The sequence below is a fragment of the Fundulus heteroclitus genome, chromosome 20 (assembly GCF_011125445.2).
Source record: "Fundulus heteroclitus isolate FHET01 chromosome 20, MU-UCD_Fhet_4.1, whole genome shotgun sequence".
NCBI classification, from domain to species: Eukaryota; Metazoa; Chordata; class Actinopteri; order Cyprinodontiformes; family Fundulidae; genus Fundulus; species Fundulus heteroclitus.
This window is the reverse complement of record NC_046380.1, coordinates 5538719-5682897: the sequence shown is the minus strand read 5'-3', so window position 1 is coordinate 5682897 and position 144179 is coordinate 5538719. Positions and strand designations below refer to the sequence as shown.

The 144179-nt window shown below is 40.0% G+C and overlaps 2 protein-coding genes across 3 annotated transcripts in view; one reads left to right on the top strand and one right to left on the bottom strand.

The window, feature by feature from the left end:
* Positions 1-22233, top strand: part of rspo4 (R-spondin 4) — a 67900-nt gene extending 45667 nt beyond the window's left edge. For both annotated transcript variants that reach the window (XM_036124587.1, XM_036124586.1), the window contains one exon: positions 21367-22233. In XM_036124587.1, coding sequence (XP_035980480.1) covers positions 21367-21491 — 125 coding nt within the window. In that variant the 3' untranslated portion in view covers positions 21492-22233. The remainder of the gene's footprint in view (positions 1-21366) is intronic.
* Positions 22234-29361: 7128 nt separating this feature from the next.
* On the bottom strand, positions 29362-134223 carry chd6 (chromodomain helicase DNA binding protein 6). The gene is made up of 45 exons (XM_036152011.1): positions 133809-134223; positions 120181-120230; positions 99002-99641; positions 95924-96038; positions 93309-93462; positions 91006-91155; positions 89258-89323; positions 89012-89070; positions 87789-87906; positions 86392-86478; positions 86176-86313; positions 84100-84221; positions 83769-84012; positions 83499-83675; positions 82097-82240; positions 81911-82009; positions 80736-80892; positions 80364-80574; positions 79338-79533; positions 77513-77677; positions 75388-75567; positions 75171-75281; positions 73832-74034; positions 72774-72854; positions 71594-71712; positions 71336-71495; positions 69743-69832; positions 69547-69650; positions 69310-69439; positions 64337-64415; positions 63834-63927; positions 62629-63001; positions 61152-61360; positions 58690-58787; positions 57771-58589; positions 55642-55896; positions 55272-55524; positions 52560-53933; positions 51375-51526; positions 49561-49824; positions 41712-42350; positions 40704-40943; positions 34264-34404; positions 33061-33165; positions 29362-32970 (listed from the first exon to the last, which is right to left on the bottom strand). The coding sequence occupies exons 2-45, from the start codon at positions 120208-120210 to the stop codon at positions 31807-31809; spliced, it is 10509 nt and encodes a 3502-aa protein (XP_036007904.1). The 5' UTR covers positions 120211-120230; positions 133809-134223; the 3' UTR covers positions 29362-31806.
* Positions 134224-144179: the final 9956 nt, after the last annotated feature.

Genomic DNA, 144179 nt, shown 5'->3' with positions numbered 1-144179 from the left:
TACCCTACTTGTCTTTATAGTTCCGGCCTGCATGCCTGAGACTTTAACGTAGGGCTTGTCATTGGAAGTAATTATCATTATCACTGTCATATCGTATGTCCTGTGGGATTAGCAGGGGAAGAAATCTGATCCAGGAGCGTATGGTTCTGGGATTGGACCCGCGGGTCTAATAGTACACATCTGGGATAAAAGAGTCCCGTGGCATTCCCCTGACATTCTTCTGCTGAGATCCCAGATTACACAGCTTTAGTCTTTTAATTCTCCATCTCCTGCTGTCTTATTGTCTTCAGATGAAGAGGAACAATATCGGTTGACGCCTTTAGACTGTTTCTGATGCTAAAATGGGCTAAAAGGATTTAATTTAGTCTTTCAGTAACCTGAAATGTTGTACTGTTGGGTAACATTGACCTTTTTTGTATGAACTATTAAAGATTGGAAAAACTATAAATTTCAATCTTACGTAAAGGTTGAAATCGTTAAATGTAACAATTGGAGATAGATTTTTTTATTTATTATCAATTCCGGTATAATAGCAATAATAAAAGACAAATCAAAGAATGCAGATACACACAAAGTTAACAATATAAAAACAGAAAGTAAGAAACAGAGATTGTATAGTACAGGCAAATTTACAGCATAATAAAAAAAATACTCTGCCGTTATTAACAATAGCAAACTCAGATTGAAAGAAATGTGTTGTAGGATAATAAAAATTATTACAGGATATGTATGTATATTTGTGCAATAAAAAAACAGCTGACTATTTACAAGAAACTGAAAAACTATCTTATTAACAGCTGGAATGTAAAAAACTTACTTACCTTTCAGAGTGGCCTTTTATCATGGGCAGTCTAAGGCACACCTGTGCACTAATCACGGTGTGAGGTGGGATGGATTATCTCAGCAAAGGAGAAGTGCTCACTATCACAGTTTTAGACTGGTTTGTGAACAATATTTGAGTTAAATGGTAATATTGTGTATGTGGAAAAAGTTTTAGATCTTTGAGTTCATCTCATAACATATGGTAGCAAAACCAAAAGTGTTTCGTTTATATTTTTGTTGAGTGTAAATAAAATCCAACTCGTTCAAAACTAACTTTGAATCAACTAAATTCAATCATAATAATCCACTGATATAGTCAGAATTGGATCTTTGCAGCAATTCCTAATCTTGAGGAAGTCTTTGGGAACAGTGGAAAGGAAAGAAAACTACAAATGCTTGCAGTAGCAGTCTGTATCTTTACAATTTTACACCTGTGGACATGAAAGTGGCTGGAAAGCCTCATTTGGAGGGATAAAATAATGACTTCTGGAAAGACGGTGTATTTGGTCTGATAGAAGTCCAACTCTGGTCTTCTTAGTTACCAACAGAACTCCTTTACTGGGCGAGCAACATAAATTACATGCTTGTGTAGTTGGTAGATACGTCCAGAACTGTTCATGTGGCCCAGTTATGGATTTATTGGCTGTTCTGTAGGATTAATGATTTTTTTTGCTTGTTTTTCTGGAGAAAATCTGTTAACACTCCATCATCTCAGCGTTGAGAGCAACTTGGTCACAAAGGGTTTTCTGTTTGGAAATTTCGATTCTTGCCAAAAAAAAAAAAAGTGAAAACATTTGTTTTTATGAAAACCAACTGAAGAAATAATCTTGTTCTCAGAGGACAGCCTGAATGTTTACCAACACTTGAGTTAAAAAGGCATGTTGTCCATTAGTATAGTACAAGTATATAAACATGTCATTATAATTCTCACTATTCCCTCAATGTTTAGCGTCCAGAGGCAAAACATGAAGTCTTTTTCCACACATTGATAATTTTACTGAAACGTCACAAAGGATCAAATTGACTCAAACTAAATCAAATTAAACTGTCTTTAAGCTTCAGTTTGGACTTTTTCCTTTGGCTTATTTCCAGAGTTTTTTTTTTTTTTTGCACACTACATAAATTGTTTTGTCTTGGACCCCTTTTTTTGACCTGGCACTTGTTCTCTAAATCAGACTTGGTTTTAAGTTTAACAGTGTCTCATTTTTAAATAAAGTCCAGGTGCAGTTCCAACAGTAAAATCAGATCTGTTTCTTAGGAAATAGTTGCAACTGATGCATAAACTGAGAGCATCCAGAGCCAGAAAGATCGACAAAGAGATGTCCCTGTTTGGAGGATGCTAGTTAGAGTGCTTTCTTTAATGCGACTTCAAAATGCGAGGGAACGGGAATCAAGAAACGGGAGTGGAGGGTAAACATCAGAATTGTGTTCACATTAAATTATTGCAGAAATATTACAGTAAGAGGAACACAAACTCTCCCCACGTTGTCTTTGTTCCAAGTTTAAGGTCTGCCATCTCAGAGAGAGTAAGAATATTTGATTTAGTGATGTGTATTAAACCTAAAATTTCAAAGGCAAGCACTAAATGAGCCGAAAACTCCCTTTGGCTTTATTTTCCTACGCCGCTCCAATAGCCTCCATTATTTGGCCCGAGGAGAAAGTCGAGATCAAGTCTTATACTAAATAAGTTGCATCTATCGAAAATGTCAAACAGCATCTTTTTTTGTAAAATCTCTTTGTAGCTGCACATGTTTAGTGTTAGTGTGACAGCTTATTAAGTTGTATTTATGTGGACGATGACCTCCCATAGTGAAACAGATTATCTCAGACTGCATTTCACAAAGCAGAGCAACCGTGTGGCTCCCATTTAGGGCAATATTTCCCCCCGCTGCACAACTCAAAGAGACTCATGGAGGTTTGTTATAGGAAACACTTGTTGCTCTAATAACTGTGACTGAGCTCTCCAGCAAGTCAATTTTTCATTGTTATTGTATTTGTGCTGCAATGTTTTCTCTTCCATGTGAAGGAGAAGTGAAAAAACATGACTTGTAATACCAAACGGATGTCTCTGGTGGCTTGTTGCCTGGTCGTTACTTTTGTTCTCTGGCTGATCAAAAACAGAACAAGGATTAATTTGTACTAGTGATTCTCCTTGGATGGGGAATACGGGACAACAGCAGCTTTGCCTCAGTGTGTTCTTTATGTATTTAAATGTATTCACGGTGAAACTAATCATGGGCTTCCATAATCCAGGATTTTAGGCCACCAAATGGCAAACTATAGACTGAATTCACACCCAAATGAAGTCTAACACAGACCCTGATCAGTTGTTTTATTTTAATGGAATATTGCTTTTTTTAATCGTTATATCAGGGGTGTCAAAATTGTGGCCTGTGTGCCATTTGCAGCCACTGGATTAATTTTGTGAGGCTCCCACCTGCAATTCATGAATGATTTGACCCTCCAGCACAGGTGGTAGCTGCAGATGGAGACTTTTTATACTTAATTAGGGCAAAATTATTACAGACAAGTCAAGATCTGCTTAAAACTCAAAAGGTAAGGCACAACAACAAAGATTTCGTATTTTAATAACCACACATTTTACAGTTTATTTAACCTCATAGTAAATCAGACCACAACTATCCAGTTACTTTTACTCAAATGCAGATCTTTGGTGCACCAAAATCTGTTTTCAATAAATGTATTGAAATTGACTAATTTTAGTAAGCACTTTCAAAAGAAATACCCAAATCCTGTTTTCATTGCTGGAAAAATTGAAATAAAAAATGTATAAAATAAAAATGTAATCGAGCCCAAAAGAAATTGTAAACTGGATGACCATCTTTTAATGCAGCAAATGTTTAAAAACCCATTTAAAGTTTTGGATCTACAGTGGTTTACACACCTGTATGCCACAGCTCATATTTAGTAGGGCAGTTAAAGAAAAACAAAAACATAATTTATTTCTAGATAATTTTTGCTTATTTTTTTATACATTCTACCCTTTTGATATTTTTGATTTGAAAATATTGGCTCATGTGATGAAAACTGTATACATCTCTGCTTTACACTGTATATGAGCTCTGGTTCTAGAGGGTCAGTGCCCTGCATGTTTTTGTCTGCTTGCAAACACCCGCTTCATTTGACTTAAATATCCAGATTCAAACAGAACCTGAAGAGATTATTCAACCTGTTGCATTAAACGTGTTTAGGCAGGAAAACATCTAAAACATGCAGGGACCCCAGACCCTGGTTGAGGTGAGACATTTGCATGACAAGCCTGCAGGACTTTAGTGGTTTTAAACAGAAAGAAAAAGATTGAACTTTTACTTTCAAAAATAAAAAGTAATCCTGGAGTCTGTGGTATTCTCAGATGGTCAGGTCCACAGACGAGGCCCTGTCGCCTATGGTGTGCAGTTTTCTCCTGGAGGGAAAGAGCTGGTTTGAATTAGTCGAGCGAAGGGTTTGTGTTGATGTCTGAGCAGCGGGGAGTCCTTCGAGCTGGTATAGCGCACCACCATAGATGCGTCTGCGAGTTAGTAAAGAAATCTTGTATTGAATGCAGAGTAAGATGGGAAGCCGGTGGAGGGATCTAAGGATTGGGCTGATGTGGTCATGTTTCCTGGGCTTCATCTGGATCTGGGCTCCACTGTTCCGCACATATTAAAGGTTTTAGGGGTATTTAGATAGAGTTCCATAAGAAAATGCATTCCAGTGGTCAAAATGCATGCTTTCAGGATACGAAAGCCTGAGCAACATTTACAGCATTGAGAGAGGGAGAATGATGGAGAGACTCTGAATAACGGTCTGAGTTTCAAATATCCAATGAAGGTCAAATGTAACAGCTTCTGTTTCTCACGTATTTAGTTGGAGAAGTTTTGCATTCATCTAGGCTTTTACTTCCATGCAGGTTCATGGTGATGAACCTGCAGAGAGGTTAGAGTCTGTCTTGATGTACAGCTGCGTGTCTTCTGCATAGCAATGAATAGAATGGTCAATGATGTTACGTAACGGAGGAATGTAGAGGGTAAGCATAGTGGGCCCAAGGACTGAGCCCTGAGGGACACCACAAGTGACTCTGTGAGTCCGGTGGAGGAGGCTGCACTCTGGTCTTAGAGGATCATTACACTGCAAAAAGGAAACTAAAAGTAAATAATAATTTCTTGAAACGAGTGTATTTTTCCTTGCTTTGAGGAGCTAAATACAACTATTTGCCAATGGAATGAGTATTTTTAGCCCTAAATTAAGATAATTAGATATACTGCATTTGAAATAAGACAATATAGATGAATTGTTCCCATTTTAAGGGCACAAATCTTATTCCATTGGAAAATAGTCTTATTTACATGCTCTAATCAAGGAAAAATACATGGTTTTCAAGAAAATTTCACTTACTTTTAGTTCCATGTGTGCAGTGTAGGGAGAGGGAGCCAGCATTATCCGCCATTAGAAGGTCATCTGTGACTGTGAACTGAGCGAAAGCCAGAGTGGACTATCTCATAGACGTTGATGAGGCGGTCATAAAGATGGACTGTAACAATTTTCCAGGACTTTGGACAGAAATGAGAAGTTGGTAATAGGTCTGTAGTTGATAAGGTGGTCTGGATCAAGGGTGGCTTTCTACCAGAGAGGCTGGATGATGGCAATTGTTTATCTACGTGGAACAGAGCAAGTCCATCACAAATGTGATCAGAGGACTGATGAGAGAAATGTTTGTTTTCAGCAGAGCAGTGGGGAAAGGATCGAGTGAACAACCATGAATGAAGGCAATGGAGGACAATTTTCTAAGAGTTGCATTTCTCAGGCAATTCCTCCTACTGTTGAGAGTAAATTAGATCACTGACATGATATCTTTTAAAGATTTTATCAATAAGTCAGTAACGTAGCTGCAGTTCCTCAAAACTGACGTTTTGTTTTTCTGCAAGTCTGTGTCATGAAATTTACAATTTGTTTTCCTGTATAAATTTTAATGTGCAGACAGTCACGGTTCTCAAACACTGAATCCTACTGACTTGCATGTGCATCTGCAAAAAGGGTGAAGCCGTCACATGCACACCCAACTATGACTGATTCCCCCCAGATTAAGCTGCAATCTCTTTGAAGGGCTGTGTGCAAGAGGCTGCATCATTCTCAAATCTACAGGGGAAACAGATCAGATCAATACCATGTGGAGGCCAACATGCTCACTGTACTTGTGCCAGCACACCACACTCTTCTTTCAGTCCCATCTTTTTTTTTTCTTCTGTAACCACAAACACTAGTGTTCCTCAGTTTTTGTTGAAATTGTCAAGCCAAGGGGCCTCCGTTGGTTATTTGAACTGGATATCCTGAGTTTTCGTGTTAAAATACCGCATCTTTCCTCTGACCTGCAGCTCTGACTCACATCCTGGTGAATCCTGAGTGATGAATTAAATGAAAAACAAACAGGAGATCCCGCAAAAAAAACAAAAACTTTCTCCTTAAAAATGTAATTTAGCTAGATTTCATATTATTTGACATTCTTCAAGGAATAAATTGTGTAAAGATTGATTTTGAGAGTTGCATTTACACGGGGTTCAGAAATGTGTGATCCATTCATTTAGAATAAGTTGTTCACAAGCCAGAAGTTTCCAAGTGTGTTGCAAAGTCTAAAAAAACTGCATGACAACATTTTGAGGGGTAGTTTCCAACTATAGGGGAAGTCATAATTCTCAGCCCCCCCCCCTCAAAGGAAAATCTGTGGCAGGATACTAAAGAGGAAAGTCCGTGACGGTCAAACCCGAGATTCAGACGAAACAATGTGGTTTTCATTATGGCTGTGGAGCATCAGACCAGCTCTTTATCTTTATGACAACATTCAAGAGTGTTTTGGAGTTTGTCCAACAAAACATTTTGTGTTTTATTAAACTGGATTTGTCCTTTCTCTCTTATTATGGTCTGTGGATTGTACTGTTGGTTTTTGGACCCTCTACTAATGGTCATTTGGTCTGTTAATACAGCACTGTAAAGATTTTTACAGATTTAGTTTTTTCTTCTTTTACTCCCAATTTATTGTTTCTGATCGGACAGATTTTAATATCAGAGATAGATAACATTAGAAGACATAAAACTGAGTTTTGAATAGGATAAAATCTATTGAGGTAAACCAGACCGGATACAAGCGGCTGAAATGAGTTTTCTCCATAGTGTGTCTGGGCTCTCCCTTTGAGATAGGGTGAGGAGCTCAGTCATCTGGGGAGGACTCAGAGTAGAGCCACTGCTCCTCCACGTCGAGAGGAGCCAGTTGAGGTGGCTCGGGCATCTGGTTAGGATGCCTCCTGGACGCCTCCCTGGTGAGGTGTTCCGGGCACGTCCCACCGGGAGGAGACCCAGGGGAAGACCCAGGACACGCTGGAGGGACTATGTCTCTCTGCTGGCCTGGGAACGCCTCCTCCCCCGGAGGAGCTGGCCCATGTGGCCGGGGAGAGGGACATCTGGGCCTCCCTACTGAAGCTGCTACCCCCGTGACCCGACCCCGGATAATCAGAAGAAGATAGATGGATAAACTGAACCAACTTGACCCAATATGAAAGACTCATGGCGAGCACAGGGCTCTTCCCACACAGTGAAGCTGAAACAGTCTCCTCAGACCATCTCTTCACTGCACATCTCACAGCTTTTTTTCTGTGTACAAGGGGTTTATACACAGGCTAGAGATGAACCAGGTTGGGATCTGAGCCCCCGAGGTGAGGGAGAGGTGATGAGCTGTAAGCCTCCTTGGACCAATCAGTCCAGCATTTTATTGTCTCTGGTGGGGCAGGTAACAAACTGGGTGAAGGTGGGGAGAGTGGAGCAAAAGGAAGACAGGATTAAAATCCTCAGAGATCAGATAAAGGACCTGAGGATGCTGTGTTTGGTGTCTGGGGGTCACGGTGCGAAAGACATTGCATGCAGCTGCAGCATTGGCAGAGAGAGGAACGTACACAGTTATTATGATAACATGTAAACGCCCGCGGTAGATGTATGGCCTAATGCTAACAGCTAGTGTTTATTATGACTCAAATCAGACGCTATGACAGCTAAGACTTTTTTTTAAAAAGCTGTGAGTAGAACATCGAGGCAGCAGGAGGAGGAACCTAGCTGTTGAACGATCCAGCTTTTGTGATTTATTTGGCTGAACTGGGACATTTTGTCAAGATATGTTCTAGTTGGAGACAGCAGTTAAGAAGTCTTGCTTTTTTCAATATATGTTTATCTATCCATCCCCATTGCTTGTACGAGATTTGATCACTGTACTAGGAGCTTAAGAGATTACCACCACCTCCGAATGATATGGGAGGACTCTGAACCATTGCTAACAACTTGTGAGATAATAATGTCTGGGCATAGAAGAGCTCAGGGTACATCCAGACTAAGTTCTTAAAAGTAATGAAAAAACAAAAAAAAAACACAGAACACAACTCACTGGAAGCAAACATTCACTCCTGCTGCACAGGAACTAAGTTGCCCTTAGCAAAGGACCTTATACTTCCAAAATACCAAACAAGACATTAGGAATGAGGCAAATTTCCATGCACCACTGGAATACCCTCAGAGACAGTAAGGAGCTGGTCCAATTCTCCTATAAAAGGATGAAATCAGAGTTGTTCCCCCATCACTCAGTTATGCTACATACATTTTCCCTGGGTTGTGAACAAAATTTCCGAGTCTACCCAAACAGTTGTCAACAACTTCAAAGATGTAGTTGGTAATCCTGTTCAGAAACACTTTTTGTTATACTGGGTGAAATAGTTAATACAGTATGTATTTAGAATAAGGAGGTTAAAAAATATTAGATCTCTGTGGGAGCTGCAGGCCTGTAAAAACTCTGACCAATCCTTGTTGTTTGGTCCGAATAGCGGGGAATAGTTTTGTTCCTTCTCTCACCCCTGTCTGTCCCTCATGTTCTGGGGGCATTACCTTATCTACTGGTTGTCCCACATAACAATCAGTCTGACACGCTCACATAACGCCAGTGTCCGTGCTCTTTCCTTCTTAGTTTCCTCTTGCTGGCTACGCATGCACCCTTTTAGTGTTTTTGTATCCGGTTAGCTTAGCAGTTAGCATAGTGGTTAGCTTCGGTGTTAGCCGTTCATTGTAGCTCTGCTGCTCTCACCACGTAGACTTTGAACATGGCTGAGACTCGTAAGATGCAAATTGTCTTACAAGTTTATGAGATGAAGAGGAAGGCTTTAGTAGAAAGAAATAAGAGCAGAGTGGATTTGGGGGAGATTTTTTTCACGTGATCCCCCTGAGGAGCAGAAAAGCAGTTAAGACGGTCTTGTACATCCGCAGTTATTCAAAAAGGGACTTTGGGAAACTTCCTGGAAAGATCGCAGACTCTACCTTTAAGGGAACCTGTAAATTAATCAGCAGCTCAGTGGTCATTGATCAGTCCCAGTCACATTTCCAAACCCAGTAGTTTTTAACTGGGACCATATGAACAGTGTGTACTGTAGCGGCCAGTTGTGGGGGGAAAAATGACATATATATGGATTGATATACATGCTTCTTTCTTTGAATTATGATCGAGGTATGATATGATCTGAAAATCTAGGTTATACATTTTTGAGTTTTGCTAGGTATTACAGATCTCAAGTTTATAGTTCAGCTCGCCTTTTGTTTGTGACCTTTGTATTCCAGGCTAGATTACGGTGCCGAGAGCTAACTTACATTCAGACAAATCCTCCTTGATGGAACGGGGGTTATTTAAGATTAGAGGCTCTCAGATGCAGCTACTTTAGAGCCCAGAACTCAGTGGCCCTCTCATTCAGAAACACACGGATCAGGAATGACATTACAGAGTTACCCAACAAAAACAATAAGCGTTAGGTTCGTCTTGACAGCGCAGACAGAACCTCGGGCGCAGCAGAATACCGGACAACGGCTGCTCGTTACAAAACGACTTCACTCATTTTCTTATCATGAACATCTTTAATGTCATTCAGAGGCACGTCTGAGGGAAGAAAGCAAGTAACAGCGCTTTTTCTTCTTTCTTTCTTTTAGAGACGGCTTTAAACTTTGCAGGCAGAAATGAGAAAAGTGTGTTTCAGCAAATTCCAACCATTTTCATTTGGATTGAGGTTTTGAGCTTGCATGAGCGATTCTGTTCAGTTGGAATTTTTTTCCATTTGAATTTGCTTTTATACAGTTTTCATCAACTCATCAAGAACTTGGACATTTGTTCTGGACCACAGCTGCTCACTGATTTTGATCAGAATCAAGCTGAAGCTGTTTTTCACCATTAAAGAACCATAATCTTGCTCTGGCTTCAGCAGATGTATTTTGTAAAAACAAATATTACAAGATATTTAGATTTAACATAAATCAGCATATGGAGCTGAAACATGATTTTTGTGTGACTATATACGTTTTTTTAGTCAACATTTACGGAGAGAGCTCTCTCCCTCTCTGTGTTGCTTCTTTGTACGTTTTGGATAATTATCTTTGCAACAAACCGATGAAAACCTCCTTTTTTCTGTTCTTTTTGGCAGACGGCACCAGATTTTTATTTCAAATCTTGTATTTTGCGAAGTTCTTAAACAATGACTTCTAACGAGGTTCCAAGGGACTTCTGAATAGAAATGATCCCACAGCATCACAGAACCTCCACTGTGCTTAACAGTGAGCGTGAGGCGCTATTCCACATATGCATCCAATCATTTCTCTCCAGACCCACCTGAGCCCCGTTTTTTTTTCCTTTACAGAAGAGCTCAGTTTTACTCTAGTCTGTCAAAAACATGTGGTTCCAGTTGAAGTTAGCAAGCTCCACATGTTTACATCTATGATGTCAGGACCTGCTTCATAAACTACCAGTCAGTTTATAAATAGAGATTAATGCCTGGTGACCCCAGAATGGCTCTTTGCTGCAGCTTACTAAGCTTTGGAGATCATTTTACAGCCTTTATCATCTCAACTCTACGTGGTAGCAAGATAATTTTGGGCGCTCGTCTCACCGAGCAGCAAGTGGTTCTGAGAAACCGGCCTCTGCATCACATTATTTTTATGTCCTGTTCCAACAGGAATTCAAGTATTTCTCATTAAAAAAAACCCTGTACTGTACTGTACTGTAGTTCAAGTGTTCTTCATAAAAAGTGCTTCAGTTATTTTCCTTTTAAATTGATCATTAGGGATGCCAGTAATTGTGTAACTGTTGATTTTGTGAAGAAATACATTTATATTTCCTAAAGTATGATCTTTATTTTCCTCCACTGCATGAACGTAGTCAAATCAAAGGTTGGAGTTTTCTAAGTCTTCTTACAGTCAGATTATAATACACCAATGAAACTTTACATTTATTCAATGCCCGAGAACTGACATAGGAGGAAAAAAAGAGTGCGAACAAAATATTAATACCATGTAACACTAGTTTGTAGCCACAAAATATATATACATTTATTTTGAGGCTTTTTATAAATGATACAGAGATACCAGAAAATAAATATGCAAAAAATTATACTGGAACATGTTTCTTCTCTTCATCAGAAGCAAAAAAAAAAAAGGTTAATTCGACTGAGCTTTGTCACTGTTCTAAGGAGATATTTTATTCTCGCAACTTTATGCGATAAATACGGTAAGTTTAGCGCGCTGCTAATGAAAATGTGATCTTCAGCTCAATCTGCAGTTATTTTTTCTTGGTGCCATCAGACGGTGCATCCTGAGAGATCTCCCTGTCATCCTGTCTTTCTGTAGGAGATACTAAAAAGTTGGAATCAAAGCAGAGCTGCGACTGGTGGTACAAACGAGGCTAATCATGACCCGGCTCTGGTTACATGATAATGTTTGGCCCTCAGACTTAGCCCCTCATGTGAAGGCTTAGGTTTTCTGTAGGAGCTGGCAGCCAGAAATCAAGCCGGGTGATAGCAGCAGACAAAGATGAGTTCTCACACTGTAAAAAGGAAACTAAAATAAAGTAACATTTTCTTAAAATTAGTATATTTTTCCTTGATTTGAGCAGATAAATAAGACTATTTGCCAATGGAATGAGAATTTCTACCCCAAAAATAAGATAATTAGACATCCCGCACTTAAAATAAGATGATGGAGATGAATAGTTCTCATTTTAAGTGCAAAAATCTCATTCCATTGGCAAATTGTCTGATTTACCAGCTCAAACCAATGAAAAATACATTCATTTCAAGAGGATTTTACCTACTTTGAGTTCCCTTTTTGCAGTGCATCAACGTACTGTGGGCTAAAAACACCTGAAGTTTGGTTTAAACTTCAGGGAACCGACACAAACCAAAGACCAACCTGGATTTAAACGTGCAGCGGTAGATCACGGAGCTTCCTGTCTTGATTCTGCTGCACTTTATAGATGGAAAGATGTCTGAGCGCCTTCACTAAAGTTCTGTTTCAGTACCCGCATGGCTCCGTGCCGTTTAAAGCTCAACGCTGATTTATCACCCGTTATGCCCATGTACAGTGCTTTTCTTTTCTTCCACCGCAACATGTGGTTCTCAGTACAGCTCTGTTGTGCAGGGAGTCAAACGGATTGAGAGGATAACGCTCCCATTTTTAGAAAAAAATCCTCCTACTTTTCATCTTTGTTTTCTAAGTTCTGGTCCTTTTGGAGTCTTGCTTGGATATTATCCGGATTTCTACGGTCGGTTTGGGTTATCTCTCTAACCGCTGACGGTGTTTATGCTCACTGGCTGCAGGAAAGTGCAATAAAAGACTATTTTATCGGTTTGTATGAATTAACAGATGGCGCTGTTGCTCTTTTAAACTTTTTTTTTGACTGATTTTGGCTAAGATCATGTAAAGATTAAAGGTTTGATTAAATTACTTATCCCAGGTGACAACAGCAGGCAGGTTAACAGCTCCACAGCAGAAAGTTGCATTTTAAAGGTAAGGAGGAGAAACAATACGTGGAGGCCAGTGATTCATGAGAGAATTTAAGGACATTTTCTGTTCAAAACAACTGTTATAATGGGAAAACATGAACTCAAACTGGGGGAAAACGCTGCAGCAGCTGTTTCAGACCCATTTAGGATGTTTCTTCCTTTGAATTCGGACGCGTTGGAGTTTAAAATAACCTGCGGTAGCATCGTCACACTTTACATGTATGGGGTCAAAACTAGTGCTTAATGTTGAAATGTAACATTTCAGCACAGCAAATATTCTTAGTAGAACCCATAACTATGTTATAGTGCTTAATTCTTTGGTGCAGAATGCATAAATCAGCGTAACATCAGCCTAATGTGCTAATGAGAATGGGTCAAAGCATTCCTGTAGGACACTGTGTTTTTATTTACATGGTGTTAAAAATGATTGAAACCTGGAATACTTTGTAAACTCTAGGTTTAGAACAAAAAAAAATACAGATGATGGAAAGCATTTGTGTTTCCACCTCTGATCGATATTTTAGTGCATTAGGAATATGTTGGGATTGTGTTGTGAAATGAATAAAAAATTAGCATCAAACAGTCCTGAAAAGACTTTCTGGACTAAAAAAAATTCTGCTGGCTACTTTTCTTTTTGCACATTTATTAATGTTTGTATTTTTATTCTGCTTTTTTTTCCATTTAAGATATACAACTACAGTAAATCTTAAAAATCTCTCTGAAATCAACTTAGTAATAAGGAAAATTTAAATCTAAAATTCTTTGGGTCTGTTGTACAATGGGTGGCAGTCGAGGGCGGGGACCTCGAAAAGCTGACTTTTCACTGTAAAAAGGGAACTAAAAATAAGTAAATGAGAGTATTTGTCCTTGATTTGTGCAGGTAAATAAGATTATCTGCCAATGGAAAGAGTAATTTTAGCCCTAAAATAAGACAATTACATATAATGCACTTGAAATAAGATGAGTTCTTCCTATTTTAAATGCAAAAATCTTATTCCATTGGTAGATTATCTTATTTACCTACTCAAATAAAGTACAAATAAACTAATTTCAAGAACATTTTAACTCATTTTTCGTTTAGTTTAGTCTGTTTGTACTGGAGAGTGCCCCTCCTCACTGCAAAAAGGGAACTAAAGTAGGTAAAATCATCTTAAAATTAGTGTCTTTGTCATTGATTTGAGCCGCTATATCAGACTATTTACCAACCAAATGAGATTTTTGCACTTAAAATAAGAATAATTCATCTCCATCATCTCATTTAAAGTGCAGGATGTCTAATTATCTTATTCTAATGGTAGAAATTCTCATTCCATTGGCAGATAGTCCTATTTAGCTGCTCAAATCAAGTAAGAATATACAAATTTTAAGAAACTTTTGCTTACTTTTAGTTCCCTTTTTGCAGTGCTGGGGACTCCCTGGTTCTGCTGGGGGACTTCAACACTCATGTGTGCAGGAACACCATGTTCAAGCATAAGGGTGTCCACATGTCCACCAGGACACCCTAGGCCGCAGTTCAATGATCGACTTTGTTGTCATTTCATCTGTCCTGCGGCCGTATGTCTTGGACACTCAGGTGAAGAGAGGGGCGGAGCTCTCCACCGACCACTACCTGGTGGTGAGCTGGCTCCGATGGCGGGGGAGGAAGCCGGTCAGACCTGGCGGGCCCAAACGAGAGCCTGCCAGGGTTTGCTGGGAAATATAGCTGAGATCTAGAAGCACGACATCTGAGCTCCATATTCCTTAACATCCTAACTTTTCACAGACACTTTCTGGGTCGCATCACTGCAGGGAAACTTTTCTGATTGGTTGTGGACCTATAATCGAGCAACATGCCCAGAGAAAGAATAGAGTTTTTTAGAAAAAGATGTCTAAAATCCAATAACTGCTCCTTCTTTTTCCTTGCACTGCAAAAAGGGAACTAAAAGTAAGCAAAATTCCCTTAAAATGTGTATATTATTACTCAATTTGAATTATCAGATTATCTGCCAGTGGAATGAGTATTTTTACCCCTAAAATAAGATAATTAAACATCCTGCACTTGAAATAAGATGATGGAGATGAATTGTTCTTATTTAAAGTGCAAATAGTCTGATTTACCTGCTTAAGTCAATGAAAAATACACTAATTTCAAGAGGATTTTACCTACTTTCAGTTCCCTTTTTTGCAGTGTGTTCATTTATGGCCGGGCTTTCGTTCCTCTTTTATCCATCCCTCCGTTTTGTCACTGCAGCCAAAACCTCCGTAGATTAACTGTGTAGACATTTGCTCTGTGGTCCAGAGGAGGAGGTTTTATTTTAGGAGGTTTATAGGAAAACAGATTAGGTCCCGTAATTCAAAGTAATTCACGGCATCCATGCCAGCGAACGTGTGCCTAAAAAAAAAACAATTGTACTTAAGTCACAGCTCCCCATAAATCTAAGACCGTTTGTTGCATTTTATTTGTGCAGACAATGAAGAAATGTGATTGGGCCTTGGAGAAAGAAGCAAATATTGATATATTCGAGAGGTAAAAGCTTGGTTTTGTTGTGCTGGATCCCCGTTGTCAAGTCAGAGTTGTGGGAAGTTTTTAACTCGTTATGGTTTAGAAAAAGCGAACTATAAAGAGCAGCTGTTTCTTTACTACAACAGAGGACGCATTTCATTGTTACGATGACAAATAAAGATTCAAATAGAGCATTTGACAAATTTTCAGTCAAGGAAACCCAACCTTGATTTCAAAGTTGTGGTATATGTGGGGGAGGAAGACCATCTCCTCTTCGTCCCAGGACTGAGAGTCGTCTGACTCGATCCTGCCTCGGATTTTCCATCGCTGCCGGCCCAGCCGCACCACCACCTGGCCAGGTGACAACACAAACACATCAGCTTTGACCAAGTCCAGCCTCCACACCTGAAAAACTGCTTAAAAAGTGGACTCAGATTTTATATTTGAGCATTTTTCTTATTTTGAAATCCTTCTTTTTGTCTTTTAAAGATGTCCAACAGGTGACCCATGCTCTTACCTCACAGGACGGCTGCAGCTCTCCGTCTGACATGAACTACACTGCAAAAAGGGAACTAAAACTAAGTCTAATCTTCTGCAAATTAGTGTATTTGTCCTTGATTTGAGCAGGTAAATAAGATTATCTGCCAATAGAATGAGTATTTTGACCCCTAAAATAAGATAATTAGACATCCTGCATTTTAAATAAGATGATAAAGATGAGTTGTTCCTAATTTAAGTGCAAACATCTTATTCCATTGGCAGATTATCTTTTTTACTTGCACAAATGAAGGACAAATACATTAATTTCTAGAAAACATGACTCACTTTTAGTTCCCTTTTTGCAGTGTTAAAGGCATTAACAGACGGTTTCCTGGTCTCTACGTCGCTTCGCTGGGTCCCTGTTCGTTTTATTGTTGTTTTATAAGACCCAGAATGGACGGGCTCCTGGGTCGGACCTTCACTAAACTCTTCTTGAAATTGTTGTATTTATTGTCGATTTGAGCAGGTAAATTAGATGATTTGCCAATAGAATAAGATTTTTGCACTTAAAACAGGAACAACTCGTCTCCATCATCTTATTTCTAGTGCAGTAATTGTCTTATTTTAGGGCTGAAGAAATAAACCTGGACTCGAGGGAGACGTGCAGCAGATGATCTGAACCCAGAGTCCAGACTCTTAGTTTAGTCATTTGCACGCGATTCCTCTCATGTACAAATGTTTTGGTTGCTAAACGGTGGAATTAGCCGCCGCCGCGTTAGCAGAGCTGGAGATCTCCATCGGCACCGGACTCCCGGGCCTCATCGCAGATCCTTCCTCCCTGCAGCCGTAGGAGTCTAGAACCATCTCTGCAAACTCAACAAACTCGGTACACTGCAAAAATGGAACTAAAAATAACTTTTGGCGATGCGTAAAGCGAGCCGGTCCCAGAGAACCGAGGCACAGGAAGGTGGCTGCAGGTGTTTTAACATCTCTACACGCGAAAGATAAAGAACGACCAGCTTAGGTCTGCAAGAAGGACTCGCTTTCTGTAGGCGGCACAGAATATGTTTTCCATAATGTAAATTTAAAATAAAAAAAAATATAAAAAACAGGCTCTGCAAGACAGCCAGCCTTAATTCATCATCAGTGTACCGTGTGAAACACAAACCTTTGTCCCAGCCGCTCTAACGAGGGACAGATTAGGAGCACGAAGACGTCAGGGAGAGGCGAGACGTCGGACGTATGAGGACGGGGACAAAAAACGGGTTATTTTAGGAAGAAGAACAGGAGAGAAGGCCTGAAGGGACGAGAAAAAAGGCCAATTTGGGGGACTGAGTTCTTTGACTAATGAAGAGCAGATGGTAGACGCTGGTGTGGCCGTCTTGTGTCTGAGGGGTTAAAAAAGAGACGGCTGGATGTAAACAGTGATGCTATCTGCTCGGATAAACTCCTTATCTTCTCCATCAATCTGTGGCCGTTTGGCTCCAAATGAAACGAACCTGCAGAGCCGAAAAAGCAGCTGCAGATCAGAGATTTGACATTTCCAGCTTTATACCTGCATTCTTCTCCAGCCCTGCAAGGATTCACATCCTTTCAGGGTTAAAAGGAAGAAAAAAAAAAGACTCACATTGTTCTGATTGTAAAGCAGAAAAAAAAAAAACATTTGTGAAGTGAAGCAATGCTCAAATCCGTTTCTTTTTAAACTGCAGCCAGCAGAGGTGAAGCTCTTTTCCAGTGTCCAAACCACCTTCTCCATCTGAGCCCGGCCCGTTCCCCACCAGTCATGACGTACGGAAACTATAGATGAAATATATGCACCCCGGTCACACCCCCGCTGTGCGATATGGAGTCCTCTGGCCTTAAAAACATCCCAGAATTTGACTCACAGGTCCTGCGGTGCAGCAGAGGTCGATGCGGAGCGATAAAAGCCGCTTCTATAAAGGTGCAGCCAACATTCTCCCATCAAAGCAACAATACATCACCCTAAATATTTAGCTGACACTCGATCTGGAGGCTGACTTCCCAAAAATGCTCGCCGTAACGGCCCTGGCCCACAATCTGAGGCTGCAGCACACCTGAGATGCATCAGCAGAACCCGAAAACATGTTTTTCCTCCCAACATTTGAACAGTCGGCGGAGAAAAATGAACTCACCGCCTCACGTTTATTTACCTAAAGCACATTTAGACACGTGGTATTTTATAGGTAAGACGTTAATAAACACTCTTTTTTTAATATAAATTCATGTAAACTCCTGGTCCGGGTCAGATACGACCAGACGAACCGAACTGACAATCTGAACCGTTAACTGTGTCGTTTAAACAAAAGGGCCGCCATGAAAATGCAGTCAGAAAAGTTTTCCATGAAGGTGTACGTTTTACATTTTACGTTTCTGGAGAGTTTAAAGGGGACGCATTCAGGAAAACCCACTTTTTTTAACTCTAGGAGTGCAGAAAATTAAATGTAGCGTCTCCAGGTGACGCCTTTATTTTCTGTTTGGTTCGTTTTTTTTCCCTAAGCCCTTCAGTTGTCTCTATTGTATTTTTTTTTTAAACAATTATGTCACATTATTTTCAGCGGAGCTGTTAAAGAACGTCATGGACGTCCGGCTAACTAGTTTTGCAAATTTGTCATTTTTATTTCTCACTGCGACTTTGTAGTCCAAGCTGAGGTCCAAATGTTGGGTTGTTCATTACACCGTCCCCCAGCGGACTACAAAAATGGCCGAACGGGGTGAAGAGGAGCGCCCTATGGCAAGCCGTTTTAACATAAATTCGGTTTCGTCTGACTATCCGTAATTACATTCCAGATATCTTAAAATGCATTTTGACTAGACAAAACTACATTTTGACTATCCGGAATGGTAATTTAAGATATCTTTATTTGCATTCTGACTAGGAAGAATAATAATTCAAGATATCTTCAATTACATTTTGACTAGTCAAAATTCCTTTCAGGATATTTCAAATTTTGTCACGGATGTGTGACGCTTTTATTGAAAGCGTCACACATCCATAGTTGTAATTTAAGATATCTCGAACGTAATTATAACTAGTCAGAATTACAATTTAAGATATCTGAAATAAGACATTGCGTGTAAGCCCCTTATTGGCTGTAAGCTGTCCAAATAATTGCCTGAACATTCAATGGCGCTGGCAGTTTTCAACAAAATTGTAAGAAAATGCCACAATATACAAAGAGCTTTTTCAGTATGGGATATGCAGAGAGCGCGAAAATATATATACATACTTGAAGAATGCTATAGAAGAATTTAGAAAACTAAATTTAAGATGTCTTGAATTGTAATTTTGACTAGTAATAATTTAATTGTAGATATCTGAAATGGGTATTTCAGATAGTCAGTAATTCATTCGAGATATCTTGAATTGACGTCTCCATACAACTCAATGGAAAATCTGATGTCATTTCGGCTAAAACGTCTAGTCATAAAACAATTTGAGATATCTCGAATGTAAGGGCGGTAAAACCGAATTTATGTTAAAACGGCTTGCCATAAGCGCTCTCCCACTGGGAGGACGGCGCCAAACATAGACATAATATAAGAGTAGACCCCACATCGACCGCTTTCGTCTATGTGCGCTGACGGGATTTGGAGCCGCCATCTTGGGGAGGTCGACAGCTCAGCTCAGTTTAATGTGTTGACCAGGCGCAGAATCAATTTATCAACTATGCCTCATTGAATATTGAACTAATTTTCACGTTTTTGTTTTTTTTTTGCTTAAAAGTTTAAAACTACAGCTATTATAACAAATGGTCCAGTGTGTTTAAATAATCTTAGTGGGGTTAAAAGTAATAGAATATTTCGACAGGATGTATGTTGCAAAACACAGCCACTCATACATTTTTATACGTTTTTTTTATTATTATATAAACATACACATTTGTACGTGTGTATATATATACATATACATACATATATATATATATATATATATATATATATATATATATATATATATATATATATATATATATATATATGCCGTTTATTCACTAATGTCTAAAGCTCTGATGCCTTCACCGAGCAGATGCAATTTTGGAGAGACTAAGTCATAAAGACTTGGACGTGTAGACCTGTATCTCTCTACCTAATATTAGAAAATCACATTCTAATCCAAAATATAGACAAAATCTTTTCATCATACTTGTGAAAAGTTATCCCTCGAGCCCTGAGGTAGATAGTCCCTTATTTTCAAACAAAAATAAGCCGCACAGTGCTGAGGCATCATTAGTGTGTTCAGCTTGAATCAGCAGGATTGGGTAGCAGATCGACCGCCCCAAGATGGCGGCCGTAATTCCTGCGCAGCGACAGTCAATGCGGGGTCTACTCTTATATTATATCTATGGTGTCTAGAGCCTCCTTTAGATTTAAAGAGACAGCACTAAGACGAATTGCTCTCAGACACACCTCAGGACCGCAGCTGAAGGATTTCTTTGTGAAAAGGAAGGAATTAAAAGCATGACGTGTGTCGCCTTTAAGAGGAAACGCGACATTAAGGTGCAGCTAATTAGATAATATCGAGGTGGAGAGACATCGGTTCATCTGCTGAGGCCTTTCGTAGGGGACTGCTGTGGCAGCGGTTCCTTTTACGTGCCGACCGCGTCTATAGTTAGTCAATATTTAAGAAGGATTTATTTGACTCCTCCATACCTCCGTCAGTCTTTTATGTTGAGGTGCGCAATAACCAATATTTCCTCTAGGTGGCAGTGCTAAAATTGGAGGGCCTGCTGCAGACATCCCGTTTGCTCCATCGCCGCTTTTTTTATTTATTTATTTTGCTATGAGCGCGCACATAGCGCTCCCTAATTGCGGTCCACTTGGGTTTTATGACAACCCCTGTCATGCCCAGAGCCTCCCTGATTTCTTGAAAACTATTTAGAACTTTTTGTTTGTCCCTGTGCCTCGGACACGTCACATCATATGTGTGTGGGTAGTTGCGGACAAGCTCCGCAAGTCGTTCCTCGAATCCCGCCATTGTTTAAAGCCCAGAACTATAACCTTCTTTGTGATTTTGTTGACATTTTGTTCTACAAACTCAACAGCGCCCCCAACTTTTCTGGTAGTATTGCTCCGTATTGATCCGTTTCGTCCGTAATCGCAAGCTCCAAATTTTCGTGTCAAAATACGGACAAAATCGACGGTTAGAGCGTATGAAACACTCCACACGTATCCGTATCCGTCTTTTAGGTGAGGTATGAATGGGCCTTAACACGTACCAGTGGAGAAAGATGCCCCATTACATGATGATGATGATGATGATGATGAGTCTCATCAAGCCTCATCTCACCGTCTGATCTCCAAATTCATTTTATTTATGAAGAAGCACTGAAAGAGATCAAACAACACGCTAATATTAATAATAATGGTGAAAAACGATAAAAGCAGGACAAACATGAGGCTGAAACGGGTCAGAAAGGTAAGATACTGACGGCTCATAGCTGCTCCATAGAACAACACCTATAAAAACTACTTTGAAGCAGATCCCAACAAACTTTGACACAAAGGGTTTGGAAAAGCTGGTGGATGAGGGCAAAGCTTTCCTTCACTCAATAATAAAACAAAATTAAGTTTTTCATTTAAATAACTACAAAATGACAGTAAATGATGCTGATAACAGACCAAACACCCAGGTTTACCTGAGGTAAACTAAAAAGAGAAATAAATAAAAAAGGAAACTATTTGTGATGTTCACGGCTTTTCACTCTTCTCGCCTGCCAGAAAGAAGACAGAATAAAAAAGGAGGACTTGGAAGGAAGAGGGAAAGAAAACGAGTGAAGCTGCTCGCCAGCAGCCGGCCCGGCGTCTCACCCGAGGCAACGACAGACCCCAGCAGAGGTCCCTGAAACGCATCCAGCCGACCCGCCGGAGCACGTGTTGGTCGGCCCACAGCAGAACTCTCCGACCCGCATTCAGCCCCCAAGATCCCAAAATCAGTAGGAAGGAGGAAAACTGTGACGAGCGGGTTCCCCTTCAGTTTAGTCCCGTAATGTGAGAATAAATGATCCTGTGTATGCGTTACAAAAACAAAGAAAAATCCAATCAAAGCAGGATCTGTTGAGTCACGTTACACCCGAGTTGCACTGAAAATTATATTTAACTCATTTCAATTTGGTTTATCTACTGAATTTCCTGCTAGTTTTACCAGAATGTAGCAACGAGGCCTGATTCAAGTCCTTAGAAGTCAATATGGCCCAATTTATTCCTAAATAAATCTCAATCAATACCAATTCATCTGGGTTAGATTATATTATAAAGAAGAAAATGAAACATTCATAATAATCATCTTGTCATTTGTGCGTTTAGGGAGCAGTGGGCTGCCACAGGGCTCCACACTGGGAGCAAACTGTGGGATTTGAACCAGGGAACTAACCCCTAGTCCATCCCTGTATTGTCCCTCTGATCTGGGAGAAATTGGGTCTGGTTGCATCAAAACACAGCCGTAGCTCAAAGTGGGTCATCGACGGGACAAAGATCCTAAACACAGCGGCAGATCTGCCTGAAACGAGCCAGGGGTTGCAACGGCCTAGTCAAAGTCCAGGCCTCCACCTTGTTGAAAAATGCTGAAAACATCTGGAAAATGAAAAAGGTGGGGGAAACTTTTCTACCCAGAGTTGGTGGCTTTTTGTTGAATAGATTCAACCTGAGGAATGATGCGTTCAATTTAGTTGGAAAATTGAGACGCAGGTCTGTGAATGACTGCTGGAGCCAGGAGTTTACAGGACGGCGACGCCCCGTCAGCAGGACGTCTGCTGCCGATGTTTGATAGAAATAATGCATCCCTCAGCATTTTAAACATTGAATTACCAACCAGCTGAAGTTCTGCAGCAATCTCTGCGTTTTATTCCCACAGCAGCCATATTTAGTTTAGAGAGTCAGGATCCCTTTGATTTTCCAGATTGGAAATATGACTTTGTGAGGTTTTTCCAGTTGTTTTTGTCCGACGTTAAACTTTTAAATTCTGAATATTTTGGAGAAAGAATGGGCGAAAGTGCAAATAGTCTCTTTTTATTGTAAAAAAGATGGGCCGTTGTTGTTTTTTTAATTGAAAATTTTGTAAAACATGTTGAATCTGATTTTTTTTTTTTCTTGTAATGATTGACAAAGTTTCAAAACTCAGATTTACAACATTATATTTCCCGTCTCATTTCCAGCAAATTCTTCTAAAATATGGATAAAAAAAAACTTCTAGAAGTCCTTCAGTAGAGCAGCAGAATGTCTGCAAGACTCAATTTGGATCGTTTCTGAAGGCAAAAAGAAAAACATGGTTTCATCTTGTCATTAAATGTATATTTTTTTTTGTTTTATTTCTTCTAATTTTGGCCAAAGATAAAGGAGGCTTTCGGATGGATTAGAAAGTAAGAAACTGCACATTCAGTCTACAGTTTATTCATTTTTAAAAAGGAGTTCCTGCAGACTTTGCATCTAAATCTCATGTCTTAAGCCTTTTTAGTTGGTAACTGTTTTATAATATAACTGATGTATACATGAAATGATGTACTATTTTCATCCAGGATGATTTAGCTGAGGTTGCACAAGATGTAAGCTTTCCTTCTGCATTTTCCAGAGCGAATTCAATCTTTTTGCCTTTTTTCACCCCCATTTACTGCATATTTATCACTTTTTCAGTGACGACATGGGACATTATTCCACAAAATGGACGTATCACTCAGTAAATGTAGATGTTTTGATATTATCCCAGATGTCTTTGCTTGTTTTTCTGAGTTCAGATGTGCAAAAACTGGCATACTTTATGTAGAAACTGGCAAATGCAGCCGACTGAGTTGATTTGATTAAAAACTGCACATTTCTGATGTTTTAATGAACCTCTCCTCTCATGCATCTTTTGCTCGGACATGTTTTGTTTTCTGATCCCCCCCCCCCCACCCCCGAGGGTTAAGCTGTCAGATTAAAACAAGCTGCTAATGTTCTAAACCTTGGTGTGGCGTTATTTTATTTCTCTTTTACAGCAGTTATGACCAAGTCTCCACAAAAACCACAGCGTCTCTCTGATCCTCAGACCCAACAGCAGATAAAAACTGATGCACTGCAAAAAGGGAACTAAAAAGGAAGTAAAATTGTCTTGAGATTCATGCATTTTTTCTTGATTTGAGCAACTAAATTACTATTTGCCAATGGAATGAGTATTTTTACCCCAAAAATAAGATTATTAGCTATCCTGCATTTTAATTACGATGGAGATTAATTGTTAATTTAAGTGCAAAAATTGTATTCCATTGGCAAATAGTCTTATTTTAACTGCTCAAATTAAGGAAAAAAACAAAACACTAATTTCAAGAAAGTCTTACTTTTAGTTCCCTTTTTGCAGTGCAACAGCCAATAAAAACTGATGCACTGCAAAAGGGGAACTAAAAAGTAAGAAAAAATGTCTTGAAATTAGCATTTTTCCTTGATGTGAGGAGCTAATTAAGACTATTTGCCAATGGAATTAGTATTTTTACCCCTAAAATAATTAAATATACTGCACTTGAAATAAGATGGCGATGAATTGTTTCTATTCTAAGTGCAAAAATCTCATTCTATTGGCCAATTGTCTTATTTAGCTGCTCAAATCAAGGAAACTACACTGATTTGAAGAAAATTTCACTTACTTTTAGTTCACTTTTCTGCAGTGTTCGGTTCAGGATTGTAACTGGCTGAGGGTGAAAACTCTGTGCCTGCCTTATAAAATTAATATAAAGTTTGTTTTTTTTAGGTTTCTGACTAGGGTCAGTTCCCTGTTCCAGTCGCTAGACGATAGGAAAACTCCTACATGTCCTCAGCTCCCCTCACCATCCTCTGCAGGGCGCTAACATGCTACCACATTTCATAGTTTTATCTAAAAGTTGCACCATTTTCCTTCTTACTTCAGTAAACTGCAAGTGGGAACTAAAAGTAAGTAAAATCTTCTTGAAATGAGTGTATTTTTCCTTGGTTTGAGCAGCTAAATAAGACTGTTTGCCAATGGAATAAGATTTTTGCACTTAAAATAAGAACAATTCATCTCCATCATCTTATCTCAAGTGCAGGATATCTATTTTATTTTAGGGGTAAAAATACTCATGCCATTGGCAAATAGCCTCATCTAGCTGCTCAAATCAAGGAAAAATACTCTAATTTCAAGAAGATTTTATTTACTTTCAGTTCCCTTTTTGCAGTGTAATACACACTTTACACTGAGTAAGGATTGTTTATAGGTAAAAATGTAGGAATAAGTTGTTTTTAATACTGCAACTCATACTTCTGGTTCTTCATCGTCTAAAAACCAGACCCGTTTTCAGCAGATTGTTTTGTGCTCCTCCCCTTTCATGAGATCTGAGGCGCAGAAAGAACATTTCCAGGTTAAACGTTCGGAAAGTCTCCAAACATTGCAAAAAGGGAACTAAAAGTAAGTGAAATTTTCTTGAAATCATTGTAATTTTCCTTGATTAGAGCAGGTAAATAAGACTATCTGCCAATGGAGTAAGACTTTCGCACTTAAAATGGGAACAATTCATCTCCATCGTCCTATTTCAAGTGCAGGATAACTAATTATGTTATTTTAGAGATGAATTGTTCCTATTTTAAGTGCAAAAATCTTATTCTATTGGCAAATAGTCTTATTTACCTGCTCAAATCAAGGTAAAACACACTCATTTCAAGAATTTTTTTTACTTATTTTTAGTTTCCTTTTTGCAGTGAACCTGAAGTTTCCTCCACATAAAGGGCTCTCGGTGTGTTAACCGAATCATGTACGGCAGACAAGGGGAACTTGAAAGTCATCTTTTATTGCACAATAAAAGATCACACATACCATGTTTTGACTTGTCAGATTGGTCCACATGGGAATATAGAGCGCTATAGATACAAATAAGAAAAGAAGGAACCAAAAAGATAAAAAACCCATCCGTGTGATCCATTTTTTTCATTTTATTTTTTTTTAGTTAGGATGGGTTCGCAGCGTCGGGATCAGACACTTTCTCCACTTCTGTGACCTTCGAAGCTACATTGCACTTTGTCCAGCGGCGCCTCAGATTTTATTTCACAACTTGGCTGCGAGGCGGGTGGATTCAGACGCACGCTGGGTGAAGATGATGAAGTTCCCGCTTAATAATCCCTAAAAACCTGCAGCTCTGCCCACCCAAGTCATCGCCTCGCTGACGCGCTCAGTCTGTCCGGAGGTTTTACGGTCGAGCCGTTTGCTGTAACGTCGAGCTTCCAGGTAGACGTCGGTAGAAAACAAAAAAACGGGCACAATGAAATGATAAAACCGTTTCAGGCTTGGGTTAAAAAGAGTACATTTTAAAAACATAGATTTCAATATCGGAAGAATAAAACTAATCCAGATCCAAATCGGTAAAACTCTGGCAGGAAAACATTTCAGTCTGTGCCGTCATTTAGGCAGAAAACACTTGACCTTTTTGTCCGCCGACTTTATAAGGCAAACATTATAAAGAACATTTAAGTTTACAAAGAAAGAAAAAAAATAAAACATAGAATAACCAGATCAGAGGAATACTTGAAGGTAAAGTGGACTTGAGCGGAGATCTCATCCCTTTGTGAGTGGAAGTGAGAAACTGCAGGAAGTGAATTTAAACATTTTAAAAAGCAAACTCAAGAGTTGGTTAGGAAGTTTAAAATCATACGTTTGACTTTCACGTTGTTGAATCTGCCAAATCATCCAGCATTACCCTCTGGGTCTGGACGGTCTTTATCTTAAAAACTAAATAAGCTACGCGTGTTTGAGGAAACCACTCGCCGCCATCTTGGCGCCCAAATGTCGGCGGAGCACGACGGCACCAAACTGGATCGTAAATTTAGGGAAATATTCAGTGATTGCGCTTTGTTTTCTCGTGAAGTCACTAAGCGAAAAGGAAAAAAAATAAATAAATCAGACCAGGTTAATTTCCATGTGAACCAAAATGCTTGGGTATTTCAGGGTCGATTCCAGAGTAACAAAAACAGCCATCATTTAGTCGTGAGACAACAATGTAAAGACTAGAACTGTACAATAAATACATCGTTTCTGATCAGTTTTACACACTGAGGTGACCTCGATGGAAAAAAAAAACAAAAATAAAATAAACGCTGCCAAAAGGTCGCACTCGCTGCCCACGAGTCTGTTTAAAGTCTCCACGCGGAAACGGGGGACAGGAAGTGATGTACAGCCGCCAGAGTCTCTCCCTCGTTAAACGGGCCCGGAGTTACTTTTACAGAAATAAAATCCAACAGCGACATCTGAAACATTTCACTGGAAAGCTCAACTTTTAAATTCTCATTTCTTTTTGTTTCCAGCCTTTGTGGATGCTACATGGTGTCCCGGTTTTCCTGCTTACAGACGTTAGGTTGGAGTTTGGGAGCTGAATTTAACCTTAAAGCGAGATTTTTTTAATTTAATTTTAAGTGTTCTTGTCTGGAGTAGTTCTGAGCAGTTAGTATCTTACCCTTAATATGTGACATGATGTCGTCCACCAACAGTGTGCAAGAAGAACTAGTTTTAATCCAGGTCAGAGATTAAAACTGATTCACTTTTGAAACTCTTCTGAACTAAATTCACCAAACTGGAATTGTTGATTGGTCAACATTGTTCTGTAAAGTAAACTAAAAATATACAGATCACGATGTCCTTACAGGTAGATCTCAGTAAACAGAAATATGCGATCTGACGAGGCTCATTTGTCTAATTAAAAGTAGCCTCTGGAAATAACCTTTCAGCAGGTAATGAACATAATTCTCATTAAAGCCACATTTTTGTATTAAAAATATAATTTCTATTGAACTGGTGTGATATTCTAATCTGTTGTCTTTTTGCTAGCTGTGAGCAGAAAATCCTCATTAACAGAAATAAAATGCTTGAAAACATTCGTTTGTGATTAATCTATGCGTTTCACTTGGCTAATTAAAATAAATTTTTCAATAATATTTGAATTTAATGATTTTAATTATTTGCAACCCTGGACTTCTCCAGCATCATATTAAAGGACAAATTCTTTTAAAAGCTGCGGTCATTAACAAGTTTTGCTGCTTTAGGTGTTGGAGAGGAAAGCGGCTCTGAAACGTGAAATAAATTCCTAAAGACTACATTTTTAATACCGCAGACTCTTAAAGCTTTGCTAAGTGGGGCCTTATCCGGATCGCTTAAACACGGCAGCCGACAAAATCTCCAATCCTGTTAATCAAACATCTGTGTTGCTGCGCTGGCTTCAGCTTTCTTACAGATGGTTGGAAAGTGAACCGAACCATCGTTGTTCTCCTTGTCTCTATGGTACTTGAAACATTAATAATAATATTAATAATAATAATAATAATGCATTTTATTTATAAATAATCTGTTGAATCCATACACTCTTGACACAATGAAGAGATAATGGTATACATGTGATAACTCCTTAATGATAATCTCCAGTGGCTTTCTTCTCACAGAAACCAAGCTGAAAATGGACCGTCGCACACAGTTGGACCTTTGATTCTGTGCGTCATTTTCCTTGTAGTAAAAAAAACTTGGAGCTAGATATTTATCACTTCTACGGGTTTTGCTTATGTTTACTAAGTCACTAGCTTCTCAAATGAAGATCTACATCTTGCCACTGACAAGCCAATTCCGTCACAGCTACAGAATAAACAAAAGAAATCTTGTCTTATTTACCCGCAGGTAAGGATACAGGGTGTCCAATTTGATACAAGAGCTGTATGAGGCAGTTTCTAAAATTTAAGAACCAATGGTTAGAAAACCAGAGCAAACACGGCTCATAACTTTATGCTAGGTGGACTTAGCAAACATTTACGCTAGGTGGACTTAGCAAACATTTACGCTAGGTGGACTTAGCAAACATTTACGCTAGGTGGACTTAGCAAACATTTACGCTAGGTGGACTTAAACATTTACGCTAGGTGGACTTAAACATTTACGCTAGGTGGACTTTGCTAAGTCCACCTAGTGTAAATGTTTGCTAACAGTTGTGCTAGGTGGACTTAGCAAACAGTTATGCTAGGTGGATTTAGCAAACATTTAAGCTAGGTGAAATTAGCAAACAGTTATGCTAGGTGGATTTAGCAAACATTTATGCTAGGTGAAGTTAGCAAACAGTTATGCTAGGTGGATTTAGCAAACATTTAAGCTAGGTGAAATTAGCAAACAGTTATGCTAGGTGGATTTAGCAAACATTTATGCTAGGTGGATTTAGCAAACATTTATGCTAGGTGGATTTAGGAAACATTTATACTAACCTAGCATAAATGTTGCAAAGTCCACCTGTGGACTTTGCAACATTTATGCTAGGTTAGGTTAGCAATCCAGATGTTACTTGGTTGTGAAAATAACTGTCAAGTTTATGAAGCAAAATAAATGATATAACATGCTTAATTTGGCTCTTAATGAACATTTATTACTTTGAGTTGCCTTAGATGATGGACATTCCCATTGATATATTACTGGATATGACAGCATGACACACAGGAGCCACTGCTATGCATAGAGTCAGGGCGTCTGCAGATGCAGGATCAGAAAAACAGTTTTGGTTATTTTTTAAGCCCAGTAACATTTTATAATTGGATTAAAAAATAGTTTCTTAGTGTTGAATGCAATTGAAATCTCATAAAATGTAATTTCCGAGACGTTCTATGAAAAATAAGTGATGCACACAGGTATGGCATGAAAAGTAGTGTTTAAAATACTGCAACAAAACATTTTATCTTAATGTTTAAATATAGGCTAAATAAAATACTATGATACAAGGATTTCACTTATTAGTGGAGTTTATTAAGGGTACACAGAATATGAATTTCTGGACATCTTAGCATTAAATATGTTTTAAGCTAGTTGTGCTGGATAGACTATGCTAGTGTTTTGACTTAACATCATGTCTGACTTGCGTTATTACAAACAAATATAAATTTACAGCTGACCAGAGCTGTTTTATTTTTATCCTCTACTTCTCTCTGCTCCTCCTTTCCCCCATGGCCATATTTACAAAAAAAATCTGATAAGAATTAAGAGAGCTACGACTGTTTTTCTTTTGACAGATGTGTGCTCACTCTTCATTGGAACTGCATGCTGTTGTTGACAAGACTGGGATGTCCTAGGCAGTAATATTTATCAATGTCCGTTTCCTCTGAGTAGCCGTTACCTCGACTCCTTCATGAGAAGCTAGTTCTGTCTGCTGTCCACTGTGGTGAAGATATTGATTGCTCAGAACTACTCCACACAATCCCACTCAAAAACAAACGAGTCAAGTCAATCTGTGCGAAAACAATTTATCTGTTGGTGCAAAATCTCCTCGACTGACACCCACCCCCACCCCCTTTTTACCATTTAATAATCCCATATTAGGTTGTCGCATCACTATGGAAATGGGACGAAATGTGCAAGTATTTTTAACCCAACTTTAGAGGCACTGATACGCAAATGTTTGTGCTTTTAGGGACGACTGATTTGACTTTTAGGAATTAATGTAGTGAGTAATAAACTGAGGTACCTTCCATTACTGTTGGCTCTCCATCACCAAGGCCGTGCACACACAGACAGACGGGAGACGAACCGAAAACAAAAAACACAAAAACACCACCTTACAGGGAGATGTCACAGACCATCTGTACAAAAGATACCAGAGCTAGAAATAAGGCATTTTACTTTGAAAAACACAATGAAACTGAGAGGAAAAAAAGAATGTCATATTTGGTGAAAGTTTGGCAAAAATAAGAAAAATATAATAAATTATACGGAGCCACAAACTTTGTGACAAGGCAACGACTATGGATTTTTTTTTTCTTCTTCTTCTTCCTTTGTTTTATCAACAAGAAAATGTGACCTGTCAGGACCAAACACGGCAAAAAAAATAAAATAAAACGTGTGCGCATGCATGCACACATCCAAACGTTCTCCCCTCGCACTCACACGGCGTAACGGAAACTAAAAACACGGGTTCACACAAAGACGCTGTGCAAAAAAAAAAACATGTTTTCAGGGATGAAAACCCGAAGAAGACGAAGGTGACCCATACAAGCAACGACGGAAACCTTTCCAACCCCGTCGACACAACTGGGAGTAGAACCAGCGACTTGCATCCTTTCAATGTACAGTACGGTCCGTTTGATTCCACCCCCCATCGGTGGAATCAAGAGGAAAGAAATACATGGCGCACTTAAAAAAAGACAGCAATGTACAGCGATAGATTTACAGATGAAATATTACACGTGTGACCTGCTATCTGAGGAAACAGCGAGGCTTCAGTCATCTTTTTTTTTTTTCTTTTTTTCAGTTTCCTCTTCTTTTTTCCTTTTTCTAAAATCAGGACAAAACCTCAACTTGGAGCTTCAGATCACGATTTAAGTTACTTTGCACTTTTCCCAATGATTTCAGGAGAAAAACACTCAAACCCCTCTCTGCTGCTCACTGTCTGCAGGTTAAAACTGCTCCCCTGCTGCCCCCTGGTGGCCAGACCGGACTCCTAACTGGACTGGAGCACTTTTAAAAAAAGGGGAGTTTAAGAACGGCATGATCCAAAACAAATCCCATGATTGTTCTTTGCTTTTGGAGAAAGAAAACAATTTAAAAAGCAGGAGTTCCTTTTTTCTCAGAACCTGCACTGTGCTCAACGGCCATGTTAATATACGACCAAAACAACAAGATCGAATCTAAGGTGCAGACTTTTAGTGTTATTACCCGGTAGCTATAAAAACTGAGAGAAGTTAGTATTAAATGCAGTAAAACTGATTTTCATTTTAAAAATTTAAGATGCAGGAATTAACTCTCCCTTTTGCTTCAGCGGCGACCGAATCTGGGAGTGTTTCAGATTTCTGAGGAATTCAGTATTGCACAAGTTTTACAGGAACCAGAGGAGTGTGCAGCAACCATCTCGGACCACCGGGGGGCGCTCCCCCGTCTTCGGGTCGCTCCGTCGGCCGTTCTTGCTCCTGAATCAGTCTCGACGCGGAAAGATGGAGGAGGAATACAGAGATTATTTTACTCTACTGGTGTTTTCTTTTCGTTTACGGTGGAGTGGAGAGGGAGTGGGCGGGGTTCCTGGTATATAAACATGACCAATGTGAATATAATCATCATCATCATAACAAAAGTCTTTACATGGACGTTGACTTACAGACTCGGCACAAACTTTACACGGCTGCTCGGCGGAGGAGAGAGCAGCGTCGGAGGAGACGGGGAGGAGGTGCTTCCTTCTTCTTCTACGCCACCTCCCGCTCCTCGCTGTCCCGTTTGTCCACCTCGTCTCCCGTCTCCTCCGACCCTTCCTCCTTCTCCTCGACCGCGGCTTTCTCGCCGCGCCCATCGGAGTCCGGGCGTTGCGAAGGTCCGTCCTCGGCGGCTCCACGCCCGGCCTGGCTCTCCTCGGCCGGAGCTGCGCCCGCCTCAGACGGCGAGGCGGCGGCGGCGGGGTGGGAGGAGCCACCGCTGGCTGTAACTGTACTTTCCCTCTCCTCCGCATCCCCCGTCCCTACCTTCCCTTTCTCCCTCTCCTCGTCCTCCCGCGCCCGTTTCCTTCTCCGCTTGGGGCTGCCCGGCGAGCCGTCGGCGGCGGCGGCGCCCTGAGGCACGGCCGGCAGCGTCATGATGCCGCCGTGAGGGAGGAACATGTGCGGGTACAGCAGGCCGTGGGACATGCCCGGGATCAGGAAAGGGTTAAAGGTGTGATGGTTGCCGGCGGCGGGCCCCAGGTGGACCCTGCTGGTGGAGGTGATGACGGCTGCAGCCTCCGCCGGTCGTTTGGCTCCCTCCGGCGCCGCTTTCTCCTTGTCGCCGCCCGGCGCGGAGGAAGCGGCGCCGTCCGCGGCGGCGGCGGCGGAGGACGGACTGGCCGCCTCGGACGCCGCGGCCGTAGTGGTGACGTTGGTGGTGGACGCCGACGCAGACGCCGAGGAAGAGGGCGAGTTGGAGGAGGAGCCGGGGTGATGGGGCGGCGCGGCGTGCGCCATCATGGTGCCGACGCTGAACAGGGCGTGCTGCGGGATGCCGGCGCCGTGAGGGTGCGGGATGCCGTGCAGCATCATGGGCAGCATGCTCAAACCGTTCTTCGCGTCGTCCGCCGCCGACGCCGACGACGATCCGGCCGCGGGGAATCCGTGCGGGAATCCGGCCGCCATGATCCCAGAGATGGGGATCCCCGGAATGGCGCCGCGGAGGTTCTGCAGGGTCACTATGGACTCCATGCTGCCGATCAAGCCGCCGTTCATGTAGAGCGGGGCGCCGAGGCCCGTGGAGGAGGCGTCCGAGACGGAGAGGAGCGGCTTCGGCATCTCGCTGCGAGGCCGGCGGCCGCGGCGCCGCGAGCCCGGATCCCGGTTGACCGGCTCCGTCAGGATGCGAGAGAACTTTCCCTCGGGAAGGAAGCCCTGGAGCGGGAGAGCGACACAATGAGGGAGTTAAAGCTAAAAGCTGTGAAACACCTGGACGGCTACCAGCAGAGAACAGGTGAGACTCACAGAGTGTTTTACCACCTCCGCCCAGTCGGGGGCAACAAAGTACTCAGAGTTGGCGTCGAGCCACCTGGAAAGCTCCTTTATCGCCGGAGCCATGGCGCCGCCGAGCTGCAGGAGACGGAGACAAACATGAGCTAATGTCTGAAGGCCATGAAATTAAATTGAATAGAAAGATTTTTAAAAAAGGGAAAAATCCCACAATTTAGAGCGTTATAAAAATATAAAAACATATTTCCATTAAATTATGCTCTGGCCATTCTTGCTGTTCACATATCTGCAGGTGTAGAATCTAGAGACCAGAAATATGCTAACTTTTCTTCTTCCCCATCAGTTTCTACCCATCCAGCAGCTGTACCCTCCTCTTCCTCACCCTTCCTCCTGGTTCTGGGTCTAAAACGTGTTTTTCCGCTGTCCTGGTTATAGAAAAATAAAAGAAATGCTGGGATGTTTCAGGAAAAGATCTGGTGTCAAATGAACCGACAGACTTCCTGCACCAAAGCTGTCATCACAGAGGTGGAAATCAAGTTTGACCCATAATATATATATATATATATATATATATATATGTATATATATATATATATATATATATATATATATATATATATATATATATATATATATATATGGGCTGTGCAAAAAAAAATCGATACAAAGATTAATATCAATACTCTGGCTGTCGATATACCTCCCAACCCCTAGGGGGCGTTATTACAGCGCAGCGCAACCATTACTCTTCACAGCGAGGAAGAGCAAGTGAGACGAATTTGCAGAAATGCATTGAACCAAATGCACTTTATGTTCCTGTTAATATATCAGTGTTCAATAAATTAAACATAAATATAATATTTGGCTGGTTTTGTTGAGCATTAATTTGACAGTAATAAATATCGACATTGGCTGAGCTATGTACCGAGAATCGTATCGGTTCATCCTAGATGATCCCCAGCCCTAATATACTGTATATGAACACATATTTACAAAAAAAAAAAAAAAAGTATTTCCCTTCGCGTTTATTGAAATTTTAAATGTCGTCATTGAGAGCAAAGTGGAACTGAAGTCAAACTCCCCGTTTTGTGTGACAAACTTTGCCGATGAAGCCGATTCTGACAGCATAAAACATCTCAGGTTTAAACCGTTTAAATGTTTAGTGTCGTCTGCTTTGCGTTTTTTTCAGGCCGTCTGTCGTGTGTCTGTGTTTAGTACCCGGCGTCCGGTGCCCCGGTGAACAACAGGGACCCTCTCCTCCCCCGTCAGAGTGTTGATGTCCAGCTTGGTGGGATCTTTGCAGCGATGCCTCCTCTGCTTGGGACGCTCCACAAAGCCGTGGAGGAGACTCGCTCCAGACTGAACAGCACAAAACACAAGGGAGAAGAAAATAAGAATTTCTACAGGTTCCACTATGATCTGAGTCCGTTTACATTTCAAAAAAATGAGCTGGATGTGAGAGTCCCAACAAGACTGCATCATTATATCAGTGTTAACGTCCGCTCTGGTGGGATTTCTCTGCTGGTCCACTGGGCTTAGACTAACAACGTCTGCAACGACTAAAACAGGCAATACTGGACTATTTATCAACTGGAAAATTAAGGGTTCATGCATGAACATCAGATCTGTCTTGAAATTACACACACTGAAGAAAGCACTTTACTAAAAATAACTTTTACACGGCAGTTCTGACTTTCATAGTCTTCCTTGAAAAAGAAACGGAGCTTCAACACACACACTGCAAAAACAGACTAAACTAAACTAAAAATAAGTTAAAATTTTCTTGAAATTAGTGTATTTGTACTTTATTTTGGTAGGCAGATAAGATAATCTGCCAATTGAATAATATTTTTGCACTTAAAATAGGAAGAACTCATCTCCATCAACTTATTTCAAGTGCAGTATATCTAATTATCTTATTTTAGGGGTAAAATTACTCTTTCCATTGGCAGATAATCTTATTTGCCTGGTCAAATCAAGGGCAAATACACTCATTTCAAGAAAATTTTACTTATTTTTAGTACCGTTTTTGCAGTGCAACTCCCAGGGAGTAATGCACTGCAAAAAGGGAACTAAAAGTAGGTAAAATCCTCTTGAAATGAGTGTATTTTTCATTGATTTGAGCTGGTAAATCAGACTATTTGCCAATGGAACAAGATTTTTACACTTAAAATGAGAACAATTCATCTCCATCATCTTATTGTAGGTGCAGGATGTCTGATAATCTTATTTTAGAGGTAGGAATTCTTATTCCATTGGCAAATAGTCTTATTTAGCTGCTCAAATCAAAGACAAATAGACATATTTTAAGAAAATTTTACTTATTTTTAGTTCCCTTTTTGCAGTGTGTGTGACATTAAAACACAAGCTAACCATTAACTAGCAGACCCCACAGAGCTTTTCATGCCTTCAAGATAAAGCGAGACGGGATGGTTTGGACTGAGAACTTGCAGCTCGGCCTCACATGTAGATGCTGACCCAATTCTTCTGCTTCAGAACGCTAAAATAGCTGCTAGCCCGCAGAGAACCTGCACAGCATCCTGCGGTGACTCTTAAATTCAGCAAATGGATTAAAAAGATGCCAACTAACTTTTTAAATTAAACACTCACTATAGTAGGATGTTAGGGTTCAATCTTTTACAATGTAGTGTTTTTATTGTGCTTTAAAGCTAATATAACAAAGCATTGCAGTATCTGCAAATGCCCATTCCTAAATGACTCAGATTGATAACATGAACAAAAAAAAAACAACAACTGACCTATATGGAGTGAATTTTGTTCCAGAGAAATCTGAAGAAACAGCAAAGTTACTCTCAAAGTTTTAAAAGTTACATTTCTGGATTGTATTTTTTTTAAATTTGCATACAAAACGTGTTCTTTGCTTGCAACAATAAGGGAATAAAATTGATCCCATGAATGTGCGAAAAGTGAAGAGAATGTGATCTGAATGCAATGCAATTCGTAAACCTCAATCTGAAAAATGATCTTTGAAAAAAATGTATTTTTATTTTTAAAATAAATATAAGATCTGTGAAAATACCAAAATTACTCTCAAAACCTTTTTTGATTAGGAAGTTTCAAAAGTTTAATTTCTGGATTGCATTTTTTTTTTATTTTGCATACAAAACGTGTTTTTTGCTTGCAACAATAATGGAATAAAATGAATCCCATAAATGTGCGAGAAGTGAAGAGAATGTGATCTGTAAAATGCAATGCAAAGCGTAAAACCTCAATCTGAAAAACAGAAATTTAAAATTTGAAATACATTTTTTTTAATTTTTAAAATATATATAAGATCTTAGAAAACACCAAATTACTCAAACTTTTTTAATAAATACATTTTGCTAATTACCTGGATTCGATTTTTTTTTTTGCTATTTTGCTAATTACCTGGATTAGATTTTTTTTTTGCTATTTTCTTTACCTGGAAAAGAAATAATGGAATAATGGAACAAAATTAATCCCACAAATGTGCACGTCAAGAGCGAGAAGTGAAAAGAATGTGATCTATAAAAAAATTGAAAACATGAAATCTGGAAAAAAGTTGATAAAATAAAATAAAAAATAATTCAAATGTGTTTTTGTTTTATGTTAAATCTGAGAAAACCGCAAAGTTACTCTCAAAACCTATTTTTGGTTAAAAAGTTTTGCAAAGTTTAATTTCTGGATAGCATTTTTTTTATTTATTTTGCGTTTACAAAACGTGTTCTTTGCTTGAAACAATAATGGAACAAAATGAATCCCATAAATGTGCGAGAAGTGAAAAGAATGTGATCTGTAAATTCAATGCAATTCATAAAACCTCAATCTGAAAAATGGAAATTTAAAAAAAAATTTGGAGGAATTTTTAAAATGTATACAAGATCTGAGAAAACACCAAAATTACTCAAACTTTTTTGGTAAATAAGTTTTGCAAATTTTCTGGATTGCATTTTTTTTTCAATTTTGTTTTTTTTACAAAACATGTTCTTTAACTGCAACAATAATGGAACAAAATGAATCCCATGAACATGCACGTCAAGACCGAGAATTGAAGAGAATGTGATCTGTAAAAAAGTTGAAAAAAAATATGTATTTGAAAAATTTTGTTTTATGTAAAATCTGAGAAAACAGCAAAGTTACTCTAAAAACCTCGTTTTGGTTAAGAAGTTTTGCAAAGTTTAAATTCTGGATTACTTTTTTTTTTTTTTTTATTTCTATTTATAGAACATGTTTTCTTTGCTTGCAACAATAATGGAACAAAATTCCCTCCATAGCTCTACATTTTCTCTCCCCTGCAATTAATCATCCTTCTCAAAAACAAACATGACGACTTGCTTTCTATTCATAACCTGGTATATAAATACAACCATGGCCTCAATAACATCCTAGATACCCTGGCACCATTAACCCCCCCCCCCCCCCCGACTGTTTCCTTCCCTCACTCTGCCCCCCTAGTACACACAGCAAATACACAAAATTAAACTTCGCTTTGATCGCCTGTGGAGGAAAGCGGGACACACAATTCACAAGATGTACTGCAACAATCCACATAAAATTAAGCCATAAATCCATTCAGTCTCCTGAAGGAATCACTCATCTGGTTGAGATCCAGAACCCCTTAAAAAAACAGCAATAATTACAGCACTCCTCAAAAAACCTGCTTCTAATCCAGATGAGCTAAATAACTCTAGAGCCATTTCAAATTCTCCTCTTTTGTCAAAAATCCTGGAAAAAGTGGTAGCTTTACGCGTTAAGATAAGATTTTATTGTCCAGTGGTTTACCACACAGTGTCAAGATGCCAAAGGCAAATTTTCAGTCAGCCAGCACATAAGACAGACACTAAATACAATCAATTAAACAATCACAATACAAAGAATAGATAGAGTTCACTTAAAGATACTCTGGTTCAGAGCATTCACTGCAGATGGCGCTAACAATTTTCATACCCCGCTTTTCTAGCTAAAGGAACTCTGAACCTCCTTTTTTTCTTGAAACGAATGTATTATTCCTTGATTAGTCCTTGATTTCAGCAGGTAAATAAGATTATCTGCCAACTGAAAGAGTCATTTTAACCCTAAAATAAGATAATTAGATATACTGCACTTGAAATAAGTTGATGGAGATGAGTTCTTCCTAGTTTAAGTGCAAAAAGCTTATTCCATTGGCAGATTATCTTATTTACCTACTCAAAAATTTCTTGAAATTTGTGTATTAGTTCTTTAACTTATTTTAGTTCTGTTTTTGCAGTGTTGGTTTTACTCCAGGTTCAGGTCATATTGTCTATTTGGTCATATCCACTGTGTGTCCTGGGCTCTCTCCTTTTCATCAGCTAAATTCTCCCTATATTCTCAGAAAGCATAGCATCCAACTCCACCATTATGCAGATGACATCCAACTCTATCCAGCTCACCGCCATACTGCTGTCCTCCACTCAATGCAAAAATGGATCTAAAAATAAGTAAAATGTTCTCAAATTTAGTGTATTTATCCTTGATTTGAGTAGGTAAAATGGATAATCTGCCAATGGAATGAGTATTTTGACCCCTAAAATAAGATAATTAGACATCCTGCACTTGAAATAAGATGATGGAGATGAATTGTTCCTATTTTAAGTGCAAAAATCTTATTCTATTGGCAAATAGTCTTATTTACCTGCTCAAATCAAGGACAAATACACTCATTTTAAGAACATTTTACTTATTTCTAGTTATTTTTTTGCAGTGCTCTTTTCAGGATATTTCTACAAAAACAAAACAGTTTCTTCCTGTTGAAACCAAATTCCCAACCCGGCAGCTTTTCTTTAACCGTCAATAACTCCTTTATCCTTCCTTCCAGGAGTGTTGTACTCAAGACTCTCTTCTTCACTTTGGTGATTTATTTTTTCTTTGATTTCAGAGAATAGAAGAACCGTTGTCGGATTGGCAGGAAACATCTTTATTAACGCTGCCACTATTTGGCCTTTTTAGCAGTTCAGGTCTTCAAATAAAAAGTGAACGGTGCCCTTTCTGTACTTGGGTGACCATAAACCATGGCAGGAATCACCTGGAAATCCAGCAAGTCTTAGATGCTGTAATAATGTTTGCCAAAATATAATGATCTAAAAACGACTGCAGTTTTAGTCAAAGGAAATTTTGAGAGACTAATGAGGATCCACCCAACTAAAAACAAAATTTTTGTCACTCCTTAAAGCAGGGGTGTCAAACATACGGCCCGCCGGGCCGGTTCCGGCATGCCGAAAAATTTAGTCCTGCCCGGTAACTAAATGCATTATCATTATTGAAAATTTTTTTTAATTTTTTTTCCAGTGTTCTGTCTGGCAATGTGGCAATAAGAATTGTTGTCTTAATGCCAAAAAAAATCATCAGATTTGACTTTCACAAGTGGAGCATTACTGCTTTTGCCATAGTGCTCCGCTTGATTTATAAATGTGAATAGTTTTATTATGATTCATGCGGGGAATATCTCAAATGATATGGACACTACAATGGAAAAGTAGGAGAGGAAAGGAAGAACAAGAAGAAAAAAAGAAAAGGTGAAAGAAAGAGGAGATAAAAGGTAGAGAATGATAAAACAATTATTGAAAAAAAACATGTACTTAATTTAATTGAATATCTGCAGTTCCTGTATTGTCCACGAGGGGCGCTGTGTTTTAATCAGCAGGTGGTAGCACTGAGCTTCAGATGTGGAAAATTGATTTTAAATTATTTCTTAATTTTTATCAGTTTGATGTATTTTGTCATGCAGAACAGTGTTTTTAAGTTCCAAAAAATGTGAATAAATGTTTTTCAACATTGTATAATCACTGTGATCAGTTCTTATCCATAATACACAAGTAAATGTTTAACTGAGTAAAAGTATTGTTGAAATTGCACATACTTTTTTTTAAAACGCTGAGGTTATTCATAATATATTGTGTAAAAGTGAAATTAATTTAATATAAAAATCAACAAGTCCACTTTTATTAGTTCTATTTAATCTTGCAATGAGTTAACTCGTGTGGCCCTCTTGAGATCAGATTAAGCTGAATGCGGCCCCTCAACCAAAATGAGTTTGACACCCCTGCATTAAAGTAGGGCTGGACGATAAATCGATTTAATCGATTAATTCGAATTTACAATTCTTTAAGATTTCATTTTTGGAAAATCTGGATTTTATTTTGCCAATACACTCATTGGGTTTCCATGAAGAGAACAGCATGTGATGCTGAATATATGTTTAGGCAAATATATTGTCAAAATATTGTTAAGTGGAAACTTTTTTTTACCATAATACGAGGTACTTCATTTACTTATTTACTTTTTTTTTAACTTAGTTTGAAGTTCACAAGGGCAGTGAAGCCTGTTCTTAGCTCAATGTGTAATACCACTAGCAGCAAATGTTTTGTTATATTTTCATTGTTTATAATGGCACGGCTGCCATCTTGTTTTACAGCTTGTTTTTAGTTGCACTTTGAATTCAGGTCAACTCGCTGATGAAATGTTTGACATAAAAAGCAAGGTTTTAAAATAATTTCTTTAATTTCTTTTTATGAAACAAAAAAAGAGGGAAAAAAAAAATCGATTAATCGGATTTGGTATGATAAAATCGAAAATTTATTTTTTAATCCATATCGCCCAGCCCAGCCTTAAAGCCTACGATAAGTAAAACTTGAACAAAAAAAAAAACAGAGACGTACGTGAGCGAAGGCAGGCAGGTCCATGCTGTAGCCGGGATTCTGCCTCAGCCACTCGATCAGGCCTTTGCTGGCCGCCTCTCTGTCGATGGCCACGATCTCCGGCTGCGGGGGGGTCTGGGCGGGCGTCGGGGTGGAGGAGGAGGAGGGCGTGGGCGGACCCGCGGGCCGCTCCGACGGAGACGGGGACGGCGAGGAGGTGGAGGAGGACACAGAGGACTGGCTGATGGCCTCGACGCGAGCCTGCAGACGGACACACAGACCCGGGAGGGGTTTAAACGCCGCGGAGGGTAACGACTCCCCCGCTAAGATCCGATTCTTTTGCCCTGTTTCCTCTCAGGAAGCCCCGAGTGAAGCTTCGCTCTCATGCTAAAATTGTTCTACCTTTACTGACGCTGAGCCCCGCCTCACTGCAAAAAGAGAACTAAAAATAAGTTACATTTTCTTGAAAAGAACATATTTGCCCTTGATTTGAGCAGGTAAATAAGACTATCTGCCAATGGAATGAGTATTTCTACCCCTAAAATAAGATAATTAGATATATACTGCACTTGAAATAAGATAATAGAGATGAATTGTTCCATTTTTAAGTGCAAAAATCTTATTCCATTGGCAAATAGTCCTATTTACACTGCAAAAACTGATGTAAAAAGAAGTAAAAATGTCTTGAAATTAGTACATTTGTCCTTAAATTGAGCAGGTAAATAGGTTTATCTGCCAATGGAATGAGTATCTTTACACCTAAAATAAGATAATTAGATAAACTACACTTGAGATAAGATGATGGAGATGAGTCACTCCTATTTTAAGCACAAAAATCTTATTCTATTGGCAGATCATTTAAACTTGCTGCTCAAATCAAGGACTAATACACTCTTTTCAAGAAAACTTTACTTATTTCTAGTCATATTTTTGCAGTGTACCTGCTAAAAATCAAGGAAAAAAATGCTTAAATTTCAAGAAAAACGTTCTTATTTTCAGCTCTATTCTTGCAGCGCTCCCTCCACCCACCTGTGTCTCAGGCAGGTGCAGTCCTCGGCTCTTGGCGAACTCGGAGTACAGAGCCTCCACGTTTCTCCTCCTCCCTCTTCTCCTCCTCAGGGAGTCATCTCCCCTCAGACTCCCATTGACTATCTGCCCTGTGACGGGGTGGATGAGTCCCGCCTGCAGTATGCCGGACATGTCGATCCCCACGGAGCCGGGCAGCGGCGCCGTGATGGGAGGCAGCGGCGGCAGCTTGTGGCCGCCTCCAGCTCCGGCGTTGTGGGGGCCGCCTCCCGGCGCCTCGCTCGTCCCCGCGCCGCTCGTGGTGCTAATTTCGCCGGCGGGCTTAGTTAGATCTATCGCCGCCTCCTGCCAACCGTTCATGGCGGCGCCCGAGCGGTGGGAGGCGGGCGCCACCACCGGCACCTTCTCCTCGCTGGCGGCGGCGGCGGCGGCGGGGGCGCTGGTGTGGCTCGGCGACGCGGACTTCCCAGCTAAAATCTTAGCGGCTACCGCGGCGGCGGCGGCTTCGTAGTCGAAGGACCTGCGGCCTCCTGCTCGTTTGAGCTCGGGGAGGAAGGGAGGAGCCACGAGCCTCTCCTGCAAGAGAGGCAAGGAGGTGAGGCGCCAAGCTCCGCGCCCACATGCCCCGCCCCGCGGCACGTACTGTCAGGGTGGACAGGGTGGGTGAGACAAGAATGGGAGAGAGATGACGGCTTTGGTTAAACACACATATGGACCGAGACACAACACACAGGGGCTGCTGTGGATTCAGACCTGGGTGAGATTTTCAAGGTTTTATCCGTTTCTGGAAGGTTTGGAAGCTGCATCGGGCGCTCTGCTCGGACAATTACACTGCAAAAAGGGAACTAAAAGTAGGTAAAATTCTCTTTAAATTGGTGTATTTGTCCGTGATTTGAGCAGGTAAATAAGACTATTTGTCAGTGGGATTAGTAGTTCTACCCCTAAAATAAGATAATTAGATATTCTGCACCTGAAAAATGATGATGGAGATGTATTGTTCCTACAAAAAGTGCAAAAAAAAAAAAAAAGTGCAAAAATCTTATTCCATTGGCAAATAATCTTATTTACCTGCTCAAATCAAGAAAAAAAAATGCACTCATTTCAAGAAAAATTTACTTAATCTTAGTTCCCTTTTTGCAGTGTATCCCAATAAACCTCTCAGAGAACACACGTTCATTTCATCTACAATTAAGTACAAGTGCATTTCAGATAACTTTAAACTGTCCGAGATAATAATACATAAATTTTGCCCAATCCGTGCCAAATAAACCCATTGGGGGTAGTATATTATGTTTCAGTCATTTTAAATAAATCATAAATAAATAATATATATAAATAATAAATCATGAGCCCCGCAGCTCTGCTCGGACAATTACACTGCAAAAAGGGAACTAAAAGTAAGTAAGATTTTCTAGAAATGTGTCTATTTTTGATTGATTTGAGCAGGTAAATAAGACTATTTGCCAGTGGGATTAGTAATTCTACCCCTAAAATAAGATAATTAGATTTTCTGCACCTGAAAAATTATGATGGAGATGTATTGTTCCTACAAAAAGTGCAAAAATCTTATTCCATTGGCAAATAATCTTATTTACCTGCTCAAATCAAGAAAAAAATGCACTCATTTCAAGAAAAATTTACTTAATCTTAGTTCCCTTTTAGCAGTGTATCCCAATAAACCTCACAGAGAACACACGTTCATTTCATCTACAATTAAGTACAAGTGCATTTCAGATAACTTTAAATTGTCCGAGATCATAATACATAAATTTTGCCCAGTTGGTGCCAAATAAACCCATTAGGGATATTATATTATGTTTCAGTCATTGTAAATAAATCATAAATAAATAATATACATAAATAATAAATCATGAGCCCCGCAGCTCTGCTCGGACAATTACACTGCAAAAAGGGAACTAAAAGTAGGTAAAATTTTCTAGAAATTAGTCTATTTTTCATTGTTTTGAGCAGGTAAATAAGACTATTTGCCAGTGGGATTAGTAATTCTACCCCTAAAATAAGATAATTAGATATTCTGCACCTGAAAAATTATGATGGAGATGTATTGTTCCTACTTTAAGTGCAAAAATCTTATTCCATTGGCAAATAATCTTATTTACCTGCTCAAATCAAGAAAAAAATGCACTCATTTCAAGAAAAATGTACTTAATCTTAGTTCCCTTTTTGCAGTGTATCCCAATAAACCTCACTGAGAACACACTTTTATTTCATCTATAATTAAGTACAAGTGCATTTCAGATAACTTTAAATTGTCCGAGATCATAATACATAAATTTTGCCCAATCGGTGCCAAATAAACCCATTGGGGGTATTATATTATGTTTCAGTCATTTTAAATAAATCATAAATAAATAATATATATAAATAATAAATCATGAGCCCCGCAGCTCTGCTCGGACAATTACACTGCAAAAAGGGAACTAAAAGTAAGTAAGATTTTCTAGAAATGTGTCTATTTTTCATTGATTAGAGCAGGTAAATAAGACTATTTGCCAGTGGGATTAGTAATTCTACCCCTAAAATAAGATAATTAGATATTCTGCACCTGAAAAATTATGATGGAGATGTATTGTTCCTACTTTAAGTGCAAAAATCTCATTCCATTGGCAAATAATCTTATTTACCTGCTCAAATCAAGAAAAAAAATGCACTAATTTCAAGAAAAATTTACTTAATCTTAGTTCCCTTTTTGCAGTGTATCCCAATAAACCTCACAGAGAACACACGTTCATTTCATCTACAATTAAGTACAAGTGCATTTCAGATAACTTTAAACTGTCCGAGATCATAATACATACATTTTGCCCAATCGGTGCCAAATAAACCCATTAGGGATATTATATTTTGTTTCAGTCATTTTAAATAAATCATAAATAAATAATATATATAAATAATAAATCATGAGCCCCGCAGCTCTGCTCGGACAATTACACTGCAAAAAGGGAACTAAAAGTAGGTAAAATTTTCTAGAAATGTGTCTATTATTCATTGTTTTGAGCAGGTAAATAAGACTATTTGCCAGTGGGATTAGTAGTTCTACCCCTAAAATAAGATAATTAAATATTCTGCACCTGAAAAATTATGATGGAGATGTATTGTTCCTACTTTAGGTGCAAAAATCTTATTCCATTGGCAAATAATCTTATTTACCTGCTCAAATCAAGAAAAAAATGCACTCATTTCAAGAAAAACTTACTTAATCTTAGTTCCCTTTTTGCAGTGTATCCCAATAAACCTCACTGAGAACACACTTTTATTTCATCTACAATTAAGTACAAGTGCATTTCAGATAACTTTAAATTGTCCGAGATCATAATACATACATTTTGCCCAATCGGTGTCAAATAAACCCATTGGGGATATTATATTTTGTTTCAGTCATTTTAAATAAATCATAAATAAATAATATATATAAATAATAAATCATGAGCCCCGCAGCTCTGCTCGGACAATTACACTCCAAAAAGGGAACTAAAAGTAGGTAAAATTTTCTAGAAATGTGTCTATTTTTCATTGTTTTGAGCAGGTAAATAAGACTATTTGCCAGTGGGATTAGTAATTCTACCCCTAAAATAAGATAATTAGATATTCTGCACCTGAAAAATTATGACGGAGATGTATTGTTCCTACTTTAAGTGCAAAAATCTCATTCCATTGGCAAATAATCTTATTTACCTGCTCAAATCAAGAAAAAAAATGCACTAATTTCAAGAAAAATTTACTTAATCTTAGTTCCCTTTTTGCAGTGTATCCCAATAAACCTCACAGAGAACACACGTTTATTTCATCTACAATTAAGTACAAGTGCATTTCAGATAACTTTAAATTGTCCGAGATCATAATACATAAATTTTACCCAATCGGTGCCAAATAAACCCATTGGGAGTATTATATTATGTTTCAGTCATTTTAAATAAATCATAAATAAATAATATATATAAATAATAAATCATGAGCCCCGCAGCTCTGCTCGGACAATTACACTGCAAAAAGGGAACTAAAAGTAGGTAAAATTTTCTAGAAATGTGTCTATTTTTCATTGTTTTGAGCAGGTAAATAAGACTATTTGCCAGTGGGATTAGTAGTTCTACCCCTAAAATAAGATAATTAGATATTCTGCACCTGAAAATGATGATGGAGATGTATTTTTCCTACTTTAAGTGCAAAAATCTTATTCCATTGGCAAATAATCTTATTTACCTGCTCAAATCAAGAAAAAAAAATTCACTCATTTCAAGAAAAAATTACTTAATCTTAGTTCCCTTTTTGCAGTGTATCCCAATAATCCTCACAGAGAACGTTTATTTCATCTACAATTAAGTACTAGTGCATTTCAGATAATTTTATCATAATAAGTTTTGCCCAATTGGTGCCAAATAAACCCATTAGGGATATTATATTATGTTTCAGTCCTTTTAAATAAATCATAATCTAACTGACGTCAAGACAACTATAATCCAGATTTATCCAAATTGGAATAAAACTGGTTTAAAGTTCAGTTTGAGGCCATTTTAATCCAGTTTAAACCAATTAATTTATTTTTTATATACAACTGAATCCAATTGGGACTCTCTAACGTTTAGACCCGATGTTTTTAAGAGCATTAATCATTATTTTGTTTCTTCTTTCTTAGAAAAGATAAAGATTTGGATGGTAGATTTCAGAAATTCTTCCAAAACAACCATTTAGTAACTGAAAGCCTAAAGAAAAAAAAGACTTACTTTGGTCTAACTTTGGTCTAACTGGGCTCAATTGACGCTCTAACGATATAAAGTGGAGAAGATGATTATCTACCCAAGACTAATGTCCACATATATTTATATAAAAGCAGCACACGATACAAAATAAGCAACAATGCAACAGTGTTGACAAGAGGTGCCCAGTGCTGCAGGAGGCCTCTGAAATAACCACAGCAACTTAATCCCAGAAAATAACTGATTTATGCTTAATTCACTTAAAGTGCAAAAGTATTCATACATCGTAAGGTTTTCCACATTTTGTCACGTTCCAACAGCAAACTTCAATGTTTTTTACTGAGGTTTTTATGTGTTGGAGAAACTGGTTAACGATTCAATTCCAAACTGTAAAGTTTAATAAAAATTCTGCATGTTTTATTATCAATTTTTTTTACATATAAAACTGTTACACTGCAAAAACGGATCTAAAAATAAGTCAAATGTTCTTAAAATTTGTGTTTTTGTCCTTGATCTGAGCAGGTAAATAAGATTATCTGCCAATGGGATGAGTATGTTGACCCCTAAAATAAGATAATTAGACACCCTGCACTTCAAATAAGATGGAGATGAATTGTTTAAGTGCAAAAATCTTATTCCATAGGCAGATCATCTTATTTTCCCGCTCAGATTAAGGACAGATACCCTCATTTGAGGAAAATATTACTTATTTTTAGTTGTGCTTTTGCAGTGTAAAAGTGTGAGAATTAATCATTTATAGAAGCACCTTTCAATACAGTTACAGCAGGAAGTATTTTGGTCTATGCCTGAGCCCGGACTTTGACTAGGCCATTCTAATTCGTGACTATGTTTGGACCTAAACAATCCCATCGCGGCTCGGGTTGCATGCTCATGATGGTTCGACTCCAGTTTTAGGTCGTCTGCCCCTGACAGGTCTTCTTCTGGGATGGTCCTGGATTTAGTCTTCCTTCTAACCTGCTTCCCTGTCTCTGGTGAGGAAAGGCCTTCCCCCAGCATGATGCTGCTCCCGCCATGTTTCACAGCTAGTATGGTTTCTTTGGTGTTATCTGGCATAAGTTGAATTTTGGTCTCATTTGACCCAAGGTCTGCAGCATTTATGCTCTGTGTGGCTTTTCCTCTCTAGTAGCACTTTTCTCCGAGACTCTAGAGGGCAGCATTGCGCTCCTATGCTAGGCGTACTACACCCAAATACATGTAAAAGTAGAAAACACAGTTGTTTCCAACATTTAAACCTCTAACCTTCTTCCAAGAGTAATGCCGATTTCTGTCTAGTAATTATTAATTTGTTGATCACAGTGATCTTTATGGGCCAAATCGAAGGCGTCTATATTTATTAACCTTTGTCAGAAGGAGAGCTTGTCTGCGTAAACGTTTTTCCAGGTGCATGGAAAGGATACTTTTGACGTAAGGTTGCCTTGTGCTTGACACACGTACGATGCACGCAGAAATGAGACGTGCAGAAACAACGTCTGCAGCATTTATGCTCCGTGCGGCTTTTCCTCTGAAGTAGCAGTTTTCTCCTAGACTCTAGAGGGCAGCATTGTGCTTCTATGCTAGGTGCACTACAGGTAGAAGTAGAAAACAGTTGTTTCCAACGTTAAATCCTCTTTGTTCCAAGAGCAATTGCAATTTTTCTCCAGGAAATGCTAAAATTTGATGATCACTGATCTTTTTAGGTCAAATCTTAAAGATGTCTTTATTTACGAACTACGAAGCTCGTCCGCCATGTTTTTCCACGCGGACTGTTCGCATTGCTAAAAGTTTTCCCAGGTGCGTGGAGCAGAAACTTTTGACCGTGAGGAGGGGCGTGAAAGCCAAAAATACGTAATATAGCATCGTGGATGCATAAACCAGGTTTAAAGCGTCTCACGTGGCTGAGGCAAACTGCAAACATGACGTGCAGCTCCTCCAAAGTAACCACAAGCCTCTTTGCTACTTCTTTGTTGATTCTCTCCTCGCCGTGCTTTTCTGATTAAGTAAACCTTCTAACAGTGTATTCTATTTAATACACTGTGCAATAATCCTGAAAGAAGTGACTTCTGCTGCTACCACACCGTAAAATATGTCAATACACACGCGTATAACCCACAGTGAATGTACAGAAGACGTCCTCTGCCTTATTTCTTTTTGTATTTTTTCTTTTTTGCTTTCTCTTACCTACTCCTTTTGATCCATGGTATAACGAGGAAACACTCTGCATATATTTGATGCACCTCGTCCTACTTGACTCCTCTTTCCTATGACTACTGATTACTGAGCCGATGTAATCTGAAACTGATGTGAATTTCTCCAATGTGAGATCAATAAAGCCTATCTTATCTTATCTTATCTTAACAGCCCGTTTCTGGCTAGGTTTGCTGCTATAGTGGGTAAAATGCTAATTAATATCAAACGATTTTTATTAGTAGAAACAACATTCTTTTACCTTCACATTGGAACTGTGCACCGCTTTGTGTTCATCTATCAAAAAAAATGCTAATAAAAAAAAACACATTGAAGTTTGCAGTTTTAACGAGACAATAAAAACTTGTCAATACTTTTGCGAACGTCGCACTGCAAAAACAGAACTAAAAATAAGTAAAGTTTTCCTAAAATTAGTGTATCTGTCCTTGATTTGAGCAGGTAAATCAGATGATCTACCAATAGAATAAGATTTGTGCACTTAAAATAGGAACAATTCATCTCCATCATCTTATTTCAAGTGGAGGATGTCTAATTATCTTAATATAGGGGTAAAAATACTCATTCCATTGGCAAATGATCATATTTACCTGCTCAGATCAAGGACAAAAACACTATGTTTAAGAACATTTTGCTTATTTTTAGATCCGTTGTTGCAGTGTGGATAGGAAGTCACAACATTTAGCTGCACTAGTTGCGGTAACTTTGTTAGTTTTTAAAAGGTAAAAAGAGGAAAACTTGGATTTAGAGCCATTCTTCCTGGACATCACAGCAGATGACAATGAGCACTTCTAGGGACAGAAAAAACAGAACTGGACACAACTTGTGTGAACCATGACATGAAAAACAGATAAATGTAGACAGGTGGATAGACGTGTAAAAAAAAATAAAGGGGAAGATTAAATTAGTTCAGTGGTTCATACAGAAGCTCTCACCTTGGGTAGTCTTGTGAGGGGCGGCGGCACCGGGAACCCCAGTCCATGACCGCCCTGCTGCACCCGAGCCTGGCTTGGGACGGTGCCAGAGGCTGTTGTGGGGAGGAAAGCGGCTCGGTGATGGTGGTGCTGCGCTAAGCTGTTAGCCAGACACGAGTTAGCCGCCAGGGACCCGGGCGAGTCGTACTGCTCGCTCGACGAAGGCCATTTCCCCTTCAGGATGGCGTGGCAGATGCTGTCCAGGCGGTTGATAATAACTCTGTCCTAAGGGGGCAGATCCACAAGCACGGGTTCAAACTGAGACAAATACCGCTTCTGTGCATAGATAAAACTAGAAACGAGGGACGTCCGTCTTCAAATGCCATACACTGCAAAAAGGGAACTAAAAAGGGAACTAAAATCTACTTGAAATTACTGTATTTGTCCTCGATTTGAGCAGGTAAATAATACTACTTGCCAATGAAATAAGGTTTTTGTACTAAAATAGGAACAATTTGTTTTATTTCAGGTGCAGGATGTCTAATTATCTTATTTTAGGGGTAAAAATACTCATTCCATTGGCCAACAGTCTTATTTACCTGCTCACATCAAGGAGAAATACAGTAATTTCAAACAATGATTTATAAAAACTTCCTTTAATTCCCTTTTTGCAGTGTAGAAGCAGAACATACACTGCAAAAACAGAACTAAAAATAAGTAAAATTTTCTTGAAACAATTTGTTTTATTTCAGGTGCAGGATGTCTAATTAAGTTATTTTAGGGGTAAAAAATACTAATTCCATTGGCAAATAGTCTTATTTACCTTGTTAAAATCAAGGAGAAATACAGTAATTTCAAGAAGATTTTACTTACTTTTAGTTCCCCTTTTTGCAGTGTAGAAGCAGAACACACACTGCAAAAACAGAGCTAAAAATAAGTAAAATTTTCTTGAAATTACTGTATTTGTCCTCGATTTGACCAGGTAAATAAAACTACTTGCCAATGAAATAAGGTTTTTGTACTAAAATAGGAACAATTTGTTTTATTTCAGGTGCAGGGTGTCTAATTATCTTATTTTAGGGGTAAAAAAATACTCATTCCATTGGCAAATAGTCTTATTTACCTGCTCACATCAAGGAGAAATACAGTAATTTCAAACAATGATTTATAAAAACTTCCTTTTAGTTCCCTTTTTGCAGTGTAGAAGCAGAATACACACTGCAAAAACAGAGCTAAAAATAAGTAAAAATTTTCTTGAAATTACTGTATTTGTCCTCGATTTTAGCAGGTAAATAATACTACTTGCCAATTAAATAAGGTTTTTGTACAAAAATAGGAACAATTTGTTGTATTTCAGGTGCAGGGTGTCTAATTATCTTATTTTAGGGGTAAAAATACTCATTCCATTGGCAAACAGTCTTATTTACCTGCTCAAATCAAGGAGAAATAAGGTAATTTCAAGAAGATTTTACTTACTTTTAGTTCCCCTTTTTGCAGTGTAGAAGCAGAACACACACTGCAAAAACAGAACTAAAAATAAGTAAATTTTTCTGTATTTCTCCTTGTTTTGAGCAGGTAAATAAGGTTATCTGCCAACGGAAAGAGTAATTTTACCCCTAGAATAAGATAATTAGATATAATGCACTTGAAATAAGTTGATGGAGATGAGTTCTTCCCATTTTGAGTGCAAAAATCTTATCCCATTGGTAGATTATCTTTCTTACCTGCTCAAATAAAGTAAAAACACACTCATTTCAAGAAAAGTTAAACTTATTTTAGTTCTGTTTTTGCAGTGCAAGCACAGCTTTGGTGTTAGAAAAGCTTCTTTTTTTTACCTTTGGCCACTCAGAGAAGGAGTAAAGAGCTTTTTCCTGCAGCAGCTGAGCGATGGTCGGCTCCCTGCTGTCGTGGAGCCCGTCGGGAATCTCACACATGGAGGCAGGAGCTGCAAACCTTGGACTGCCGGGATATCCGTCCACCACAGGCACTGGGGGGGGGGGGGGGAGGACAGCAGAGATGCATCAAAGCCAACCGTAGACGCCTCTGCACTACAAAAAGGGACCTAAAAGCAGAGTGCGAAATACGGGGGGGTCCGGGGGGGCTCGACCCCCCCGATTAACCCATGAGACCCCTAACCCTAACCCTAACCCATGAGACCCCCTCAAAGCCTCAAAAGCAAAATTTAAAGGGGGTCTTAAATTGTGTCAAAAAAATTAAAAATGAAATATTTTTTGTCACTAATGGTCACTAAAAAATTTTTAAGCTCAACATGTCCAGTATTTAAAATTCAAAACATTTATTCACAAATATCAGAATTAGAATCAGACATACTTTAATGATCCCAGGGGGAAATATGTTCTTTTTTATGCCAAGTGGAGCCAGCCAATCCTATTTGTGGATGCAAATTAGGCATGTGCGCGCCAAACAGAAGAATAACGTAACGTTGACAACAATTAATACTAAAAATGTTTAAATTTTAGTATTAGGAACTGATCTTATCTGTTGTGCCTGTGCACTTTATCTGTTTCACTGTTGGTGAAAGTCCTCTCGAGTCCTTGTATGTCTGGTGAATGTGAAGAATTGACATTAAAGCTAACTTTGACTTTGACATTGTAATGTTATAGGCCTACTGCATATTGAGAAAATTTACATCGTTATTGCGCAACAATCGGGAGATGGGGACCCCCCCAAATATTGACAGGTATTTCGCACACTGCCTAAAAGTAAGTCAAATTTTCTTGAAATTAACGTATTTTTCCATGATTTAAGCAGGTAAATAAGACCATTTGCCATTGGAATAAGATTTTTGCACTTACAATGTGAATATTTCATCTCTATCATCTTATTTCAAGGGCAGGATATCTAATTATCTTATTGTAGGGGTCAAAACACTAACTCCATTGGCAAATAGTCTTATTTACATGCTTAAATCAAGGAAAAATACATTAATTTCAAGAAAATTTGACTTACTTTTGCTTCCCTTTTTGCAGTGTGTGTACCTGGGAAGTAAAGGTTGGTACCTGGGGTGCTGGGCCTCTCCTCCTTCACCTGGCCTTTCAGCAGACCAGCCGCCGAGGAGGAGTCCACCGTCCCCTCGGTCTGCTCCAGCTTCGGCGTCAGGACCGTGCTGTCCGCCTCCAGCGTCTCCCGCTTCATCTCAGCCTTAACTGTAAACTCCTCGGGCTTCACCTCGGGTTTGATCCCGGAGCTGTTCGGATACGCCGTGAACTCCAGCGCCTCGGGCTTCGGCTCGGGCTTGACGGCCGACCCGTCCGGAAAGCCGGCCAACCGTAGGCCCTCCGCTTTAACCTCGGTCTTAAACGCCCCGCCGCCCGGATAGACGGCGAACCGGAGGTCGGCCGGTTTGACTTCGGCTTTGACTTTGCCGCCGTCCGGGTACGCGATGAACTGGAGGGTCTCGGGCTTGACGGCGAAGTTCTCGGACTTCACGGCGACGCTGAGGTCTTCGGGTTTCACGTCGAGCAGCGGCGCCCTCAGGGGACACTCCAGCTGCTCCGCTTTGGTCTCCGAGCCTTCGGACTTTATGGGGAAGGAGAGAAAATGCGAATGTTTGATTTCGCCGCCGGTCACCTCCACCTTCACCGGCACCACGAGCTGCAGCGGCTTCTTGTCCTCGCCGGCTGCTCGGACGGAGAATCTGAGACCCGCCGACTTTGTGTCGATGTCATTCACGCTTAACGTCAAATTGCTTTTCATTTCGTCTTGATCGAGGAGGTCGACTTTGTTGTCTTGATCCAGAGGGAAAGCTTCGTTCTGGTTCTGATCCACCGACGCGTTGGACGGGGCGCCGTCAGGCTCTCTGCTGCTTCCTAAGGCAGAACCGGAGGGACTGCAGGGTTCTGCCAGTTCGGACTCTCCCAGCTCCATGGCTGCAGCTTTAGCCTCCTGGTTCCCCGCCTTCCCCGCCGCTTCATCGCCGCCCGGCGACGCACAATCCAGCTGGCCTTCAGAGATCTCATTAACCTGATCTGCAGGCTCCCCGCCGTGCGCGGCCAAACCACCTCCGGACGTGTGCGAGTTTTCCTTCACGTCCAAAAACTCGCCCGCCTCGTTACGAATAAACGCTTCGGCGTCAAGAGAGCTATCCATTGACCGCTCCTCCTCGGTCTGATACAGAATCAAGCCGTCGACCTCTTCGGGAGGATCCTCGATGGACTCGGGACACACCAGGCTGCCCTCCTCTTCCAGCTTTCCCAGGTAAGGCTGCACCTCTTGGGATAAATCTTCATCGTCATTCGAGCGCTCAAAGTTCTCCTGGAGGCCCAGGGATACGCGTTTTAAGACCTCCTTCCTCTTGTCCCGTCCCGGTGGCGGTTCTCCATCTCCCACCGGGGGCTCGTCAGGATTCAGGACACCAGCGCCACATTTTGCACCTTTGAGCAGAAACCATGAAAAACGCGATTATTAGAGGCATGCCCCTGCGTGCCGATACCTGGATTTGTTCAAGTCGAAGCTATTGAGAAGCTAAAAGTCCGAACTCTCTACAAAACGCCTCAGCAGTGGCCCAAAAAAAATTAATTACTGTATTTTTCACACTAAGTCGTTCCGGAATAGAAGTCGCACCAGTCAAAAAATTTGTCATAAAGAGGGTCTCTAAAAGTAGAATGGGAGGCAGATCCTTCAGCTATCAGGCTCCTCTCCTGTGGAACCAACTCCCAGTTTTGGTCCGTGAGGCAGACACCCCGTCTACTTTTAAGACTAATCTTAAAACTTTCCTTTCTAACAAAGCTTCTAGTCAGAGTGGCTCATGTTACTCTGAGCTACCTCTATAGTTATGCTGCTATAGGCTTAGGCTGCTGGAGGACATCAGGGTCTATTTCTCTCACTCTGCTGAGTTCTCCTACTGCTCTCCACTTTGCATTGCTTGTCTTCATTTCAGCTTTTAACTTTTTGTTCTCTGTCATTTTTCTCTTCATAGAAGGTACACCTGGTCTGGCGTTCTGTTAGCTGTGACATCATCAGGGGAGGCAGATCATCCTCTATTACCATCTATCATAGAAAGTACTCCTGGGTCAATGTGAGCTTCTGAGCTTTCTGTGTCTCTGCTCTGTCTTCTCTAAGCCCAGTGGGTGGAGGCAGATGAGCGTTCACACTGAGCCTGGTTCTGGTTCTGCTGGAGGTTCTCCTCCCTGTTAAAGGGGAGTTTTCCTCTCCACTGTCGCTTCATGCATGCTCAGTATGAGGGATTGCTGCAAAGCCATCAGCAATGCAGACGACTGTCCACTGTGGCTCTATGCTGGTAAACCAACTTATTAAATTATAAAGCTACATCCACAAGCGGCTGAATAACGTAGAACATACCTGGGAGGATGAATGGAGTAAATTAGCATAACAAGCTAGCAGCTCCAACCAGAAAGGTTTTATCCAGCACGTTTTCATCTTAACCGCCCGTTAACGCTGAAAGTTGTCAAACTTACGTTTAAATTAGACCGTTAGCGTAACGGTGCTACGTGCTAAGCTAACAGTACGACACGGATGTTTCAGAGCAACATAGAGCTCATGTTCATCAGTGAAGTTGTAAACCCGCCCGGTCAACAGAGCTGTAAGCTAGCGCTAGCTGCTATTAGCTACACAGACGGCCCAGTAATGGGTTCTGTTACGGTCTGTTTCCTTTGAGTTGCAGGGTCAGCCAAACTATGAAAAAGAAATGTGACATAGTCTGAAAAACACGGTAAATAATTAACGAGGTTGACATTTCCGCCTCAACAAACCTTCGTTCCGGTCATTTCCTTCTGGTTGCCTCGATTTCTCAGCTTCCTCTTTGTCTTCGAACTCAAACCCAGCACTTCCCTCCTGGTCGTCCCCCTCGTCCCCCGGATGGACGCCGGCGTGCCCGAGTCCGTCCCGAGGCCCGTGGCTGGTGATTTCAGACAACGACAGGGGTGGAGGCGGGACGTAGGGAAGGGGTGGACTTGCTGACAGGTCAGTTTGATCCGGACTGGCCTCCTCGTTCACTCCGATGTCCTGAATAATTGAACGTACGTGGAATTACTATAGCTTTAAGCTAATCAGCCGTTTTCTGATCACGTTAATAATAAGTGGAAAAATAGGAGCCGGATGACCCGTGATGGTAAAACGCACCTTAAAGAGCATGTAGCTGGAGGAAAGCGGCTCGACTGAATCCCCCGTGGAGGGATGAGACGGAGGGGATGAAGGAGGGAGGCCTAAACACTCCTCCAGAGTCCCACCTTCCTCTCCTCCTCTGTCTCCTCCCTGGGCCTCCTCATCCTCCTCCTCCAGGAAGCCCGGCTCCAGGCCAGAGGGACCCAGGATGGGATCGGACTCGTTGAACATGTGCTCGGCCGGACTGGTGTGATCGGTGCTGTCCCAGGGCGCCTGCAGGAAATTTATTTGATTTATTTATTTATGGGCACGTGAAGAAAAAACAGCAAATAGAGCTTTAGAGCCAAGAGCAGCAAACAACCCACCTGTCAGAACAGGTGAAAATGTGATAAGAGGGAGACGACCTTTCTTTACAAACATGTTTTCTAAAGTCAAACCAGGTTTCTGCTGACAAGTTTAAACCAAATCTATATAAACTAGGGATGCAAGTTATCAATTAATGAGTTAATCTATCGTTAATTGAACTAACGTTTAATTGATAAGCAGCCATTTTCTTAAAAACACTTTTTTTTACTTGCCTCCATAACATTTTATTATTTTTTTTTACCATAGGCTGAATTTTAAAAGCGACACCTGATTAAATTTTAACAGTTTATTGTGCCACACTGTATTAAACACTGACTGAATAAACACAAATCTTTGGTTTTCTCAAACATGATTAAACTTGGACCCATTTATAAAACATAAAACACAAACTTAATGGGTTACCGGACAGAAACAAGTTGAAGGGAATAAAATGTCTGGAAAACTAATAATACCCTCCGCTTTTCTGTCACGTTGGTGAGTTTTGGTTGAGAAACTGACTCTGCTCCGCCAGGCAGCCTGGATGAATGGGAGCCATTTAGCTGCCAACTTACGGCGCTGATTGATCGTTTATATTTAAGAACAGAACCACATAAAGAGCTTTTTGCACCCTCATTAAACATTGCAAAAGTAATCCTCTGTTGGATGACAGCTGTACTGCAACCAGGGTCTAAAATTAACACTCGCCAGACGCCAAATATGAGTAAATTTTCCATTTGGCGAGTAAATTTCAGAGAGCTAGCTGCCACATAGCGAGTAAATGTTTGCACCAAATGAATCGTAATTTTTTAATCACACTTGCAAATGACGAGACAACTGTAGTCATGCTAACAACTAGCGTTTAGCTCAGGCTAATTACGTAGCAGGTCTTTAGCAGGGGTCAGTCAGAATAAATATTTTGGCTGGTAAAACATATGCTTGGCCGGTTGATTCCCACATCTACCGACCAACTTGGCCTGTGAATCAGGAAGTTAATTTCGGGCGCTACATGCAACACTGAAAGAAGGTCTAAGCGGGCGTTGTCAGTTAATCGGATGAAACAACAAACTTTAATTAACCTGTAGGAGCCATTTGTCCTTCCCTGTGTTTATCGCCAACAGGGGGCGTATTTCATTTTGAGTTCTGTATCTGATGGGGTTATTTAAGGTCAACCATGATTCTGCTCAGGCAGTGTTAATGGGAAGAGGCAACAGTTTTCTACTGTGCTTGGTTTGGATTGATGTCGAATTTATGTGGATCTAAATGAAAATAGTAAGATAATGGACATTATGATCGGCATTATGAATCCTAATTGAGAGCACGTAAAACCAACGCCAACAGCACCCGGTAGCCTAAAATATAGGATTTTAGTCGCTACATAACCTTTAATTGATAATTAATCAGACCTGTCCAGGGTGTACCACGCCTTTCGCCCATTAAGAGCTGGAGATGGGCACCAGCACCCCTTGCGACCCCACAAGGGATAGACATGATAGAAAATGGATGGATGGATGACAATCATAAGTCGAATATTTGTTTTCATCCCTAATAGAAAAGTGTGTAAACAGGACATGGAAGTAAAGAGCTGCTGATTCTCATAAGGTCCATCACCATCGGACTGAAACGTCTCTAAAACCTCGGAAAGGAAAGCAGCTACGGCATTTTTCTGCAGATCTTGGTTAAGGTTTGCCCTTAAAGTCTTTTTATGACAACTGTTACCAAATATTTGGCAAAAAAAGTTCCTTTCAAGCCAAGAAAACTTTTCTAAAACCTAAAACCACTACGCTAAAAGCTGCGGTGCACACCTGTAGCTGATCCAGCTCCACGGACGGCGCCATCAGCCCCGTCTCCTCCGACGAGCCTTGCTCACCGACCAGGACGTCGCTCCTCAGCTTGGAGTCCAGGTCGGCTCCGCCCACGCCGTACGAGTTCAGCATGCTCTGGCCCCCCGTGGCCGAGTTGAACGGAAAGCCGTTCAGGGCGTCCTTGGAAGCCTTGCCTCCGTGCAAGGCGTCGGCAGACAGGGCGTCGTGCTGCAGGGCGCCCAGCTCCAGGGTCTCATCCAGCGGCGCGCAGTCCAGGAAGTCCACCCGCGACCCGGGAACGATGCCCAGGCTTGGCGAGCCCGAATCCTGGGCGTCCAGCGGCGGAGGGTGGAGGTGGGGGTGAGAGGAGGAGGAGGAGGATGAGGAGGGAGAGGGGGCGGGTGTGGGCGGGGGCTGCTGGTGATGCTGATGGTGGTGATGGTTGGAGGCCAGGTGGGGATAGTCGGGAGGCTGAGGGGAGTGATGGCCCAGGCCCGACTCATACAGGCAGCAGTGAGGCAGCTGCCCGTGGGCGGAGGAGGAGGAAGAGGAGGAGCAGGACAGCCCAGGATGGGACGCCAACCCTGCATGGTGGGGGTGATGAAGATGGGCCGGGTGCCGCCTGACGTAGTTCCTGTGAGCCTCCAGGAAGCTGAGCTGCGGGTCGTTGAGGATGTAGAAGTCGGTGCGGCTCAGGCCGTGGCGCGCCGCCCCCACCAGGAGATCCCGGTCGTGTTTCCCGCTCTCCCACCAGACGGGGAGGTAGAGGGAGGGCCGGCAGAGCTGGAGGCGGGCCGAGAGGAGCGGGTGACGGAGAACCTGCAGGAGACGGAGCTTTACACACAGATTTCTGACAACATCTGCCTCACAGGGCCTCATTCTGGTCCGTTTGTGTTTGTTTTTGTTAAAAAAACCCGACCTGCTCTCTGATCTTGCGCAACAGCTCGATGCGATACAGCGTCCTTGCAGCTCGCTCCTCAGTCAGAGGCTCCACGAGGACGCCGGGATCCACCAGCCCTGATTAAAACACGCGAAGAAGAGCGTTCAGGTAGGGCTGGACAATATAGAAAAAAAGCTTATCGATAAAAAAAAAAAATAAATGCATTTTGATCAATAATTATCAGGTTTTAAATTATTATTTAAAACCTGGCTCTTATGATATTGCTAAATGACATACTTTTAATAAAGAACACAAACACTAAATCTCAATAAAATCCTTATTTAACCAACATTTTTACCCATAACTGATTTTTTAAAGATAAATAACTCAACTTAAGAGACCTGGGTGATGTTATTAAATACTGACAAAGAATAAACTAAAGTGACCAGTAAAATGACCAAAATATACCAAATAAATAAATAGACTAGCCTATTTAGGTGGGAATAGTACACTAGTTACTTCTCAGGTTCCATTCTCTGTCTATATAGTTAATTGAGAGGCTGATGCAGGGCTAAGGTCCGAGACACAGTTTGTAGCTCATTTTGCACTGATTCCCTGCACTAGTTGCAAAATTTAGGGAGCACTGTTAGAGAATAACTTGCGTCCCGGAACTTTATATCGTGGATCAAGAGTGGCTAGTAGATCAACTAATATGATAGGCTGAAAGGAAGGAAGGAAAACTGTCTCTATTTCAAACTTTTATCAACCCTTTTTTTGACTATCGCGCCACACGTCTATCGATTGATATATATTGTTATTGAATTATCGTCCAGCCCTACGTTCAGGAAAACCTTCCCCACCTTTATCTTAACCAGGCAGGTCAGCTGAGAGCTAATTCAGATTTACAGCGACGACCTGGCCAACAGGCCGCTGCAACTTCAAAACACAACAACATAAAAGACATAAAAACAGAAAGTCATCAATATTAATTGCGGATGGAGGGATTATTTGTCCTGTCAGGAATATTTGCAAACATGGAAATACTAACGAACCTCACATCAACAATTAAAGCGTTCTCCTAACTTAGAGTTAGTAGTTTATAAATATATAGGTACTGGGAGGCGGCATGTTGAGAGGGAAGAGAAAGTAACCAACAAAAGAAAAAAGAAGTAATAACCGGGAGAAATTAGAGTCTATATCAGTGCAGCTATTATTACCAGGTGGAGATAATTCATGAAGGAGCGGGGATTTAAAACAGAAGTGGAGGTTGCAGCATTTCTGCTGGACAGGTAAGGTCTGTAGTGCAGCATCAAGACCGGGTCTCTTTACATGTCTTGTTGGGGTTTTTGTGTCCTGTCTGGCAGTGTAGCATTAAGAATTGTTGTCTTAATGCCAAAAAGAGCCCAACAGATTTTACTTTCACTAGTGGAGCCTTACTGCTTACACCGTAGTGCTCCGCTTGTTTTATATATGCAAGAAGCTTCATTAGATTTTATTCTGGGACTAATTCAAGTTCAATGGACATGGGAAAAGGAACAAGAGGAATACACTGCAAAAAGGGAACTAAAAGTAAGTACAATTTTCTTCAAATGTATATTACCTTGATTTGAACAGCTAAATAAGACCATTTTCCAATGGAATGAGTATTTTTAACCCCTAAAATAAGATAATTAGATATCCTGCACTTGAAATAAGATGATGGAGATGAACTGTTCTTATTTTAAGTTCAAAAATCTTATTCCATTTGACAGATTGTCTTATTTACCTATTCAAATCAAGGAAAAATATACAACTAGCAATAACTTTTTACGCACTTTGAGTTCCCTTTTTGAAGTGTAAAAAGGCGAGAAACAGATAAGACAATATGCTAATAGGGAGAAAAGATGAAAGAAAAGGAGAGGAAAGGGAGATAACATCACATCTCGTGTTTAAAGTCGCTTATATTAGACCCCAAACAAGCTAGGGCACGTTCAGAAATAAGCCCATAAAAAAAAAGACGTGACACACAGAATATTGATTTTAAAAAAAAAAAACAAGTGGACTTGGCAACAGTGCCAAAAAACGTTACACACGAGGACCGTAGCTAATAGCAGCTATTAGCAGAAGCTAATACATGTTTAAATTATCACATTTATGATACTACGCGGCTTCCGTAGTAGCATTTATGCGATTAATTTAATGCACCACTAGCTGGTGCACATAGGGCTTTAAATTCACATATTTCTGGCCATCTGAATTCCCCCTTTTCACCGCTGCTGTAGATAACTGGGAATAAAAATCAGCTTGTGCACTGCTTTGGTGTGGAGCGCTTTAGGTAGCTCTCGAACGAGCAACGTTAGCTCGTTGCCCACTTGGGTCGTCAAACATGCTGAGGTTTATCCAACCAGCAGGGGGCGCTGTTTAAATCGTGGGAATTAGATCAGATCTGCTGATTTCCTTTTCTGTTGAGCTTTTAAACGTAAATTAACCACCCCGGCAGATTCTGCCGCGCCCCTCGGTACCTTCTTCGTTTTTCGGAGGAAGCTTGCAGGCCGTCCTGCACATGTTGACGAACGAGTTGAAGTATCGCTCCAGACTCTCGTCCGTCTTCCTCTCCAGGCGGGCCAGCGCTCTGAACTGGGACCAGTCGAAAGCCTTCCTCTCCGGGTCGTAGACGACGCCGAAGGACGAGACCGTGCGGTAGAAGTCCGCCTGCTCGCGCCGGGTCCACCTGCGACAGAACGAGAGCGTGTTACAGGGTGAAAGTCTCTGCCAGTGTTGTAGTCAAGTCACTATGCCTCGAGTCCGAGTCCAGGTTCGAGTCACCAGTGTTCAAGTCCGAGTCAAGTCCAAGTCATTAAAAAAAAATCAGAGTCAAGTCCGAGTCGAGTCACTATTGACGTGTGATGTATGACATGAATCAGTAACATTCCATTGCACTAATAACTCTTTCGCTGTAGTTACCCTTGGTTTCACTCGGTAAAACTTCCGCTTTTTCCAAGTCTAAGACGTCTCCTAACCGTGGTTTTTAAACATTGTTGTTATGGAACGTGCAACAGCGACTCGAGGTACGCTGATAGGCCGCATATGAAGGATGTTAAAGCCGCAAGCGGCGTCGATCGGCCCTGACAGCCAAGCGCACTCCGGCCTATTGGCCACCGCAGATGCTGTCACACATTTTCCTCGCCCGTCCACCGGGCGATTCCCACATTCGCGTTTGGCAGTGCTCCCCCATGACTCACAACAAATCTGATGCATATCGGTCGATGCAGTGAGGAGATCCAGCCGTTGGATAATGATAATGCATTTGGCCACCGGACCGGACTAAATTGTTCGGCGGGCCGGAAAATTTATACCGATTCCTGGACGGTGACTACAAACAGAAAAAAAACGGCCGATGACGCCATGAACGCCGAGCAGGAGAAAAACAACGACTTACCTTCCTATCAACTCGGCCCGTTTTCCAGTCTTTCTAAGCCCTCGACACTCAAGCCATTGTTTGAGCTGAACGCTGGTATGTTGTTCCACAGTTCTACCAGTAAAATGGGCGCCTGGACATCCTCTTGTGAAAGTTTAACAGCTGTAAAGTCGGTCATATCGTTGTATCTGTTGCATGTGTAATGGCTGGTTGCTACGTGCGCTCTGACACTGTTTGCCCAACCTTAGCGGCAAGGGGCGTTGCTCATGAGATGGGGACGTCACGTGCGCGGTACGACATTTAGATATTAAAATCATACACCAAATAATATTCTAATGACATATTAAAATTATAGCCTAATGATATAAAAAAAAAAGTCGAGTCTTTTTCTCAATTTTCGAGTCAGAATGATCTGAATGTAGGAGTCCGAGTCCAAGTCCGAGTCATCAGTGCTGAAGTCCAAGTCAAGTCACGAGTCTCTAAATTTAGCTAATGACTCGGACTCGAGTACTACAACACTGGTCTCTGCCGGGAATACCAGGACGTCGCTTCTGCCCGTGACTCGACGCAGCGTTCCTCACCTCCTCTGCCACTCCAGAAACAGGGGATCCGCCTCCGTGGAGACCACCGAACACCTCCGCAGCTCCTCGCCCAGCTGCCAGGCCAGCGGCCCGCCGGCGTGGTGGCCGTGGGCGGCTCCCGCGCCTCCCATCGCCATCCCCACGAGGCCGTCGTGCATCAGGAAGTCGTGCCTCAGCAGGGGCTCCCTGCGCAGCGTGAACCTCTGGTAGGCCGTGATCAGCCGGCGGAAACGAGCCGTCAGGGCGGGGCCCGTGGGCCACAGGGGCCGGGCCTGGACCACGTGGAGCGACGCCACGCCGGACCCTGTCCCCGCCGTCGTCGTGGTGACCAGGGGTCCGTCTTGGCTGCAGAGGTCAGCTGACGTCTGAGAATCTGTGGAGGAAAAATACATAAAAAATAAATCAATCAAGCCTGATGCTGAAGATTTATCCAGCGTTGTTCACACACCAGGCACTGGAACGTGACTTTCACATCAAAACTACACTGCAAAAACAGATCTAAAAATACGTAAAATGTTCTTAAAGTTAGTGTATTTGTCCTTGATTTGAGCAGGTAAATAAGATTATCTGCCAATGAAATGAGTATTCTGACCCCTAAAATAAGATAATTAGACATCCTGCACTTGAAATAAGATAATGGAGATGAGTTGTTCCTATTTTAGGTGCAAAAATCTTATTCCGTTGGCAAATCATCTTACCTACCTGCTCAAACCTGAACATAAGTCAGTACACATGTATGTATGTACGTACAAATATATATATATATATATATATATATATATATATATATATATATATATATATATATATATATATATATATATATATATATATATATATATATATATACCACTAAGAATGTAAATGAGACATATGCCCATTCCTATTTCCTTTTTTTTATTTTTTTTAGGTATTCTTTTTGATCTATTGTATATATGAAGATTCGCCGTATATAACTGAATGCACCTTCCCTACTCTGCACTTTTTTGTATGAGCCGATGTGACGACTGAATTTCTCCATTGTGAGATCAATAAAGACTATCTTATCTTATCAAATCAAGGACAAATACCCTCATTTTAAGAACATTTTACTCATTTTTAGGTCTCTTTTTGCAGAGTAAAAGCTCTTCCAGGCGCTATCTGGACAAGCAGAAGGTGACGTTAAACAGGCGAATCTCCAGATTACCTTCCCACCGAAGGCTCACCTGGAACATCTTTGTGCCGGTGGTCAGCCGCCTCACCCAGAGCGGTGCTGTCTGGCTTTTCTGACGCGTCGACGCTGGAGCAGGTTTCCTCCCCCTGAGAGGAAAAACAAGTTTGCCTCCATCAAAATTTCTCCACGTTTTCTGACTTTGGTTGCTTTTTACAGCCCAGCATTTATTTTTAGAGGCATCTTTGCCTCCGTCCCCAACCTACAGATCACTCAGACGATTTAAAATCCTCCAAATCTACGGTTTTGTCAAATAAAAGCCACAATCTGTACCCCTTTTCCTCCCATTTCCGTAAGTCTTCTTGCAGCGGCACAGCATAAATTAACCATAACAACACTGGGAATTAGTTTTTCTAAACAGTACGATCTTTTTTTTTTACGAGTTCCCTTTGTAAATCAGTTAAAAATATACAAACAGGACAGTTTTTGTTTACAGTATCCAGAAGACACGTGTTACCAAAGCGTGTCTTGATCAGATATCTCTCTGGAGAGCTTTACCTGTCTGTTCTCGTCTTGATCCTCCTCACCGTTGGCTTTGCTTTCCGGCATCTCCTTCGCCTCCTCCGTTTTACAGCTGCTGACGGAAAAAACAAAAAGGCACAGCATTGAAGACGGGAAGTACGTTAAATAACAATGACAACACTTAAAGGCAACCGTGGAGAAAAACAAGAAAGACACGTCATCAGAGATGCAGCCGGAGAGGCTCATCTCAGGAGAGAGATAAAAAAACATTTGTAAATCCAAAACAATACATCGCAACAAACGTCAAAACGATACTGAAATTAGTTTTTTTTAAAGGTTCAGACATGAATCTGATGGAGAATCTGTGGAGGAATTAGGCCGATGGCAAGGAGGCCTTCCCTCTCTACGAGGAGGCAGAGTCATTGGTAGACTTTTATTTACAAGCCCTTCTTAGATTACTGCCCTTATACATTTGTACCTTACTTACACAGAAAAGCACAGCCTCTAATCACAGATATATAAATGCAGACGCCTCATTGGGCACAAGGTGTGCACGTCGACGTCAGCGCCATATTATATGTGGCAGAAAGTAGTGAACGTCTATGTTACTGTGTATATGTTCTAAGTATTTAGATAGAGCTTATATATACACTTGCAGATAGATAGATAGATAGATAGATAGATAGATAGATAGATAGAGCTTATATATATCTGCAGATAGATAGATAGATAGAGCCTATATATACTTATAGATAGATAGATAGATAGATAGAGCCTATATATACTTATAGATAGATAGATAGATAGATAGATAGATAGAGCCTATATATACTTATAGATAGATAGATAGATAGATAGATAGATAGATAGATAGATAGATAGATAGATAGATAGATAGATAGATAGATAGATAGATAGATAGATAGATAGATAGATAGATAGATAGATAATTATTGATCATATATAAACTCTGAAAAATGTTAAATTAGATTATATCACTGCTGCAACTCCTTTGCCTTGCATGTGGAGGCAAACCCATTTTTTAAACATATTAGCAACAATTGTTACATAGCCAATAATTGCAGACCTCTCAGATTTGGTAATGTGGTGTTATTTTTTTTTAAAAATTGCGATTATATTGCAAATGCGATTAATTGTTCAGACCTAAATTCAATGGAGAGAAAAAAAAAGTGGATAAAAAGAACTTGGACTGGACCGACCAGTAGTGGGCAAGTGACCGTGGACTGATCTATATTAAAGTGGTTATCACCAGCACTGCTACGCACCACACGGAGAAAAGCAAACATCTTCAAGGATCTTGAGGACCAACACAAACTCAGCTAAAAGCCCAAAGAGCAGCTCTGCCTGGTCGACGGCTCACCGAGCCTCCCGACAGATTCGCAGCAGCTGCTCTTTCCAAAACGCTGAGATTACGACAGCCGTTTTCATCTGTGGGGTTTTAAAGAATGTAAACTTTTCAGAATGCATCGCTGAAAGCCGTTAGCAGGAGCTGAAGCTGTCCCACTGCGTCTCTGCCACTGAGCTATATTATACACTAATAGCCCGCTGCCATCAGCCGCCATATTGGTACTCCCTATTTCCCCCCAGTAACTAGGGAATATGTGCGCTACAGCATCGAATAACGAGGATTTTCTCATGTTCGGGGGGGCTTAAAACTTTTAAAATGTCAAATGCCATATACTTTTATGTTATGTTCTAAAACTATCAAGTACTGAGAAAGTCATGTGCTGAAATATTTTGCCTTTATTTATTTATATATATATATATATATATATATATATATATATATATATATTAGGGCTGGGCAACGATTAAAATATTTAATCGCGATTAATCGCCCTGATTAATCGCGATTAATCGCATTGTATTTACAAACTCCAAGAATGAATTCAAAAGTAGTGTAAAGAACACTTTTATTTTAATGTTCTGCTGCCATATGAACAAAAGTGTTGTAACATTTGTAGCACTTATTTTATACTGGATATTTTCAACCCATCTATTGAATTTAGTGCACTAGTTGATCTTTTCTTCATAAGAGAACAGCAAGCACTGCAGCCAAAATATGGCCTTTTTTGACCTGCTGTATATTAGCCAGTCCCTAAGCTTGATGTATCATGAAACTGTTGACCTTTTGGGTTTTGTGGTTTTTATTTTATTATTACAATTTAATAATAATAATAATAATAATAATAATAATAATAATAATAATAATGTTATGTTCAGTGTTTTTTCGCTAATCCACCTCTTATATATTTCAATCCTTATCTAATTTTGTCTGTGTTGTGTGCACCTGCCTGTTGCTTTAATCCTATTAATTTCCCCGTCGTGGGATAAAAAAAGGATTAGCTAATGTTATCTTATCTTAAATAACACTTTTTAATATATGTACTGGGTTCTTTCAAGGTCTTAATTACATGTTATGTGTGGGCTCCAGTAACATCCATCCATCCATCCACTGATCTACCTGGATGTTCCCTGGAGGACTGAAACGCCTCAGTCAGAGACGTCAGTCTGTGGGTCTGTCGGGGCAGTGACAGAAGTTTCGTCTCCTCTCTCCGTTTCTGGGGCTCGACGTTTTCATGTTTTTTCACGTGCTTAGAGAAATTTGTTGTGTTTCCACTGAAATGAACCGGCTTTTTACAAAACATACAGCTTGATTTCATTTACGGTATTAAAATAAAGCCGAACGGTGCTACTTCCTCTGTTCATGTTTTTTCGCTGCTGCGGTCTCTCTCAGCTGTTTGTGTATCAAGTTTGTGTGAGAGCTGAGTGCGCGGGCCAGGCTGAGCCTGCGTGCTGATTGGCTGGCGCCGCTGAGCCATGTACAAGAGGGGAGGGGGAGCGGGAGAGTGCTGCCGTGACAGCGCGCTGCAGTCAGCGCGCCTGCTGACTGACACTGACTGAAAGCTGACATGCGTTAATGCGCGATAAAATAAATATCGCCGTTAATAGTCTAATGAATTAACGCGAAATTAACGCGTTAACTTGCCCAGCCCTAATATATATATATATATATATATATATATATATATATATATATATATATATATATATATATATATATATATATATATATATATATATATATATATATATATATATACATACACATACAAAAACATTTACATTATACACATATCTATATATACATATATATATTTAATATGAATAACATGTAAAATATTTCAGCACCTAATTTCCTAGTAGTTGATAGTGTTAGTACATCCATTGACTGTAGAATTACCTGTGAAACATTTTCACACAGCCAGAAAACTGCTTGTTGTTGCAACCAAATCATATGGGATTCTGTGAGAGTAGGGAGTAGCAAGATGGCGGCCAGTGACTTCAGTTTTTCAGCTAAATCAGCACTCCAGTGTATAATATAGCTCAGTGGTCTCTGCACCGCTCTGGTCCTTTAAAAGTCAGAACTCTGCAGACTTTCCAGAGGAGATCTGTCCGTCTTCGGGCTCCTGCGCTCAGCTGGGAGCCCCTGAGCGTGTGCGTCATCTTCATCCAGCGCCCAGGATGCATCACTAAAAGGTGTTAAAACATAACCGTGTGCTCTTTCTTCACAGCCGACAGCCGGTGTGTGCGAAACGGAAATGTGAGCAGGAAGGTGGCAGCAGCAACCGACACAAACGCCAGGGCTGGGCAGCGTGAGCCTTTCTTACGGCGGTGTTAAATCTGGAAGCACGACTCCAGAAAAGACCGGAAGACGGAGGATAAACGGCAGATCAGACGTGACAAACTGTCAAGCTCTTCAATAAAGAGAATTTAAGCTCAAAGATATTGATATTAAGGAAAGAGAAGAAGCCAAATCCAGCTTAAAAACACAGGAGATGTGCGATAAAATTAAGGTCTAAGTGGGAAAAGCATCAAAAGTTCCACTGCCAATTTAAAAGACTGGCAACAAGTATTTAATTTTTTTTTAAATATAATACAAAAAGTGTATTTCATTAAAAAAAAAAAAAACCTATTATTTACCCCCTGGGAGTTATTTACCTCCCAGCGGCTGTAAGAGGATTTATGCGTCATTTTTTTCCCTCTCTGGCAGATTTAAATGCATATAAAAGCGTTATTTTTTTAATGTTTAAATCCACATCTCACCTGTCCGTCAGCTCAGCCTAAGTGGGAAAAGCATCAAAAGTTCCACTGACAATTTAAAAGACTGGCAACAAGTATTTTTATTTTAAATATAAAAGTTAATCAAAAAGTGAATTTCATAAAAAATAAATAAATAAATAAATAAATAAAAAAACTTACTGAAGCGACTCATCCAGCAGCATTTTACTGAGTTATTTACCTCCCAGGGGCTGTAAGTGGATTTATGCAACATCTTTTTCCCTCTCTGGCAGATTTAAATGCATATAAAAGCGTTATTTTTTTAATGTTTAAATCCACATTTCACCTGTCCGTCAGCTCAGCCTAAGTGGGAAAAGCATCAAAAGTTCCACTGCCAATTTAAAAGCCTGGCAACAAGTATTTACATTTTTTTTTAAATGTAAAAGTTAATCAAAAAGTGAATTTCATTTAAAAAAAACCCAAAAAACTTACTGAAGTGACTCATCCAGCAGCATTTTACCGAGTTATTTACCCCCAGGGGCTGTAAGTGGATTTATGCTACATTTTTTTTCCCTCTCTGGCAGATTTAAATGCATATAAAAGCGTTATTTTTTAATGTTTAAATCCACATTTCACCTTTCCGTCAGCTCAGCCTAAGTGGGAAAAGCATCAAAAGTTCCACTGCCAATTTAAAAGCCTGGCAACAAGTATTTACATTTTTTTTTAAATGTAAAAGTTAATCAAAAAGTGAATTTCATTTAAAAAAAACCCAAAAAACTTACTGAAGTGACTCATCCAGCAGCATTTTACCGAGTTATTTACCCCCAGGGGCTGTAAGTGGATTTATGCTACATTTTTTTTCCCTCTCTGGCAGATTTAAATGCATATAAAAGCGTTATTTTTTAATGTTTAAATCCACATTTCACCTTTCCGTCAGCTCAGCCGCCGCCTCAGATCCTCCCTGCTCAGCAGACAGAGCCGTGACGTCCGGCATCCCAACTCTCTCCAGGAAGCACAGGTCTGGGTCGGCCCGCATGGCGTTGTATCGCTCGTAACCTGTCAGGGGACACCAGCAGAAGGTCGCAGCTCAGACGATTTAATGGGGGGGGGGAAAAAACCTAAACGCAGCAAAATGTTATCGGGACGTATGAATTTCCTCTCACCGTGTTTGTGGACGCCTATGAGGAGAGACTTGTCCGCCTCAGCGTCCCACCACGTCACCGGGATCTCAATGTAGTCGATGTCAGGCAGCGACACCTCCAGCTTACTATCAAAGCACCAACAATCAAGCGGTTACGGTCAAGTTTGGACTCGTTAAAAACTAAATCTGGACAGTTTTTTTTTTCTGTTTTTCTTTACCTGGCCGGCACCCCCTCCTGAGCTTGATTAGCGACCTCGCCCAGAACCTCCACCTTCAGGTAGTACAACATCCTCACCCTCAGCAGCACCCTGAGACATAAAAACACAGATGGGGAAAGGGTGAGAAAGGTTGGGCTTTATCTTAATATTCTGCCAAATGGGAAAAGTGCCTTAAGCATCATATGTTTAAATGTCTTAAATCAAAAACATGTTGTGACTTCCAACAATTATTGCACAAAAGACCTAAAAACACATCCAGAAATGTCATTTTCATGACACTTTAAACATTGATGGAAAGCGGGATTTTGAAGATTGAGGTAAATCAGGTTTGAATTCTTATATTATAAATATTATATTTGTTAAATTTATTAAACACTGATATATTAACAGGAGAATAAAGTGCATTTGGTTCAATGCATTTATCGTATTACAGAAACCAAAAATCCTGTCAGCCGTTCAGCAAATTTGTCTCACTGCTCTTTCACGCTGTGAACAGTGATGGCTGTGATAACGCCCCCTAGGGGTTGGGAGGTATAGCGATATTGAAAGCCAAAATCATTATTAAAATTATCAAAATTTAATATTATCAATATTAAATCGTTTTTAAAACATCGCTATTAATCTTTGTATCGATTTTTATGCACAGCCCTACTGTACTCATTGTTGTTCGCCGTCACTCTGTCATTTCCGGGCATTAAGACGAAAAAAAATTGTTGCCCTGACTGTAATTAAAACAAACTGCTGTGTCTGAATTCATGCTACTTGGTTTCAGTTATCCTTTTATTGAAGCAAACAAAAACATATCTGACTAAATAGGGCTTCAGGAAATAGAGACAAAATAAAGAGAACGAGACATTCAGAGGTGTTCAAGGAACATAAAAGGATGGACCCTTCATCAGCAGATGGTAGCACATTTTCAATGCATAGGCGGGCGCCTAACTAATAAAAGTGAACTTATTGTTGATTTTTATATTAAATGAATTTCACTTTTACACAATATATTATAAATAACCTCAGCGTTTTTAAGAAAAGTATGTGCAATTTCAACAATACTTTTACTCAGTTAAACATTTACTTGTGCATCATGCATAAGAACTGGTCACAGTGATTATACAATGTAGAAAAACATTTATTCACATTTTTTGGAACTTAAAAACACTGTCCTGCATGACAAAATACATCAAACAGATAAAAATTAAGAAAGTATTTAAAATCAATTTTCCACATCTGAAGCTCAGTGCTACCATCTGCTGATTAAAACACAGCGCCCCTCGTGGACAATATAGGAACTGCAGATTTTCAATAAAAAGAAGTGCATGTTTTTTCACTAATTTTCTCTTCCTTTTATCTCCTCTTTCTTTTAACCTTTTCTTTTTTTCTTCTTGTTCTTCCTTTCCTCTCCTACTTTCCCTACTTTTTTTTTTGGGTTGAATAATGATAATGCATTTAGCCACAGGGCCGGACTAAATAGTTCGGCGGGCCGGAACCGGCCCGCGGGCCATATGTTTGACACCCCTGTTCTACACGGTTTAATCTAAAACCCTTTGGCAGCATTTAAAATCGGCCCTGGTGCGTGTGCGCTCCTGAACTGACTTGTTGCAGTGCTGCTTGAGGTGCTTCTTGTAGCTCTCGTCCTGCAGCACCACCTCAGGGTTGCAGTGGACCAGCCAGTCAGCGTTTTTAACGTCAGGAACGTTCAGCTGGTTCTTCAGCTTCTTGCCCTTCCTGCCCCGAGGAACCGGAGCCGACAAACCTGCACACAGACACACACACACACAGACAAACAAACAAACATGCATGAGCCGAGCTGCTGAACCGGTTCAGACCAGGGCGGGTCGCACCAAACCTAACCCGAGTGGTTGAGCAGCGCCTGGTCCTGTCCGTCTTTAGAAGGTGAGATCAGGTCCCAGATGAAGCTCTTGATCTTGTCGTCTCCTTTGTAGTGCTTCAGGCAGTAAACCAGCAGAGCCCTGGTGTATAAAAAAATAAAAATAAAAAAAGCAACGTTTGTGGGTTTTCTCAGCTGGAAGTGCTTTCTGCAAGCCGGTGTAGGTACCAGATCGACTCGGGTCCTGCGCCTTCTGATGACGTCACTATACATGATTGGTTTAAAGTTTGCTCAATTGAGCAAAATATTGTAATTGGTCTGGACAACTTACTAAAGTAATTATAGCGGGGTGTAGGTTTTATTCCAGAGCGGGATTGCGGTTTGTAAACGGACAATTTTACGAAGAAATTCTCCATGCGCCCTGCGCCTCCTGATGATGTCACTGTATGGCAACGCCACTCAAACAAACTACATAGAGCCCGCGGTCTGCATTTGTAACAAATCAATGTTATTAAGTTAATTTAGTGGTTTCTTTTTTCTCAAAAGCTTGGACAAATATTCAAGCCATTTTACAAAAAAAAAAAATCCAAATATTTGACAACTGGCTCAATGTTTGGAAGAATATTGTTAACAAAAATGGAAGGGCTAGCCAGACTAATTTATCCAGCATATATCTTAAATGTACCAAATACCACAATAGAAAAATAATCAAATTCATCTGGAATAATAAAAAAACATGTGATCAGAAAGAACATCAGTACAAAAAGGAGGAATGAACGTTTTTGATTTTAAAGTGATGAATGCCGTGATAAAATTAAATTTGGCTGCTGACTTTTATTAAAAAAATGAAATGAGTTTATGGTTTAGTTTCCCTTCACAACTTAAAAAAAAATTGGAGGAATGAAATTTCTCTAAGGTTGTAACTTTGATCCTGCAAAATTACTGATTAAATTGTCAGACAACCACACAAGTATTCCAAAAAGATGTTAAAAGTTTTCATGCCTCGACTAATTTACAGGAAAATAACCGTAAATTAACAAAATAAAATTGATTTGTAACAAATGGAGACCGCGGGCGTAATGTAGTTTGTTTGAGTTGAGTTGCCATATATAGACGTCATCGGGTAGCGCCCGAGCCGATCTGGCAACCCGAGACGATCTGGTACCTACACCGGTCTTTCAGAGCCGCCGCAGCTTTTCTTACCTGCAGATCACTTCCATGTCTCTCTCCGCCAGGTGCCATTTAAACCGCCCGTGGTTCAGGATGTCCTTCCACCGACCCCAACTAGAAAACAAGATTTAAATTAATTAAAAAAAGGAGAAACAGCTGAGTTATCCAGCGTGAACATCTGCCATTGAGGGAAGAAGAGACGATTTTTATGAGGGGTTCCAGCAGTGGCACAGCTGATGAATGTCCCCCAGTGATGCTGACCTATTGGGTCTTACCTTTGGTTTGAGACTTTAAAGGATCAGAACTATTTAAAATATAATTATATCCCATTGCATCCCCACATATGATGCATCAGGTGCTGTTTTGAGTGCAGTACCAACTGCCCCAGCCTGCTATGAACGTCGGTCCTAACAGCGTCTTGTTGTTAGTCAGAGCCTCGTTTAGAGGTCTGGACGCACCAATTGGTTCCAGAGTGACGAGATAAGGCCAAACTTAGGGCTGGGCGATAAATCGATTTAATCGATTAATTTGAATTTACAATTCTTTAAGATTTCATTTTTGGAAAATCTGGATTTTATTTTGCCAATACACTCATTGGGTTTCCATGAAGAGAACAGCATGTGATGCTGAATATATCTTTAGGCAAATATATTGTCAAAATATTGTTAAGTGGAAACTTTTTTTTTTACCATAATACGAGGTACTTCATTTACTTATTTACTTTTTTTAAACTTAGTTTGAAGTTCACAAGTGCAGTGAAGCCTGTTCTTAGCTCAATGTGTAATACCACTAGCAGCAAATGTTTTGTTATATTTTCATTGTTTATAATGGCACGGCTGCCATCTTGTTTTACAAGCATGTTTCACAGCTTGTTTTTAGTTGCACTTTGAATTCAGGTCAACTCCCTGACGAAATGCTTGACATAAAAGCAAGGTTTTAAAATAATTTCTTTAATTTCTTTTTATGAAACAAAAAGGGGGGGAAAAAAAAAATCGATTAATCGGATTTGGTATGATAAAATCGGAGATTTATTTTTTAATCCATATCGCCCAGCCCTAGGCCAAACCGTGTGAAAATGCTGGGCGCCGTACCCGAAGATGAGAAGGTTCTTCTCGACCCGGAAGCACTCGGCCCGTAGGTACCGCCTGCTGCGGTCGCCCAGGCGGCGGGTCCGGCACGGCCGCTCCTCCGAGTCGCTGTCCAGCTCCGAGAACTCCATCAGCTCGTCGTCCTCGAAGGAGTTGTAGTGACGGGTCTGCTTCCTGACGCGGGGCGTGTCGATCACCAGGGACTCCTGAGTCACGCAGGAGAGGACGGGAGGAATAAAAGTGGAGACGTTTTGGGTTGGATTATTTTTTTAAAAGTCAGTCCTTTGTCAGACTCAAAGAGCCAGAGGTCAGTTTTTTTTAATGTGTAAATGCAAAACTTCACTAAGTCTTTAAGGCGAATATACGGAGGACGATTAGGGCCATTAAAAACAAAAAAAAGTCTATTAAATTTTGACTTTATTCTCAGAATTCTGAGGGGGGAAAAAACTCAGAATTCAGAGAAATAAACTCAAAATTCAGACAGATAAACTCAAAATTCAGACAGATAAACTCAAAATTCAGACAGATAAACTGATAAACTCAAAATTCAGACAGATAAACTCAAAATTCAGAGAAATAAACTCAAAATTCAGACAGATAAACTCAGAATTCAGACAGATAAACTCAAAATTCAGACAGATAAACTCAAAATTCAGACAGATAAATTCAGAATTCAGACAGATAAATTCAGAATACAGACAGATAAACTCAGAATACAGACAGATAAACTCAGAATTCAGACAGATAAACTCAGAATTCAGACAGATAAACTCAGAATTCAGAGAAATAAACTCAGAATTCAGAGAAATAAACTCAGAATTCAGAGAAATAAACTCAGTATGCAGAGAAATAAACTCAGTATTCAGAGAAATAAAGTCAGAATTCTGAGAATAAAGTCAGAATTCTGAGATTAGTCAGAATTGAATAGACTTACAAATTTTTTGAATGGCCCTAATCCTCTTCTGTAAAAATATTCCTGGTCATGCTACTGAAAAAAATTGGCCACTTTAAGGACGGACAGATGGAAAACAGTAGGGTTGGAAGGATTTAACGTAGCTTAGACCCATCATGGTTGAATGTACATCACGGATAGATCTACAGCTGTATAGACATTTGTAGGAATTCAGATATTTATCCTGAAAATACTCATCCTTTCTCTCTCTCCTTTCTATAATTTTTACTTTTCCAAAGCTGGAAATTAACTAATTCACTATCCATAATTTTACAAACTGCAGAAAACAGTCCAAGTCCCTTAACCTCCCGATACGTTCAACAACAGGAGACGTCAATCCCGCCTAAATTAGCCTTTCGTAGCGACCTTTTTATTTCTTTAAATGCAAACCTTCTCTGATCTGGAGTCGATTTCCACCTCGGCGATCTTTGCCCATTTCTGCCAGAAGTTGGGGTCGTCTAAAGAAATGTCCGTTCGGTTGCCGGACGAGACGAAGCTGGCCTGGTAGAACGACACGGTGAAAGAGCGGCAACGTTTTAAACGGCCGGTTTTATTTCTAAAAAAAGAAGCAGAATCCGTCTGGCAGGAAACATTTAGAGCTGGAGACCTTTGCAAACGTGGAGCCTTTCCCTTCGGACTGGATGGTGATGGTCTGGGTTCGCCTCTGAAGGATCTGGTCGATGTCCTCCTCGCAGAACTTGGAGCCCTCGTCCTCTTCGTCCATCAGCGCGCCGTACGCTCCTTTTTTCAACAAGTCCTCCACTTCCAGCTTGGAGAGCTGCTGCACCTGCGGGCGGCACACAGACACAGGGCAGACTCTTAAAGTCTAAGTCGCACGTAAAATGTATTTTAACGCAGACCCATTCAAATAGTCACCAGAGTAAACAAATGTATATTATATGTGAATTATGTGCGCCGTTTGGAAGTAATTTCGATAAAACTTGCTGTATAAGCGAAAGAGCCCAAACATTCCTCAATCGGGCTATTTGAGAAAGTGACGTGACAAACAGAACTAGTACCGTGCATCCAGCTGCTAACACTACGACTTTCGCTACCGATTTAATAAATTTAATTAACTCTTACTCTACGTACAAAAAAATTTGCCGCACCCAAAACAGGTGACCACATTGGTCATATGTTTATTAGTAATTGAATATAATCTCTATGTACATATATATATATATTTACACTGTCGCTTTACGGAATGGCACAAGCAGTTGCGTTCCGGTTGCTATGGGAACGGACCTCCGCTCGCTCTCAGATCCAATTTGGGAGAAAACATGGAAAGCTGCTGTGTCTAAATCTCCTTTTATTTCACCTGTCTTTCAGGTCAGTAATGGGTAAACTGTCCATCTTTACATGTCTGTTTGATAACTGATTGTAGTGTTGTTTATAATCTAACAATAAAAGTATAAATAGAAAGTTTGCCGTTGATCAAGGCAGCTAGCTGAGGTAGGCTACTGTAAACCGTTAGCCAGTAGAATAACGGTTTAACTGGAATAACAGTACTGCAGACGGTTAGCTGCCGTCTCTTGGTTCATTTTCAGGATATTTAAATTTTTTATTACAGTGCCATATTTGGGACCTGTAACAAAAATGTATAAAAAAAATTCTGATACATCAAACTTCACCTCAAGCATCGGCGACTCCGATACCGAATATATATACGAAGAAACGGAGTTTGAACAAGGTGAACCTGAGGAGACTATAGCTAACGTTGCTAAGACATAGAGCCCAAGCTCCACTGTAAGTACCCCTCAAAATCCTCGCTCGTGAAGTGTGAATTGCATAAAACACTTTTGTCACTGCCGGCAATCCAGTCCTTTCGCGTTTCTTTTACGAATTTATTCCATTTCTTTCGGACCTTTTGATCCACCGGCCAAGTATGTAGCGCTACTTTCTGGCCTGCACTAGACCGCGGTGAAGTTGGCTTGACATTGGACATTCAAGCTCCGCGGCGTCAGCGGAGCACTCTTGAGAAACAAAAATCAAATCAGATTTGTTGACCGCGTATGGGAGAAGGGAGCAGCTGAGAGACGCTAGCCGAAATCAGAGTCCTTCAACCGGATCAACCGTGAGCTAGATCCCGCTGACTCCGCGGAGCTTGAATGTCCAATGTCAAACCAACTTCACCGCGGTCTGCACTACAGCCACCAACTATGCACCTAGAAGACATTTTATCGTGGACTTAGTTTGGCGATTTTTTTTAAAAGCACTTGCTCAAAAAAAAAGAGGAAAAAAAGGGAAAAAAAAGAAATGAAAAAAAAGGGAAAAAAAGGAAAAAAGAGAAAAAAAAGAAAAAAAAGGAAGAAAAAAAAAAGCACTTGCTCAAAGTAGACGTGGTCAGCAGACTTGGTGTGTGAAAGAAGATACTGGAAAACATCCATATATCCTTGTTCGCCGTACCGGTTGTACAACGTAAACAATGTGTGTTTCTATGCAAGTTCGATTTGCACGTTCTCTGTGTTCTTGAACTGACGTCACACGTCGGAAATGGCCGATCGTAAACGGAGGCAGCACTCAAACGCGAAATACCATAATCGGTGTAAAAAATATGCGATATCTCATATTTAAACTTAATTTGAACACTTTTGATACATGAATATTCAAAGTTTACCTTGTTCTGGAAGTTATTCAACGGTTTTCAGGATATTTTTTCGGTACAAGACTTAGACTTTAAGCTCGAGCTATGATCCGTGCGGGTGTTTCCTGAAACCGCGGCCCATCCTTACCCCGTTGAGGCTTCCTTTGCGGTTTATGTCCTGGAGGACGGCTTTGTCCAGGCCCAGCTTCAGGCTGGCCTTATCAAACATCTCCCTCTCGTACGAGTTCCTGGTGATCAGCCTGTAGACTTTCACCGCTTTGCTCTGGCCGATCCGATGGCAGCGCGCCTGAGCCTGGGTCAGGGAGACATTGGTGCCAAGTCCAAAACTTTGAAGAACTTTTTGAAAAAAAGTTTCAAATAGACCTCAAGTCAAAGCAAATCTGCAATTTTATTCACGTTTTCTGACAGGAGGACCATAAAGTTGGGGAACCTGGTTAAAAGTGGCTTTAAAATCTTATTAAAAAAGCATTTAAATTACAAAATGTTCTTTAAAAACCAACAAAAACATGAACTCATTTACTATGATAAAATATAACTTGGCAATAAGTTAGATTTTTGTATTTTTTGAGCTTACTGGATAGAAACAGGCCTAAAAAAGTCACAGATATTGAAAATAAACATGTATTAAATTAGATGAAAAAAGAAATGACAACAGAAATGGGGTGAAAAACTGACAAATAATATGCATTATTTAATTAAGATACCCAATTAACCTCTTAAGCCAAGCAGCCTTAAGTACTGGGGGAGGAATTGAACCTTAATTTCTTTTAGTTTAATTACTGTAAATTTCCTAATTTGGTATCTAGATTACCTAAGATTAAACCAAAAATATTTAGTTTGCAATTGCTAAATAAAGAGTGATTAGATTTAAGTATGTTAAATCTAAATGCTGGTCTTAAGAGGTTAAAAACTCAGCTGGATAAACAAAACGCGGTGTACTTAAATAAAGTTTGACAAACTAACACCTGACTTCCTGCTAACTCCTGTTTTTGTCCTCTAAGACATTTCCAGTGTCATACATTAATTTGCCAATGGAATAAGATTTTTGCACTTAAAATAAGAACAACTCATCTCCATCATCTTATTTTAAGTGTAGTATATATAATCTTATTTTAGGGGTAAAAGTACTCATTCCATTGGCAAATAATCTTATTTACCTGCTAAAATCAAGGGCTAATACATTCATTTCAAGACAATTTTACTTATTTTTAATTCTCTTTTTGCAGTGCATATTCTGCCGCTCCGCGTTAAAATTAAAGGCTTAATTTCTCTGTAAGTGACACAGGAGATGCACAGGGTAGACGGAGATTTCGCTTCACCCTTCAACGCATGAATTTCATCTGCTGCCGTACCCAACTTTCATTTTAAATTAAACCAGTAGCGACTGTCAGCAAAGCCGAAGCCGCCTTTCGAATGTCTCTCCCGGCCTGCAGATTATAATTTTTTATATTATTATTTTTTATATAATAATAATAATAATAATAATTATATTATTTTTATGATTATTGTTATGATTTTCTATGATTATTTTTATTAATATTATTATTTGTATTATTTATATTTAATTTTTTTATATATTATTATTATTATTTATATTTTATTTTTTTATATTATTATTATTTATATTTAAAAAAAATTATATTATTATTTATATTTAAATTTTTTAATATTATTATTATTTATATTTTAAAAAAATTATATTATTATTATTATTTATATATATATTTTTTTATATTATTATTATTTATATTTAAATTTCTTTATATTATTATTATTATTTATTTTTATAATTTTTTATATTATTATGTTCTATATTTTTATTTTTTATATTTTTATTTATTTTTATATTATTATTTATTTTTGTTATTTTTATTAATGTTTAATGATTATTTTTATGATGGTTATTATTATTTCTTTTATTATTATATCCTGGGCTGACCCGTCCGACCCACCTGCAGGTCGTTCTGCGGGTTCCAGTCCGAGTCAAAGATGATGCAGGTGTCGGCGGCCGTCAGATTGATCCCCAGCCCTCCCGCTCTGGTGCAGAGCAGGAACACGAAGCGGTCCGAGTCGGGCTTACAGAAACGGTCGATGGCCGCCTGCCGCAGGTTCCCTCTCACTCGGCCGTCGATGCGTTCGTACGTGTAGCTGCAGACAGAAAACGAACAGAAGTGAAGCGCAGATTTGAACAGATCGGCGTTGATCCTGGCGCTTTTGTGCACCGCATAGCTGAAACGGGCGACGCCCCCAGAAGTTCTGCACATGTCAACATGTTGCAACCGCAACGTTTGGTGCACTTTTTGCTGGATAGAGAAAACTCAAAGCAGAGTGGAAGGAAAGCAATGCACGTATTTTACAGACGACACCTCAAAAGTGTTGCCGGCATTTTACTCGTTTACTCTAAAACCCCGAAATGAAAATAATCACATTATGAACGCAGCTGGTCAGGTAAAGCCTTTGTGGCTCGGTGATCCAATCAGGGAGGCATTTAAAACCAGATTAGGCCATAAAAAACATTATTCCAGGCTGAACTGGCAGACTTTTCATTTTATATTAGTCTGTAATATAAAAGGTCATTAAGGCCCAGTGGGTGGAGGCAGATAAGCGTTCACACTGAGCCTGGTTCTGGTTCTGCTGGAGGTTCTCCTCCCTGTTAAAGGGGAGTTTTCCTCTCCACTGTCGCTTCATGCATGCTCAGTATGAGGGATTGCTGCAAAGCCATCAATAATGCAGACGACTGTCCACTGTGGCTCTACGCTCTTTCAGGAGGAGTGAATGCTGCTTGGAGAGACTTGATGCAACCTGCTGGGTTTCCTTAGAGAGGAAACTTTCTCACCAACCTGGAGGATCTGATGGAGTCTGACTTTGGAAAGAGCCTTGAGATGAGATGTGTTGTTAATTGGTGCTATATAAATAAAACTGAATTAAAAGGTTGAGGCCAGTTTTGAGGCTGTAACCTGTGGTTGCTTCCTGCTCACCGTCTCTGGATGAGGTAGTCCTCCAGAATATCCAGGCAGCGGACCATCTGGGAGAAGATCAGCACCTTGTGGCCCCCCGACAGCAGCTTGGGCAGCAGCTTGTCGATCAGAACCAGCTTCCCGGCCGCCTGGATCATGGCCTGCAGCTGGAAGTCCGGCAAGTCTGGACTGTAGCTTTTCCGGAAGCTTTCCAGAATCTTTTCCTCGGCTCCTGCAAGAGAAAACAGAAGCGGGTGGAAGGTCTTTTTTTTTTTTTTTATATCAACGTAGTTTTGAATCTCTCCGCCCCAGAAATCAACAACACTTAAATAAATAAACGACTCAAATGACGCTTTGACCACCAATAATCCTAACGCTAAGAACCGGACGCACCTGTGATCAGGTAGGGGTGGTTGCAGCACTTGCGGAGCTCCATCATGGTGTTGATGAGGTTCGGCATGTTGTGTTGGTTTGCTCCTTTAGAGAGGAAGGAGAAGTTCTTCTCCAAGATGGCCCGATAGTATTTCTTCTGAATGTTTGTCAGCTCCACCTGGACAAAAAAACAAAAAACAAAAGAAAAACTCTAAAGCCACTATACCGCTAAGGAGAAGTCCTTCAAACATTATTAGAAGCTTCCAAAAAGAAGTTAAAAAACAAAAACAACTGGACTTATTGCCCAAAGCAATATAATATATAAAGCTTGGAACTCCACATTACTCCAGACGTTTGAATTGAAAAAGCTTTCTGGATGGGAAGCGAAACATCTTCAGACTTCATAAAAAAAGTCCAGTTGTTTTTTTGGGTTTTTTTTAACTTTTTTGACCTGGATGACTGAGAATCTTCACCAGTATTATTAGAGGCTACAGGGGGAGTGGTGGCAGAGCGCTTAGAGCAGGGTTAAATTAAACTCTTCTGCACTCTGCCACCAAACTGGTGATGGGGTGATTTGGGGTCTTTCCACAGGGAACCGATTAGGACTGGGTATCATCTAGGATGAGCCGATTCGATACTACGATTCTCAATATATAACTCAGCTTGATTTGATTTGACTCCAATATTGATATTTGTTAGTTTCAAATTAATGCTCAAAAGTCATTCAATCAACAAAACCAGCCAAATATTATGTTTGTCAGAGTTCACCTTAAATCTATGTAAAATAAACACATTTTTCATGCTTTGTCATAGATAGTCATTTTTAAATCTATATAAATACAAATGTGAATAAACAGGAGGAATAATGTAATAAAATTGAATTTTAGATGCAGCTCCCTGGTGGATTGTGTTTCTTTTTAGTACAGGCTCGTGGGGCCCCATGTTGGTGACCCCTGATCTAAAAGGATGCAGCATAGTAGCTCTGGAGGGCTACTATCATGCGGCGAGGAATAATCAAAGCTCTTCTCTCTGCGTGCTCCAACCTTGCGAAATGTTACTGAAGACTAATAGACGAGTAGGGCAGCAGGGGTGTGAAAAGTTTTGGGTCACAGGAGTCAAAGAGGTGATATCCTACAACTTTGAAAATACGCAAGACATTCAGACGGGTTTTCACCAGACGGCGACGACATGCAGACCTCGATGATGGTTTCCTCTTTGGGCGCCAGATTTTTCTCCACGTCGTCCTTCAGCCTCCTCAGCATCATGGGTTTTAAAATGGACTGAAGCTTCTTCACCTGGCGGGGCGAGCAGAGAGGAAATCATGTCGCGTAAACTCGGTAAATTCGTCTGCCGCCCGTCCGGCCCGGAGCGACCCGGCTCACCTGCTCGTCGGTCTTCAGGTCTCCGAACTCCTCCAGGAAGGACGTCTCCGAGGGAAACTGCTGCGGCTCCAGGAAGTTCAGCAGGCTGAAGAGCTCCTCCACAGAGTTCTGCAGAGGGGTGCCGGTCAGGAGAACCTTGTGTTCCTGCGAGGAAGTGGACCGCAACATATTTTAGTGCACGCCCAGCTGGGAACAAAGCCAGGAATAATTTAAAACTTATCGTTTTCCTGTTTTTCTTTATTATTATTATTCCTTACGTTTTTGTGCGTCTAAGTACTCCCGCATACTTCAATTGATTTCAACAATTTTCGTACCAAAACGTTCGGCTCGTTCTCGACATATCTCATGGTTATGGTACCTTTTATACTTTTTGAAGTATTTGTACTTTTTGTGCGTTTTTTGCTCCCATTGAAATGAATGCAAAATCCTTCAAATTCTTAAAATTGTTCATATTCCTTCAAATTCTTCTTATTGTTCAAGTTATTCAAGTTGTTAAAATTCTTCAAATTTTTCAAATTCATTAAATATTTCAAATTCTCTGAATTCCTTCAAATTCTTCTGATACAACTGATATTACTACTATTACTACTACAACCGATACTACTACTGATACTGATACTACTAATACTACTAGTAGTACTACTGATACTACTACTACTACAAATTCCTTCAAATTCTTCAAATTTTTCATATTCCTTCAAATTCTTTCAAATTCTTCTTATTGTTAAAATTTTTCTAATTCTTCAAATTCCTTGAATTCCTTCAAATTCTTCTGATACAACTGATATTACTACTATTACTACTACAACCGATACTACTACTCCTACTAATACTGATACTACTACTACTACTCCTACTAATAGATACTACTAATACTGATACTACTCCTACTACTACTGATACTACTACTATTACTACTACTACTACAAATTCCTTCAAATTCTTCAAATTCCTTCAAATTTTTTAAAAACTGATACTACTACTCCTACTAATACTGATACTACTACTGATACTGATACTACTAATACTACTAGTAGTACTACTGATACTACTACTACTACAAATTCCTTCAAATTTTTTAAAAACTGATACTACTACTCCTACTAATACTGATACTACTACTCCTACTAATACTGATACTACTACTCCTACTAATACTGATACTACTACTCCTACTAATACTGATACTACTCCTACTACTACTACAAATTACTTCAAATTGTTAAAATTCTTCAAAATGTTTCAAATTCTTCAATGTTTTTCAGCTATTTCTTCTCTTCTGCATGGATCTTCTGCATCTTCTCCTCAAATCAGTCTGCAGATTAGCATTCTCACTCGCTGTTACGCAGGAACAGCTTTTTCTAGTTTATTTTTTATTTTATTTTCTTTTGCACGCACGGACCAGGTTCATGAGCTTGAGTCCCTCCAGCAGCTTGCAGTTCCTGTTCTTCAGTCGGTGGGCCTCGTCGATCACCACGCAGCGCCACTGCAGCTTCTTCAGCTCGGGGCAGTCGGCCATGATCATCTCAAAGGTGGTGATCAAGCCGTGAAACTTCAGCCCGCCTGAGACCGTGTTACCCTGCAGCGTGGGGGTGGGGGGGAGAAAGAGGTGAGGCGGGCTACAGACACGACGAGCAGCCCGGGGGTTGTTGCAGAAAGGCAGCAGGGTTACCTGCGCGTCCCTGTAGAACATCTCGTACTGCAGGATCATCTGGCGGCTGATCTGCGAGCCGTGGTACACGATGACGTTCATGTGCGTCCACGTGCGGAACTCCCGCTCCCAGTTGGTGATGGTGGACAGCGGCGCGATGATGAGGAACGGCCCGCGGATGCCCAGGTTGAAGATCTCGTACAGGAAGGTGATGGACTGGATGGTCTTCCCCAGGCCCATCTCGTCTGCCAGGATGCAGTTTTTCCTGACGGAGAACACGGGAAGAAGGCGGGAGGTTAGATCCGGGAAAACAGGAAGTAACTTCGCTCTCTGTGCAGAAACAGGGACTCACCTGTTGTACCAGTTGAACATCAGCCAGTTCATGCCCTCCAGCTGGTATTCTCTGAGCTGGTTCCCATTACGGTAATCTCTGGAGCGATCCAACTTCTGCCATTTTTCCGGAGGCGGACGCTCCTGCAAAAAAAAAAAAAAAAAAAAAAAAAAAAAGTTTTTAAAAATATGCACTTAATCTTCTTTCCAGGTCCAGAAATAAGCAAAATGACAAGAAATCCAACAGGACAATCAAATAATCAAACTATTTAAAAACAAAAATCATAAAATGTATTTATGTGATAATAAATAAGCATTTAACTAAGTAAAGAAACAACTTTCTGCCATTTTTCTGGAGGCGGACGCTTCTGCAAAAAATAAATAAATAAATAAAATAAAAAATATGCACCTTATCTTCTTTCCAGGTCCAGAAATTAGTACAACTTCAGCAAAATAACAAGAAATCCAGCAGGACCATCAAATAATCATATTATTTAAAAACAAAAATCATAAAATGTATTTATGTGACATTAATAAGCTTTTAACTAAGTAAAGAAACAACTTCCTGCCATTTTTCTGGAGGCGGACGCTCCTGCAAAAAAATAAAAAAAATAAAATAAAAAATGCACTTCATGTTCTTTCCAGGTCTAGAAATTAGCAAAATAACAAGAAATCCAGCAGGACCATCAAATAATCAAACTATTTAAAAACAAAAATCATAAAATTTATTTATGTGACAATAAATAAGCATTTAACCAAGTAAATAAACAACTTTCTGCCATTTTTCTGGAGGCAGATGCTCCTGCAAAAAAACCATAAATGCACTTTATCTTCTTTCCAGGTCCAGAAATTAGTACAACTTCAGCAAAATAACAAGAAATCCAGCAGGACCATCAAATAATCAGATTATTTAAAAACAAAAATCATAAAATGTATTTATGTGACAATAAATAAGTATTTAACCAAGTAAAGAAACAACTTTCTGCCATTTTTCTGGAGGCAGATGCTCCTGCAAAAAAACACAAATGCACTTAATCTTCTTTCCAGGTCCAGAAATGAGCAAAATAACAAGAAATTCAGCAGGACAATCAAATAATCAAACTATTTAAAAACAAAAATCATAAAATGTATTTATGTGACAATAAATATGCATTTAGCTAACTAATTAACCAATTTATGAGATTATCATGTTTTATAATTCACTCAACTACTATTTTTAGCAGTTTTTATTCATTTTTGGTAGCTACCATTTATCAATTTATTGGTTTTACTTGATCAATTATTTATTTTTATCCTTTGCTAAGGAATGATTAAGTTGAAGTTTTTATACGTAATTTCCAATGCACAGTTTAGTTATTTGTTCATTTAATGTTTTCTTTGATTTACATTAAGATTTTTGATTTATCGGTTTTATTAGAACAAAAAAGTAGATCCTGATATTTTTAGTCTGAATGCCTAAAACATTGTGTCAATGTATCTTAAAGTAATTATAAAAAAGGATCAAAGTCTCACAGGCACATTTTTTAACAAACAGCTGTAGACAAATATGAGAAACAGCTGAAAAATAACTTACATTACTTTTACAAAATTTATTTCTTTACCCAACAATTAATTTTAGCAGTTTAACAGCTTCTCCCTTACTTTATATCACTCGTTGTTTAATTATTCTCACAAAAATCCCTGGACTAGATTTGACTTCCAGCTGTGAACGTCCCTTAAATGTTTTTTGGGAAACAAGCGCTCTGGTTTAAAGCAAAAAAAAAAAAAAAAAAAAAAACAGAGAATAAATTAAGTGTTTTGGGGAATTAATAGACTTCTCCGCTATCAAAACTAAATATTTAAGTTTAGCTAGACTGGTGAATCACTGAAAACTAAATTTTATACTTCACTGTGGAGCTAGCAGGTTTCTAAGAACATTTAAACGACTTATTTAGATTTCAGGGACCACATCTGGGAACTTAGAGAAAGGAGAACAATAATAAAGAGACGTTTGCTGACGTTCTTTGCTCTCTTGCAGCAGATAAGCCTCTGTTCTAAAGTCTTAGAATATAAACGAGTCCATCAGACGTCTGAGGGTGGAAACATATGTCCCACTCACCATGTGTCTGAGGCCTGGCGGCAGCTTCTGGATCTCCTCGAACTCCTTGATCTTCTCCGGGTCCAGGTCCTCCTGCAGCTCCCAGGTGGCCTCCTCGTACGACAGACTGCACCACTTCACCAGGTAGTGGGTCACCTCCTGCACAAACACAAACAGGAAGTGCATGGGCGGCGCTGACCCCCTTCAGGAGCTAAACGCGGCGTTGGTGGGACGTACCTCCCCCGTCTCCGTGTCCGTTGTGACGGCCACTTCCAGGATGCGGTCCGCCTCCACGTAGTCCGGGTTGAACAAGTCTTCATCGGGCTGAGGGGGGAGAGAAGGAGAATAAAAGGACAGTTTGTGACGACGGCGCCATCCAAAGAGACGCTCTGGAAGCTAAAGTTGTTCGTTTGAGCTAAACGTTTTTAGATTACTTTAGGGCTGCTGCTATTGATTATTTTGGTAATCGATTAGTTTTTGATTAATCTAAAAAGAGACCAAATTAGTAAATACCTCAATAAACAAGCATTTTGAACATTTATTAGCTAAAACATGATGATAAAAATAAATTCAATGCTCCCAACATGGGAATGTAATTAGCGCAGCTACTAACAACTATTTTGGTAATCAGCTTTTTTTTCTTTTTTTTTTTTTGGATTAATTAATCTAAAAAGAGAGTAACTTAGTAAATTAACATACCTTAAAAAAACAAGCGTTTTAAACCAAATTCAATGCTCTGCTCACAACAATGCAATGTAATTATTAGTATGGGAAAATTATTTATACATACATACATACATACACACACACGCATACATACACACACATATATATATATACACATACATACATATAAACACACACACACATATATATACATACACATATATATACATATACACACACACGCATACATACACACACACATATACATATATATATATATATATATATATATATATATATATATATATATATATATATATATATATATATATATATATATATATATATATATATACACACACACACACACATGTTTGGCAAAACAGTAGACAATAAGAAATGGGCTACAACTAAATTATTTTGTTAATTGGATTTTTTGATCAACTAACTAATAATTAGGTAGCAAATGTTGCTTCATAGGAGATTTTTGTTAAATGCAATATATAATATATATATATATATATATATATATATATATATATATACACACATATATATATATATATATAGTACAGTTCTGGCCTAATTAATGCTCCTAGTGGGTTTTTTCTTTCAGCAAATGGCCCGTTTTAGAGTCTGTAAGCTCTAGATATTCAATTAATAAATGAGTTGACGATCATTTCCAACATCCTCTTTGCATGAAGTGGGAGTTCACACCCGGAGACCAGAGAAAATAAGAACGGTTCTGATCAATCAGGTGGACCAGAACCGTGGAGCTCTGTAAACCAGTTAAGAGAAGGAGTTGAGATGTTGACAACCCATCCTGCAGCAGATTCAGCGCAGGCTGATGTTCCTGCAGGTTCTACCTGGTGGTTCCAGCATGTTCAGACCTGTAACTCTGACCCAGCGCCTTTTAAATCATCAGCCACATCGCTTCACCTGCTGCACGCGTCAGGTGAAGGTCTTACCTCAGTGAACAGGTGCTTCATCTGAGCCTGTTTGGTCCTGAAACGCTTGATCTTCTGGTGGATTCTGGGATCCTTCTCCAGCTCCTCCAAAGTGGCCCATTTGCAGTGCAGGTAGGAACTGAAAGAGCGGAAACAACTCATAAAGCACGCATTTATTCCCGCATGTAAGACGTAACATTTCACTATTGGGTGAAAATGTCTCGGTTTTTCACCCAGTAGTGCAGACAGGCCTCTACTTTAAATCATGCAGGAAGAAGAAGGAAGACTTGGTATCGATTTGTTAGACCATCCAACCTTCTAGCAGATGTTTGGTTGCAGGATAAACAGTAACGTTGTAATATTACAGTTTATTGTTAAAAAAGTAAATCCTGCGTTTAGTAAATCCTGAATATGCAATAAAGACAAACGTCTTAAGTTTAAATGCAAACTATAGCTTAGAAGTTTTTTTCTAATAAAAAAATGTTAAAATAGATTTGACCAAACTGTAAGAAAAGAGACAAAAAAACGTCTGATATCATGACTAGATTGGAAATGCAGCAGCAGTTGTAACTTTAGCTACATTTATTCACATCATTTATTCCAATGGAGTGTTTGTCTGTGGCCACATCTATCACGTGACTTTTATTACTGAAAAAAAAGACTAAAAAATGTATTTCTTTGTAAAATCAAGGCTAAAAGAATTTGCAAACGTTATTTTAATGAGGCAAATTTGCAGCAAACATTAGATCTACAATGATTTAAAAATCCATTCCGACTAAATCTGACTATTTCATTTGTTTATTTCAAATAATACCGTATTCTTTGGACCATAATGCGCACCGGATTATAAGGCGCTTTAAATATTCCTCCCAAATGTGTAATATCACTCCTCGACGTCCACAGCTCTCTATCCGTCTGAAAATTTAAGGATTTTAATAGATTTTTCTGACGTAATGATTTTGGCCCATGTGACCGAAGGTTTGGACCCAGAAGTTGCTAGTTTTATAATCATCATGACCTGGAAAAGAACAGCTCAATTAAAACAACTGAAAGGTTGAGACTAAAGATAACAGCGTTTCGTTTTATAAGCGGTAAATAAACTCAGCAGGAGGAGACAAACAGACCAGAAAGACTCAAGTTAAGCTGCAGCTGGTGAAATAAAAAGTTTTCCAGGATATTTATCTTTAATACTGAAGAAAATCAAAAGCTTGAGTGTGTGAAGAAATGTGCATGAAGACACTCACAAGTTTCTGTATTTGACATAAAACTCTTCGGCATCCTCCGTTTGGTCCTCTGATGACGTCTAAAGAGAGACAGGAGACAAGATCAAATGGACACGTTTAGGAATATCTAACAACATTTATTAATTTACAGCATCTAAAATCTTACCAGTGTGCTTTACAGCTAAAGTTAAACAAACAAGATCAAAAGCAATTCAAAACCCAGATGCATTTAGGATTTAAAGTAAATAGAGATTTTCTCTTTTTTACCTCTTTCTTCGGTTTTCTGACAGCCAGGATTTTCTCGATGATGTTGGCCTCGTCCTCGGGAGGTTCCTGAGATACAGAAACAGAGGAGCTGCCGTCATCTCAGAAAATCTATCTTCATATGTCAGCGAGATAACAAGAACATGTGTCTAAATGAGGCAGAACGACAACATACAGGATGAAAACTAGACCTGGAAACTCCCAGAAGGGCGTAAACAAACATACATACATGTCCTACAGGCGCTCATCCTTTCAGGGCGCGGAGTACGACCATAAAGGCCAATTTAGAGAGACTAATTAACAAAACATGCATATTTATGAACGGTGGGAGGAAGCCAGAGTACCCTGAAAGAACCCTTGAATTCACAGGGAGAACATGCAAAGCTCCACCAGGCAGCCCGGTAAACAATCAGCAGCACTAGCACCTAAACACGGGAGAAAACCTTTTTTTGTCCTGGTTTAGGTGTTTGTCTCCTTTTTTCACTTCAGGAATATCGCCAAAATTATTAACATTCTGTCCAGGAGTGATGCTGAAAAACTAGTCCATGCATTTGTTACTTCAAGGCTGGACTATTGTAATTCTTTACTATCAGGAAGTCCACAAAATGCAGTTCAAAGCCTTCAGCTGATCCAAAATGCTGCAGCAAGAGTTCTGATGAAAATCAACAAGAGGGATCATATTTCTCCAATTTTAGCTTCCCTTCATTAGTTTCCTGTTAAATCAAGAATAGAATTTAAAATTCTTTTAACGTATAAAGCCCTTAATAATCAAGCTCCATCATATATCAGAGCTCTGATTACCCCGTATGTTCCTAACAGAGCACTTCGCTCTCAGACTGCAGGTCTGCTGGTGGTTCCTAGAGTCTCTAAAAGTAGAATGGGAGGCAGATCCTTTAGCTATCAGGCTCCTCTCCTGTGGAACCAACTCCCAGTTTTGGTCCGTGAGGCAGACACCCCGTCTACTTTTAAGACTAATCTTAAAACTTTCCTTTTTAAAAGCTTATAGTTAGAGTGGCTCATGTTACCCTGAGCTACCTCTATAGTTATGCTGCTATAGGCTTAGGCTGCTGGAGGACATCAGGGTCTATTTCTCTCACTCTGCTGAGTTCTCCTACTGCTCTCCAATCTGCGTTGCTTGTTGTTATTTCATCTTTTAACTTTTTGTTCTCTGTCATTTTTCTCTTCATAGAAGGTTCACCTGGTCTGGAGTTCTGTTAGCTGTGACATCATCAGGGGAGGCAGATCATCCGCTATTACCATCTAACATAGAAAGTACTCCTGGGTCAATGTGAGCTTCTGTGCTTTCTGTGTCTCTGCTCTGTCTTCTCTAAGCCCCAGTGGGTGGAGGCAGATGAGCGTTCACACTGAGCCTGGTTCTGGTTCTGCTGGAGGTTCTCCTCCCTGCTAAAGGGGAGTTTTCCTCTCCACTGTCGCTTCATGCATGCTCAGTATGAGGGATTGCTGCAAAGCCATCAACAATGCAGACGACTGTCCACTGTGGCTCTACGCTCTTTCAGGAGGAGTGAATGCTGCTTGGAGAGACTTGATGCAACCTGCTGGGTTTCCTTAGAGAGGAAACTTTCTCACCAACCTGGAGGATCTGATGGAGTCTGACTTTGGAAAGAGACTTGAGATGACATGTTTTGAAATGGCGCTATATAAATAGGACTGAATTGAATTAAAACTGAACAAAACATGTTTTCCCCAAACAGATTTTGCAGAGACAGCAAAGGTTCTTTGTCCACACTTACTTCGGCCTGCCACGCCAGGGCGGTGGCGTTGAGCGCCGAGATGCGTCCAGCTCCCAGAACTGCGATCGTCTCGCCGTCGTCGTCCACCACCTTAAAGTCCAAGTCTTCGTTGTACTTCCTTCTTTTGACTTGTCGTCCTGAACGCCGCTTCTGCAGAACGGGAGGGAAAGGTGGTTCAATCACAGAGTCCAGAGAGACGAGGAGGAAACAAGAGGACAGTTCTGGAAAAACTGAGGCTGGAAAAAGAAAAGCAATGTGAGACAAAGCAAGGTGCATAAAAATGAAATGTATTTTAGTTAGGACATCCGATGCCCCAAGTCTACGTCAAGTTTTGAGTCTTTAATGACTGGAACATACATTTTCTCATCAGGTCCACAACATGTAGGTCATCTCTAACCCTGCATCACTGTTAGTAATGAATCCATACTTGTATTGTTTGTCTCTTGGCTTAAATTACCAAATGAACACTTAATAATTATCTTTCAACTAATCGACTAATCTTCCTAAACAGGTCTCAGGTCCTGGTCGACTTTAAATTCTTTTATTTTTGCCACTAAGGTGCAACTAATGTTGAAGTATCATACTTGAGGGGCTATTCTCTGGTAGAAACAACACATTTTTTACGAATTAATACAAATTCTACACAGGAATATCTTTCAATCAAAGCAAAGGTTCAGATGTTTCCATTTAATTAAGCTTGTTTTGCTATAGTTTTTGGTTATGAGCTTGTAGCGTTAGCTTGTAGCGTTAGCTTGTCACTAGCATGTGTCCTACAACATTTTGTTCCTTTACTGTCCGTCTGCCTCACAGGCAAAGTTCCTCTCAACAACGTTTTAGTGTTTGACTTGTCGGCTAAGATGGGACGCATTTGTCTTTTTCGCTGGATGTACTCGCCATTTTAACAGAGTTTAAAAGCTGGTTTTTGTTTTGGTCAGGTGAGCAGCTCACCGTTTTTGCCGCCCAAAGAAATGCCGACATTTTGGGCAGATGCGAATGGCTAGATTCCATATAGTCCATATAGTATGGATTTTATCACAAATAAGTACCTGAAATAATAATTTTCTTAGTATCAGTCAGTGTTGTAGTACTCGAGTCCGAGTCATTAGCTAAATTTAGAGACTCGTGACTTGACTTGGACTTGAGCACTGATGACTCGAACTTGGACTCGGACTCCTACATTCAGATCATTCTGACTCGGAAATCGAGAAAAAGACTCAACTTTTTTTTATATCATTAGGCTATAATTTTAATATGTCATTAGAATATTATTTGGTGTATGATTTTAATATCTAAATGTCGTACCGCGCACGTGACGTCACCATCTCATGAGCAACGCCCCTTGCCGCTAAGGTTGGGCAAACAGTGTGAGAGCGCACGTAGCAACCAGCCATTACACATGCAACAGATACGATATGACCGACTTTTCCGCTGTTAAACTTTCACAAGAGGATGTCCAGGCGCCTATTTTACTGGTAGCACTGTGGAACAACATACCAACGTTCAGCTCAAACGATGGCTTGAGTGTCGAGGGCTCGGAAAGACTGGCCAAGTTGATAGGAAGGTAAGTCGTTGTTTTTCTCCTGCTCGGCGTTCATGGCGTCATCGGCCGTTTTTTTTCTGTTTGTTGTCACCGTCCAGGAATCGGTATAAATTTTCCGGCCCGCCGAACAATTTAGTCCGGTCCGGTGGCCAAATGCATTATCATTATCCAATGGCTGTATCTCCTCGCTGCATCGACCGATCTGCATCAGATTTGTTGTGAGTCATGGGGGAACGCTGCCGAACGCGTTTGTGGGAATCGCCCGGTGGACGGGCGAGGAAAATGCGTGACAGCAACTGTGGTGGCCAATAGGCCGGAGTGCGCTTGGCTGCGAGGGCCGATCGACGCCGCTTGCGGCTTTAACATCCTTCATATGCGGCCTATCAGTGTACCTCGAGTCGCTGTTGCACGTTCCATAACAACAATGTTTAAAAACCATGGTTAGGAGACGTCTTAGACTTGGAAAAAGCAGTAGTTTTACCGAGTAAAACCAAGGGTAACTACAGCGAAAGAGTTATTAGTGCAATGGAATGTTACTGCTTCATGTCATACATCACACGTCACGGCATGTTCCTACAACGAACTTGGATCAATAGTAACTCGACTCGGACTCGACTCAGATTTTTTTTTTAATGACTTGGACTTGACTCGGACTTGAACACTGGTGACTCGAACCTGGACTCGGACTCGAGGCATAGTGACTTGACTACAACACTGGTATCAGTTATACAAACATATCGGTTATTTTGAACCCTTTACTCACAGTATTATCCAGGGGGTCCTGGCTGTCGTCCCCTCCCATGTTGAGAGTGGACATTGAGGTGGTGTCATCGCTCTCCGCCCCTTCGTGGACCGCCTGCTCCTGGTTTCTCCTCTTCCCTTTCTTCTTCTTCTCCACCGGCGCTGCACCAGGATCTCTGAAGGGACAGAAATTAAACTTGTGTTTTTGGGGTTTTTTTAGAAGCAGGATTCTTTTCATCCAGTCAGCATCCAGAAACTCGAGAACACCCAGAAAGTTAAAGTAGCTCTCAGTTTCAAAAAGGTTGGTGAGCCCTGTTACAAAGAAATCTGACTTAGTAAACGTTCAGCAAATTTGGTGTAAAAGTAAAATTTATTATTTTTCTGATAATAATAATCCAGATGCTCTGGAAAGCATCTTGCTTTACAGTTAAAAACACTTATTTTCTGTAAAGAAGAACGGCAGAGACCGACTTAGACGTAGAGGGCAGCCATCGTCAGATTTTTCCTTTTGCTGTCCAAGATAATGCAGCAAAACCCTCACAAAGAGAGCAGCGTGAAAATGTAAAACAGCAGATAAAGATGAAGTTACATCTGAGCCACATGGGGGATTTCTAATGTCTTAACTGAATTGATCTAAAACATGACCTGATAGAAGCACTTCACTTTAAAAAAAAAACACCCAGTGGAAATCTTCTGCCCTCTCTCTGCCTTAACAATGCTGGTGTTCTTTAGATCATCATTTCCGTTGATATTTATCTTCCTCTCATCTCCCGTCTCTTCTTTTCATTACACTAATTAGTTTTTAATGTTGTGGGATCTTCACTTTATTCACGGAGGCTCATTTCACTTTGATTCCTTTATTTTGAGTTAATCACTTTCAAGCTTCGAGCTTTATCTTCAGAAAAATCAAATAAGGGTTGCTAAATTAAAGATGACACCACTCGTAAAATAAATGCAAGGTGTGAAAATAAATTATACGGTCATAAAAATATTAGTTTCTGTAGCCCGAGGAAACAAAATGCTCCTAAATCTGTTAGCATAGCATCAGGTAATTCAAACAGCAACTGGCTGAACCGGTTGGAGCTGGGTTTGTTTCATCTTTAGGATCCTTCAGGTTGTTTGCAGGCAGATCATCATTATCTCTGATGACTTATGTGTTAATGATATTCTGAGCTGTTTTATTCCCCAACTGGAAAAAATAAAAATTGGCACCCCTCTAGCCAAGAAAAATCCAGTATCAGTATCTGATTCCTTTAAGTGGGATGGTTTCTGTTCAGGGGTTTGACCACTTTAAGTTTCATTTAAAAGTGAAACTATAGACTAGTGACTAAAAATTAACAATGTCCAGATTGTCTGGGCAAGACAAAAAATAATTACCATGTAGTTTACAGTTAAATCACTGAGTTTTCAAACTCGGTTTGTCATAGAAGATGGAGGAGGTTGGAAATTTTAGAGAAAACGTATGGGTTCTTGTTCCCAAGGAAAAAGATGCAGAACCTCCTATTTACAGTGAATAATGGCCAACCGTGGTTGTATTTAGCTTGATATATCAACTCTAATCATATTTTGTTTTAAAATTACAGTAAAACCCTGATTTACTCTCAGACTAGGAGTGACGAAAATTACTGACTGCTCATGGCAGGAATGCAAGAAAAAAAGAAGCTGTCACTTTTAGTCCTTAAAGAGTAACTGAACCCCAAATCCACATTTTGTGCTGATAAACTATAAATTAGGCCTTAAAGCTAGAGTCAGATTTTTCCCAAAGTTTCCCAAAGTCCCTTTTTGATTAATTACGCATGCACAAGACCAGCTTACCTGGTTTTCGGGGGGATCGCATGAAAAAAAAAAAAATCTGATCCAATGCATTTGGATCAGAACCTGTATATTGGATTGTATAGAAATCAACTACAGTATTTTTCAGACTATAAGACACACTTCAAATCCTTAAATCTTCTAAAAACATTATTATTATTATATATAATTACCATTTTGCTTACTGGCTGATTTTATGTGGCACAATGTGCTCAGAAATCTGTTAAAATGTGTAAGTACGACTTTGGTTAGCAACATAGCCGCTCCGCTCAATGGATATTCGGAGCATTACGGTACACTGTGTCACTACCTGATAGGACCCCTGAGCTGTCTACCAGACTGCCTGACTGTAATGTCTAAACTAGAAGTGCATTCATGTAAGGCAGCCTGGAGTACGTGTTAGCAACAATAAACCTAGTAAGTTAATTTAATATAAAAGTTACGTTTATTTTGGCCTTATGTTAGAAACAGGACAGTGTAGTCCAGCTACTCTGTCCTCCTGACAGAGACCGATAGAGAGCTGTGGACGTGAAGGAGTGATATTACACACTTGGGAGGAATATTTAGTGCCTTATGGTCTGAAAAATGCGGTAGAACCAAGTAGATAATGTGTAACTGGGTATGAATCGGTTCTGTTTGTCTTGTGAAGTGCACTGTGATAATATTTGCAGAGAAACTTAGCTTTAACTGCAGCAGCACCAGGCATCACCAACGCCACCTTTAAGCGTTTGAAAGTCAGCACTTGAAACCAACCTTTACTGAAGTTCTACTTTTGTCTATTTTCAGAGCTTGCTTCTGCATCTCCTAGCTAGCGGTTGTTCTTACTTGGGTTTGCGGCCCCTCTGTTTTGGCGCCGTGGGGACGGCAGTCTTGCTGTTGGCCGGGCCATGACTCTTTCCATGGATTTGGTCAGCCTGGGTGTTGTTTACTTGAGTTCCTGCTGCAAGGGTTGAAAATAGAAAGGGGAGAGAGAAATTCGTTAGCCCGATCAAGTCCATTTTATTGACATGGGAACACAGTTTAATTGAAATTTCAGACATTATGTAGCTGCATCTGGGGAGGAAACATGCATCAGAAATGTAAAAGCACATTAAGTACTGATATTAGATCAGGAGTGGCTCTTCTCCAAACTCTCTCACCTCATATCAGAAGTAGGTTTTTAATACATTTTTTATCTATTTGTGATTTTGGCAACACATCATAACAAAAGTCATATTCGCTCGTTGGCACAGCACACATGCACACCCTCCTTTCAAGAACAAGAGGGGGATAAAACATTTAAAACCTCAGCTACTCGTCCATCGAGGTCTACCCATATATTTTAAAACCAGTTTTGTCAGAATGAGCCACAATTAAGGTCACAGTAAGTAGGGCTGTGCATAAAAATCCATACAAAGATTAATATCAATGGTTTTAAAAACGATTTAATATTCTGGCTTTCAATTTCGATATACCTCCCAACCCCTAGGGGGCGTTATTACAGCACGCCATTACTGTTCACAGTGAGACGAATTTGCGGAACGACCGACGGGATTTTAGAAGCTCCTTCGTCCCTAAAATCAGACGTTTGGCACATTTTTGGTTTCTGTGATTCGTTTAATGAATTGAACCAAATGCACTTTATTCTCCTGTTAATATATCAGCGTTCAATAAATTGAACACATAAAATTTCACTGGTTTAGTTGAGTTAATGACTTTGAGCATTAATTTGAAAGTAATAAATATCAATATTAGAGTCAAATCAAATCAACCTGAGCTGTGTATCGAGAATCGTATCGAATCGGCTCAGCCTAGATGATACCCAGCCCTAACAGTAAGGCTGGTTTGTGATTAATCACATTCTTTTAACACGTGATCCTGACAACATTTTCTGGCTTCAGCTGTTTTTATTCTGAAGTAATCAGTAAAGGAATAAGAAAATCTGATATGAAAATATAATAAAAAAAAAACGGTTTAGATTTCTGTTATCAGGCATTTGATTTATTAAAAACGTGTGGACATTTTGTGGCGGGTATCTTTGCGACGCTGCTGGATATTAATCAATCAATCCGGCTCTCGATGCTAAACTGGTCGGTCAACTCGTCTGTTTGATAAAATTCAGAACAAGCCGCAACAACTGATCTTATATCTGATGATGCGTCATCAATCAAGAATCTTTATTGTCATTATGTGACTATAATGACAGTTTGGGGAGACACCGGTCTAGGTACCAGATTGACTCGGGTGGTCACATTGGCTCGGGTCCTGCGCCTTCTGATGACGTCACGATACATGGTTGGTTTAACGTTTGCACAATTGCGCAAAAAACATTGTGATTGGTCTGGACAACTTACTAAAGTAATTATAGCGGGGTGTAGGTTTTATTCGAGAGCGAGATTGAGGTTTGTAAACGGACAATTTTACGAAGAAATTTTCCATGGTCCCTGCACCTCCCGATGACGTCACCTTATGGCAACGCCACTAAAACAAACTACATTGAGCCCGCGGTCTGCATTTGTAACAAATCAATGTTATTAAGTTATTTTAGTGGTTTCTTTTTTCTCAAAAGCTTCAGGCTTAAAGATGAACATAGAAAATGTGAAATCTTAGCAATTCAAAATAATCGACCCACTTTAATTGATAAAAATTAGGTAAAATATTTAGGTATAATGATTAGCAAGGACCACACTGGAAATTATAGAACAAATATTCAAGCCATTTTACAAAAAAAATAAATAAATAAATAAATAAAAAAAATCAACAAATATTTGACAGTTGGCTCAATTTTTGGAAGAATATTGTTAACAAAAACGGAAGGGATAGCCAGATTAATTTATCCAACATATATCTTAAATATACCAAATACTACAATAAAAAATTAATCAAATTCATCACAATTTCATCTGGAATAATAAAAAACATGTGATCAGAAAGAACGACATAGTAATATCAGTATAAAAAGGAGGAATAAATGTTATTGATTTTAAAGTGATGAATGTCGTGATTATATTAAAATGGCTGCAGACTTTTATTAAAAATCAAAAGAATTTATGGTTTATTTTCCCTTCACAACTTCAAAAAAAAAAAAAAAAAAAAAATTGGAGGAAGGAAATTTCTCTTAAGATGTTACTTTGATCCGGCAAACTTACCGATTAAATTGTCAGACTACCACAGAAGCTTTCCAAAAAGATGTTAAAAGTTTTCATGCCTCGATTAAGTTACTGGAACATAACCGTAAATTAACAAAATAAAATTGATTTGTAACAAATGGAGACCGCGGGCATAATGTAGTTTGTTTCAATGGATTTGCCATATAATGACGTCATCGGGAAGCATCCGAGTCAATCTGGTACCTACACCGGCTCACAACTCAAACACACAACAAGACATGCTAACAGCATGCAAATGGACCTTAGCATCTGATATATCTGAAATATACGAGTCATAAGAGGCAGCCAGCAGTCAGTTTACAGACAATGTAAATTACAGGGCAATTGCATGAATGTAAGACAATCCCCGATTAGTTAAAAACTGTGCAAATAGTCAAAAATGTTATTCTCCAAGTTAAAGAACTGTGCAATTCGCATCGATGTCCAAAAAAAAAAAAAAAAAACACTCCCTGAGAAGCTAAGAGTGTGCAAATAGACACTATCATGTGAGAAACAGTGTTAGTAATGATGGGATGTTTGAGCTCTTTGTTTGGAGACAACAGACAGACGGTGATTAAACTCTTTCACCATGAAATGGGACACTCTTAAAAAAAGCAGAGGTTCAGGTAGAGCGCAGCGTGTAAACAGGAGCTCCTGTCAACATCTCCGTTAGTCCAACAAACAAACATTAAAAGCTCTCTCCCCTGCAACCTCAATCCACCTGCAACTCCAGAACCAATTTAAACACGCACACAAAAAAAACCCAACAACTAACCTTGATTGGTCGGCACCGGGGGGAGGACTTTGACCTTGGGTTTCCGTCCTCTCTTCCCGGGTACTTTGACGGGGACCTGAGGCGGTCCGGGGGCCGCTGCAGGCTCCGCTGTTTTCCCGCCGGCCGCATTCCTCGTATCCGTCCCAGCGTCCTTCCTGCCGCCCTTTCCCTTCGAACGCCGTTCCTTCTTCTCTTTGCCTTCCTTGGGCTCTTTGCTCCTCCTCAGCGTGAGCACGGTCGTCTCCTTCTTCTCCTCCTTTTGTTTCTTTGGTTTGCTGCTCTCCTTTTCCTCCGCCTCCTCCTCCGCGTCTACTTTCTCCCACTGCCTCTTGTCCTTTTTCTTCCGTTTCTTCTTCACTCTGCCTCCTCCTCCTCCTCCTTCATCCTCCTCGCTCAGGGAGGTGTGGGATCGCGGAGCGCCGGCGGAGTGCCTGGCGGTGTGAACGCCGACCGTGGCACAGTGATTGGCCGTGGATGTGCTGCCCACAGGCGTGAGGATTCGAAGCTGGTCCTTGGAGCCGACGACCAGGTGTCCCCGAGGGATTGTGGGACCTGCGGTTTGTGCGTTGCTGCCTTGCTCCGAGGCAGCGGCGGAGGAGGCTGCAGCAGGGGGTGTGTGCTTCAGGAGGCCAGTGAACATCTGAAATCAGAAAAACAGGAGCGACTGAGCTAATCTACTTCAAAAAAGGAGCTGCTTGATAACACGGCAATGTGGTAATCACTTAAATCTGATAAAAACGCGCTATTTTATTCATCTATTCATATTACTGACAATGCATTTTGTTCCTTTGTCCTCCAACAAACATTCTGTATTTTAAGTTTCAGTTTTCAGCATAATTAAAAACTTGCTTTCATTTAAATTGCATTTAATTTTGTGTCATTTCCCATTTTCATTTTTTCTAATTTAGGTGCAGATTCTACTTCTACACTGCAAAAACAAAATAAAAAAATAAGTCTTCTTGAAATTAGCATATTTGTTCTTGATTTGAGCAGGTAAATAAGATGATTTGCCAATGGAATGAGATTTTTATACTTAAAATCGGAACAACTCGTCTCCATCTTATTTAGAGTGCAGTATATCTAATGCCAGTGGAAAAATACTCATGCCACTGGCAGATCATCTTATTTATGTGCTCAAATGAAGGACAAATGCACTAATTTCAAGAAAATTTTACTTATCCTTATTTCCGTTTTTGCAGTGTACGTCTTTTCTTATTACAGTTAATAATAATTAATCATAAAACTTGGTAAAGCCATCCTTTGTGGCAACAGAGATGTCAATAATAAACTGATTTTTTTTCAGGGTTTTTAGCACTAATCTGATTTATCCAGAATGATGCCAGCTGCAGATTTCAGGTGAACTAGAAAGTGTGGATTTTGGCCTTCTTTCTTGGTCCGCTCCCTCTAAAGTCAACGTTAAACTCACTTTACTGTGAACAGTTTCCAGTACATGATCTGCTCGAAGCTTGTTGGTTTTACTGGACTGTTCTTGAAAATCCTTAACAAATTTAAATGTATAAAGGTTACAGATCAAGTCAAAGTAAGTGGTTAAATAAAGGCCTAATGTATGATCGTATTTTCTTATTTGTTATAAAGTTGGTTCACATTTTGTTTGCTTTTTAAACTTCAGAAAGAGCAGAAGTTTGGCGCTCAACACTTTTGTCTTCATTTTAAGTGTCGCGCTTGAACTGGTGTCGGATCCTTGAAACATTAATGATCAGGAACTATTGTGGTTGACGTAAAAAAAAAACAACAACAACATGTACATGGGGTATAAAAGTGTAAAACTCAGTAATAAAACCAGAAACGGGTTAAGGACTGAAAAAGTAAAATGTCAGATATCTCTGCTAAACTCTCCAAATTTAAGTTATTTTTTTTACAGGACACAGAGGGGTACGGCACTTAAAACAAACTGTCATTAATAGTTTCAAGAATAGAATTTAAAATTCTTCTTCTAACGTATAAAGCCCTTAATAATCAAGCTCCATCCTATATCAGAGCTCTGATTACCCCGTATGTTCCTAACAGAGCACTTCGCTCTCAGACTGCAGGTCTGCTGGTGGTTCCTAGAGTCTCTAAAAGTAGAATGGGAGGCAGATCCTTTAGCTATCAGGCTCCTCTCCTGTGGAACCAACTCCCAGTTTTGGTCCGTGAGGTAGACACCCCGTCTACTTTTAAGACTAATCTTAAAACTTTCCTTTTTGACAAAGCTTCTAGTTAGAGTGGCTCATGTTACCCTGAGCTATCTCTATAGTTATGCTGCTATAGGCTTAGGCTGCTGGAGGACATCAGGGTCTATTTCTCTCTCTCTGCTGAGTTCTCCTACTGCTATCCAATATGCATTGTTTGTTGTTATTTCAGCTTTTAACTTTTTGTTCTGTCATTTTTTTCTCCATAGAAGGTACACCTGGTCTGGCGTTCTGTTAGCTGTGACAACATCAGGGGAGGCAGATCATCCGCTATTACCATCTAACATAGAAAGTACTCCTGGGTCAATGTGAGCTTCTGAGCTTTCTGTGTCTCTGCTCTGTCTTCTCTAACATAGAAAGTACTCCTGGGTCAATGTGAGCCTCTGTGCTTTCTGTGTCTCTGCTCTGTCTTCTCTAACATAGAAAGTACTCCTGGGTCAATGTGAGCCTCTGTGCTTTCTGTGTCTCTGCTCTGTCTTCTCTAACATAGAAAGTACTCCTGGGTCAATGTGAGCTTCTGTGCTTTCTGTGTCTTTGCTCTGTCTTCTCTACCATAGAAAGTACTCCTGGGTCAACGTGAGCTTCTGTGCTTTCTGTGTCTCTGCTCTGTCTTCTCTAACATAGAAAGTACTCCTGGGTCAATGTGAGCTTCTGTGCTTTCTGTGTCTCTGCTCTTTCTTCTCTAAGCCCCAGTGGGTGGAGGCAGATGAGCGTTCACACTGAGCCTGGTTCTGGTTCTGCTGGAGGTTTTCCACCCTGTTAAAGGGGAGTTTTCCTCTCCACTGTCGCTTCATGCATGCTCAGTATGAGGGATTGCTGCAAAGCCATCAACAATGCAGACGACTCTCCGTAGCTCTACTCTTCTTCAGGAGTGAATGCTGCTTGTCGGGACTTTGATGCAATCAACTGGTTCCCTTATATAGGACATTTTTGACCAATCTGTATAATCTGATTGAATTTGACTTTGTAAAAGTGCCTTGAGATGACATGTTTCATGATTTGGCGCTATATAAATAACATTTAATCAATTATTATAGCTCTTATTTATGTCATCACTTTACACTTAATATTTATAGTTCTTTGGTAAAAAAAAAGGCGGAATATTTACATGGTGTAGATAAAGAAAACCAATGATATCCGTCAGAAAAAAAAGAGGAAGAAAACTGAGCATGTGCTGTTTTTGCTGTGAATCATGCTGTGACTAAACAACATGCAGAATATTCATCCGTCAGCCTGCAGGGTGTCGCAGCCTCTTAGTGCACGGCCTAAACGGCTCCACAACATGGACAGCACGAGTGTAAAAACCCTTAAAACCATCTGTTACACGTCAACAAACCAAAAAAAACCACACGAGATTCAGGCCAGGGTGCCACCAACCAGACGAGATTAAGATTTTCACAGTTCAGCAAAACTGAATTAAAAAGCCGATCTAGAGATCCCATCGTGCAAAAAAAAAAAACCTGGATGTTGGAACGTTTTGTTCCAGCTGCTTTGCAATCGCCCGTTAAACTCACGCAAAAAACAAAACAACTGCAAACCGGCTTTACATTTAGCCGCTAACAGCCAAAGCTAACGTCGGGTACGTCTGAAAGCGTCGTCGTTTCCCTCGGAGACGTCAGGTTAGGCCACAACAGAGGACAGAGCTACACGGTAATGAATGAATGGGTTTACCGATCGGGTTTAAGAATAAAACATGACCCGTCGTTGGGTTCTGACACCAACTGGATGCTCCTTTGTGTTCTTGGTTTTGTACCTAGCTTATTTATACGGCACCAGTTCACAGCAGGTTCCATCTGAAGGCCATTTACAGAACAGGCAGGTCCAATTCATGTCTAGTTGTATAGAATCCAATTCAGTACGATTCAATACAGTTTAGTCTAAATTGAGACTTTCTGCTAATTGTCATTTTTTTAACCCAGTGGTTCTGCACTTTTCCGCCAAGCTGGCTGATGCTGCAAGTTCTCATCCTGAGCCAGATCTTGATTCTGCTGAACGTCTCTTCCCATTGAATCGAGGTTGTTCCTCTCCACTGTTGCCACATGTTTGCTCAAGATGGTGCTGATGCTGGAATGTCAGACAGTCCTTAAATAACCTTGTACCGACTTGTATCAAATGATCAACTGATTTTCCCCTCCAATACAGTCTAGTTTTCTTTATTAAATGCTGATTCAAAACAGATGTCATCTCAAGCCACTTTACAAAAAACAAAAAAAACATTTCTACACAGAAATAGTCGATTTAATCCAGTCATAATAGATGGATTCAACATACTTTCCAATTTGATTCTAGATATCACACTTCTGTCTAGTTGTGCAATCCCTCTTAAATGAGCACCTTTGCGCATATATATATATATATATATATATATATATATATATATATATATATATATATATATATATATATATATATATATATATATATATATATATATATATGAGTTGTGCTGAATGTCCCTCCTTTCCCTGAATGGATCTGATAGGACCAGACTGATGCAGGAACGTAGAGCGCTACACATCATCAATCTGGGTCGCCAGGTTACACGGATGTTGTTAATAATCCAAATGTTTCTACGTCTTTACCGCCTAAACCTTGCTTCAGCTTCAAAAGTTTCCTGTAGACGCTGATTAATTTTGTTTAGTTCAATATATATTCAAACATCATGTCTGAAATACAACGCAGATGTACAGATATTTACAAAGACTGGATTAGACAGTAAAGCTTTAAGCTTCAACTGGGGCCCGGCTTCCCGTAAATTACGTGATTACAGTCAAGATTTCGTACAAATATCTTCTTAAGTCGGTACAATCAAGATAAATCAGACAAATCTATACATTCATTTCCAAATTTTGTTTTTGTATCGTTACTTTTTTGAATAAAATCTAAGTGACATTGGAGCATAAATCAAGGTATCCATTAACTCTCTTCCCAATGTCATAAAAAAAAATTTAGACCTGCTTTGATAGAAGGTGACTTTTTCAATTTCTTTGGTTTAACTTCTTTGACTGGAATTAGACCATATCTGGTGGAGTTTATGAACAACTTGGTACAGCACACAAGCCTTCTGACAGTCTTTATGCTCTGCAAAGCCTCAGCGGCAGAAATGTGTTATGGTACAAGAGTTAAACCCAGAGAAAAACATGGAGAGAATGACTTTTTTGGGGGAAATCACAACCGATTTAAGATAAGCTGGAAATGTGTTGCACCACATGACACAGGATCCATAGAAATACGGCTTAAATAAACTTTCAAAACAAGCAAGAAGTGCAAAGGGGTGCAGGATATTAAGAACACATATGTTAAAGTTAGGCAATGTCGCAATAACCATAAGACTTGCGATAAAAAAATAATTAGAGTATTAATGGGTTTCTGCATTATTACTGCATCAAACAGATTCCAGCTACTGGAAAAAAATCTGCTGTTTGGTGAATAAAACAACTTAGTTGTAGTCTCTAAATGATTTTACCACCTTAGCATGTCTTTAGCTTCTAAAACATTTTATATGATGCAGTCGTTACACAACAGATTACAACAAACACAGGAACAGAAATTAGTCAACATTTATTGCAGTCCGATCAATGCGATGCCAGGCTTAGCATAAGGTGGAAGAATAAATAGCAAATCAAGTAGCATGTTATGCAAACCCTTTGTTAAATGATCAACATGACAATTTAATGTTAAGAATGGCATCAATGAAGATCCCCAAACACGTAAAGTTTGTGTTTTTGCTGGCAAAAAAGACTGAAGACGGCTGCTTCACAAAGGGAAAAATGACTAAATTCTCCATCTTTTATGTACGCGCAGTTGAATTAATATTTTGTTACCAGTGACAGTTCAGCGGCACAACAAACAAAGATTTTTCCCACCAAACATGTTTACTAGACAACAAACATCAAAACAAAAGTGTCGGGAAGCCTTCTCTCCACATCTCTGTGAGAAAAAAAACTTTCATATTGCAATCTGTGGTCCCAATTTTGCCTAAAAAATTTTTTTATTAAGAAGAGGTAAAACATTCATTTTGGCATTTATGTTTAGCGCGCTTTCAAACCGCAACGACCTAAAGAAGAAGAAGCCAGGCAGCTGTAGAGTCGCAGTTCAACCTATTAGCAAGACTCCAACCTGAAGCATGAAAAAAATAAACCGTAGGAACCCAAGACGACGTGTTCAGCTGCTGCCGGATGTTCCTGCGCCTTCATAACAAACATTCTGCAGCAGCGTTGCAGGAGACCGCCCAAGTGCGTCCTGCAACGCTCACAGCGGTAAGACAAAAAAAAAGAGTCGATGCACCTAGTAGGAACTCGGGCCTTCATCCATCTGACTCCAATCAGAACGCCGCATTGTCTCCGTTATCTGCATAAATACTCGCAATCATAAATATTCATGAACAGTGGGTGGACCTCAAGGTCAGTGCAGCATGTGGGCAAACATCCATTTGGATCAAACATGCAGAGAAAAAGCCTCAATAACCACAAGATAGATGCTATCAAAAGAGAAGAGTACGGCTCTCGCTCCTGCAAGGTTAAATGAAATGGAGTTCTGTTCAAAACGTGCAACTTTTGAAGCCCTGCATCCACCGATGCTCAGCAGCCCTAAAAAAAAAAAAAAACAGAGTCTGCCATGAACCCAGGTTGCATCGTTTCAGCCCGTTATAACGAGTGCAAATAGAAGCACTTCAGTCAGAGGCTCCATCTGAGCTCCAAAACAAATCATGAAACAAGCGGTGGAAATGTACAACAAAACCCTAGTTTCATAATAAAAACTCCAGCCCTTTACTAGAACCCAGAACAGCTTAATTAGGTCATTTTACATCATTTTCCTAACTGATATAAAGTGGGGTTGACTCAAGATAACAAAAAATGTTTCCATTGCTGTTAATCTGGGGTTTTTTGTGTTTCAGTCTTTTAATTAATTAATTAGTTTTACAGAATTACATTTACTCCTCCTGGCTGTAGTTTCAGGTTAATTTTTATTTAATTTCTTAAATCACAAATGTGACGTCATCTCATTCTTGTGTGTGTGAATGACAAAAGTATATATATCTGTTTATTTAACCAAATTTTAGGAATTTTCCCCATATTCGCTGAGAGTTGCTGTGCAATGTTAGTAACAGAAGTTTTTAATCAGATAAACATCGGAGTTTGGATAATTTTTTACATCATATTTAGGGCTGGGAAATAGATTGAGTTTTTAAAAAAAAAAGACATTTTTAAAAAGAAGAGATATAAAATGAGACTAAATAATTGATATCAAGATGGCTTATTTTGCATTATAATTACACTTTTATGTATTCCAGTAGGTCAGTTTTCAGCTGTTTCTCATATTTATCTACAGCTTTTTGTAAAAAAAAATGTGACATTTGGGAAAGAGATTTGATTCAGATGTGTTTTTATAATTACTTTATGAAGAAAAAAAAAACATCAAGATAAATATCGTATATCAGAATTCAGCCTATAAAATAACCAGATATTATTTCCCTAATCATGAATTTGCACCATGGCCAATATGGCAGATTTAATTAACACAATTAAAAAGGTTTGTGGGGACATTATAGGTAAATTCTGCTAAACGGGACAACAGCGCCATCTGCTGTTTGGTCTGTACCTGAAGTCAGTAGTATGAGCGGCAAAGGGATTCTGGGTAATTGTCAGAGCAACGGCTTCATTGCATTGATTTAAAATAACTGCAAATGTTTGTGGACAGATAATAAAGAAATTGTATAAAAACGCTATTAGTTTATTTATCTTATTTTGACCATATTTTCAGATGGTCTATTTTAAGTCCCTGTGTTTTATTGATGATGAGGTTCATGGCTAAAAGATGAACAGTGGCAGCATTTTCCAGTTCACAGTGACCAATTTTGATTTTCTATTCAAGATCCTTCAGTGCTGTTATAGGATTTGGGTCAAACGTGCGTATTTATTTGGGCGTGTAGCTGAAAATGTTGACAGTGAAAATTCAATTAAATCACACTTTTGCGCCACATTTCTATTTAAAGTTAAACAAAAAGCTTAAAATCCCTTAAAAGTCAATCATATTAATGCTGAAAATGTTTAGGGTCACCCCACACATCCAAACAAAAAAACCCTAACCCTAACATTTCTTGTTTTCTCTACTTATGCAGTAAAGACCAAAGACAAAATCCCTGCTCCAAAATCTCAACTCAAGTGAAATTTGCATGTTTTCCACCTGGAAAAGCCAAACGCTTCTCTGGAGAAGAGTTTAATGGTCGAAGGAAGCAAAAAAATTGTGCCATTTGGCCACAATATGAAGAATATTTGGAGGGTTTGGGGTTTTCTAACCCAACAACACTGTACAGACTGTCAAGCATGGCGGTGGTAGCATCATGCTATGGGGCTTGTTGCTGTTATACTGCATGGAGTACAGAAAATAACGCAGAACAATTAACTTTGTATTGTTCAACTTGCTCTCAGATCAACAGCTAGAGGGCTGGAACATCAACTAACTACTAATCCAAAAAAATGCATAGAAATAAAACCAGAAGGCAGTTTAAAATGAAAACTAAGCAATTTATCCAACACTAAAGGCCCTCTTCAGTCCATGAAAACACCACAAAGCAATCAGCTTGAAGGTTTTCCATCACCAGGAAACAGAGTTGATGTTTGATTGACCGCCCAGTGTCAGTAACCTCCATCTGAGAGTTGCAGCTGAGGGAGGAAAGTCAATGAGATGAACCTCAGCGGATCTGAATCTGATTTACATTCAGACAGTGATGGGCATTTAGCTTCCTAAACCACAGCGGCAACAGCACAGGTCCATCTCACCGTCAGTCTGTCGTCCCACTGCGTTCACCAGCGAGCATATTCCCATTTTTATCCATATTCTTGGATGTGAAAAAAAAGAGGAAAACATTGTACAGATTTCCTTCTTTCATTCTGGAAGATGTTCTTTTTTTTTATTATTTGTTGCAAATACAAAAAACAGTTGCGGGGGTAGCAGCTTCAGTAGGAAGGCCCAGACGTCCCTCTCCCCGGCCACTTGGGCCAGCTCCTCAGGAGGAATCCCAAGGCGTTCCCAGGCCAGCCGGGAGACATAGTCCCTCCAGCGTGTCCTGGGTCTTCCCCTGGGCCTCCTCCCGGTGAGACGTGCCCGGAACACCTCACCAGGGAGGCGTCCAGGAGGCATCCTGACCAGATAACCCCAGTCGGTCGAGGCAGATGACCGTTCATACTGAGCCCGGTTCTGCCGGAGGTTTTTCCTTCCCGTTAATGGGTGGTTTTTCTTCCCACTGTCGCTTCATGCTTGCTCAGTATGAGGGATTGCAGCAAAGCCATGGACAATGCAGACGACTCTTCCTGTGGCTCTACGGTTCCCCAGGAGTGAATGCTGCTTGTCGGGACTTTGATGCAATCAACTGGTTTCCTTATATAGGACATTTTTGACCAATCTGTATAATCTGACCCAATCTGTATAATATGATTGAACTTGACTTTGTAAAGTGCCTTGAGATGACATGTTTCATGATTTGGCGCTATATAAATAAAATTGAATTGAATTGAATTGAATAGAATAGATGCCTGAGCCAGGGGTATGAATCGCATTGGGCTTAACTGTAACAAACGCATCTGAATCCAAAAGTATCTGAAAACTAAATATAAAAATGGACAAATTTTTTCTGTATTCTCTCAGTCAGCTTTTGGGCCACTTATAAAGGGTTCACACAAAAGTTTGCGATTAATTTATGGCAGATATTTATATCTACATGTTAATGTAATATTTGGCCAGTTGCTTTAACAGCAGCAGACGCTCACATGGGTCGCAAATGACGTTGCACAAAATGCTACAAATACTCTATAAAAACAGCTTTGATTAGAGCAACTTATTTTTAGGAACACAGATGTTTATCATGCAGACCAGAAGTGTTCATCCTGTGGGTCAAAATTGTCAAGTCAAAGTACTCAAAGGCCAAAAAATTATTTAAAAAAATAAACAAAAACAGATATTTTCTTTGTTTTTACGTGCTTCACAAAATATGAGCATGCAATAATTTGATTAAATAAATTTGCCTTAATAGATGATTAACCAGTTTGCTAGATTTTTTTGGGGGTCGATTGAAAAAAGAAATGGAAAGTAAATGTGTCTATTCTCAGCTCTAAGAAAAGGATTTGGGTCCATCTTCCAAAAATGTTTTGGAAAAGAAAGAAAGGTAGATTTTGGTGCACTAAGGTCTGCTTTTTAGTAGACATTACTGTACAGATGTGTTCCTATTTCTGTGGGTACCAACATTTTCAATTTCACTTAAAAATTAAAAACGAAAAGGTTCCATCTGCACCACACACACCTGTCCTGGGGGGCCAAATAGTTCTCTAATCACTTTGCACACCCCTGATGTAGAGAATCGGACGAAAAATAAACCCTGGCATCACAAACCTTTTTTTAATCTTCTGTTTGATTTGTTAAAAACGTATCCAGAACCGGAACGGATGACACAAAAATGGGTCTCAGTCAGTCAAGATTCAGCCCAAAAGTTGAAAACCAGCATTTCAGATTAAATGAGAAAAGAAGCGCGACTAAAACACGGAGAAGCAACATTTAGTTCCTATGCTCCACTTATCTGGAACAAACTTCCAGAAAACTGTAAAAGTGCTGAAAGCCTGAGTTCTTTTAAATCAAGATTAAAAACACATTTGTTTAAAATTGCCTTTGACTGTTCTAGTTAAACTGTTCTACTGCTTTTAATGTTCTTCTTTGTTTCTACATTCTATCCCTACTTGCTTTTATTCTATTTTCTATCTACATTTTATTCCTACTTGCTTTTATTTTGCTATATTTTAATCATATAAAGCACTTTGCATTGTCTTTGTACTGAATTGTGCTATATAAATAAATTTGCCTTGCCTTGCCTTGCCTAAAAGCGGGAAACGATAACTCTTCTACAGCCATTTTGAAACATTTCCAAACAAAAGCCTTTAAAACCTATGAAATGCATTAAAAAAAAAAATAAAAAAGAACAAAAACGTTGCAGCCAGAAAGCAAATCAAAGGGGTCAGAGCGGGTTATGTTTGCCGTTTGTGAGCTCCGTCCATCTGTTCGTAAAGTGAGAGGCGGCTCGCCGGCCGTATGCTTCCTGCTCCGATGTCGGCACCACAAGCTGCGGCACGTTTTTGCACTTGGCAAATCCAGCGAATCCGCTCTGAACGGGAGCCAGCGGGCTCATTACTGTGATTTTATGGACGACTCAATCAGAAAGTTCTGAACTCAGCTGATGAAAAGGATATATATCCTGACCAGGGGGGGCAGAGGGGGGTCCAAGGCTCTCCAAACTCATCGATTATTTCTGGTTCAACATATTTGATGCAGGTGGATCAGAAAGAGCGATGCAGTTTTATGTCCTCGTGGTTCCCAGGAGATGAATTATCCAAAAATGGAGAAAACAGAACGTCTCCCCTTCCAGATAAGTCATTGTATTTTGACTCATGATCTAACCCAGTGTTTTCTTCATCTGTTGTGTTTTCGCCACAAAACCTCTGGTGGAGATTGCTGTTGCTGTTGCTGCCCGTCCACTAATTTCAAACTCGATACGATGCTCAGAAAATTACTCTGTGCCATTTTTGATGCACGGCCCCATGTTTGAAAGGCACAGGATACAATTATGATTACAAAAGGATAATAATTTAACCAAATAACACTTTGTAAAGGTTTTAATATCCTTTATAAAAGTATATACCTTTGATTCTGTTGTGCATTTATTTTATTAAATCATGATTGCTTTGCTTTAATGTGCCACTGTGTGGTTCCAATTTCCTCTAATATTTGCAGTTGATACAGTTCAATTACACTACTGAGGGGCAAATAAAGGATCATTCTATGTTAAAATAGTGTTTCAAAACAAACATGGTTCTTGCACATACAAAGCATATTTTAAATGCAATTTAAAACAAGGATCTGGACCATGTAAAATATTCAGCAGAAGCCCTGCACAATTTCTGCCTTTCTGGTAATTTTGTATAATACCCATACTTTTTGTGATTTACAACAATAGCAGGGCAGGATGATTCGAGTTCCTACTTTTGTTTTTGTCCTAATCGTCAGCTTGGCTCCATAATAACCTGTGTTATTATTAGCCACACTAGCCTCCAACACCTTTAAAGCTAAATGGAAGAACAATAGACATGGCATTAGGCGATAATGTCCACCCATGCTAAGCAGTTAGAGCAGGCCTCTTACTGCTCGGAAAGCTGCAGGTTCCCCGGTTTGAATCCCACAGACTGCCACTCTGGGTCCCTGAGCAAGAGCCCCAGAATGCTCCCAGGGCGCCGCACATGGGCAGACTACTGATCCGTAAAGCATGGGTTAAAAGCAGACAACAAATTTTATTGCAAAGTTCATCTCAACAGAGGAGTGCAGACCGACGGAGGACCGTCATTGGGCTGTCCACGTCTGCTTAGTTGATATTTAAAGAGACCCATTAGCTATTGTTGTCAGGGAGGTTTACGGCTTCACTGTTAGCTTGTAGTGTTAGCGTAGGTAGCACGTTGCATCCTTTTCAAGTCACTTTTGTCCTTTCCGTTTGGTTATTAGGGAAGGTACCTCTGAACAACACTTTTTGTTTGTCTTGTCGGGTTAAAAAGGTAGAGTTGATGATTTTTCCGGAAGTTTCCCCAAGTCCATTTTTAATAACTGCGCAAGACCGTTTTTCCGGCTACTTTCTGCTTTCTTTGAAAAAAAAAAATCTCCCAAATCCACTCTGGTCTTTTTTCTTTCTACTGAGGCCTTCCTCCTCTTCTCATAAACTTGTAGGTGGCTTGTTTCTTGCGACTTTCAGCGGTGTTCAAAGTCTATGGTCTGAGCAGCGGAGCTAAAATGAACGGCTAGCATCGAAGCTAACCGCTAAGCTAACTGCTAAGCTAACCAGATAAATAAATACTAGAAGTGTGCATGTGCAGCCAGCAAGTGGAGACTAACAAGGAACGAGCAGGCACGCACGATTGGTATGTGGGAGAACCAGTAGATAAGGCGATACCTGCATTTGACCATTGTGTGCAGATACAGAACAAATTTACATCATACGCAATTTGTGGCTAATAATATGGAGCAGGCTGGGAGCTAATAGTTAGGCCATACGCCACAATAAAGCCAGAGTTAATAGCCGAGTTTTCAAATATTGTTATTTTGTCCGAAGTCTGAGTAGGTTTTTAGACATGGCGGTCTTCAGAATAATGTTAATATAGGCATGAAATGTGTTTTTACGCAATTAGCAGATATCGATACAACTGAGCACAATTTGAAGCGGTTTGGAAGATATTTCCTCTACCAGTTTTTTTATTTTTTTATTAAGTGCTTCCAACACCTGGACATAAACAACAATGCATTTATAGGAGAAACCTTTACTTGAAAATTCTTAGCAGCAATAGGGATAATTATTACTTTTCTACTTTACATACAAGTAATTGTGAAGTTTCTTCAAATTATTGTATGTCAAAACGTGATGTTAGTAAACCTTAGGATTTTTTCTCAAGGTCATCAAGGAGTGTAGACCATTCAGAAACAATAAAGAAAGCACCAAAGATTAACCAGAGGCCAAAACAAAGCGGCGATACAGATTATAACCGCTTTCTCTGCTATGTTGTATGATAACGTCACATGAAACCTTCTTACGCATTTGCTTTAATTAATCATCTTGTTGATAATCGCCCCGTGCAGCAGCTGCATGTTTGGCGAACGGCTGCATTTATGCAGAAAGTGTGACTGCCTGGTGTCGTGAGCCCCATGCAGATGCGCAAACAGACGTCCGCACAGGAATATCATATCATCCCAACGACGCTTAAAAGCCGGCCTCGTGTCAAAAGCTGTCGAACCCATGGCTGAACCGTTACGTCCAACCAGCTCACAACTAACCCTGACCTAACCCTGGACCGTAGATCCAACCAGGACCCCAATCATTACACCAGAGCTGAAAACAAACCTGTCCCGTATCAACAAGGTCAACGATTAGACCAGAAAAAAGGAAACCCAAAAAAAATATATATTTTAATAAATAACGACCTAATGAGGCAACATCAACAGGAACACAGACACACAGCGAGCTTAGCCGCCTCATCATCAGTCCGTTTGAGGAGCGGGTATCAAGGCTGTTGCCATGGAAACTGGCTCCCAGCGCTGCTGGGATACAGACGTAAACACGTGGTGGCCATGGTAACCCTTTCGATGCCGCCAATGTGGACCGACTCCCTCCTTCTGCGGCTCTGACGTGAACCTGGATGTCAGACGCTTCAGTTGATTCTTTTAAAAATAGTTTGTGAATGAATCAGCAACTGAAGCATTAGAGATAGATATAGAGAGATTTGAGAGATAGTGAGATAGAGAAATCTATAGAGATAGAGATATAGATAGCGAGACAGAGATATATAGAGATATAGAGATAGACATATAGAGATAGACATATAGAGATAGACATAGAGAGATATAGAGATAGACATATAGATAGACATATAGAGAGATATAGAGATATATAGATACAGAGAGACATAGATATAGATATAGATAGACAGAGATGTATAGAGAGATGTATAGAGATGTATACATAGATAGATGTATAAATAGATGTATAGATAGAGATGTATAGAGATGGAGAGATGTATAGAGAGATAGATAGCGATATATAGAGATATAGTTAGAGAGACATTTGGAGATAGAGACAGATAGAAAGAAATATAAACTTTATTTTTATTAGAGATAGTAACCACCAAGTTTATTTTTTCTCAGGTAGAAGGTAGCCAATGTCATTTTCTAGAACTTATCACTACAAACAAATAAATAGAAGGAAAAAAAAACAAACAAAAAAAAGTATTGCTACTGATAAATATTTACCGTAAATTTCAGCTGCGGTTTTTCCCCTTTTCCATGTTAAAAAAACAAAACATTTTGCTTTCTTTTATGCATTTGTTGCTATATTTGTAGTTGCAATGAATGTAAAAACTTTGAAAATTAACGTGAAGGAAACAAAAAGCGGCTAAACGTTTGCGTAAAAGCTCTGCAGCTACCAGAGAGAGGAGGAGAGGAGCGCAGGTGAGACGTCACGTTTGACTTAAGATAAAAAGGAGAAAGTGTGTCCATCTCTCCACTATAAACATGTCAGAGCATGCGTTATTTTCCAACAAGCTTTCTTTAGCGAGAACAAGCCTCCACAAAGCCAGTCCGAGTCAGACAATCACGTCTCTTCTTCTTTGTTACATGAGCAGCGAAGTAACGAGTAAAAGGCTGAGAAGAAGTTAAAGATTTTTTCTACAGAGGTCAGAGTATTTTCCACAAAGAAAACAGCCCGGTCATCCAGTTAGTAACACAACTTCACTTTAATTCACACAAAAAGCAGTTCAGTTCTGACCATGAACTCCCAGCAAATGTCACAGAAACAGAGGATGTAAAATATGTATATTTTAAGTCTGTAATTTATGCAAAAACCCCCAAGATCCAGGATTCAAGGTCTGATTGAAAATGTTGATTTGCCATGCTGTGTTTGTCATTCTCACGTTTAAAAACTCAGGCTGCAGATATGAGCTGCAGCAGTTAAGCCTGATGGTGGAGAAAAGTCGAGCGAACGCAGCTGAGAGAGGCTGCCTATAGTCACATCGCCTATGAATCAATAATCCTGCCTCACAAAGCAGCGCTCACACACACACACAAACACACACACACAGAGTCCGTCTCCCCTTCACAAACGCAGACCGTGAGCACTGCAGCTCCATCAATGCAAAAAAAAAAAAAAAAAAAAAATCTCCTTTCACAGTTGCTCCAGAAAGCTGAATTAATGAATTGCTGAATTAATCAGTAAACGCAGCCAACAGTTTTACCCTCCTTTTGACTTAAAGTTCTCTCACCAAGACGATGCATTCACCATTAACGTCAGGCGTTAATTTCTTTAAATGATGCAATTCAAAAGAATATATCGTCTACAACAACTAGACGAAAACAGAATAAAAAAGTATTTATAAAACACAGCAGCTATAATGAAAATGGTTGACATTTTCGTCAACAATGAGAAAAAAGACAAAAAGTATGGAGGGAAATTAAATCCATTTATGCATCAACTGCCTATACCCAGGTAATCCACGCGGGAAACGGGTGACACCTGTACAGGTGGTTCTCCAGAGCGGCAGGAGGCGAATGACTGCAGGCATCCAGCAGAGGCAGAGTTCAGGCAGCGGGGTGCTCCTAGATGAATGCCAAAAAAAAAAAAAAAAAAGGGCAACACCAGGAATACACGGACTCATGGGTATGATTTTTAACCGCCCACGGAGCAACACTGACCTGAAGAGACAACCTGAAGAGACAAGCCGTCCTGGGATGAGTGTAGAGAGACAGAGGAAGGCAACATCGTGGCGTTCAGGTCATTAGCTGAATAGTTGGGAGCAACCAGCAGTTCTTTCCATTAAGCTGATCTCAGTGCAGATCAGACTTTAAGGCGCACTTAAAATCCTTAAAGTTTCTCAAAAATTGATGGTGCGCCTTATATATGATTAAAGTTGCGCATACTGTGGTACAATGCGCTCAAAAATCTGTTAAAATGTGTAAGTATGACTTTGGATATTAGGAGCATTACGGTACACCGTGTCACTACCTGATAGGACCCCTGAGCTGTCTACAAGACTGCCTGACTGTAATGTCTAAACTAGAAGTGCATTAATGTAAGGCAGCCTGGAGTACGCGCTAGCAACAATAAACCTAGTAAGTTAATTAAATATAAGAGTTAAGTTTATTTTGGCTTTATGTTAGAAACAGGGCAGTGTAGTCCAGCTACTCTGTCCTCCTGACAGAGAGCTGTGTACGTGAAGGAGTGATATTACACAGTTGGAAGGAATACTTAATGCACCTTATGGTCCAATAAATACGGTAATAAAAATAAAAACAGTAAAATTTCTCGTTTTAAATAGTCCTTTTTTACAAACATTTTTATCTACAGGGCATTTATGTTGCTTGTGGTTAATGCAGAGAAAACTCTACATTACAAATTGCAATTATGGTTGAAATACATTGCAATTTTTATTTCTTGGCAAAATCGTACAGCCCTACTTCTGACAAATGTATAAAAAGGCTGAAAGCTAAAAACTGGAAGTTTTAATATGATAGAATTTGGAATCAAAGCAGCACATCGTCACTATTGCAATGTCATACATGTGCATTTCTTATTCATTTACCAGCCTAGATGAACCAACATGCAATTCACCGCATGCATGATGTATTACAAAACTTTTTATTCAGCCACTTGTGATTCATACAAATTATTTGCAAAGAAAACCTATTCGGAAAGAACTATATAAAAATGTGAGTTTTTGTGAATCAAAATCTTTTTTTTTTTTTTTGCACAAGGATTAAAGCTGCAACATTTGATTGCACAAAATGTTCCTGGTATGGAACAGGTCACTAAATAAATGAGATATCTAAAGCCATGATGAAGAATGAAGCCTAAAAAAATAAAAAAATAAATCCTGTGGCTTCAAACAAAAAACATTAATGAGGCAACTGGTACATTTTGTTGTCTCCTTTTGAACCAACAACCCTAGATGTCCTGTTTTTCTGGCAACACAGCGTCATAAAAACCTTGCCTTTGCCATTGTTTTAAAGCGGCGCAGCAGCCGTCTCGACACATTTCCACACTCGACAGAACACTGCGGGGTGATGACATTATCACTGTTTGAAGACATTGCAGGTAGATAAACGACTGAATGAACGGCGCAGGGACAACACAAAGGAGATATCAGCTAAAATCTCATCACATTTATGCTTTAAAAAAAAAAAAACAAGCAAAATAAAAACCCACAGGAAATATAAACAGACGGCTGGTTTATGCTGTATTATAAACCAGCTACGTAAAAAACAAAAACCATCTTCCCCTAAGGTTCCTAAAACCAGCTGCTAACTCCGGTTTATTATTAGGAAACTAAAGTAATCAGGTAAATGTCACCTATTTACGCCTCCAGGAAACCAATACAGCAGTTATTTAGAGGTGAATGTGCAAGGTCACATGCAGAAAACTGAGTAAAACGCTAATTTAAGGAACATCATCATCTTTATTTTTCATATAGGGTAATGCAGCCTCAAAGAGGGCACAGTGTCCTGTGTCCTACTTTAGGCCGGTCTCAAACCCAGATAAATGCAGAGGGTTGCGTCAGGCGTAAAAACTTTTGCCAGATTAACCATGCAAGTCAATAACGTTATGCAGAATGACAGATGAGGTCCGACCAGTTTCTCCATGGATGTTTGCAGATGACATTGTGATTTAGAGTGAGAAGCAGAGAGCAAGTGAGGAAAGTATAGAGATAGAGATCTGCCCTGGAAAGGAGAAGAATGAAGGTTAGATGCAGCAACGGACCGGAGATGAAGAAGGTGACGGATTTTAGGTAGCAGAGAAATCTGTCAGAGTGGTGCAGGACATGTATGGGAGCTGTAAGACGGCGGTGAGGTGTGCTGTGGGCGTGACAGAGGAGTCCAATGAGGAGCAAGGATCGGCTCTGAGACTCTTCTTGTTTCTGTGGTGATGGACAGACGAGGTTAGAACTACGATGTTTGCAGATGACATTGTGATCTGTGGTGAGAGCAGAGGGTTAGGGTGGAGGAAAACCTAGAGAGACGGATGTTCGCCCTGGAAAGAATAATATTAATAATGAAGAAACAGTGGAGTGTGGAGAGGAGGAGAAATGTGTCCAAGCAGGTTGGAACGGGTGGAGAAAACTGTGAGGTGTGTTGAGTGATAAAATAGGACCAGTGAGAATGAAAGAAAAGATCTAGAAGACGGCAGTGAGACCAGAAATGTCTGGTTTAGACACAGTGGCACTAAGGAATAGAGGCTGAAGTGCTGGAGGTAGCAAGGATGAAGATGTTGAGTGACGATGATGGAGAGGATCAACAATGAGTCCATCAGAGAGACGGCTCATGGTAGATGTTTTGGAGATAAAGCCAGAGAGGCCAGACTGAGATGGTTTGGACGTGTACAGAGGAGGGATAGTGAGGACATTGGTAGCAGGATGCCTGGAGGAAGACTAGAGAGGAGATTTATGGATGAGATGAAGATGAAGAAGAACACAGTATGTTCACTCCAGGATGTCTTGGTAGTCTTGAAACAGATTTGGGTTTCCAAACATAAAAAGGATGTATACAGCATGTGGGAAGTTTATTTCATCCTTCCATCTTTGTTCTAATATAAACATTAAGCTGAAGTAGCTGGCTAAAAATTTGCAGTTTTGTCTCATCAGTCCAATCGATATCCTGCCCTAAACTTTGGGTCTTGTCTTTATGCATTTCGGTAGATTCCAGTCTGGCCTTTTCTTTTTCTGTTCAGAAATGTTATACCTGGATAAATTCTGTGCTTTCTGTTTCCAACGCTCTGAAAGTTCACAGAAAATGTATTTAAAAAAAAAAAAAAAAAAAAAAAAATCAGACTAATGACGTATGAAGAAAGTGGTGAAAGAAACAGCACTACACCTCCAGTCCAGCAGGTGGCGGTAATAAGAACCCAAAAGTCAAATAAGGAAAACCCGATTTGTTCACAAACCAAGATGGAGAGCGCACAACTGGGGTATGTCCTCCTCCTTTGATCAATTCTGGATCACAAAACGTACGCTTAAAATACGAATGTGGTATAAAGTAGAAAACAATAACAACACGCAGGTCTTAAATATGGCGGGTTAGCAGAAGTAAGAACAATGCAAAAAAGGACCACCAATCACCGTTTCTCAAGTCAAAACCCCACCCCTCAACAATCCTGGGGTAGTCTGAAAGTCCTTTCTCTTGACCAGAATATTTTATACAGAAATAAATACAGAAATAATCCTGGGACATTTTTGTTGAATCACTAGTAGAGTTTCAAAATCCCAGGTTATGGCTGAAAGTCGATGCAATGGAAAAGGAGCTCACTAGGGTTTAAACATGACTGGTGCTGTGACCAGAAAGTGCTGTAGCTTCTCCAAGGAGTTAAGCCTTAGTGGGTTTCATTTTTTATTTTTCTGTCTGATCAACCAGCGTTTCCATTTCCTGCTGCAATCACATCCCTGGAGGTTGGCTCCAGCGCCATGAACCTCACACTTTAATAATATTAGAAAAGAACTGAAGCTGTTGGAGATGGTCAGCCTTTTACCTTTAACATGGCCTTCTATAATAATAGTTCTGAGCTCCCCAGACAGCTTTGCCTTTTATTTTTATCTTGGGTAATGTGCAGGCATGACATTTTTCCCCTTCATGGCTTGAAAACATCTGTGACACTAATGATGCCGTGGATTAGACAATTGCTTTTGACTAAAATCGATCAAGAAGAAATTTTTATTTTGTGTCTGTAAATACACATTTGTGAGTCCACTCCTTTTTATAGTATATGTTAATGTGTAAATAAAGACCTGAATTTGACTATAATGAAATATTTTTCGGTTTATTCTTACCAGCTCCACCTTCCTCTAATTGTTAAACTTTAAAATTCATCACTCTTTTCTTTACTTTTTAATACATCTTATTTATCAACAGCAATGCATGAGCCTGAGAGCTGCCACACATCCCAATCTTTAAATAATTATGAGTACATAAAACAACCATGGAGGGTAAAATCCCCAAAAAATACCAACAACAAACAAATATGACTGGCTAAAACTGTGGTGTCGCCTCCAGAAAACCCTCTTAAATCTGACTCATCTTTTAGCACAGCCTGACTCATGATTACAAACGAGCATCGTCCAAAGCAGAATATCAATAGTTTGGCAGAAAACAGGAAAACAATGAAGCTGTGACACCAGCAGTCAAGCTGTGGTGTCACAGATCCACCAGAGTGATTCTTACCAACCGAAAACATCAATCATGTGATCTGGTGAGTTCCCATAATCCTCTTCAGAAAAAAAAACACCCAACCAACAGTAATCCAGGTTTAACTGAGCGTTAAATTGGATTAAAGTGAATGTGTTTGAAATTTACCTGATAATTCATATCAGGTCTTAAGGTTAAATTCATACTGACAGGCCGTCTGTTCGTGTGTTTGGTGGTGGAGGTACAAACCTGCTGCTTGTCCTTCTTGAGGATTTTCATCTTCTATCCGTTCACAGCATCTGTTAACAAAAACAAACAAAACCTGATTAGTTACACCATGTGAACAGTTACAAACCTTCTCAGTCTCAAAAAACCCAGAACATCTGGATATTTTTATGCGTTAAATGTGTTCTGAAAGTAAAGCCACAAGAAAACCTGTATAAATAAGTTTACATAAAACTGAAATTTACATGAAGCTAAAGCTTAATTTTCATATGACTTAAAATGCATCACTCATCCACCCATTTTTCTCTGCTTATCTGAGATCAGCCCACCTCAGCTGAGCCCTTTCGATGTGGAGGAGCAGCAGCTCTACCCCCAGCTGCCTCAGATGATGGAGGTATCTAGGATGTTGTTCCTTCAGGCATTTTCCATTTCTCTCGAGCACAGCCGAGTGTTGGATCATAGTAACCTGACTCTAGCCAAATTAATTTTGCTCCGCCTACCTCCACTCATCCATCTGGAAAAAAACCATAGGAATGGCGTTTCAGAAGGCTGGGCCTTATCAAAAATCCTTGCTTATGATTGGATAAGCCACTTGTCTGTCATCTTTATCGACGTGCTATTTCAACCACTCACACTGAAGCTAACCCGTGACGCTGTGAGAGCGACGCAGGAAAAAACTAAACTTGCCAAATCCGGTCTGGAGAAGGGCGAAAACATCGTTTCCACCAACAAAAGCCTTCAGAGGCGTTCTCTGATGTTCATTTAATGAAACAATATTAGGTAGATTGGACAACACAGAAGAAATAGCAGCATCAATGTTAACGCTTGCTTCCTCGATGTGAGCCGCCATTGTTGTCTGAATCAAAACAGTCTCACATCACGGTCGCTTCTCCACTACGTCACATCCATGAATATCCAGCCCTGCGTCCTGATTGGCTGGACAATAAAATTGGTTGGAGAAATCACTCTCTATGGGAGAGGTCCCAGATGGATGTAAGTGAAGCGGAACGAAATTCAACTGGCTCGTCAGGTTAGGATCATAGTAGTCGGGCCATTAAAACAGAACCGAGGTCCGGGATCGGTTTCTGCCTCAAATGCAGAAGCTAAACTACCTCAGGAAGCAGTCTTTCTCAGGACCTCAGATGGTCCTCACACATAGGGGTGAGTGCAGCAGCAGAGACTGGACCTTCTGCAGCAACTCAACAAGTACAACTTCCACAGGAGCTGCTGGTCATCTTCTACCTTTCCGTCACTCAGTCTGTCCTAGTTCGTTAATAACTGTGTGGTTTGGCTCAACCAGAAAACAGGACAGCTCCGAAATACAAACAATCAGGTCTGGGGTCAGGAAAGCTGCCGCTACCATCTCTGCACACCGCACACATCCTGCGCACAAATGATTCAAATTTTAACCTTCAGGTCAGCCTCAGTAGTCGGCTTAATTGCAATGTTCTAACCTGCCTTAATATTATATATTTATTTATTTATTTTATATATAAACACACTTCTATTGGCTGATTACCAGTTTCTGGTTTTACTTTGTTTTAATGCAGCAATTAATGCAACAAGCATCAACTTCAACAGGTTCCTCAATGACTGACGTGCGGTTCTAGACGGGGGCCAACAGGGGCCAGTGCCCCTGTAGAACAGGTCAGGGCCCCTGCTCTGGCCCCTTCCCTGAAGACATAAAACTCAATAGATTTCTTATATGTGCTGAAACAGAAATTGTAGCTGGTTGGTCACTTGGGCCCATTTAATTTACATTTTTATTTTAAGAACAATTTTAAAGTTTCAGCCGTATTGAGACAGGATCACAGTTTTCAGGGGTCTGCAACCTGCAGTTCCAGAGACAAGTGCCTCTTTGGCACACTTAATATATAAAAACGATTTAGTTTGCCCAGTTTTTTGGGAAAAAAAAAAAAAAGGTTTTTGGTTTAATTCTTTCCATGGAAAAAAGCAATGGCCCCACCCTGGCCCCCATGGTATATTTGGTCTAGAACCGCCAGTGACAACGGCAGCAGTTTTAAATACTCTCATGCATTAAAAACACGTGTCACTGAACTTTAGCTGATTTTCACGCAACTGAAAACAAAATGCACCAAAGACGTTGCTGGCTGATGAGTTTATAAGCTGGAGATGTGAGTTTTAACATATTTAATGAACAGAAATACATACATTTCTCCCACTGCTATTCCACAGAAGGAAAAAAAAAAGAAATCTTTATTTTAAAAACTCTGCTTCAGAAGCTACTTCATCATTAAAGTGTAGATATTAGCAGTACAGAGAGAACAAAACATCCGTCCCTGTTGATGGACAGACAGCGGATCTGTTGGTGGTGGAGTGCAGAAATGAGACATCCATAAACCCACAGGTTAAGACTGAAATGGGCCCAATAAGCCCCATCAGGTGAGTACTTTAAGGACATTTACCCCCCGGGGGGTGAATTCTGGGACCAGCTGACCCAAAGCCAGTTCCAAAATAAAAACGCTTCATTATTCAGTGAAGATGGAGACGTTCAGTTACATCAAAAATCTCTTGACAGTTCACCCAAAAACGCGGCTGAGCAAGAACACCGTGCTGTAATTATGTTAAATATACCAGCAGGGATCCAATTTGGCTATGGCATTGAGAACTTTAATGGTACAGGAAAGGCAGCGCTCGTGTTACGCTGGAAACTCGTTGCCATCTTTGCTTTGCCTTGATTTACATGAATCTTTTCATAATCAGAGATTTTGTTTCTGCTGGGTTAATGCATCCTGCAGGCAGCACAAGAGATGCAACAACCAGGCCGAGAGTTTCCTCAGAGGCGTGACCTGCTGACTCAGATTTTCTCTTTTAAAAGCCAAAAAACTTTGATCAAAAGGGCGAAAATGTACAGAAAGATTTACACCATTTTCCTCATTTGTGCATCAAAGCGTTTGTGTCTAACCCTCATGTTTAATAACTGAAAAGACAAAGCAAACTTAGGGACGCGCCATTTGTTGATGAGTTTAGAGACGTACCCTCAAGGAATAAAACAAAGATGTTTTTTTTTTGTTTGTTTTGATGCATTTAATGAACGGGAAAACATTTTCATAGATGCTCAAAGCTCATCTTAAATATTCATTAGTACATCACTGCACAGTACTAAAAATTACATTTTCCAGTAGATATATCAATATCTGGAAGGTTAATAATTCCAGTTTTCCTTTCTTGTAGAATAAAGACGTCAAGCAATCAACCAAAAATGTACCATTACATTATTAGGGCTTAAATAACGCTTTGCAAGCATACTCTTGTTCCTTAAGAACCATAAATGCAGACATCCACACTCAGTGAGCATTTAAATAGGGATTTTTTTTTATAAACAAACATAACAGATGTTAACTTTAATATTAAAATGCTGGATGAACAGGAAACCGTTAAAACTGCTCCAGGCTGATCTCCTGCAGGAACCTTCATAATGACACGGACACCCTGTTGATCGCATTTAAAGCTATGGATTCCCATGTTGCTGCCATTTGGCTCCTTTTCCAGATAAAAAAAAAATAAAAATCTCAAAACAAAGCACAAACTATTCTTAACGTCAGTTTTTATTTTGCTAACTGAAACGTCAACTAAATGAAACTGCACTCATAATTTGTCTTCACCTGCTCCGTCGTCAGTGACCTTTAGTCCCGCTGCGCCATCGCTTATGACCCATAAAAAGGAGCTTAACTGTGGATGGACCTGAGAATCAGCAGGAGACAACCTGCCTCAGAGATGGCAGAGACTCAACGGTTTAAAATTAAATCCAGATTCACCAGAGGGAGGACAGTATTTAAACGTTAAACCTTATTCGGCTCGCTGGTATTAGCCCGACTGGACCGAAACGACGGACCGGACCATCATGTCAGGAAGCGCCCTTGTCCAGCTTTCATCGATAACATATCGCCTCCAATTCCCTGCTGCGTTTCCTAATGATATAATTTTCCAGGTTTTCTGACCCTGGTCGACCCGCTCGGCTTAATTAACACTAATATGAGCTTTAACTTGAATCCCGTCGTGCTCTGAACCCATTAAACTGAGACAGGGTTACTACATCAACAAGAGGGCCCTCCTCAGTGGAAACCTACATGCACACTTGCATTTTTAAATGGTAGTTTTCAATATGGATAATAAACCGTACTTCATAAATACTCCTGAAGTTGCTGCTTTTATTGAGTTTACAGACAAAAGGTTTCTTCAGGCATGACAGACGATAGACTTTACAGACACTTTCACCTCATTACCCAAGTTTCCACATCCAATTAGCATTTTCTACTTAATAGCCAATGTTAAAAGTAGTAAAACTGAGTCATGGAAATCGATATCTTGACATAATCAATACTAAAAAAAATTAAATAACAAGAAATGAATTGACGTGTAAACTGTCCAAACTGTGGTACTTCTTCCGATCGTAGAGCTGTAATAACAGACACTGAACCTCCCTGCAGCCATTCATCCCAACAAGCATCTGCAGCTGAAAGTTTAAACTCTGCTAACACGTCAAATTCACCCAGAAAAACATAAAGACCCTCTTTATTGACAAGACAAACACAACAGCACTGTTCAAAAGGAGCTTTCCCTATAAGGTATATAGACAAGAAACAGCTAAATGCTGAACGATGCTACAAGCTAAGCTAATGCTACAAGCTAATGCCACGACACTTGTGTTAACAGATCCTTAAAAAGAGCACTTTGAATCATCTTATTACTGACAAGTGCTTTATAAATAAACTTGCCTTGCTTTAATTAAAAAATAAAAAGTCAGTAAAGGTATCTGCAACAGTAAGTTAGTAAACCTCTCAGAGGATATAAGCTAATGCTATCTGGTTAGCTTAACGGACACAGGCTGCCCAATGACAGGGGTCTGTCGGTCTGAGCTCCCTGTCGCCTTCCCAGGCGTGAAGCTCTGCTCCACCAAAACAAACCATAACTTCTCTGCTTATCTTAAAGCTATTGGAGGCTTGTGTGGCTAAATATAAACACAGGTTCAGTCGGAAGCTGAAAATTAAGAGCAGAAAAAAAAAAAAAAAAAAAAAAAAGTAGAAGCCCGTAGATGCCTACCCTGGTGCTGTAGTTGAGCACTTAAATATAAAGAAAAATTACCAGAAGCTTGTTTGTTTTGAAGCACAATTTATTTCAGTATGCAATTACGCTATTCATCTCTCAGTAGTAACAACTAACTGCATCATCAGTGTATTAACAGGCAAATGTAAGCAAGCAGGTGCACTGTAAAAGGTAAACAATTATAATAAAATAACTGCAAGAATGAATCAAAGGAATATACTTCCACTTAGGATATACATATATACTATTAATGTTGTCTGGTTTACTGTTTTACCAAGCAGGGAAGTGACACTTAGAGAAATGTATAATTTAAGGGCTGAGTTGTCCCTTACATATTGGTTTTGCCCTAATTAAGAAAGTTAAAGTTGTTTGTTGCATTTTTTTTTTTGCTCTTAAACTTAAATAACTCAGTGCCTTAAGAAAAATCTTGCTGCAGTTTTGAGTATTTTTCTAAGCGTCGGGGGGGAAAGAAGCTTCTGCTGCAAAATGTTATCCTTAAAGATCAACTGCAATTTGCAGCTGTCCCCACAAAGAAGGCAGTGGACTTCCCGAGAAATGTTTCATGTTCAAAGTGAAGGTGAAGTGAAGGTTAACGAGAAATTGCTGACGTTTGTTTTACAAATAACTAAAAAAATAAATAAATTAAAAAGTTAATTAACAGATCAGGGAGGCTTCAAGTTTTATAATTCAAGATTTATGTTAAAGGAATAGTTAGAGTCAACTCAAAATTTGTGAGCATATTTTATAAGAACTCAGATCGAGACTTCAGGCATGTGCAAAGTTCAAGAAAATGCTACAACTACTCTTTTGAGTATAATAATGCGTCTGCATAAAACATTACTAATCGCAGTTGCTAATTTACGCCATTCATCCTCCCAGGTATGTTCCAAGTTTTTCATGTTATAAATGTCTAAATAAATGCGTATTGTCCAGAGCAATTTACAGTCCAAAATATACAGTACTTAAATTTCTTCCAGGTAAAGTCGGTAAACCAGCAGGATTTTTAATTTATAGTGCTTAATCCCAACGGTAACTACAGCTAGCTCTGTCTGCCAACAAGACTGCATTTCACGTTTCTAGTACACCAATTCTGTCAAGGTGTTGCTACCGTGTTTAAGTACATATTTGAACACAAACTGGACCCATTTGTCTATTTTAGGTGCTTTAAGATGACATCTGGACTGTTTCAATAAACCTAAATTGACCATAAGGGTTTTCTCCATTTTAGCGTAAGTACACATCCTGCAGAGATGTGAATACAGTCCGTAGATATTCCTAGGTTATAATTGAAGAAAAGAAACCAACTAACCCAAGGTCCCTTTTAAAGAGTGTAGGAACCCTGATCTTACAATAAAAGTAATAAAGGGAAATATAGGTGAGCTTTAATACGCCCAAACAAAAAGCTCTTCTTCAGGCACTCAGACAAGTGACAAACAATAGACAAAACATGCATATGGAAGACAGAAGACACCGACAAGCTGAGCATGAAAACAACCAAGGTGCAAAAGGACTACAGAAGCCTCTGATGCTCAAACAAGTAGAACACTCGCAGCACTGACCCCCCCTTTATCGATGTTTGTTATAGTCTAATGTTGGATTAAAACAACATTTGCACCAGAAGTTTCCAAAACTTTTGCCCTGAGGGCCAAAATTGTCAAGCATTAAGTACGCAAGAGCCACAAAAACCTGATTTTGTTATTTTTTATTTTATTTATTTTTTTACATCCAATAAACATGCAACTTTTTTACAAAAATAAAGAGCTTGTATGTTGAACAAAATGTGATCTCTGAAACAGATTCATGTAAAAAGTAAAATGGGTTTTGGACAAATGCCGCATTAGAAGAAAGGCTGAACTTCTGAACACGGGTCACTCTTTCTTTCTTTGAAAACGTAATAAAAGCCTGTTTTTGAGTAGAAGTTGCTGAATGTTTGTGGTCCTTTTTACCACTAAGTTAAAGTGCAAACAAAAAGTAAGTCTGATGGAGGAAAAATACCTTGTTGTACCTAAAATTTTCCAGTTCCAGAATATTTTCATTCGTCAGATTTTTGCCCTTCTGTATGAACCACCTATGTGACGGCGGGCCAAATTTCTACCATCCTTGAACTTTGATCCGGGCACTCAGAAAAAAAAAATCACTCTTAGGGCCATAAATGGCCCCCGGGCCACTCTGGTTTGCAAAAAGCAGTTTGAACGTCTTACCTGGGCCTTGAAAAAGCCCCTTTCAACCCTTCCAGGTGTTCTCGCAGAACTGCAAACTTCCGTCTACGTCGTTTTTTGAGACGACCAACTACTTTCATGTCCTCTTTCACTCCATCTAGGTGGACGATAAATCAATTCCATCGATTAATTCGAATTTACAGTTTAAGATTTTATTTTTGGAAAATCTGGATTTTATCTGCCACTCATTGGCCTTCCTTGAAGATTATGGCATTCAACGCTGAATACAGATACTTTAATAAATACCAGAGGGAAATTACTTAAAAAGACAAGGCATTTTTGTTTACTTATTTTTTTTAGTTAGTTTGAAGTTACACAAGCAAGGTGAAGCCTGTTCTCAGCTCGTTGTGTAAAACCACAGCAAACATCTAGTTATATTTTCATTGTTTACAACGGCAGAGCGGCCATCTTGTTTTACAAGCATGTTTCGCAGCTTTTACTTAATTACGCTTTTAATTCAGGTCAAGTCCTCCAGGTTTACTCCCAGACGAGATGATTGAAATAGAAGCAAGTTTTTAAAATATTTTTTGTCGTTGTGACACGAAACGAAAAAAATACGATTAATCGGATGTGGCATAATAAAACCTGAGGTTTTATTTGTAATCAGCCACATCATCCTGCACCAACTCCATCCATAAATCTCTCTTGTCTTCCTCCAGGCCTCCTGGATCCTGCTACCAATGTCCTCACTATTCCTCCTCTACAGATGTCCATCTCTAACCATCTCAGTCTGGCCTCATCTCCAGGACATCTAACCCGAGCCGTCCCTCTGACGGACTCATTCCTAAACTTCTCTATCCTTGTCACTCCCAGTGAGAACCTCAGCATCTTCATCTCTGCCACCTCCAGCTCTCTAAACCGGACATCTTCGTCTTGTTCCCCTTTCCTTTCATTCTCACCAAGACCCTTTTATCACTCAACACACCAATGTCATCTGCAAACATCGTAGTTCTAACCTCGTCTGTCCATCACCACAGAAACAAGAAGAGTCTCAGAGGCGATCCTTGATGCAGTCTTCCACCTTGTCCTGCACCACTCTGACAAATGGCTCTGCTACTTCAGAGTTCATCATATAATAACCTAGACTCTATCATCTGCTTTCTCTAGATCTACAAAAACACGACGCAGCTCAAATCTGACCATCTCAGTACTTCATCAACATCCTCAAAGCAAATACTGCATCTGTAGTGCTTTTTCTTGGCATGAAACCATCCTGCCCCTTGCAGATGCTCACTTCTGACCCCAGCCTAGCGTCCGTTAGGCTTTCTCATAACTTCATGGCATCAACTTTATTCCGCCGTAGTTGCCACAACTCTGCTCATCTCCCCTGTTCTTGAAAATTGGGACCAGCAAACGTCTCTTCCGTTCCTCGTGCATCTTCTCGCTCTCTAGGATCTCATTAAACAGTCTCTCTCATTGCAGGTTTTCATCTTTTCTTCAATAAGGATGTTAAAAGCTGACCCATATTCAAGCCCCCGTTACTTGGATACAACCAGATACGATCCAGAGCAACCGGCTGCCAATAAAAGTACCCCTGATGAGTAAACCGACTCCCTCATTTGGGGGATTTAATGTCTGCATTGACGCAGATGGCTTTTTGTAACGTCTCAGAGGTTTTGTTAGAGAACAACCAGCATCACGAAGACCAAGGAACCCTAGCAGATGGGTTAGGGAGGACGTTTTAAGCAGGGTCTGGGTTCTAAAGCAGCAGTCCAAGCTTTGAAGATCTCCCAGAGATCTGTCCAGTCCATCATCTGAACATAGAAGACCTACCAAGACAATCAGAGAAACAATCAAGAGGACTCTGGAGGAGAGTTTGGACTCCACAGGTTTAGATCAAAGCGTACATCTGCTGGCCTAGTCAAAGTCCAGACCTAAATTCATTTGAGAATGTGTAGCAATAAGCTCTCCATACAGTCTGGCTGAGCTGGAGCTATTTCACAAAAAGTTTATATAGATATAGATGCACTGCAAAAAAAGGGAACTAAAAGTACATTTTTCTTGACATTTTTGTATATGTCCTTGATTTGAGCTGACAAATAAGATTATCTGCCAATGGACTAAGTATTTCTACCCCTGAAATAAGATAATTAGATATACTGTACTTGAAATAAGATGACAAAGATGAGCTGTTCTAAGTGTAAAAATCGTATGCCATTGGCAGATCATTTAAACTTGCTGCTCAAAACAATGACAATACACCCATTTTTACCTACTTTTAGTTCCAAAATAAACCAGCTTTAGTGGTTTTTAGATTACCTACTAAAGGAAGTTTGTTTTTATTTTATTTTTTTTTGCATTTAGGTTTACTACACTTTACGTCCAAAAAGCCCATCGTTTGCAACCTACTGGCAGAAAATAATATTCCTGATTCTATTATTGTCATTCTTTGTGGAAATGTTATGCATCTGTAGCATGAAAATGCCGCGGAAAACCCGATAAAGCCAGCCTTTTTAGCCAAAGTCATTCACAGTAAGGGCCACATGTGGCTCCGGGGCCACAGGTTGCAGAGCCCTCGTCTAGAGAGTCTTGACATAAACAGCCGGCAAACATTTCAGATTGTTATCTGCTAAGGATGTTGAAAACCGTGCATCTTTTTTTTTTTCCTTCAGCTTCCGAGTGATGATCCAATTTTTAGTGTTGATCCATCACATAAAATGCCAACAGCTGAAAATGTAAAACATTTCAAGGGACATGAAGACATTTAAAAAAAAAGGCACCAAGTAGCAGTTAGAAAATTAATCAGGAATACGCCAGTAAAGGCCGCATGTCGACAATAAACTATTTGAACCATAAAACTTGGTTCTATGAGTTTTACAGTTCTGAAGAAGCCCTGATTCAATAGTAAAGAACAAATAAATGAGTTGTAAAACCCTCAGACACGATCGTCCGCCAGCTGGCTCGACAACACAAGAAGTCCGTTAAAGTGAACAGAAAATATACCGATATGTCATAACAGCTTGTTTTTGTTGTTTTTTTGCAGATTCAGCTGCTCAGACAACCAGAGAGACACCAGAAGCAGCAGAGCATGAAGACACGACGGGACGAAAACAGACACCTGTAGAGTACCACAAACTCAAATCTCCTCCCAAAACACATACGGCAGCAGGAGCGGCGGTCAAGGCCAGAGATCGTCCCCCTGCGCATTAAATCCAGCTAAATTAAAAGCTCATTTTAAATCAGATCACAGACATGCGTCGATGCATAAATGAAGCCGATCTTCAGACCTGACGCCCACGGAAGTCACCTGAACACAACGCGCCTCAGACGCGCAGCAGCAGCAGCATCGTGGAGACCAAAGAGCCCGGCAATCAGGTCAGGGAGAAAGTTCTGGTCCGGTTTAGAGTAGGGCTGAACAATTAATCGCATTTTCAATATAATCGTGATTTAAAAAATGCAATTTCCAAATCGCAGAAGACTGCAATTTTTGGCTATGTAACAATTAGGGAATTAGACACGTCCATTAGGTGTTGGTAAAATGTTTAAAGTGGGTTTGCCTCCACATGGAAGGGAAGACAGTTGCAGCAGTGAGATAATCTAATTTTATTACTTGTTTTAGAGTTTATATAATCATACATAACATTAAGTACAGGTCAATCAGTTTAATACATAGACTTGCTTGTTGGTTGCACTTTATGTTCAACAAGGATTGATGTCCAAATCAACTAAAAGCTGTTCTCTTGAACAATATTCTGATTAATAGAAACATTAAAAGTTCTTGTTTTAAATAGTCCTTGTTTACAAACATCTTTATTTAGACGCCATTTTTGTTGTTTGTGGTTAACGCAGAGAAAGGTCAAAATTGCAATTTTGGTTGAAATATATTGTAGGCAGAACGCAATCATTTCTGCTCTGAGTTTAGATGCTGCGGGTCTTTTAGCAACTGATCTGCACAGCGAGGAAACAAATTGATTTGTTGTTTGTATATATTTTAAAACACATGATAAATTAAACTGGAAAAACAAATCACATTAAATTGCAATATTAAGAAAAAAAAATAAAATAAATCGCAATTAGATTATTTTCCAAAATCGTTCAGCCCTAGTTTAGAGCACGGCTAGGTTCTCAAAAACGACATCCTAAAAAAAAAACTCTGAACATCTCCCAGACCTGAGCTGCAGAGATCCGCCGCTCAGGTGGATCAATCTGCCCGCACAACTATAGCGAAAAGCCCATCAACTGTTGATAAAACCAAAACAAGGACGTCGCCTCAGCAGGAGCAGACGAGCCAAAGCAGAAGTTCTGGTCCGATGAGGTCAAAGTTTAACATCCTGACCTACATACAAGACGCCGGGTGTGGCGGGAAGGGCCCTGAATGCATCGCGCTCACTGTGAGAAAGGCGGTGGCGGCAGCATCATGCTGTGGGGACGGTCTTCACATTTCTGCTGAATTTGTGAAGGCTTTGAGTTCAATGCGTATCCGTATGAAAGAACCTGCAGCACATTTCTTTTTTATGCGTTATACTCCTTTAAAAAAAAAAATAGAAATAAGAATTTGTCAGGTCAGACCTCAACAAGAACTGGAAACCTATGCAGCGGCGGAGCTAGAGACGAGGCAATGGACCCCCCTGAAATCTGATTGACGTGTAAAAACACCAGTACAGTACAGTAGTTGGTTCTATGTGACACAAATGATCAGGAAAACAGATCATCCTCTATCACCATGTAACATAGAAAGTACTCCTGGGTCAATGTGAGCTTCTGTGCTTTCTGTGTCTCTGCTCTGTCTTCTCTAACATAGAAAGTACTCCTGGGTCAATGTGAGCTTCTGTGCTTTCTGTGTCTCTGCTCTGTCTTCTCTAACATAGAAAGTACTCCTGGGTCAATGTGAGCTTCTGAGCTTTCTGTGTCTCTGCTCTGTCTTCTCTACCATAGAAAGTACTCCTGGGTCAATGTGAGCTTCTGAGCTTTCTGTGTCTCTGCTCTGTCTTCTCTAACATAGAAAGTACTCCTGGTTCAATGTGAGCTTCTGTGCTTTCTGTGTCTCTGCTCTGTCTTCTCTAAGCCCCAGTGGGTGGAGGCGGATGAGCGTTCACACTGAGCCTGGTTCTGGTTCTGCTGGAGGTTGTCCTCCCTGTTAAAGGAGAGTTTTCCTCTCCACTGTCGCTTCATGCATGCTCAATATGAGGGATTGCTGCAAAGCCATCAACAATGCAGACGACTGTCCACTGTGGCTCTACGCTCTTTCAGGAGGAGTGAATGCTGCTTGGAGAGACTTGATGCAACCTGCTGGGTTTCCTTAGAGAGGAAACTTTCTCACCAATCTGCATAATCTGATCCAATCTGATTAAATTTGACTTTGGAAAGTGCCTGAGGCGACACGTATCATGAATTGCAGCTATATAAAAGTAAAATTGAATTGAAAAATCACAATCCAAACCAACTGGAGGAGGAGCTTTACAATAAATTAGAGCACAAACAAAGTCTCAATCAAAAACCGAAGAAGCATCACCCCCCTCCAAATTAAAAACCATGACTCCACCACTGCCTATATGGGTCAGGGGGGGGGGGAAAAGAAGCCTGGTCGTCATATACCTAGAAACAATCTGCCAGAAACCCTCCAGAGCAGCGGTCCTCCAGGTGCACTACTGCATGTTTTCAGGTGTTTCTCTGGTCTAAGCACACCTGCAGCTCACTAGAAGCCCATCAATAGAAAACACGTGAGCTAAAATGTCTGAAACGTGCAGTGCAAGGTTGGAAGACGAAGAAGAAGAAAAAATAATAATAAACACACCAGAGAGGACAATATCTACTGACCACAACAGACAGGAGCATCGTTTAATATAAGTATTATAGTTCTACAATCATGCACTCAAGAGCTGCGCAGCCGCCCTTTGTCTCCGGCCCTGAGTCACACCTGGCCAGGTGTGACTCAGGGCCGGAGGATCCAGCGCTTGTACCTGGGTGCCTCGGTGGGCTCCTCCTGCACACCTGGCTGCTGGAAGGAGCCGGGAGGCTAAGGAGGCTAACGGGAGCCTAGCTTTGCTTCCAGCCTCCTTAAATGAATGCTAGCAGCTGCAGAGGCTAGCGCGGCTAGCTCCGACGGGCTGACACAAGTTTGGGAGAGCTCACCCGAGGATGGGGGGTGGAGAAGTTCCCCAGCGAGCAAAATAAAAATAAAAATTTAGGAGAAAAAAAATGGCAGCAAACCGGGACGGAGAAGCAGGAGAAACGGAGACGGGAGAGTCCCGTGTGCCGCTAGCCCCCGCAGCTAGCTTCCGTAGCTAGCTGCTGTAATGTCACCGCATCGCTGCTGTAAATACATCCCAGCAGCCGCCTGGCTCCGTTACACGTGTGGACGGACGGCCGCTACAAGGCGCCTTCTTCCCGGGCACAGAAAAGCCTCCCCTAGCGGACACAGCTCACCTGCTCCCGGACTCCCGGCCGCAGTCTCACCCCCGGCGAGCCCCGACAAAAAAACAACAACAAAAAAAGAGAGAGAGAGATGGGGGGTGGAGAAAAAATACGCCTGGTGCTTCTTTTTCCTTTTTTTCTTATTTCCAAGGACACAAAATCGCCATGACAGTTTAGAAAAATGCATAAAAAATTAGCACGCAAGGAGGGGAGGGAGGGGGAGAGAGAGAGAGAGAGAGAGAGGAGAGGGATGAGGAAGAGGAGGGGGGAAAAAAGAGGAGGAATATCTATTTAATCCACATAAAGCTCCCAGCAGCAGCCCGGACTGGTTCCAGTCTGGATGCGGGGACTCCGGCTCCGTTCTGTCCCGCATCCGCATCCGCAAAAAAAAACTCATCCCCGCATCCTGAAGTTAAAGAAGGACGACTCTTACCTAAAATGGCCTCTGCAGCAGCCAAAACACAAACAGCCCCTTCTTCTTTTTTTTTTCTTCTTTTCTTTTTTTTTTTTAAAAAAAAAAAAAAAAAAAAAGGATCGCTGGGAAGTTTGGCTGCTGCAGCCAGCCTAACCTCGGCTCTCCGGAGCTTCACATTTTCCATTGGCTGCAGCCGTCGGCGCAGCTGGCTCCCCGCATGTTTCCATTGGTCCCGCAGCTGTCACGCAAGCCGCGCAGAGCCTGGCTCTGTGTCGGGTTTGTCTGAGAGCTATCGCGGCACCCCCGGGCTGTTTTTTCCACCCTTCCTGCTCGGCCGCATTGATGTGTGCCCGTGTTTTCTTTTTTATCCCTGACCCACCCACCCCTCCTCCTCCTCCTCCGGGTTCTGGCTCGGTTCTTACCGCAGAGCTGCAGCAGGGTCCAGTCCGCTTGCCACCGCACCGACCGGGCTGAGCAGGCTCCGGGTGCATGCATAGAGGGGAGCGCGGAGTCTCCAGCAGCCCCCCCCTCTAATACAACAAAGCCGAGGGGTTTACATTTCTCCGCTGCTGCATCCACCAATCATGTGGCTTTTTTTTTTTCTTTTTTTAAACTCCTCCATCATTACCGGGTGTGAAGGACGGAAGGCGAGAAAGATTCATATTCCAGGTTCCTCCGCCGACCCGGTTCCGTTTCCCGGATGCTCAGCCTGCTTGCAGGACTTTAGCTGCTGTTTTTTTTTTTTGGGAATTGGAAGTTGGTGTTTATGGAAAAATAACCTGCCTTTCTTTCTCTCCATCTCCAGCTACAATTGATCTTTTTAAACCAGTTCTTCTCCAGTTCCGGTGTTTTAGCCTAAAAACAGACCACCTTATGCACATGGGACTTTGTTTAAAGACTTTGTTTAAAGTCTTTGTTTAAAGTCCCATGTGCCAAAACTAGACGTTTCTGACCAACCCAGGCCTAACAATCAAATATGGCCGACTCCTTCCGTTCAAACTGCTGTTCAGCGTCTAGAAAACATCTGTTAAAGCCCCGTTATGCAGAGAAGCTCGTTATGGTTGGCACATTTGCATGAGAAAACTCCTCAAACAGATGATACAGAATCACGGTGACGGCGTCATTAAGGAGCGACTCTCCAGACACCTATAAGTAGGGCACAAAAACTCAACACCTAATTAACAGCAACACATTTTTTGTGATGCATACAACCTGACCTTGATCAATTTTAAATCCAACAGATAAATTAGCATCAACCAACACGCCCTAAATGCCACTTATAGCATTTACAGCGTTGGCACATGGGACTTTGTTTAAATTCCCATGTGCCAAAGTTGGATGTTGCCGACCAACCCAGGCCTAACAATCAAATATGGCCGACTCCTTTCGTTCAAACCGCTGTTCAACGTCTACAAAACATCTGTTAAAGCCCCATTATGCAGAGAAGCTCGTTATGGTTGTCTTGTTGTGATTAGCAGAGGCTTGATAAGTTAAGTGGGGCACAAAAACTCAACACCTTAACAGCAATTTTCTTTTGTGATTCATACAACCTGACATTAATACATTTTAAATCAGACAGATAAATTTGCATTAACCAATACATTAGAAATGCCATTTTATATAAACCACATGTGATTACATTTTAACACATGAAATTACAAATAAATACTCATAATGTTCATTTATTAAACAAAAAAAATTCACATCAATCCTTCAATGAGCCTTTCTGCATTTCTTCTGAATTTATGCATTTCTTCTTTGTCAGCTTCCCCTGCTCTCCATCTCCAGCTATGACTGATTTTTTAAACCAGTTCTTCTCCAGTTCCATGTGCATAAGGTCTGTTTTTATGCTAATTTAATTTTTACACATAAAATTACAAGTAAAGACTCACTCATAATGTTTATTTATTGAACATAAAAGATTCACGTCAATCCTTCATTGAGCTTTTCTGCATTTCTTCTTTGTCAGCTTCTCCTGCTCTCCATCTCCAGCTACAATTAATTTGTTTAAACCAGTTCTTCTCCATTTCCGGTGTTTTAGCATAAGAACAGACCTTCTTATGCACATGTGACTTCCAAAGTTGGACGTTTCTGACCAACCCAGGCCTAACAATCAAATATGGCCGACTCCTTCCGTTCGAACCGCTATTCAACGTCTACAAAACATCTGTTAAAGCCCCGTTATGCAGAGAAGCTTGTTATGGTTGCCTTGTTGTGATTAGCAGAGGCTTGATAAGTGAAGTGGGGCACAAAAACTCAACACCTAATTAGCAGCAACACATTTTTTTGTGATGCATACAACCTGACTTTGATCAATTTTAAATCCAACACATAAATTAGCATAAACCAAAACGCTAGAAATGCCACTTTATATAAGCTACATGTAATTTAATTTTTTACACATAAAATTACAAGTAAATGCTCACTCATAATTTTCATTTATTAAACAGAAAAGATTCACATCAATCCTTCAATGAGCCTTTCTGCATTTCTTCTGAATTTATGCATTTCTTTCTTTGTCAGCTTCCCCTGCTCTCCATCTCCAGCTATGACTGATTTTTTGAACCAGTTCTTCTCCAGTTCCATGTGCATAAGGTCTGTTTTTATGCTAATTTAATTTTTACACATAAAATTACAAGTAAAGGCTAACTCATAATGTTCATTTATTGAACATAAAAGATTCACGTCAATCCTTCAATGAGCTTTTCTGCATTTCTTCTGAATTTATGCATTTCTTTCTTTGTCAGCTTCCCTTGCTCTCCATCTCCAGCTACGACTGATCTGTTTAAACCAGTTCTTCTCCTGTTCCGGTGTTTTAGCATAAAAACAGACCTTCTTATACACATGTGCCAAAGTTGGATGTTTCCAACCAACCCAGGCCTAACAATTAAATATGGCCGACTCCTTCCGTTCGAACTGCTGTTCAACGTCTACAAAACATCTGTTAAAGCCCCGTTATGCAGAGAAGCTCGTTATGGTTGTCTTGTTGTGATTAGCAGAGGCTTGATAAGTTAAGTGGGGCACAAAAACTCAACACCTAATTAGCAGCAATTTTCTTTTGTGATGCATACAACATGACTTTGATAAATTTTAAATCAAACAGATAAATTAGCATAAACCAACACGCTAGAAATGCCATTTTATATAAGCTACATGTAATTACATTTTTACACATAAAATTATAAAAAAAGGCTCTCTCATATTGCTCATTTATTGAACATAAAAGATTCACATCAATCCTTCAAGGACAACCAACACTAGATTAATATTTGCTCTTAGTTTACATTTTCCTATGTTTTATTTTGTATAAGGTTTCCTACATTTTATTCCAACTGTTTTTTCACTTGCTTTTATTCTGTTTTTATTTTCCAATATTTTAAACATGTAAAGCACTTTGCATTGTCCTTGAACTGAAATGTGCTCTACAGATAAATCTGCCTTGTCTAGATAGTCGCACACTATCCTGCAGAACGTAAACGTAACGTTTCAAGCATTTTGATTGGACGATCAGAACTTGGGGCCGTAGGATTTGTGCCCCACAGCTGTCTACTGAGAGCGTACTGGGCATGCTCAGTGTGATTCCAGATGTTCATTATGTAAACAAACTTTGGTGGGCCGGCCCCAATATCAAGGCTCCTGAAGAGGATTTAGCTACTGAGCTTGTTAGTTTTCTGGCAGACTTGGATATTTACACACAAAAGTTTCTAGCAGGACGTATACTCGTTCCTTGTTAGTTTCTGCTTGCTGGCTGCGCATGCGCACTTCTAGTGTTTATATATCCGGTTACCTTAGCGGCTAGCTTAGCGGTTAGCTTAGCGGCTATCTTAGCAGCTATTTTAGCGGCTAGCTTAGCGGCTAGCCATTTATTGTAGCTCCACTGTAGACTTTGAACATGGCTGAGAGTCGGATGAAGCAAACCACGTTCATGTTTATGAGAAGAAGAGGAAGACGGGGGTGAGAGCAGGACCAAAACTGACCAATCCCTGCCCTTCAGTGTGAAGATAATTTTTTACAGGCCTACTTCTACCATAGAGATAACTTTTTTAACCTCCTTTTTCTGAGTACATAATGTATTAACTACTTTCAGGATAGTAGGACGATTTTACCCAGTATAACAAAAAGTGTTTCTGAACAGGATTAACAACAATAGCTTTAAAGGCTAACCATGGCACATTTTATCTAATCCAAAACCCGTTTCCTTCTCTGTGTGGGATTATTGACCCGTTTGAACTCTCAAATCTATCCACGCTTTAACCCTTTGACCCAAACTTGTCTCCCTCAGGAGGATTTAAGTTGGATGGAAAAAAACAGCAACCCACAAAAGTTCAAGTCTTTTATAAACTGTCCTCAGTGAAGCCAGTTTTATCCACCGCCATGAAGGCCCCAGCACAAAAATCAACACTTTCATGCGTGACTGAAGTTTGGAATCGCCCACATACGCAATTCGTTTGTTTTATTTTGAAAGGTTTCATGGACAGACGAGACAAAGATTTAGTTGTTTGGCTTCAGCGACAAGATTCAGGTATGGAGGAGTCAAGGTGAGGCTTTCAATGAAACACTGCACCATCTGTCAAGCTTGGTTGCACTAGCACAAGGGTCAGCAACCTTTACAACCCGAGGGCCATGGCTGCTTTCTGTGCAGCTAATTCTGACCACGTCTGAGCCGCTATGGTTCTCTGTTTATGCCCTCTCATCATATAACACTATATACATATGCACACACTATATATATATATATATATATATATATATATATATATATATATATATATATATATATATATATATATATAATCAACAACAGTCAAGAATATTTTATTTTCTTTGCCCACTCCGGTTCACATTACACATGATGAGGCAAAAATGACAACCAAACAGGAATGAACAAAGGTTACTTTTTTGTGTGTGTGTTCAGGAGAGTCATGGATAACAATAATCTGCATTGTTTGTTGTTATTTCCTCTTTTACCTGTTTTTTCCTTGTCATTTTTCTCCTCATAGAAGGTACACATTATACCATGGTCACATACAAAATAAATAAATATTAAATCAGTTATTAATCCTCTAATGTTTTCACATGAAGCAGCTGAGAGAACTATTTAATACCTCTCATTGTGTCCACTAACTTTTGAGCCAGCACAATAATTTAGAGCAATCAGGCTATTTGACGAAAACTTTTTTTTAGGCGTCCTATAACACTTTTAAACGGACACCCTATGGCCAATCACCTAGACCGTGGTATATATATATATATATATATATATATATATATATATATATATATATATATATATATATATATATACATATATATACTCTATAGATAGATAGGTAGATAACGTAAGAAAACGTGGATATGAATTATGTTGCTCCTTCTAATGAAGGCGATCCCCAGTCCTTTGACTTGAGGGCGTTTTTAATTTAGTTATTTTTGTTCTTGGACCATGAGACCAAGGGCTCCACGAGATGTAGAAGCTGATTCCAAAGAAAAACTCAACGATACTTAAAATAAAACAGACAGTATAATGTTTTATGAAACAGTAGATGGAGATTCTTGGCCTGTCTCGTTGAGTAATTCTGAATTGATGAATTGCTGACCGAAAAATGCAGTAAAACAACAGTTAAGTCTGAAAAAAAAAAAACCTCTCACTATGTAGACGAAGGTCCAACTCTGCAGGACATTAATATCAAATATAGGCAGCAACTGCTGTTAAGCTTCACTTGGTTAATTTCTTCCAGAAAAAGAAGCTGATCTAGCAAATCTCCTCTGGAGCAACAGTATTTTCTGCAGCTTAGATAGAAATGTACTGACCCATATATGTTCAATAAGGAAAAATGAGACCATATCCAGCCAGGATGATACCAGAAGCTTATTGACTGCTGCAACAATTTAGTGTTTAAGCTGCAGCTCTTTAAGGCGCAGTCAACTATATAGAAGTGTGTGTGTGTGTGTGTGTGTGGGGGGGGGGGGGGGGTTGTGTTTGGATTTGAGCCGGTATGTATAATCTTAATCATGTTTGGATAAAAGAAAATCTCCCATAAATTAAATTTATAAATCCAGTTTTTGTTTTTAGAATGCATTACATGCAGTATATGTGTTATATAATCCTCCCCAACTGGACAGCCTGGTTCAAATGGATAATTAATTGATGATTTCGTGTAAATTTTATCTCTTCCTCACCAAATTATCTAGTTTTGGAGTCTAAATCCAGACGCTAGAGCTGCAGGATCTTTATCAGCCCTTTTTTTTAAAGTATTTTCTATATCTAAGCATTTATAGTTGTGAAACACTGTGTTGGCATGTTTTTGGTGAATTGCTCTAAAAATATGTCATTGAATAAATTGGTCAAGGCCTAGAATCATTATGCAGTGATTCAAGCAGCCTTTTCTTTATCTTGTTGCTTTTCTGTGAATGCATACTTCTCTTTTTTTTTTCCTTTTTTTTTTAGCATTTTAATGAATTTTGACCTCCTGCTTAAAGTAAATTGCTCCGGTGCAGCAGGTTATCTTTTGCAGAAGCCAAATTTCAAACGCTGCAAACAGCCACAAACTTCTGCATGAGCACCAAACACACAGCAGCAGGTATTTGGGATTCTGCAGAGCCGCCGGAGAGGAAAAAGTGAATCACTGTGTCACTGTAAACACATGTTTGTATTAATCAAAAATAATGGAAGTTGAGCGTAAAGCTCGCCATGTGCTCTAACTCTTTACATGCAGCGGTTAGACGCTGCGGCAGTCCCGGTGCAGCAAATGATTCCTGCAGACAGCGTCTCTGCATACATAATTAGCATGGCGGCCGTTGGAGATGTTTACCTGACTCTGTATTTTCTGCATTTCTTATACGCCGTCTCTTCTGGAGGTGGAAGGATGAGTGGAAAGCTGCAACACGCAGGTGAGAAAAAGAATCTGTTGTTGTTGAATGCAGATTTAAACTTAAAATATTTTAGTTAGAAGTTTGAAACGTGACAGAAAGGACAAACAGCTTTGATCCTAATTTTTTTTGTGTGTGTGTGTATTCCAACAATCATGGGATCCTCGTCGGTTTCAGCATTCCTGAGTAAGTTTGCTGCAGGGTGTTGGAGGGAAGGCTCGGCTGGTCGGTCCAGCTTTAGAGCGAGGCGCGTGGCTTTCCAGAGCCAGAAGACCACTAAGGTCTTCTGGCTCCAGCCTTCTCTGCATACCTAGAACCAGAACCAAACATGGAGAAGCAGCATTTAGTTACTATATGCTCCGCTTATCTGGAACAAACTTCCAGAAAACTGTAAAAGTGCGGAAAGCCTGAGTTCTTTTAAATCAAGATTAAAAACACATCTGTTTAAAATTGCCTTTGACTGTTCTAGTTAAACAGTTTTACTGTTTTTAATGTTCTTTTTGTCACTACATTCTATCCCTACTTGCTTTTATTCTTTTTTCTATCTACATTTTATTATTTTGCTATATCTTAATCATGTAAAGCACTTTGTATTGTCTTGTACTGAATTGTGCTATATAAATAAATTTGCCTTGCCTTGCCTTGCCTTGCCTTGCCTTGCCTTGCCTTTCTGTCAGGTCGGAAGATGAAGCTCTGTTCCAGATCTTTACCTCCATGGAGGTTCACGGGAGTTTGACGGTAAGTTTAGGTGTTCGTTTGTCCGATTTCCACCATCCATCCATCCATCCATCCATCCATCCATCTGTTTATCCAAGATCTGGTCGCCGGGGGGCAACAGGTCCAGGAGGGGAAATCCCAAGCGGGATATTAAGTCCATCCACGGACTTTTGGGTCTTCTCGCACTGCAAAAACGGAACTAAAAATAAGTAAAATTTTCTTAAAATTTGTGTATCTGTCCTTGATTTGAGCAGGTAAATAAGATCACCTGCCAACAGAATAAGATTTTTGCACTTAAAATAGGAACAGTTGATCTCCATCATCTTATTTCAAGTGCTAAATGTCTAATTATCTTAATTTAGGGGTCAAAATACTCATTCCCCAACAGACTCACCTTATCTCCGAGGCTGAATCCAGACGCCCTGTGGAGGAAGTTCCTCTCAGCAGCTTCTATCTGCAGGTTTACGTCCATCTTGTGCATCTGGAGAAGACCTGCCTGTTTTGTTCTGAGATATTCTGTGTGTTTTGCCACAGTTTGTGCCAAGGGTGTTAGCGTTCTTGGCACAAACTCAAGCTGATCTGTGTGGGTTGGGCTCTGCCGAGGCCACTCTTCGTCACGTAAACCCTGCCTCAAGAAGAAAACCTCAGGTGTGTTGAGCGATGGCAGGACGGAGGGAGAGGCACAGGTAAAGGGATCGGCACTGAGAGCCTTGCACAGGTCTGTTGTGGTTCTGTTTACCGGTCCGGCGAGGATCCAGCCCTCACCTATAATCACGAGATGTGGACCGTGACGTAAAGAAGAAGATCCCGAATAGGAGTAGCTTCCCACGCTTCCCCTGCAGGCCGGCCTGACTCAGCCTGGAGATTAGCCGAGGATCTGGGAACAGAGCTGATCCAGATAAAAGCAGTTTTATTCAGCCTTTCTGGTCGATAGTTTATCTGTATGGCTGCTTTTATTTGCTCTTCATGTTGCGTTTATTGAAATCAGAGCTGCTGTTTTTATCAGAGAGATTTTCTTTTTTTTATATTAGCTTGTTTCCACCAGTAGTTTGCTGCAAAATTTCCTCCATCAGGAGAGTCTGCTTTGTTTTGGGCCTTTCTGGTCTCTAGGTGAAGCCCGGTTTCAGGTTCTCCTTTTTTTTTCAGCATGGAAATGGCGTTCAGGTAATTCTCTTTTCCCCTGAAGTCCATTATCGTCTCCTTTTCAGTCAGCTTTGTTGCCCCCCCCCCCCATCTCTGCCTCTCCCTTTGCAGTTTACGGCCATTGTTCTCCAACAGAGGACAAACAGTTGCTCATAATTGCTGCAGCCCTGCTGAAAATGGCAGGTGTTTGCAGATTTTGAGAAGCGTTTACGGTGTAACCTGGGACTGCAATTGTGCTTTTTTTTTTTTTTGGAGTATAACGGTCTTCCTTGTGAACAAGAGAGATTTTAATCCCCAAATTGCATGAAAAATGAGTTGCAAAACGAGAAAAAGGGGGGAAGCGAGCTTCTGGCCAAGCAAGAGTTAATTTACTCTGCATGTTCCCCTGCAATCCCTGCAGATCCAGTCTGCTTTCTCCTTCCTCTCCTCCCTGCTCCTTCTCTTTATCCCTCCTCCACTGCCTCCCGCCTTCCTTCCTCCAGTCGCTTTGGCCCCGGGCCCAGAAAGAGCTGGAAGACGGAAGGGTTTTTTTCCCCTTCGCCACACTCCCAAAAATGTCCAGATTAGTTCAGAGAGTTTCAGTCGGTTTCCTTTTGAATTTCCTCCTCCTCTATAGCTGAACCCAGCAGGACGTCCACATAAGCTACAACATAAAACCGTTCCTGCATGCTGGTGTTTTGGTTTTCTGAACTCACCGGGTTGCTCATAATTTGCTATTGATCCATCGTGTAGCAGCAAAATCTTCGGCACTTCTCTTATTTTGTGGCAGGAGATGTTTTATTTTATCTTAAAGATGCAGAAAAGAAACCTACTTTTTTTTGAGTGTAAATAAAACTTAACTTTTGTCTTTTTCTGCTTTTATGACAAAAGCTTCACAGATTATCACATAAATATTAATAACTTAGACTTAGACCTAGACTTAGACAACTTTATTTGTCATCTTGTATGCACAGAGTGCGTACAGAACGAAACTTCGTTGCATACGGCTTGCAAAATTGCAGTAAAAATTGAATTACAGTATAAGGTGCAGCAGTGATTTAAAAGTAAACGATTTAAATGTAGACAATGCAGAAGAAGTCACAGTGTACAGGTGAGTATTTTTAAAACCATTTGTATGTGCAGAATTGATTGTGCAAAGGGCATTTGTGCAAGAATACAGCTTGTAATTTACCGTAGATTTAAAATACAGTATAAGGTGAAGCACTGATTTAAAAGTAAAACAACTGAAATGTAAACAA

Coding starts and splice junctions, on each gene's coding strand:
- chd6 (XM_036152011.1), bottom strand. CDS start 120,210: ATGAAAATCCTCAAGAAGGACAAGCAGCAG. Junction 91,156..93,308: donor AGGACCCCCTGGATAATACT/GTGAGTAAAGGG, acceptor CCCGTTCTGCAG/AAGCGGCGTTCAGGACGACA. Junction 40,944..41,711: donor TGCACCTGCCTGAGACACAG/GTGGGTGGAGGG, acceptor GTCCGTCTGCAG/GCTCGCGTCGAGGCCATCAG.